The 144,179-nt window shown below is 45.0% G+C and overlaps 1 protein-coding gene across 1 annotated transcript; it reads right to left on the bottom strand.

The window, feature by feature from the left end:
• Positions 1–57,774: 57,774 nt before the first annotated feature.
• Positions 57,775–111,180, bottom strand: ednraa (endothelin receptor type Aa). Its single transcript, XM_041194378.1, has 7 exons — positions 110,114–111,180; positions 109,186–109,298; positions 91,596–91,794; positions 80,236–80,388; positions 66,826–66,959; positions 62,976–63,084; positions 57,775–58,979 (listed from the first exon to the last, which is right to left on the bottom strand). The coding sequence occupies exons 1-7, from the start codon at positions 110,642–110,644 to the stop codon at positions 58,833–58,835; spliced, it is 1,386 nt and encodes a 461-aa protein (XP_041050312.1). The 5' UTR covers positions 110,645–111,180; the 3' UTR covers positions 57,775–58,832.
• Positions 111,181–144,179: the final 32,999 nt, after the last annotated feature.

Raw genomic sequence — 144,179 nt, 5'->3', positions numbered from 1 at the left:
GTCTGACCTCCAACAACCACAACCATCTTTTTTTGAGCAAGGAGAAAGTAGGAACACAACCATCCTTTTTTGAGCAAGGAGAAAGTAGGAACAGCCTATTTTTAGGACACCTTTTCTAGCCCCTTCTCCATATGGGGTGAGCAGAGGGTATCCTGCAGAGAACTATTCAGTCACAGAGCTGCTGTCCAAAGACACCTCTGTGCCAACACAGGTGCCCAACAACCTTCATGCATCTGTCACCTGTGTGCAGATTCTTGACTTGGACTTCCCAGGTTCATAGCCCTGTATCTGTCACCAATTCTACATCACCAGAGGACTAGCAAATGGACCCTGGCAGAAGCCTGTGCATTACATTGTTTAATGTGGGGACCATGGGATGCCATCATTGTCCACAGGATCTTGATGGATGGGTGGTCAGATTTTAGTGACATGTCGAATCATGATGATTGTGACCACCTCGCCACTGCAGCTGGTGAGACGCATAGTCTTTCTTTGCCTGTTCTGTCATTGAGAAATTTTTAGACCACACTTTGCCTGGCATTTCCCTCTGACCTTGCTGCCATGTGTAGCCCTATCAGAAGCAAGGATCACCCAATGGCATCGCTCAAGGTATCATCAAAGCACACAAGTCTCTCCATCATGTGAAGGTAATGATCCACAGAGGGATCAGGGCATATGCACAAACTTGATCAACCTAGACAAAATCCAAAATAAATTCTTGAATATTGCTGCAAGAAAGAGATTTTGCTGAAACTTTTTGTCTTGCACTCATTAAGACTGACACAAGAATGCCGAACTTCAAATGATCACAGCAATTTATATTACAGGAGAAAAGGGGTGCTGATTGGTTGGCAAGTTGACTCTAATAAGTCGAGGCGTTGCCTTTGAGAAAGCAATGGGGAACTATAGGCTCCCCATGCTTCTGGGTAATTCAAAAAAGTTGTAAGGCTTGAACATATTCTTTTTTGTTTGCAGAGAGCAGGTCTCTGAATACGTTTCTTCTAGCATGCATGAATGACCATTTTACGAGTTCAACTTATTATCTTAAATTGGTTATTAGCATAGCAATTGGTTATTAGCATAGCAATTGGTTATCAGCGCACTCAGGATTTTTCAGCAAGTGCTGCCCAATCACGGCATCACGTCTAACAGTGGACATTTTGTTTGCACAGGCTGGTTGAGTACAGTCTCTACCCTTCCTATTGCGAACAGCTGGAAGAATGTGTTGTTTGATTCGATCAGCCAATTGTTGGGATGTACTGCCTACGTACCTGGCATCCCACCAGCACTGAAATTCATACACGACGTTGCTCAGTTGTGTGATCATCAGAGAAAAAGGACTATGTTCAAACATTGCCCCTTTTTTGAATTACCCAGGAGTATGGGGAGCCTATAGTTCCCCGCTCCTTTCTCCATGGCAATGCCTTGGCCAATCAGAGTCAATTTGCCAACCAGTCAGCACCCCTTTTCTCCTGAAGTATAAATTGTTATGATCATTTAAAATTTGGCATTCTTGCATTTGTCCTGATGAGTGCAAAATGAAAAGCTTCAGCAACATGTTTCTCTTTTCAGCAGTATTCAAGTTCTGTACTACCAAAACAAGTTGAATGAAGGCCTAGATCACTCTATCTCTCAAGCACAAAAGAATTTCAAACTTATCATCCTGAACGACTTCAACGCTTGTGATAGGTCAGACCATCAAATTTGTTGAGGCCTATTGGCACTGGAAATTCCAACCTTCAAATGAAAATGCACCAAGATATCATCTTCATATTTCACATAATCATCAGATTTGGACCCTAGCTTCAGGATTGACTCTCCTTCTTTCAGATATTACTTAAAATAAGAAAGAAGACAATACATGCATCTATACATCTAGAAGGAAACAGCACATTGGGATGACTTGGCTTTGCAGTTCCTACTTCTAGTCCAGATACTTTAAGCTGCACAACATCTTTTGTAATGACCAGGGAGGCGGAGTCAGCTGTCTCCCCTTTCATTCAGCCCCCTCGATGAGTCACAACAAAGCTTTTTAAAAAAATATTTTCCCCATAGATTCCTTTTCTCGTCCAAATGTATTTTTACTAAGGAGCCAATCAAACCAGCTTTCTTGAATCAAGGAAAGGATAGTTTATTAGTTACTAAAAAACAAGAAAAATAATAACAAATGTGACCACACACATACAACATATCAGAAGAAAGAAATTTAGAGTCCAAAATAAAAGTTAAATGAATATATGAGTAAGTCATTTGCATAGCATTGCGGCCATTGAAGTTAGGTGGTATCTGGTAGAATTCTGGAGTTGCCTTTGTTCAGGTCTGCACTCTGTTGAAGACACATTTTTTGCTTCCAGAGAGATCTTTCCTGCTCTTTTCCAGCGGAGTTGTTAGATGACTCTCATGTCTCTTTTATTCCTGCTTGCCCCCTTTTCTCTGTTTGTCAGAGCCAGTTTTAAACTCATTTCTGTATATGCCTGGAAGGGAATTCAATTAGCATGTCTTACATCCATTGTTGTTTTGATCTTTCATCTCAGAAACCTTTTGACACATTTTCAATATATAAATCAACAGGAGATGGCGTTATTTCGTCCTCCACAGGGGGTTTTGAATGTCTCATCTGATGCCCTAACAATAAACTTTTTCTGTCCTTTCAGGCATTAAGGAATGTAAGCTCCAACAACTTATTGATACCAATGCCCATCCAGGACCCTCCACCCCTTCCTGTCCCTCTGACCCCATCCCTTGCCGTGTATTCGCCATACACTCTGACCTTCCCCTCCTCTAATGCTTAAGGTTCAGTACTCAGCAAAGGACTCAGCTTCTTAGAGATAAAAACAAAAAAACTGCGGATGCTGGAAATCCAAAACAAAAACAGAATTACCTGGAAAAACTCAGCAGGTCTGGCAGCATCAGCAGAGAAGAAAAGAGTTGACGTTTCGAGTCCTCATGACCCTTCGACAGAACTTGAGTTCGAGTTCGATTCAAGTTCTGTCGAAGGGTCATGAGGACTCGAAACTTCAACTCTTTTCTTCTCCGCCGATGCTGCCAGACCTGCTGAGTTTTTCCAGGTAATTCTGTTTTTGACTCAGCATCATACCTTTACGCTCTCACCTCAATGAATTTCGGGCTCGGCATGATGCTGGACTCTCCTTTTGCCGCCTTTGTCTCCGTGCTCACTTCTTCAGGAGCCCTCCCCCCATTTAGCAGATCCTTTCACCTGCCTCCAGTATTCTCCCTTCACCTGGACCCCTCCCTCTGGCCTCTTACCTGCTCTTGACTTTTTCATTGAGAACTGTTAGCGTGACATCGGCCGTCTCAATTTCTCTGCTTCCCTCACCCACTCTAACCTTTCTCCTTCTAAACTTACTGCACTCCGTTCTCTGAGGTCCAACCCTAACATTGTTATCAAACCTGCTGACAAGGATGGTGCTGTTGTTGTCTGGCGCACTGACCTCTACCTTGTAGAGGCTGAGTGTCAACTTGCAGACACTTCCTCTTACCTCCCTTGGACCATGACCCCACCACTGAACATCAAGCCATTGTTTCCAGGACCGTCACTGACCTCATCTCCTCTGAAGATCTTCCCTCCACAGCTTCCAGCCTGATAGTCTCCCAACCCTGGACAGCCCGCTTCTACCTCCTTCCCAAAGTACACAAACAAGACTGTCCTGGTAGACCCCTCATGGTGGCCTGTTTTTGCCCCACGGAACTCATTTCTTCCTACCTTGACTCCATTCTCTCTCCTCTTGTCCAGTCTTTTTCCACATACATCCACGATTCCTCTGATGCCCTATGCCATATCAACAATTCCCAATTTCCTGGCCCTGAACGCCTCTTCTTCACTATGGACATCCAAACCCTCGACACCTCCGTCCCCCACCAGGATGGTTTGAGGGGTCTTAGCTTCTTCCTCGAACAGAGGCCCGAACAATCCCCATCCACCACTACTCTCCTCCATCTGACTGAACTTGTTCTCTCAATGAACAAATTCTCTTTAAACTTGTCTCACTCCCTCAAAATAAAAGGTGTGACTATGGATACCCAGATGGATCTCAGCTTTGCCTCTCTCTTTATGAGGTATGTGAAACATTCCTTGTTCCAGTGCAACTCAGGCCCCCTCCCACAACTCTTGCTTTGGTACATCGACGACTGTTTCGGTATTGTTTCATGCTGAGAAAATTTATCAATTTTATCTCCTTCTATCTCCTTCACATGGTCCATCTCCAACACTACCCTTCCCTTCCTTGACCTCTCTGGCTCCATTTCTGGTGATAGGCTGTGCACCAATACTCTTTACTAGCCAATCGACTCCCACAGCTTACTCGACTACAGCACCTTACACCCTGCTTCCTGTAAGGAATCCATCACATTCTCTCAGTTCCTTCACCTCCATTGCATCTGTTCTGATGATACTACTTTCCAAAACTGCACTTCTGACATGTCTTCCTTTTTACTTAACTGAGGTTTCCCACACACTGTAGTTGACAGGGCCTTCAAACGTGTCCGATCCATAGTATTCCGATATACTATCTAATTGTAAGGTGGTACGTTTTGAAGGAAGAATATGTAGGCACTTCTTGGAAAATAACGCTGCAAAATTTGCTTGCATAGTACCACCATTTTTTGTATTACAGGTACCATTCCTGTACCAGCATGGTGTCTGTTTGGATTTTGAAATGCAACAGGACTACATGTCCTATCTGGCTTTTCATAGTCATGTGACCTCTGCCATGTAGCAAGCTCTCTGCAGGCTGCCATTTTAGATCAGTAAAATAAAACCTACAATGAGAAAGCACTGCAGTCTTTGAACTTGAAACATTCTACCAGGAGTGGATTTAAAATAGAGCTTTAAAACCCTGGAACTGCTACAGAGAAACCACAGCTCAGAAAGTCAAAGAGACATATTCAAATCTACAAAAAGCTGCTGATAAAGGACAGGGAAAAGCAAACATTTAAACTAAAGGCTGCAAGCAAAATATGGTTGAGTTAACATGGCTGTAAACTTCCCTCTCACAGCTCCTGTTAAAATGAAAGGTGGCATGCAGCAGAACTGGCAGTTTTCCCACTTGCAATGGCAAAACTACGAGTTGACAGCACATTTAATTAAGCCAGAGCCAATAAGAGTGGCCACGCTCCTGGCACTGCTGGGGAGGAACTGTTACAAATTGTATTCCACCCTAAATCTATCCGATGAACAAAGAAAACAGATGACAGAGATTTTGAGCACCTTGAATACATATTTTGAAACCTGAGTGAACATTATTTATGAATGCTTTGTTCAACACTGGAGTTCAAGTGCAAATGAGCCCATAGGTCAGTATGTGACTGCAGTAACACAGCTTGCAGAATCATGTGAATTCAGGCAACTAAAAGGTGATCTGATTAAAGATTGAATAGTCTTAGGCCTACGAGACCCCTCAGTGAGAGCAAATCCAATGAAAGAGGAGGAACTTATGCTCAGGAAAGTGATAGACATGTATGGAAAGAGCAGAGCAATTGCAGACAAAGGCCAGGATGCAAAGGAAAAAAAGGATTCCCCAGTGTGGGGTAAGCAGTGTTTTAAATGCAAGAAACTGAATCATTTCACATACAAGTGTTTGGACAGAAAGAAGCAAAACAAGCCTATACAGCTAGCCACTGGAGAGATATTAGCAGAAGAATCTGATGAAGCACTATACCCAATACAACAGTTGGTTTCGCCAGGTCTATGGGTGATAAATGGTTTGTGACTATTACTCCCCTTTGCAGTCATCATTGTATCAAGCGAACAAGAAGTGTCAGATAGACACTGGTGCATCATGCAACATCATGACCTTCACAGACCTGTGCTAGGTGGCTCAACATGGTGATCCAAAACTGAAGCCCTCGAAAGTAAGGTTGAGGCTATATGATGGCATGATACTCATACCGAGATGACAAATTAGTCTGAGAGTCCAATGCAATGTCAAGAAGGAAGATCTAGAATTCCAGTTTATAGATGGGATTCAACAGCCACTGATCTCAGCTGAAGCAAGCCTAAAGCTGGGACCAGTACCCCTGAATGTGCCAACAGAGATTTACAATGTGTCGCAGCACACATTGACTGCCGAACAGATCCTAGAGGAGTACAAAGGTGTATTTATAGGGTTGGGATGTACACCAGAAGAGTATCATTTAGAAGTAGATGAGAGTGTGAGACCAATTCAGAATCTGCTGAGAAGAGTTCCAGTTGCCCTCAAGTCAGACCTAAAAGACAAGATAGAAGAGTTGGGAAAGAAGGGAGTAATCAAGAAAGTGGCAGCTCCTACATATTGGATTGGCAACATAGTAGCAGTGAAATAACCTGGAAAGCTGTGAATATACTTAGACCCAAAGGATCTAAATAAAGCACTCACTAGAAGACCTCACTACTCCATGCCAACCATCGAAGAAATTTTGCTGCAACTTGCTAAGGCAAAGATCTTTACTACCCTAGATGTGAAGAATGGTTACTGGCAAGTGAAGCTGGATGAAATCAGTAGCTTTCTAGCTACATTCTGGAAGCTGTCCAGGAGATCCAGATGGTTGAGCATGCTGTTTGGCATTTCCACAGCTCCAGAAGAGTATCAACGCAGACAGCAAGAAATAATCAGTGATCTTCTTGGAGTGGAAGCCATATTGGATGATCTAAAAGTCTGAGGATGTCGAGGCACAATGAAAGAGCCCATAGCTGACCATGAACAGAATTTAATATGACTGCTCTAGAGAGCTCGCCAGATGAACCTGAAGTGAACAAGAAAAAATTACAACTCAAGATGCCTGAAGTCAAGTACATAGGTCATATAATGATAGCAAAAGGTGAGAGCTACAGCAGTGATGTAGCAACCAACAGATATGAAAGCAGTGCAATGATTTGTTGGATTTGTGAGCTATTTAGCAAAATTTTTGCCTAATTTTTCATCAGAGTGTTAACCATTACACAAGTTCACTGCCAAGAATGTGCAGTGGTACTGGGGAGCAGACAAGAAGCAGTGTTCACTGAAATCAAATGACTAGTGATGACAGCAATGAAGTATTATGATGTCAATGATGAAGTCACCTTGTGGTGTAACGCCAGTGAGACAGGCATTGGAGCAACCCTAATGCAGCAAGGACAACCAGTTGTGTTTGCATCCAGGCACAATGCAAACTGAATGACGCTATGCTTAGTTCGAGAGAGAGTTCATGGCTGTTGTTTTTGCTTGTGAGCATTTTCATCAATACCTGCTTGGAAGAGACAAAGTAACATGGAGTCCGACAACAAGACACTACAAACTGCTACTATCTGCTCCAAAGTGTCTGCAAAGAATGTTACTTCATTTACAGAGATATCACCTGGACTTGACAGACAAGCAAAGGAAACAAATATACATCAAATATACATCACAGGCCTGCTGTCAAGAGCAGTGCTCCACATGAAGAATGTTGAGGATACTATAACAGAATGTGAAATCTTCCAGATTCAACATGAGGCAGCAGCTTGACATGATCTGGAAGTCATCAACCCAGCAGAGACATTGAATTTGACAGACAAGTGCCTTGCTCAGATCAAATGAACTACCCAACAAGATGCAACTCTCCAAGTGCTACTAGACGTAGTGATGAAAGGATGGCCTGACAGCATCAAGGACACACCTGTAGTCACAACAGCATATTAAACATACCGAGATGAATTGACAGCCCAAGATGATATCTTGTGCAAAGGAAATAGAGTCATCATCCTCAAGGAGAGGAGAGATGCTGATGCACATTTATACAAGCCATCAAAGAATTGAATCAAGTCTGAGAAAGACAAAAGAAGTGCTCTACTGGTTAAGCATGGGCTATGAAATTAAAGACCACTAGGCCAGTGCGTTGCTTGTAATGAGTACCAAGTTAAATAAGCTTGAGAGCCGTTGATGACACATGACATCCCAGACAGGCCATGGATAAAGCTAGAAATAGATCTCTTCACTATAGCAGGACCTGATTATCTTGTCACTGTACATTACTATTCTGACCAATGGGAGTTAGACCAGCTGACTTCAACAGCATCAGGAGAAATAGTAGAATGCCTGAAAGCACACTTCAGTCATTGTGGCATTCCAGACATTGCGATGAATGACAATGGCCATCAGTTCACGAGTAAAGAATTCAGCCAGGTCACAAAGGATTTGTAAATTCAACACTTAACACCATCTCTGCACTACCCCCGGTCTATTGGAAAGGCTGAAGTGGCAGTGAAAATCGCCAAAGGAATCATCAAGAAATCAACAAGGTAAACCTCGAGTGGAGAAACACACCAACAGAAGGCATGGAAAGTAATCCTGTCCAAAAGACTGATGTCATGCCGCACCCAAACTACTCTTTCAATAGCAAAGAAGCTACTGAAACCAGAAGTAGTAACAGGCATGAGTGAAAAGATCAAGGTGAAATGGCAGAAAGCCAAATTTCATCTTGACAAGATTACCAAATCATTCCAAGAGCTGAGCATTGGAGACCCAGTCAGGGTAGAAACCTTCAACGCTCTCAACAGAAGTCAGCCCATGTAAAAGCTTGGGACACGCATAGAGAAATTGTCACCTCAGTTGTGTGTGGATGTGAACAACCAAATATACCAGCACAACCGTAGGCATATATAAGCAACTAACAAAGGTGTTCCTTCACCGCAGTTGGCCGGTCAGGAGGTTGGAATCTCACCAGTTGTACAGAGTACAAAATGACCATCACTCCCAGAATTCCAATTGTCCCCAACAAAGGAAATGGAACAACAACAACAGGTACCAAGGCAACAAGTTCTAAGGGAATTATACTCTCCGGACAAGGAACATCACCGAGATGAACGATAACGAGCACGCATACAAATAAGATGATTTAAAGACTATGTATGTAATGCAAGTGCAGAGACTGACTAGTAGAACAAACAGTTGTTAATGCATGAGAACAGAGGGTGTATAGTGGGTAACCTGGGTAACTCTCAGCTATACATGATCATGCAAGCCAATGTGTCTTCTGTTTGTTAGGAAAAGTGGGTTGGTTGGATCTTTTGCTTGTTATAAAAGGGGAATGTTTTGGCTTTGAAATGCAACAGTACTGCATGTCCTATCTGGCTTGCCATAGTCATGTGACCTTTGTCATGCGGCAAGCTCTCTTTAGGCTGGCATTTTAGATCAGTTCAATAAAGACCTACAATAAAAAAGCACTGCAGTCTTTGACATCGAAACAGTATCTGCTCTGTGTTCACACATCCAGTCCAAGTTGTGTTGGGCACCATTTTGGGTAGGTCATTAGTGTGAGCATGGGAGTGTGTGCCAGAGATATGCAGAATAAATACATCATGAAAACAGTGAGCATACTTGAAGGGCCGATTTCATGTCAGCAGTGCCATTTTCAACCTAAACACTCCAGCTAATGTACGCTCTTAACCTCACCAGTTACACATGCACTTAGCAGCAGGAAGAACACCCCACCAACGCTATTTAAAGGGATCATTACTATTTGCAAGTTAATTGCTGATTGATTTCTAACGGCTGATGCTGAGTTAGCAGAAGTCTTTGGAGGTTTGTACTGATATTTAAAGTTGCTGAAGCCTGCAGGGAATGGTGTGGCATGTGCTGAAGGCCTCGATTCTCTATTCAAGTGTTCTGCTAAGACCATTTTCTCCCAGTCCTGGGTGCAGTGGGTTCTATCCTCCTTAGCCTGCAGCATGACAGGCAGAATGAGTAGAAACGACACAGAGGACAAAAATTGTGGGGAAGATGAAGGAGAGAAGGACTTTCAACAGGAGGCTACTTTTACCCAGGGTCTACAAAGATCATTTCTTCTGCCTCAACATCAGTGAGGAATTGTGTGTGCAATATCTTCATTTCACCAAAGCAGTACTGAAATCTGCCATCAGGTGCAGCTGAAGCTGTAATCTCAGAGCAGGCGGGGCTGGCACCACCAGTTCATATAAAGGTGAAAGTGGCCATGAATTTTTTGCATCAGGCTTCATCCAGGCAGGAGCAGGTAATATTTCTGCCACCTCCAATTCTTTGTCCACTGTGTAAACATAGAAACTAGGAGCAGGAGTAGGCCATTCAGCCCTTCAAACTTGCTCCGCCATTCATTATGATCATGGCTGATCATCCAACTCAATGGCCTGCTCCCGCTTTCTCCCCATATCCTTTGATTCCTTTTGCCTCAAGAGCTATATCTAGCTCCTTCTTGAAAACAAACAATGTTTTGGCCTCAACTACTTTCTGTGGTAGCGAATTCCACAGGCTCACCACTCTCTGGGTGAAGAAATTTCTCCTCATCTCAGTCCTAAATGATCTACCCCATATCCTCAGATTGTGACCCCTGGTTCTGTACTCCCCCACCATCAGGAACATCCTTCCTGCATCTACCCCGTCTAGTCCTGTTAGAATTTATAGGTTTCTATGAGATCCCCCCTCATTCTTCTGAACTTCAGCAAATATAATCCTAATCAACTCAATCTCTCCTCATTTGTCAATCCCGCTATCCCAGGAATCAATCGGGTAAACCTTTGCTGCACTCCCTCTATAGCAAGAACATCCTTCCTCAGATAAGAAGACCAAAACTGCACACAATATTACAGATGTGGTCTCACCAAGGCCCTGTACAATTGCAGCAAGACATCTCTGCTTCTGTACTTGAATCCTCTGGCTATAAAGGCAAACATACCATTTGCATTTTTTACTGCCTGTTGCACCTGCATGCTTACCTTTAGCGACTAGTGTACGAGGACACCCAGGTCTTGTTGCACATTCCTCTCTCTCAATTTATAGCCTCTCAGATAATAAACTGCCTCCCTGTTTTTGCTACCAAAGTGGATAATCTCACATTTATCCACATTATACTGTATCTGCCATGCTTTGCCCTCTCACTCAGCTTTGTGTCATCTGCAAATTTGGAGATATTACATTTAATCACTTCATCTAAATCATTAATATATATTGTGAATAACTGGGGTCCCAGCACTGATCCCTGCGGTACCCCACGAGTCACTGCCTGCCATTCGGAAAAAGACCCGTTTATTCCTATCAGAACTGGAAACGTTAACTGTGCTCCTCTCCGCAGATGCTGCCAGACCTACTGAGTTTTTCCAGGTATATTTGTTTCAGTTTATTCCTACTCTTTGTTTCCTGTCTGCCAACCAGTTTTCTATCCATCTCAATACACTACCCCCAATCCCATGCACTTTAATTTTACATGCTAATCTCTTATGTGGGACTTTGTCGAAAGCCTTCTGAAAGTTCAAATAAACCACATCCACTGGCTCCCCCTCATCAACCCTACTAGTTACATTCTCGAAAAATTCCAGTAGATTTGTCAAGCATGATTTCCCTTTCGTAACCCCATGCTGACTCTGTCCAATGCTGCCACTGTTGTCCAAGTGCTCAGCTATTAAATCTTTTATAATGGACTGTAGAATTTTCCCCACTACCGATGTCAGGCTGACTGGTCTATAATTCCCTGTTTTCTCTCTGCCTCCCTTTTTAAATAGTGGGGTTACATTGGCTCCCTTCCAATCTGTAGGAACTGTTCCAAAGTCTGTAGAATCTCGGAAGATGACCACCAATGCTTCCACTTTTTCTCGGGCCACTTCCTTAAATACTCTGGGATGTAGATTATCAGGCCCTGGGGATTTATTAGCCTTCAATCCCATCAGTTTCTTCAACACCATTTCCCTACTAATACTGATTTCTTTCAGTTCCTCCCTCTCACTAAACCCTGTGTTTCTGAACATTTCTGATATGTTATTTGTGTCCTCCTTTGTGAAGCCAGAACCAAAGTATGTATTTAGTTGGTCAGTCATTTCTTTGTTCCCCATTACAAATTCCCCTGTTTCTGACTGTAAGGGACCTTCATTTGTCTTCACCGATACTTTTCTCTTCACATACCTATAGAAACTTTTACAGTCAGTTTTTATGTTCCCCATAAGCTTACTCTCGTACTCTATTTTCCCCTTCTTAATCAATCCCTTGGTCCTCCGTTGCTGAATTCTAATGTGCTCCCAGTCCTCAGGTCTGTTGTTTTTTTCTGGCCAATTTGTATGCCTCTTCCTTGGATCTAATACTATCTCTAATTTCCCTTGTAAGCCATGGTTTGGCCACCTTTCCTGTTTTACTTTTGCGCCAGACAGGAATAAACAATTGTTGCAGTTCACCCATGTGCCCTTTGAATGTTTGCCATTGTCTATCCACCATCATCCCTTTAAGTAACGTTTCCCAATCCATCATAGCCAACTCGCGCCTCATACCATCATAGTTTTCTTTATTAAGATTCAGGACCCTAGTCTCAGAATCAACTACGTCACTCTCCATCTTGACGAAGAATTCTATCATATTATGGTCACTGGTCCTCAAGGGGCCTTGCACAATTAGATTGCCAATTATTCCTTTCTCATTACACAATACCCAGTCTAGGATGGCCTGTTCTCTAGCTGGTTCCTCAACGTATTGGTCCAGAAAACCATCCCGTATACACTCCAGGAATTCCTCCTCTACAGTATTGTTACTAATTAGATTTGCCCAATCTATACACAGATTAAAGTCACCCATAATTATAGATGTTCCTTATTGCATGCTAATTTCCTGTTTAATACCTTTCCCAACATCACCACTACAGTTTGGGGGTCTATATACAACACCCACTAATGTTTTTTGCCTCTTAGTGCTTCTCAGCTCTATCCATACAGTTGGAGCTAATATCTTTCCTCACTATTGCATTAATTTTCTCTTTAACCAGCAATGCAACTTCACCGCCTTTTCCTTTTTGTCTGTCCTTCCTAAATACTGAATATGCCTAGATGTTCAGTTCCCATCCCTGGTCACCTGCAGCCACGTCTCCGTAATCCTGACTATATCATACCTGTTTATATCTATTTGTGTGGTTAATTCATCCACTTTATTGTAAGGGAGCTTGCTGAGGTTCTGCATGCAAAGAAAGCTGAGTCTTTCATTCTCTTTTGCCACAGAGATGCTGACGGAGCAATTTTGTAGCTTTATCAGGATTAACAGGCTTCATGATTGTGCAGACTGCTATTGACTGCATGCATGTCACTTTGCAGGTGCCACATGTAAATTCAGAATTGTAATTCCGCTCTCACAATGTTCAGCTGGTGCATGACCATACTCAGTGCATCATGCAAGTGAATACCTGGTATCCTTGCAGCAGTCATGGTGTTTTCATTCTGTCGCTATCTGATGTACCATCAGCATTTGAGTTGCCATGAGAAACCAAGAGGGATGACAACTGAACAACACAGGCTATCACCTGACCACTTGGCTCGTTAATCCAGTGCGCAAGTCACGCACATGTGAACAGCATAAATATAATGAAAACCATGTGGCAACATGAAAAGCAGATCATTGGGGTACTTAAACAAACCTTCCACTGCCCTAGACTGTTTTGGAGGAGCCTTGCAGTGGTCCCCAGAACGAGTGTCACAATTCATCGTGTCTGCTGCAAGCTTCACAACCTCACCGTGAGGGCACAGCCCTTGCCACTAGTTAAATGAGAAGAGCTTAGGAAAGCAAAAGGAAGGGAGAAGGCAACCAACACATGCCCTTTCTGGCCAAATTGTCCTTGGTCAACTCATCCGACGATGGTACCATTGAATGCAACCCCAATTACAAGCTCACCAACATTACCAATCTTTAATGGTCAGTAACAGAGGGAGAGTACAACATCCTTCTGGGCATCATGCTGAAAAAAAAACTATCACAAAACAAACATTCCAAACCAACTTTATAGACCTAACCGTCCAATATTCTATCCAAAAGTCAACTAATCACCTTGTGTGTTCCCTTTACCTCTGTGTTCCATTTGCCTTTGCCTGTCATAATGTTCCTATGCAGTGCTACGCCAGTGGCCCCAGCATAATTGATGGAAGGCTGCTGACTTGCTGTAGGGGAGACTGCAGATGGCTTTGCAGGATGACTTTAATCAGTTCTGCCCTAGCTTTGGACTGCATTACCTTGGCATGGGCGACAACAGACTGGGCTGACTGGCAATAGGCACTGCTGGAGTGGCAATGGTGGGAGGACAAATTATGTCACCCTGAGACAGGACAGCAAGTTTGTGCTCCATGGCGCCACTGCCAACCTCCTGGGGTGATATCTCAGCAATCCTTGCAATGGGTTTTTAGACAGCTTTCTGGAATGCTGTGAGAGACTGCAAATTCCATTTCACAGTGGTATCTGCAGCCATGATGGCAAGAGTCTGAATTTGCATGGCATCAAGCTGCGATTGTACAGCAACAAGCTGAGCTTGTATGCCCTCCGCCTTAGCTTGTACTGCAGCACTCAGGCACTGGGGGCTCCTGCTTGTGCTGCACTAGAGGCTGAGACATGATTGGGTCCGTTAGTGTTCCACACAGGAAAGCATAGGATCCAAAGTCTGTGCAACACCTGTGCAAGGTTGGTGTCAGACTCCTCCATGCTCTTTGACAGTGACACATGTTCTCTGGCAGGGATGCCAATGCACCAAGTGTTTCTCTGTGCATATCCATAAGCCTTTTCTGTATGCCACCACAACAAAGTCCTCATCTGAGCCCTCTGGAGCAAACTGTGTGCAGCCTCTTCCTCTGGTGAACTGGTAATAGAGCCATCTATTCCCCTGCCATGCCTGCAAGCCAGTCATGACCATTGACTCACCACATGCAGGTTCCAGTCTATGCTACCTAAAGTATCCACAGTGTCAGTATCTGGGCTTGTGGCTGCGAGTGTGAGATTGAGTAGTTGTGATTTCTTTATCATCAGTTACTACTTTCTCTTCTACTTCTTGCTCCTGCAGCCAGGTCACAGTTCTTTGGTACTTGAAAAGAGAAAGGCACAAGGTTATGGTTGTGGTGAGGTAAGAGGAAAAAAACAAGAAGTGCATGCTTAGACCATCTGCAGCTTATAAATCAGAAGACATTGTGGGGTCAGGGGGAAGTAAGATATGAGGAAGAGGATTAGGTCTGGGAAAACCATTATCTTCATGGTTTCAGCCCCATCACTGACCACAGCCTCAGTCATGGATTTTGTAATGATGATGAGCACCATCTCTTCCTTCCGGATAAGGACATGCAACTATACCTGCCCCTGCCACCTCCCTCCATGTACCCTTGCTGGTATAAGCACCTAGCATTCTATAGTTCCTGAGCTCAGTTTACACCAGGAGAGCTTTCAGGCTTGAGTCTATAAAACCTTTTACTCTTCTTTGGTGCTTGAGTACCATATTATGAGACATGCTGAGAAGAGCCAAATGATTGAACTAAGCACTGCTCTATGCTCACTGCTTGTCTCCCAGTCTGCTGCTGAAATGTGCAGGCTATCTATCTTTTTAAAGCATGCCATTACATTTCTACACTGTCTTGCTGCTTGTATTTTTTACAAGAGATTTGTGTTAATGGCAACCCAGGAACCTCCCCACCCCAAACTCCCCCCATCCACGCAAATATATCTCTAGACCACCAGGTGGTTACGTATCATTTTCAATTGATCTACTCACTCTAGAAATACATTTTTTTGCTTTTCTTTTGCTTTTAAGATGTGAGGTATTAACAGGAAGTAGAATCACTGGAGAAGGGAAAAAACATAGGGTGGGGAAAAGGAAACTGATAATGAGAAGATGGGAGAGGCAGAGATTTGAGAAGAAACTGCCTCCCAGTTTATACTCGATTCTGGATCAGGAATCAAACCAAGAGTTTTGAAGGAATTTTGTTGACTTTGGTGCTGATTTGCATTGGAACAGTTTGGCTTGTTTACAACATATATAAAAACAGTCTTGTTTCCAGATGAATGCATTCATTATATTATTATGAACTTGACATTTATATTTTGTGATATTTGATAACTTAAATTGATATTAATAGAGCTTTCAATCCTTTTTGAATTGCATATTAATTTAGCTTCTATTTGTAGGAGCTGTCAAATCATATTTACAATGCTCTTGGGAAAACATTTTCTGACCAGCAATTTCAATGGTAGTTCTTTGGCTTTCCTGCCATTTCCCTGGGATTTCTGCTAATCCTCTGCCAGTCTTGTGATGGGAGATTGAGAAAACGCTGATGAAAATTCTAGCCCACCATGATTTGTTTGAGATTGTAAGTTTTTCATGGCACTTTTTGAAGAAGAGCAGGGGAATTCTCTGGATGTCCTGGCCAATATTTATCCCTTAACCAGCCTCACTGAAGAAGCAGATCAAGGTAGAAATTAGCCCATTTCTAGATCTAAACTCTATCATTGCCTATCCAAACAGAGAACGGAAACTAGCAATGGATTTTGGGATTTGGACCTCAGCTACATGTTCAAGGTGTGACTCCACAAACAGCTCAGACTATGAGAGAAATGAACTGAGTGCCATTTGTCTTGCCAGCAGTCATTAATTTCTGGGAATGAGGGTTGGAGCATGCAATAGATGGATGTGGGCCAGGACTGTGGAGTTTGGGAAAATACTCCTGTTCCTTCTGGCTTCACAGAAAGATGTTTATAAAAAAACATAAATAAATTAGCACTTGCCTTTTGTTGGTGTCTGCAGGGGCTATTGAAGAATCCAGTGTGAGGCAGGTAAAATGTCTGCCCCATTAATTGATAACTAATTTTGTAAAGGAGTACTTCAAAAGGCATTATTAGACCACTCATTAACTTATTCAAGGACCCCAACACCAGTTTTTAGGATTCCATCAAGGATGCCTAAAATATGGGTCCCATGCAACGTCCTCCCTATGACCTTGCTGTTTTTGGCAAGGTCAGCAATAAATGTAATCGGCAAGCAGATTCCAGCATTTACAGCCTGGTGCACTAGCCCTCTGGGTTTTCAGCCCTTAAATTAAAATTTCTTCAAACAAGCAAGTTCTAATTTTTGTCAGTTTATCCCAACTAATAGAATTTTCTGCATGATACAGATGCCAATAAGCATAACTGCAGCTCTGGTTTTCTCATGTAAATGTAAAGTTCTATTCCCACTAGCCAAAGAAGTTTAAGTCTCATTCTGAAAAGTGAAATTATTTCAAGTTGTGCAATTTAACAAAAAGTTCAGACACCTAAAGGTTTTTAGGTTTGTTCTCAATTATTTTAATTTGGATTTTTTCTTCAGCTATGAAATGGATATTTTGTTTGAGCAATATTTTTATTTTGGTTTTGAGGTAATGGGTGATTTTGATATGTTTTCTGATGTGCTCAAGATTCAATGAAAGGTTTTTTCCAAAGCCCTTTTCATTATTTATCAGAGTAGATTTCAAATCGGTCTACTTTTATGTTTTGTTTTTGATTTGACTTTCTTGCTTTTTGCCTCCTGTTTTTCCTCCATTATTCACCACACACCAAGCACCTACGCTAAGCAAGGAGTCAGTTGTTGATCTGCTGACTTTTCCACCATTGCTGATGTACAGTGTACCAGTTAATCACAGGGATGGTTTGCCATCTGTCTAACCTTAGCAAAGATAGCACAATGGGGACAACATCCAGATTAGTTTCATCCAGGTTGACAACTGCCTGGAGGCTTTGCATCAGGTTCTAGTTTGGCTTGATAAGTCAAAACAATCAGCTGGATTGTCCTCCTAAATACCTGTGAGAAAAAAAAATGAAGGAAAATGAGATGGGGAGGCTATTACTAGAACCCCATCTCTGTATTGACTCTGGGAATTTCCAGACTCTTACCCTTTCAGCAAAGATCTTGCTTGCTGTCTTTTGAATGGCACACAGTATTTAAATGGTTGTCCTGGAGGGCGATGCCAGAGAAACTGTCCACCGCATCAGGTGTCGTTGACCTCAAGGATGGCCAGAAGAGGGGTGGTGGGACTTGTCAGGTGAGTGGGGGGAATTCAGACGATGGCCGTTGGAATGAGACAGCCTGGTAGGGACTCCTCATTCTCTTTTCTGCAATCATATCTTCACCCTACCATTCATGCTTTGCCTTATGTAAAAGTTTTTAAAATCAGGCTGCTTCTCCTCCCTTTAAAACAGGCTCTACCTTCTAATTTCAGTGAGTGTCCTGTTTGTTGCAACATGGCAGATGTTGTGTGCCAGGCAGATCAAATTGGTCACGCTATCGCAATTTGTATTTATTACTAGATGCATACACTGAATTCAGAAGTAATAAGCCAATGGAGACCTTTACAGATTTTTAAAAATTAAATTAAAAATAGTTATTGACAAAATAAAAGATTTCAACCACATATATAAGACTACAATTACTACTATAATAACTCCTAAAATTCCTAATTAACCTGACCCCCAGTTACAGTCCTTTTAAAGAAACTGTCCAAAATAGATTTTAAATTTAAAACAGACTCAGCAAGTTGACACAATACCCTGGACAGTGGAATTTCAAATGGCATTCCTCCAGCTTCAGTTTCATAAGACAGCAGACTTATGCACAAATTCTGGAGACTTCATTAAGACTTTTCACACACTCCTGTTTGATCTTACATAGCCTTCTCCTGACACATAGGGCAGAAGTTTTACCTCAGCAGGCGGGCATGTGTCCGACCCGCTAGAATGATATTTCGGTTGTGCGATATTTTGGTTGGCGGGCGAGCATGGGAAGCAGCAGCGCACCAATAATTAAAAGGCCTATTAAGGCCATTAAAAAGATTGTTAACTTAAATTTTTCACTGCCCGTCCAACCTTACAGTTGGCAGGCAGGCGAAAAGGCTAAGTGGCCTTTGCACTTCTTAGGAAACCTCATCTACGGTCGGGGTGAGGTTTCCAACAGCAAATAAAAATAAAATAAAACATTTTACATTTCATTTATAATGTGTCCCTGCTCATGTGACAGAGTCATGTTTTATAACATTTTTAAAATCTTTAATTCATTTAAAAAAACTGTTCATCTCTGTGAGGCAGCTCTGTGCCTCAGAGATTTTCAAGTGGCACTCACGTGCCACTCCTCCTCAGTCCGCACGGGCAGCGCTGAGCACCTCCACTTGAGTTTCGCGCTGGGTGGGCCTTAATTGGCTCACCAGCATGAAATTGTGGGCAGTGGTCGGCTTCCCTACTGCCCCTGCCGAGCCCTCCCGACAAGGGCAAAATTCTGCACATAGCCTTTCATTCTCTTTTATATATGTTTCTCTCCTTTTAATATGTAAATTCTGTTGCTCCATTCGTCTTTGAAACTATCTCCCTCACAACATAAAAACTTTAATTTTGCCAATATTGCCAGAAACTTTTGGGAAATATAAACATTCCTTAGCCTTGCTTATCTGGCTAGGTGTAAACAGACTAAAATCCCTTTGAAATCCAAATATTCCTTCATTTATCTAAAAATGCAAATTCCCTTCACACCTTACATGCTAAGCCAGCATCCATGTTTACTCATTGGCATGTCAAGCACCTAGCTTCTTATGACCCTGCCATGATTTAAACTTGCAGTCTACTTGACTCCAAATGTAATTAAATCACTCACAGACCCAACTATACTTACCCCCATAAAACTACTTCACAATAAACCAGAAAAATGTTATAAAAATTATTATACTTTCATGACATGTTGCAGTATCAAATCATCTCGCCAGGCTGTGGCTGGGTTTCTATGAGTGATGGGGATCCTGGTGTAAACTTTCCATAAATGTAAACTTCCTATAAATTTCAATCAGCTGTGTCCCATTGGGGTCATGGCAGGGTCAGAACCATGGGTAGAAGTCCTGTCCAGACTCATTTCCAGTGACGAACCTACCCTGGAGAAAATCCAGTTGAATGTCTCCCCAGCAGTGCAAGCTTAATCTTTTCCAGCATCTCATGATTATCGAGGCCTTCTCTCCCTCAAAAGACTTTTAACCCTCACATTTGAAGTCATCTAATTGCCTCATTTACCTCATCCTAATCTTTTCAACCGTGGTGGTGTCCCACACAAGGCACATGAGTGCTTTTGGCCAGAATTTTTACATAATCGTTCCATTTGCAATGTTGGGGGAAGGGGACCTGATAATTAGTGGAGTGGAATTTGCGTTGGCTTTTTAAACTCAGCCACAGTATTAGCATCCTGCTTCCAGGCTTCCTGACCAATCAGAGAGTGCGGGCATGATGATGACCCACATCTGTCAGTTGAAGGATCTCTGGCAGAGGTCAGTATGGTTTCATTGCATGTTTATCCCTAAGAATAGAGCAAGCAGAAGGGTGCATGCATAATGTGGCAAGGCTGGACCCTTCGATTCTCTGAGGCTTTCCTGTAGGTCATGCTGTAGACTTTGAGTGCCTGAAGAAAAGTATTGTTTCCTGCAGATGGGAGGAGGAAGCCAGTCATGCCAATCAACCAGACATGCCTAGCAGTAGCTGAAGATTGAGCAGCAGGGGTCTAGTCCATCATAGCTGGATTCAATGACCTCATGAGGGCAGGAAAGGTGAGTGGCATCCCAATTTCAGGTGCCAGCCCCCACTCTAACTTCCCTAGCATTCTCCTGTACAATACAACCAACTTGCAGCTCGAGACAGCTCTTCACACCCCTATCTCAGCAGCAAATGCACACACACGCTCTCATCTTTTGCCATCTCACACCCATCGCTCAGTCACCTTTCACAGATGTTGCCATTCCATCCTCTCCATAAAATCCATTTCTCACATTTGTAACACTCTGCTTTCTTTCTTTGCAGGAGGAAAGGGTGCGGAACTCCAGGGAGAGGCGGAGAACCAGGGCGGGGGTGACCTGCTGTTAGAGCCACCCTCACTGCTGTGGAGAAGGAGGCCATGGAGATGGCCAGGTTGGTGGAGTGCATGGCCATTGGCGATGGAGAGATGGGAGTCCCCAGATATCTGGTGACAGAATTACATATCACAATGCCACATGACATACAACAATCACTCATGTGGATTTACTGTCACAGCTAACTGAAATGTGAGCAATAGTGACTTTGAATCCTTTTCCCATGTCAATTCTAATTCATGTCTTTCATCTCCCACAGATATTTCAAGGGCAGAATTTTTCATCCTGTGGGAGGGCATGTGTCCTGACGTCAGCAAACACTTGCGTGCTATTTTGCTCGTCGGGTGCACGGGGGATGCCGGAGCAGCACCCACCATTAATTAACAGGCCACTTAAGGCCCTTAACAGTCCAATTGACTATGATTGTTCCTTGCCCGTGTGATTTTCTGCTTGTCACACGGGCAAAACAGGCAGGTGGCCAGCTGACATTTTCACAAACCTCATCCAAGGGTGGGATAAAAAGGGTCAGCAGCATTGCCAGTGTGAGTAGTGAGGAGTTTTGGAATAGTTTGCAGCTGGTTGCTTATTGGTACTTGGCAGCTTCTTCCCTGTTTGGAGCTTCATTCTTAGCATTTCCAGGCTTCATTTCAGGACTCATTGCTGTCTGCCAGGCCCCCAGAGGATTTTCACTGTGTGGACCCTTCCAGGTATTAGACAGCCTTCTTTTATCCTAGTAATGTGATTATGGTCTCCACTGGAGGCGCCTCCTCTGTGGAGGAAGAGAGGGACAGAAGGGAAAGGAGGCCAGGTGGCCCTATGCAGCTTCCAGGGGAGGGACCTGTGGGAAGAGAGGCGCAGGCACAAGGGGCGCAGGGCCAGCAGGTAGCCCAAGGTGGAAGGGCCACAGAAGACGCCACTATCCTGCTGCCAGGGATTACAGGTGGTGATGCAGCTACTTCAATATGTCTGAGGTGCAATACCGAAAGAGGGAGACAGTGACCACCATTTGTCGGTTGATTGATCCTGAGATCAGCTCTGACTGTGTGAGTGGGCACCCCATGCCAGCGGCTCTGAAGGTCACAGTTGTCCTCAGCTTCTATGCCTCTGGTTCTTTCCAGGCGTCAGTGGGGAATCTGTGTGGAGTGTCCCAATCAGCTGTCCACAGTTGCGTCGAGCTGGTCACAGACCCTCTGTTCAGGCAGGTACTGACCTTTATTCTTTACAGTATGGATGAGGCCAGCCAGGCTGAGTGAGCCAGAGGCTCCCCACGTCCAGGGTGCAATAGACTGCACACATGTGACCATCAAGGCACCAGCAGGTCAGCCGGGAGTGTTCGTCAACAGGAAGGGTTTCCACTCCATGAACGTGCAGATAGTGTGTGACCACACTATCTGATGCTGATTCTACTAGTCTGTGCAAGGTACTCTGGTAGCTCCTATGACATGTACACCCTGAGACACTCCCAGGTGGATGGCTGCTGGGTGACAAGGGCTATCCATTGAAAAGGTGGCTCATGACACCTCTCCGGCACCCAAAAACAGAGGCAGAGCAGGGGTACAATAGGAGCCATGCATCTACAATGGCAGCGGTAGAGAGGACCATAGGTCTTCTCGAGATGCGCTTCTGATGCCTGGGCCATTCATGGAGAGCACTACAGTACCCCCCAGAGCAGGTGTCACTGATCATGGTTGTATGCTGCGCTCTCTACAATCTGGCACTGGCAAGGGGGGACCCACTGGAGGAAGAAACATATTTGTCATGGCTCTCCCAGGTAGGATGTCCATCCCGTATCTCAATTTTCAGAGCAGAAGAGTGAGCAGTATGTCTCAACTCTGCTGAAGACATAGGGGTAGACCTATTAGAAGCAATAAGAATCATAAGAGGAAGACATTTTAGTTCCACAAGGGGATTTACTTGGGTGTTTATAACAATGACACTGTGCTAATATGTTTTAAAATGTTAATGAGTCATAAAGTTTATTTCAAGTTTCCATTGTCCTGCCATAACCATTGTTGCCTCTTGCCTTCTAAATGGCCATTTTCCTTGAGGAGAATGATGTGACCAGAGTAGATGACAAGCAAAATGTGTAAATGGGATGGAGGAATTACTGGCTGTGGGAGTAATTAGTGCTGGGGGCTGTTGCATGGTGGTAGGAGGGGGGCAGTGAGCTCCGTATTGTTGTGCCATAGGACTTCATGCAATCAAGTTATCTGAACTGCACCCGGATGAGTCCATCATGGGCTTCTATGGCAACCAGGTGAGTGGCTGCAGACACCCTGGCCACATCAGGATCCTCCTCCTGCTCCCAAGACACAGCAGACCATTACCATTCTAGACACCCTTGCTGTTATATACCAAAGGTCTGTCCAGGCACCTGAATCACATCTTCTTGTACTCATGTGACGCCAGTTCTACCTTTCTTCTACATCAGTGATAGGGCCCTTCTGGGTGTCATCAACTGCATCACTAGTAGCTATCCCTTGTCTCCAAGGAACTGCCCACTGACTCTACTTGCAGGTGTGAAGAACTGTGGGAAATGTGATTGGCACATTATGAAGGTATCATGGAAGCTTTCTGGATATCTTGCATAGACATGCATGAAAACCTTCCCATGGTTACCAGCTGAATATTGATGGAATGGAATCCCTCCTGACTGACAAAGACTGCTGGTTGATCTGAGGACATCTTGATTGTCACATATGTGCATCCTATGACGACTTATGGGAATCCAACCACTGCAGCAAATGTGAAAACACTTTCCCATGCCTCCCCCCCACCCCCCCATGGTGGGCTTAATGATGGGCAAGGATGGAGAATGCAGTGGGAGATCCAAAAATTGATTTCACACTGGCGGGAATTGGCGGCGGGATCATCTCTGCTTCCCACCATGGCAGGGTCACATTTCCCGCCATGAAGCCATTTTGCATCCCATTAATGGGATATAGATGAAGGCCAAGCCAGAATTGCGGTCCCTCCCCCATGCCCGATTGTCCGCAACACCAGCGGGAAATCATGCCAGTCCAAAACATGTCTGGACCAACGTGGCATGTAAAAGTCAGGACTTACCTTAAGAAGGCCTTGGGCAGCTTGCAGAGATCCAAAGAGAAGATAGAGGCCTCCAGCTACCGGACCCTGGAGCATCACTAGGTGGGTGGATCATCAACAATACAGATCTTCTCCTCGCAGCAGCTCGAGATGGTGGTTGTTCCCGGCACATCAACTTTGACCAGGGTTTGGACCATCATCCAGGGACTTCGACCAGGTGAGACCATCCAGCTGCAGCTAGAAGGCTGCAGGAGGACTGTTGGGTGGCAAGGAGGCCAAGGAATGGGAGGAGAGGAATGAAGAGATGGTCTTAATGTTCAGGCCTAGAGGTGGGTGAGGTTGCGTGTGCTGGGGGAAGAGGGAATCAGACGGAGGGTCTCTCAATCTCTGGAATGGAACAGGAGGGTGGTAAGGGGCGTGGTGAATTGCGACCGGGGTGGAGACACGCTTGTGCAGGTATAACTGGGTATGAGGGTGGTGCAGAGGTCTAAAGGGGTTCACTGGGAGGAGCTGGTGGAGTCAATGGTGGACTTGTGGGTACAAATTGAGGGTAACAGTGGTAGGTGGGTATGGTGAGGGTTAAACCCGGCAGAGGGAGTTGGTAGGGTGGGAGAGTGAGGGTGCAACAATGTCCCGTGAAGGGGCGCCATTTGTTGTTGCTGGGAATGCAGAGATGAACACGGATCCAGGGGGTAGGCAGGATGAGGGCGGGCAAGTCAATGGTAACTGGGATGGATTCCTGGAGAGGAAGAGGACCTCAACATTAATCTGGACATTTCTGAAGATGGTGGGAGAAGGTTGAAGGGTGATGATGAGGAGGTCGAAAGTTAAACCATGTGGCTCAATAGTTAGGGGGGATAGGGTGTGGGTGACTGGGGGAGGGAAAAATTGTTGGGGTAAAGGCAGAACATTATTGCCACTATTGCTGGGCTGGTATCACACATGCAGAGCCCCTTGGTGGAGATCTCGAGCTGCTGCAAGGGAAGTGGGTCATTGGGGGGTGGGCGGAAATGCAGGTCATCTCAACTAGACAACTGAAGGGGAACCCCAGCATGTAATCTTCGCAATGCTAGGGCCCTGGGACACATGAAATTTGAAGGCCAAAGGCTCCATTTGCATGGGACAGTTAATAGGCTGAGAACAACCATGCTTGCACATGGCTTGCAAGGGCCGTTGCATATAGCTTTACCTCCCTACAGATGTCTCCTTCAGGGGGTTGGGGTCTTCCTAGGAAGATGAGAGGGGTGGGAGTGCTATGCCTTAAGGACTACAGATAAAACAACACATTAGACATTATTAAGGTGAAAGTTTGATTTTTGTGACATTCAATAGTGCACCTATGCAACCAATTGTGATTTCAGTATTCCTTAATTTCCCTTTCCCTGCCAATTCTTTTAAGCCTGCTGACCAGTTGGCCCTGTTGCCGTGGATGACTTTGGTTGCCGTCCTCTGGAGATCCAAGGCCTGGAGGTCCCCGGCTTAATTTAGCTGTCCTGCTTTGGAGCAACTTCTCCCTCTGCAGTGACAGAGGATGAGGTTGAAAGAGTCACAGGCAAAGGGAATTCGGGCTGGACAACCTCTGAGAATCTTGAGTGGATGTCCCAGGGGTGTACAACTGCTGCTCCTCCTCCCTTTGGGTGCCCAAGGGCCTTGCCTGACTCCTTAAGGGGAAGGGGAACCTAGATGGAGGTGGAGGTGCCCTGTCCCCCCTCGCGTAGCCACTGTCGAAGTTTACCGCTGCTGCGGTGGAGTGCTGGCCTGCGTACATCTCTGGCAGAATCTGCTGGACTAGGATCTCCATGGAGACCGCCATCCTCCCAGTGGAGACCTCAATGTGCACATGTCGGCACCACTTCATTAGCCAGCAGGTGGATGGACTCCTCCGCTGCGCATGCCACCCTGTTAGGGCCTCTAAAACCTCTACATGATGTTCCTCCTCCTCTTGCTGACTCTCCACCATTAGTTGGAAGGCCGACTCCAGAGGCTCGTCATTGGATTTAGACGTTGAAGATACCTCTTCCCCAGCACTCCTCCAAGTGCCGTTGAGCTGGGCTGACCCTGTCTCCTCCTGCTGCAGGTGTGTGTTGGTGCAGTGACCAACAGAATGTGAGACCCTTCCTAAACTAGAACTGAGACCTAGCAATGTGTGTGTCTCTGGGCTGGTGGAGGGTGCAGGTGACTGCTGTGGCAGCTCTATTGTTGAACTTTGCTCTTGCTGGTCTTCGAACTTGGGCTTGTGTTGGAGCTGGACAGGGCTTCTTGTGCTCGGCTCTTGCCCCCTTCCTGATGGTACATGTAAGTGAGAGAGGAGAGAACGAGTGACAGCATGAGCTGCCTCCAACATGGATCCTTGGCCCTGAGGTTTCTATGACTTGCAGGATCTTTACCAGTTGGAGACCACATACCAATTTCTCCATCTGCAATGGCCTGGTTCTGCTCCACCCCGGCCAGGTGGGCTACCCGCTCCTTGAGCTCTGTCACTTCCTTCAGGTGTAGCTGGCTCCCTCCAGTCTTCTGCCTCTCTTACTGGTTATGGCTTAACTTCTCCTGCTCAAATAGAGCAGAGAGGATCGGGTGACAGGAATTTACCATCCATTATTACATCACAATTTTACATTTCTCTCATGCTTCCAATCTTAGAGAAGCCCACTGGATTGTGTGGCATGCACTGTAGTTTGTCTAGAAAGGTTCAAGGTCACCACCCTTGTCAAGAAAACAAGAAATTGTAATATTTTTCATCTGGTAATATCATTGGAACTATGTACTGGAAGACAGACTGCTGGGGGTTGTAAATATGGTCATTGGAATAAGAGCCAGAGTGACTGCAAGAGTCTAAAACCAACAGTAAGAAGTGGTTTTGATATGTTAATGAACCAAAAGGAACTTCAATCAGAGTTTTACATCAAGCAATAACAGTAGTAGTTTTGAATGGAGTTGTTTTGTTCAAAATATATGTAGATTGTAAAAGGCGTAAGTAAGGTAAAGATAGGGTAAGTTTTTTTTATAGGTCTAAGAGATAGGGTAAAGAAATGAGGAATCAATTCTAGGAAGAAATATTTTTGAAGAGACTGGTTGAGATAATAGAGAGATCAAAGGTAAGGAACACATTTAAGGAAATACTGAAGCCTATGTGGGATGTTGCTTAGATCTCTCAGAAGACAGAAGATAGCTGGTCAGACCTTCCAGAAGACAGTGTGAACAAGGCTGGACCAGGAGAATCAGTTTCTGTCGGCCTCAGAGGACACCCCAAGGGAAGAAGGCTCAGTGTGGTAAAGTTACTGGAACTCAATATATTTTAAAACCTACAATGATAGTTGCTGAACAGAAAAGGGAAAGGTTAGCTCTGAGGTTAGTTAACCTTTTGGAACTGTTGTAAAGTACTGTTTACTGTGTGAAGCCATTTTTGTGTTTAAGTGTAATTGTGTTTTTTTTGCTTTACTTTTTTTAATAAATATTTACTCTACTATTTCCTGATTTCAGAACCTCTCTTCATACTATACAAATTGCAAAAACTATTTTGGCAACTGTTTCAAGTTTCCCTTTGGGATTTGGGCAGCTCAGTATTTACCATCAGCTGTGCCATAACACCCTCCAGAATGGAGAACCCATCCGGATATAAAGATATGGCTCAGAGAGGCATGTCATTTGTGGAGCTTGCTGTTGCCCTTAATGCCTGACCCCCTTCCCCCCGCCTCATCCTTCCAGACAGCATGTGAGCTCTGTCTCTGTGGAAGAGTGAGGGAGATACAGTGGCCTCTCACCTGCCGTGGGGCTATGGTGTTGCCACTGAGGACCATTTCTCTTGATCGATTCATTATGTTTTGTAGCTGAGGGTTCACTTACCCTGGCAGTGTAGATTAGGTCCTTTACCCTCTTCTGGCATTGGAAGGCTCATCGGTGCCTGAAGCCCTGGGCACTGACTGCAGTGGCAACCTGCTCCCATGCAGGGTTGGTTTCCCTGCTCGGCCTCCTCCTCCCATCAGCTGGGTACAGGAGGTCCCTCCTGGCCTCCAGTCAAGGAGAATACCCAGGGATGAGCCACTGAACTTTGGTGCCTTCTTGCCATCTCTATCAGCCTTGCTGGTAGATTGCTGTCCGGTAGCCTTTTAGATAGCCCACCTCCGTGGCAGGAAACACTTCCCGTCTTCCCCCCGGCACGGGACTTAGTCCCGGGAGAGAAATCCCGCCCTCAGTCTAGCTGACCTCATCATTACCAAAGTGGATGAGAACCTTGGCAAACATGGCATCGCTCAACTGGGAGATGCAAGTGTGCGCAGCTGCAGATGTCACCAACGGATTCCAAGAAGGAGCTGGAGGTGAAGAAATTCGCAACTGTAGTGACTTTGACGACAACGGGCAATGTGTACCCACCTGGCAGACTTGGAAGGAAGTCTCATTCCAGGATGCTGCAGATGTCAGCAATAGTCTGCCATGAAAGCGTGATCTCATGAGGCACTGTTGCTCCAATGTGTTGAGGAAACTGATCTTCTGCTTGTAGACAGTGTACTGGCGGTATTGCTTCCTTTGAACTCGAGCTCAGTCCATCCCATCTGGCCTCTGAATCAGCATGTGGCCAAGGAGAAGACTTCTGCTAATGGAATAGCTTGTGCTGCTCCTGGTGCTGTTGGTATTGCTAGTGCTGCTCCTCTTAGCCCTCATCAGAGGTGCAAGGCAGAGTTGCATAAGTTGCTCTCAAGGTGCACTGAAGGCTGACAGCAGACAAGTGCAGATCAAAGTGAATAAAGTCCAAGATAGTGGAAATAACTTTCAAAATATTGGAAATCACCTGTAAAGCAGTGAAAGCACATTCTCAGAACAAGTCCTGTGAGCAAAAGCCTTTCACCTAGGCAAGGAAGCAGCTGTGCTGCTTCAGTATTTGAAGGCGTTCCAGCTGCCAATTTTACAGAGCCAACAATCCCTGCTGTCCTCTTGCCTTGTTAACCTTGGTGAGTTTCACACAGCTCAGGAAATTTGTGCACTGGCACTTAAAGCCAGAATGCTAGGTTAAATATTCAATTAAATGCCTTTTAATGTATTTAAATAGCAGACCTGCAATCTCCACAAGGGTTTCCCATAGCCCTCCAAATGCATATGGTAAAAGGCAGAAGTGAGTAGGATCCTGTTGGCTTTCAACCAGGCTGCCATTTTTGATGTTTAACCCATGTCTGCAATGGAACCTGCCTCCTTGCAGGTTAAAGTTCTTCCTTTTGTCACCATGGTGAGTGGTATAGAGCCTTGGATGTCACATATAAATCATGTTTCCATTAACTGATATATGTAAATGGTTATTTTGACATGATTTGGTAATACAGCAGGCAGCAATGAGAATGCCTTGATTTCCACATGTGGGAATCCAGCCAGAGCAGCAAATCCAAGGGCTCTCTTATTCTGACTGGCCTCAGTCGCCAAGTGCACTTAAGTGGCATCCTTTGCAAACATGGCATCTGTTGCCTGGGAAAGGCTCTTGTAGGCAGCAGATTATGGGATTCGACAGATGTCAGCAGGAGATTACTGGAAGGAGCTAGATCTTAAGAAATTAAAGGCTGTGGTGATCTTGACTGCCACTAGTGATGAGTGCCTACCTGGTCCACATGGTAGGAATTCTTCCAGGAGGCTGTAGATATCAACAAACCCTTGATGGGAGAGTTTGAGCCCAGTCATGCTCAGCCATGTCCAGAAACCTAACGCTCTGCTTGTAAATCCTGTGATGGGGTTTTGCCCCCTGAGGGTGGAGCTTGGTGTTCATTGCTCTGTGGAGTGGTAGATGATGGAAGAAAAGGCTGCTGCTGCTTCTCCCGTTGGTGCTCTTGCTGCTGTAGGTATTGCTCCTTTTGTCCCTCATCAGAGGTCCAAGGTAGAGCTGCATAAACTGCTTGCATGCTGCTGACAGCTAGGCAGTGCAGGTCATAAGCAACAAACTCCAAGGTTTGCAGAAAGGATCTCCAAAGTCTTGGAAATCACATCCAAATCAGTAAAAGCACACTGTCAGAACTAGTCCTGTGAGCACAAACCTTTCACTTATTCAAAGAAACAGTAGTCACATCTCAGTAGTTAAAGACTTTCTAGCCTATCAGTTTCACAAGGGGAGATTTTATGGAGACCGAAAGAGCGGAAAGCATAGCGTGTGGGGTGACTTAATTAGGCAGGATGTGAAATTTTGATTTCTTGACGGCAGGTTGAGAAACAGAGATAAGGTGAGCAACATGTTTGTGGCATTTTGAGCCTCATGCTGGCCTGTGGCAAGTTCATATTTGTATTAAATTTGCTATGAATACTCATTTCATAGAAACACAGAAAATAGGAGCAGGAGTAGGCCATTCAGCCCCTCGAGCCAGTTCTGCCATTCAATAAGATAATGGCTGATCTGCCCCAGGCTTCAACTCCTCTTTTGTGCCAGCTCCTCATAGCGCTCAACTCCCTGATATTTCAAAGATCTATCTACCTCCTCTTTAAATACTTTCAGTGATCTAGCCTCCACAACTCTCTGGGGTAGAGAATTCCAGGCATTCACTACCCTCCGAGAGAAGAAATTCCCTCGTATCTCAGTTTTAAATGAGTGTCTCTTTACTCTGTAACTATGTCCCCTAGTTCAAGATTCCCTCACTATTAGAAACATCTTCTCAACATCTACCCTGTCAAGCCCCCTCAGAATCTTGCACATTTCAATAAGAGAACCTCGCATTCTTCTAAACTCTAATGAATAAAGGCCTAATCTATTTAGTTATCCTGATAAGTCAACCCCTTCATCCGAAGAATCAGCCTAGTAAATCCCTTTTGAACTGCCTCTGATGCCAGTATATCCTTTCTTAAATACGGGGACCAAAACTGTACACAGTACTCCAGGTGCGGCCTCACCAACACCCTGTACAGTTATAATAAGACTTCCCTATTTTTAAATTCCAACCCCCTAGCAATACAGGCTAAAATTCCATTTGCCATCTTAATTACTTGCTGCACCTGCATTCTAACTTTCTGTGTTTCGTGCACAAGAACACCCAGATCCCTCAGTGCTGCACTTTTTTGGAGTCTCTCTCCGTTTAAAAAATGGTCTGCCTTTTAATTTTTCCTATCAAGGTGCATGGCCTTACACTTTCCTACATTGAACTCCATCTGCCAGAGTGGATTTTTGCCCACTCACTCACCCTATCTCTATCCCCTTGCAGATTCCTTATATCCTCATCACAACATCCTTCCCACCTATTTGGATATTTGGATACACTACACTCTGCCACCTCCTCCAAGTCATTAATATAGTTGGTAAATAATGGAGGCCTCAGGACTGATCCTTGTGGCACTGCACTAGTTATGTCTTTCCAACCAGAATAAGACCCATTAATCCCGGCTCTGTCTCCTGTGTGTTAACCAATCCTCAATCCGTGCTAATACATTACCCCAATACCATGAGCTCCTAACTTGTGCAATAACCTTTTATGTGGCACTTTATTGAATGCCTTCCGGAAATCCAAATACACTACCAGTTCCCCTTTATCAACTCTGCTCGTTATATCCTCAAATAACTCTAGCAAAATTGTCAAACATGATTTCTCTTTCACAAAACCATGTTGACTCTGTTTGATTGTGTTAAGCTTTTCTAAATGTCCTGCTACTTCTTCCTTAGTAATGGACTCTAGCATTTCCCCAATGACAGATGTTAGGCTGACTGGCCTGTAGTTTCCTGCTTTGAGTCTCTGTCCCTTCTTGAACAGAGGCATCACATTAGAGGTTTTCCAATCCGCTGGGACCCTCCCAGAATCTAGTGAGTTTTGGAATATTTCGACCAATGCCTCCACTAATCTCTGCAGCCACTTCCTTTAAAACCCTTGGATGCAGGCCATCAGATCCTGGCGACTTGCCTGCCTTTAGTCCCATTAGTTTGCCAAATACTTTGTCCCTCGTGATAGAAACTGTTATAAAATCTTCTCTCTCTTTAGCTCCTTGCTTATCTGATATCTTTGGGATGTTTATAGTGTCCCCCACTGTGAAGACCGATGCAAAATATTGGTTTAAATTATCTGCCATTTCCCAGTTCCCTGTTATCAGTTCTCCAGTCGCATCCTCCAAGGGCCCCATGCTCACTTGAGCTGCTCTCTTTTTATATATCTGGCTGTTTGTTTTTATATTTCTTGCCAATTTACTTTCATAATCAATTTTCTCCCTCTTTATTAGCTTTTTAATCAACTGCTGCTGGTTCCTAAAAAAAAATCCCAATCCTCTGGCTTGCCACTAGTTTTCGCTGCTTTGAATGCCTTAGTTTTTGACTGGACACTCTCCTTGACCACCTATGCGTGGTTCAGTCTTCTCATCGAGTCCTTCTTTTTGACCGGGGTAAATTTTTGCTGAGCGTTATGAAATATCTGCTTAAATGTCTGCCACTGCTCTCTACTGACTTTCCCCTTAGCCTATTTTCCCAGCCTGCCTTAGACAACTCTTCCTTCATACCCCTGTAATTGCTCTTATTTAAGTTGAGTTCACAGGTTTGAGACCCAAGTTTGCTCGCCCTCAAACTGAATTTGAAATTCTACCATGTTGTGATTGCTACCCCTTAGAGGATTCTTAACTATGAGGTCTCTTATTAATCCTACCTCATTACACATTACCAGATCTAAAATAGCCTGTTCCAGGATAGGTTCTGCAATGTATTGCTCTAAGAAACAATCCCTGATGCACTCTACAAATTTGTCTTCAATGTTACCCCTGCCAATTTGATTTGTCCAGTCAATATGCAGATTAAAATCACCATGACAATTATAGCGCCTTTCTTACACATCTCCATTATTTCCCGATTTATACTGTGTCCTACAGTGAGGCAACTCTTTGGGGGCTTACAGACAACTCCCACCTGTTATACGATTTGCCAGGACACTGGTCCCAGCGTAGTTCAAATGAAGCCTGCCCCAACGGAATAGCTCTCTCCTTCCCCAGTACTGGTGTCAGTGCCCCATGAATCTGAACCATTTCTCCTACACCAATCTTTGAGCTATGCATTTACCTCTTTAATCTTATTTATCCTATGCCAATTTGCACGTGGCTTAAGTAGTAATCTAGAGATCCGATTCTGCTTTTTAATTTAGTCTTGAGATGCTCATAATCCCTCAGCAGAACCTCTTTCCTAGTCCAACCTATGTTGTTGGTAGCTACGTGGACCACAACAACTGGATCCTTCCCCTCCCGCTCCAAACTCCTCTCCAGCCCAGAACAGATGTCCTTAACCCTGGAGCCAGGTAGGCAACACAGACTTCGGGACCCTGTCTTTGCTGCAGAGAACAGTATCTATTCCCCTAACTGTGTTATCCCTTATTACTGCTACATTTCTCTTTTCTCCCCCCACGGTGCTGTGGTCAGTTCGCTCATCCTCCCTGCAGTCTGTGCCCTCGTCCACACTGGAAGCAAGAACCTCGTAACTATTGGACAAGGGCACTGGCTGAGGCTCCTCCAGCTAAATTCTGGACCCCCATAGCTGCCTCCCTTGCAATTACACCCTCATGTCCCTGACCACGGACACACCCTCATGCATCCTGAAACAGTGTCTGGGTAACTCTGCCCCTCCCTGATGTTTCGGAGTATCCGCAGCTCGGATTCCAACTCATCAACTCCAAGCTGAAGTTCCTCGAGCAGCCAATACTTGCTGCACATGTGGTCACCGTGGATGGCACTGGTATCCACCTGTTCCCACATGCTACAGCTGCAACACATCGCAGGCCCAGCCATCTTGTTTCTAATTAATTAATTCATTTGGATGTTAAAAATTTGACGAGCGAATTCTTAACTGCACTCTGTAGTTGTAATAACACCTCCTGATTTAAACCAGCTGGCCAATCAAAAGAAACATAGAAAGGATACCCACCAATTGCCTATCTGTTTTCCCTTGATGCTACACTTCGGCTCTGACAGGTAGAAACAGGTTGAAGGGGCTCTCTGCCAGGTTTTTATTTCCTGTCGCCTCTGCCCTTCTCATGCAGATCTGCTCTCCATGCCCAAACTCCTGGGTCACCTTGCTGTTTTAAACCGTACAATTATGGCTCTCCTCTCACTGTATTAAACTGTAAAAATCCCGGTTCTCCTTTCACTGTATTTAACTGTAAAAATCTTGGCTCTCTTCTCACTTTAAACTGTAAAAATCCCAGTTTTCCTCTTGTTGTTTTAAACTGTAAAAATCCTGGCTCTCCTCTCGCTGTCTTAAACTGTAAAAATCCTGGCTCTCCTCTCGCTGTTTTAAACTGTGAAAATCCTGGCTGTCCTCTCGCTGATTTAAACTGTGAAAATCCAGACTCTCCTCTCGCTGTTTTAAACTGTGAAAATCCTGGGTCTCCTCTCACTGATTTAAACTGTGAAAATCTGGCTCTCTTCTCGTTGTTTTAAACTGTAAAAATCCCGGCTCTTCTCTCACTGTTGTAAACAAACTCCCAGATCTCCCCTTGCTGTTTTAAACTGTAGAGAATTTTACAGGTTCACCACCCTATGAGTGAAGAAGTTTCTCCTCATCTTAATCCTAAATGGTCTACCCCGTATCCTGAGACTGTGACTCCTTGTTCTAGACCCCCAGCCAGGGGGAACATCATCCCTGTAAGACAGTGTGTCCAGCCGTGTATTTGCCCACTCACTCAACTTGTCTAAATTGCCTTGAAGCCTCTTAACATCCTCCTCACCACTCACATTCCCACCAAGCTTCATGTCATCAGCAAAATTGGAAATATTACATTTGGTTCCTTCACCCAAATCATGTATATATATATTATGAATAGCTGGAGCCCAAGCATAGATCTCTGTGGTACCCCACTAGTCACCGCCTGCCACTCTGAAAAAGACCCATTTATTCCTACTCTGTTTCCTGTCTACTAGCCAGTTCTCAAGCTATGCCAATACATTATTCTCAATCCCTTGTGCTTAAATTTTGTACACTAACCTCTTATGTGGGATTTTATCAAAAGCTTTCTGAAAATCCAAATACACACATCCACTGGTTCTCCCTTATGTATTCTAATAGTTATATCCTCAGAAAACTCCAGTAGGTTTGTCAAACATGATTTCCCTTTCAAAAATCAATATTGACTTTGTCTAATTCCTTTGATATTTTCTAAGTGTCCTGTTATCATATCCTTTATAATAGACTCTAGCATTTTTCCTACAACTGATGTTGGGCTAACTGGTCTGTAATTCTCTGTTTTCTCCCTCCCTCCTTTTTTAAATAGTGGAGTTGCATTTGTCACCCTTCAATCTGCTGGGACTGTTCCAGAATCTACAGAATTTTGGAAAATGACAACCAACACATCCATTATTTCCATAGCCACCTCCTTTAATACTCTGGAATGGAGATTATCAGGCCGTGGGGATTTATTGGCTTTCAGTCCCATTAATTTCTCCAGCCTAATTGTTTTAGTAATTTCCTTCAATTCTCCCTTCTCACTAGACACTTGGTTCCCTAGCATTTCGTTATTTGGCAGAACTAAAGTAGTTGTTTAATTGCTCTGCCATTTCCTTGTTCTCTATTAGAAATTCTCCTGTTTTGGACTGTAAGGGACCTACATTTGTCTTCACTAATCTTTTTCTTTTTACATACTTGTAGAAGCTTTTACTTTCCACTTTTAAGTTCCTGGCAAGTTTACTCTTATACTTTATTTTTCCCCTCTCAATCAATCTCTTGGTCCTCCTTTGCTGAATTCTAAACTGCTCCAATCTTCAGGCTTGCTACTTTTTCGAGCAGCTTTATATGACTCCTCTTTGGATCTAAAACTATCATTAATTTCTTTTGTTAGCCATGATTTTGTTTTGTTTTACACTTTTTTCTAAAAACAGCTTTTCCTGTTTTATTTTTGCACCAGAAATGAATGTATAACTGTTGTAATGCATCTATCTGTTCATTAAATATTAGCCATTGCCCATCCACTATCATGTATTTTAATGAAATTCTCCAATCTATTGTAGTCAACTCACCCCTCATACCTGCATAGTTTCCTTAGTTTAGGTTTAGGACCCTGGTTTCGGATCAGATTACTTCACTTTCCATCCTAAAGAAGAATTTTATTATGTTATGGTCACTGTTCCCTAAAAGACCCTGCACAGCAAGACTAATTAACCGCTTTTAATTGCATAATACCAAACCTAAGCCTGTTCTCTAGTTGGTTCCTCAATGTACTAGTCTGAAAAAAACCATCTCATACACACTCCAGGAATTCATCCACACAGTATTATTGCTAATTTGGTTTGCCCACTCTATATGTAGATTAAAGTCACCCATGATTACTGTAGCACCATTGCTAAATGCATCTCTGATTTCCTGTTTAATGTCATCCCTCACCTTACCAGGAAAGGAAACAAGGGCTAACAGCAAATAGGGCCATAGTACAAAAAGAGATGTGTAAAAATGTTAAAAAGAGAAGCCTAAAGGCACTGTTTCTGAAAGCATGAAACACTTGCAATAAGGTAAATGACTTAACAGTGCAAATAAGCAACATTCACAACTCCTGGTAAGCGCACTTCTAAAAATTAATTCATGGGGTGTGGGCTTCGCTGGCTGGGCCAGTATTTACTTCTCATCCTTAGTTGCCCTTGAGAAGGTGGTGGTGAGCTGCCTTCTTGAACCACTGCAGTCCATGTAGTGTAGGTACTATTAGGGTGCTATTAGGGAGGGAGTTCCAGAAGTTTGACCCAGCGACAGCGAAGGAACGGCGATATATTTCCAAGTTAGGATGGTGAGTGAATTAAAGGGGATCTTCCAGGTGGTAGTGTTCCCATCTATCTGCTGCCCTTGTCCTTCTAGATGGTAGTGGTTGTGGGTTTGGAAGGTGCTGTCTAAGGAGCCTTGAAATTCTGCAGTGCACCTTATAGATGGTATACATTGCTGCGCGTGTGCGTCAGTGTAGAGGAGGTGAATGTTTGTGGATGTGCTGCCAGTCAAGCAGACTGGTTTGTCCTGGACAGTGTCAAGCTTCTTGAATGTTGTTGGAGCTGCACTCATCCAGGCAAGTGGGGATAATTTCACCCCACTCCTGACTTGTGCCTTATAGATGGTGGACAGTCTTTGGGGAGTCAGGAGGTCAGTTACTCATCGCAGGATCCCGAGCATCTGACCTGCTCTTGTAGCTAGAGTATTCATATGGCTAGTCCAGTTCAGTTTCTGGTCAATGGTAACCCCCAGGATGTTGAGTGGGGGATTCAGTGATGGTAATGCCATTGAAAGTCATGGGGCAATGGTTAGATTCTCTCTTGTTGGAGGTAGTCATTGCCTGACACTTATATGGCGTGAGTGTTACTTGCCACTTGTCAGCCCAAGCATGGATATTACCCAGGTCATCCTGCATTTGGACATGGACTACCTCAGTATATGAGGAGTTGCAAATGGTGCTGAACATGGTGCAATCATCTGCAAACACCCCCACTTCTCACCTTATGATGGAAGGAAAGTCATTGATGAAGCAGCAGAAGGTGGTTGGGCCAAGGACACAATCCTGAGGAATTCCTGTAGTGATGTCCTGGAGCTGAGTTGACTGACCTCCAACAAACACAATAATCGTGCTAGGTACGACTCCAACCAGTGGAGAGTTTCCCCCCGAGTTCCCATTGACTCCAGTTTTGCTAGGGCTCCTTGATGCCACAGTCAGTCAAATGCTGCCTTGATGTCAAAGACAGTCACTCTCACCTCACCCGTGGAGTTCAGCTCTTTTGCCCATGTTTGAGCCAAGGCTGTAATGAGGTCAGGAGCTGAGTGGCCCTGGCGGAACCCAAACTGGGTGTCAGTGAGCAGGTTATTGCTAAGCAAGTGCCGCTTGATAACACTGTTGATGACCCCTTCCATTACTTTACTGATGATGGAGAGTAGACTGATGGGACAGTAATTGGCTAGGTTGGATTTGTCCTGCTTTTTGTGTACGGGACATACCTGGCCAATTTTCCACATAGCCGGGTAGATGCAAGTGTTGTAGCTATATTGGAACAGCTTGGCTAGTGGCACAGCAAGTTCTGGGGCACAAGTCTTCAGTACTATTGGCGGAGAAGAAAAGAGTTGACGTTTCGAGTCCTCATGACCCTTCGACAGAACTTGAGTTCGAGTCCAGGAAAGAGTTGAAATATAAGTTGGTTTAAGGTGTGTGTGTGGGGGGCGGAGAGATAGAGAGACAGAGAGGTGGAGGGGGGTGGTGTGGTTGTAGGGACAAACAAGCAGTGATAGAAGCAGATCATCAAAAGATGTCAACGACAATAGTACAATAGAACACATAGGTGTTAAAGTTAAAGTTGGTGATATTATCTAAACGAATGTGCTAATTAAGAATGGATGGTAGGGCACTAAAGGTATAGCTCTAGTGGGGTTTTTTTTAATAATGGAAATAGGTGGGAAAAGGAAAATCTTTATAATTTATTGGGGAAAAAAAAAAGGAAGGGGGAAACAGAAAGGGGGTGGGGATGGGGGAGGGAGCTCACGACCTAAAGTTGTTGAATTCAATATTCAGTCCGGAAGGCTGTAAAGTCCCTAGTCGGAAGATGAGATGTTGTTCCTCCAGTTTGCGTTGGGCTTCACTGGAACAATGCAGCAAGCCAAGGACAGACATGTGGGCAAGAGAGCAGGGTGGAGCGTTAAAATGGCAAGCGACAGGGAGGTTTGGGTCATTCTTGCGGACAGACCGCAGGTGTTCTGCAAAGCGGTCGCCCAGTTTACGTTTGGTCTCTCCAATGTAGAGGAGACCACATTGGGAGCAACGAATGCAGTAGACTAAGTTGGGGGAAATGCAAGTGAAATGCTGCTTCACTTGAAAGGAGTGTTTGGGTCCTTGGACGGTGAGGAGAGAGGAAGTGAAGGGGCAGGTGTTGCATCTTTTGCGTGGGCATGGTGTTGTGACATAGGAGGGGGTTGAGGAGTAGGGGGTGATGGAGGAGTGGACCAGGGTGTCCCGGAGGGAGTGATCCTTACGGAATGCCGATAAGGGGGGTGAAGGGAAGATGTGTTTGGTGGTGGCATCATGCTGGAGTTGGCGGAAATGGCGGAGGATGATCCTTTGAATGCGGAGGCTGGTGGGGTGATAAGTGAGGACAAGGGGGACCCTATCATGTTTCTGGGAGGGAGGAGAAGGTGTGAGGGTGGATGCGCGGGAGATGGGCTGGACACGGTTGAGGGCCCTGTCAACGACCGTGGGTGGAAAACCTCGGTTAAGGAAGAAGGAGGACATGTCAGAGGAACTGTTTTTGAATGTAGCATCATCGGAACAGATGCGACGGAAGCGAAGGAACTGAGAGAATGGGATGGAGTCCTTACAGGAAGCGGGGTGTGAGGAGCTGTAGTCGAGATAGCTGTGGGAGTTGGTGGGTTTGTAATGGATATTGGTGGACAGTCTATCACCAGAGATTGAGACAGAGAGGTCAAGGAAGGGAAGGGAAGTGTCAGAGATGGACCACGTGAAAATGATGGAGGGGGGAGATTGGAAGCAAAATTAATAAATTTTTCCAAGTCCTGACGAGAGCATGAAGCGGTACCGAAGTAATCATCGATGTACCGGAGAAAGAGTTGTGGAAGGGGGCCGGAGTAGGACTGCAACAAGGAATGTTCCACATACCCCGTAAAAAGACAGGCATAGCTGGGGCCCATGCGGGTACCCATAGCCACACCTTTTATTTGGAGGAAGTGAGAGGAGTTGAAGGAGAAATTGTTCAGCGTGAGAACAAGTTCAGCCAGACGGAGGAGAGTAGTGGTGGATGGGGATTGTTCGGGCCTCTGTTCGAGGAAGAAGCTAAGGGCCCTCAGACCATCCTGGTGGGGGATGGAGGTGTAGAGGGATTGGACGTCCATGGTGAAGAGTAAGCGATAGGGGCCAGGGAACTGGAAATTGTTGATGTGACGTAAGGTGTCAGAGGAATCACGGATGTAGGTGGGAAGGGACTGGACAAGGGGAGAGAGAAGGGAGTCAAGATAACGAGAAATGAGTTCTGTGGGGCAGGAGCAAGCTGAGACGATCGGGGCAGTTCTGTTTGTGGATTTTGGGTAGGAGATAGAAGCGGGCCGTCCGAGGTTGGGCGACTATCAGGTTGGAAGCTGTGGGAGGGAGATCCCCAGAGGAGATGAGGTCAGTGACAGTCCTGGAAACAGTGGCTTGATGTTCAGTGGTGGGGTCATGGTCCAGGGAGAGGTAGGAGGAAGTGTCTGCGAGTTGACGCTCAGCCTCCGCGAGGTAGAGGTCAGTGCGCCAGACAACAACAGCACCACCCTTGTCAGCAGGTTTGATGACAATGTCAGGGTTGGACCTGAGAGAATGGAGTGCAGTAAGTTCAGAGAGAGACAGGTTAGAATGGGTGAGAGGAGCAGAGAAATTGAGACGACTAATGTCGCGCCGACAGTTCTCAATGAAAAGATCGAGAGAAGGTAAGAATCCAGAGGGAGGGGTCCAGGTGGAGGGAGAATATTGGAGATGGGTAAAAGGATCCGTTGAACTGGGGGAGGACTCCTGCCCAAAGAAGTGAGCCCGGAGACGAAGACGGCGGAAGAAGAGTTCAGTATCATGCCAAGCCCGAAATTCATTGAGGTGAGGGCGTAAGGGTATGAAACTAAATCCTTTGCTGAGCACTGAACGTTCAGCATCGGAGAGGGGAAGGTCAGGGGGTATGGTGAATACCCGGCTGGAGTTGGGATTGGAAGAAAGGGTGGGGACGGAGGGACAGGCAGGGGTGGAGGGTCCTAGATGGGTGTTGGTGTCGATGAGTTGTTGGAGCACCAACACCCATCTAGGACCCTCCACCCCTGCCTGTCCCTCCGTCCCCACCCTTTCTTCCAGTCCCAACCCCAGCCGTGTATTCACTATACCCCCTGACCCCCTCTCCGATGCTGAACTTTCAGTGCTCAGCAAAGGACTTAGTTTCATACCCTTACGCCCTCACCTCAATGAATTTCGGGCTCGGCATGATACTGAACTCTTCTTCCGCCGTCTTCGTCTCCGGGCTCACTTCTTTGGGCAGGAGTCCTCTCCCAGTTCAACGGATCCTTTTACCCATCTCCAATATTCTCCCTCCACCTGGACCCCTCCCTCTGGATTCTTACCTTCTCTCGATCTTTTCATTGAGAACTGTCGGCGCGACATTAGTCGTCTCAATTTCTCTGCTCCTCTCACCCATTCTAACCTGTCTCTCTCTGAACTTACTGCACTCCATTCTCTCAGGTCCAACCCTGACATTGTCATCAAACCCGCTGACAAGGGTGGTGCTGTTGTTGTCTGGCGCACTGACCTCTATCTCGCGGAGGCTGAGCGTCAACTCGCAGACACTTCCTCCTACCTCTCCCTGGACCATGACCCCACCACTGAACATCAAGCCACTGTTTCCAGGACTGTCACTGACCTCATCACCTCTGGGGATCTCACTCCCACAGCTTCCAACCTGATAGTCGCCCAACCTCGGACGGCCCGCTTCTATCTCCTACCCAAAATCCACAAACAGAACTGCCCCGGTAGACCGATCGTCTCAGCTTGCTCCTGCCCCACAGAACTCATTTCTCGTTATCTTGACTCCCTTCTCTCTCCCCTTGTCCAGTCCCTTCCCACCTACATCCGTGATTCCTCTGACACCTTACGTCACATCAACAATTTCCAGTTCCCTGGCCCCTATCGCTTACTCTTCACCATGGACGTCCAATCCCTCTACACCTCCATCCCCCACCAGGATGGTCTGAGGGCCCTTAGCTTCTTCCTCGAACAGAGGCCCGAACAATCCCCATCCACCACTACTCTCCTCCGTCTGGCTGAACTTGTTCTCACGCTGAACAATTTCTCCTTCAACTCCTCTCACTTCCTCCAAATAAAAGGTGTGGCTATGGGTACCCGCATGGGCCCCAGCTATGCCTGTCTTTTTACGGGGTATGTGGAACATTCCTTGTTGCAGTCCTACTCCGGCCCCCTTCCACAACTCTTTCTCCGGTACATCGATGATTACTTCGGTGCCGCTTCATGCTCTCGTCAGGACTTGGAAATATTTATTAATTTTGCTTCCAATCTCCACCCCTCCATCATTTTCACGTGGTCCATCTCTGACACTTCCCTTCCCTTCCTTGACCTCTCTGTCTCAATCTCTGGTGATAGACTGTCCACCAATATCCATTACAAACCCACCGACTCCCACAGCTATCTTGACTACAGCTCCTCACACCCCGCTTCCTGTAAGGACTCCATCCCATTCTCTCAGTTCCTTCGCCTCCGTCGCATCTGTTCCGATGATGCTACATTCAAAAACAGTTCCTCTGACATGTCCTCCTTCTTCCTTAACCGAGGTTTTCCACCCACGGTCGTTGACAGGGCCCTCAACCGTGTCCGGCCCATCTCCCGCGCATCCACCCTCACGCCTTCTCCTCCCTCCCAGAAACATGATAGGGTCCCCCTTGTCCTCACTTATCACCCCACCAGCCTCCGCATTCAAAGGATCATCCTCCGCCATTTCCGCCAACTCCAGCATGATGCCACCACCAAACACATCTTCCCTTCACCCCCCTTATCGGCATTCCGTAGGGATCGCTCCCTCCGGGACACCCTGGTCCACTCCTCCATCACCCCCTACTCCTCAACCCCCTCCTATGTCACAACACCATGCCCACGCAAAAGATGCAACACCTGCCCCTTCACTTCCTCTCTCCTCACCGTCCAAGGACCCAAACACTCCTTTCAAGTGAAGCAGCATTTCACTTGCATTTCCCCCAACTTAGTCTACTGCATTCGTTGCTCCCAATGTGGTCTCCTCTACATTGGAGAGACCAAACGTAAACTGGGCGACCGCTTTGCAGAACACCTGCGGTCTGTCCGCAAGAATGACCCAAACCTCCCTGTCGCTTGCCATTTTAACACTCCACCCTGCTCTCTTGCCCACATGTCTGTCCTTGGCTTGCTGCATTGTTCCAGTGAAGCCCAACGCAAACTGGAGGAACAACACCTCATCTTCCGACTAGGGACTTTACAGCCTTCCGGACTGAATATTGAATTCAACAACTTTAGGTCGTGAGCTCCCTCCCCCATCCCCACCCCCTTTCTGTTTCCCCCTTCCCTTTTTTTTTCCCAATAAATTATAAAGATTTTCCTTTTCCCACCTATTTCCATTATTAAAAAAAACCCCACTAGAGCTATACCTTGAGTGCCCTAGCATCCATTCTTAATTAGCGCATTCGTTTAGATAATATCACCAACTTTAACTTTAACACCTATGTGTTCTATTGTACTATTGTCGTTGACATCTTTTGATGATCTGCTTCTATCACTGCTTGTTTGTCTCTACAACCACACCATCGCCCTCCACCTCTCTGTCTCTCTATCTCTCCGCCCCCCCACACACACACCTTAAACCAGCTTATATTTCAACTCTTTCCTGGACTCGAACTCAAGTTCTGTCGAAGGGTCATGAGGACTCGAAACGTCAACTCTTTTCTTCTCCACCGATGCTGCCAGACCTGCTGAGTTTTTCCAGGTAATTCTGTTTTTGTTTTGGATTTCCAGCATCCGCAGTTTTTTTGTTTTTATCTTCAGTACTATTGCTGGAATATTATCAAGGCCCATAGCCTTTGCAGTATGATACCAGTGCCTTCAGCCATTTCTTGATATGATGTGGAATGAATTGAATTGGTTGAAGACTGGCATCTGTAATGCTGGAGACTTCCGGAGGAGGCCGAGATGGATCATCCACTTGGCACTTCAGTCGGAAGATTCTTGTAAACGCTTCAGCCTTATCTTTTGAACTGATGTGCTGGGCTCCCCCATCATTGAGGATGGCATTATTTGTGGAGCTTCCTCCTCCTGTGAGTTGTTTAATTGTCCATCATCATTCATGACTGGATGTGGCAGGACTGCAGAGCTTAGATCTGATCCGTTGGTTGTGGGATCGCTTAGCTTTGTCTATCACTTGCTGCTTATGCTATTTGGCAGGCAGGTCGTCCTGTGTTATAACTTCACCAGGTTGACATCTCATTTTTAGGTATGCCTGGTGCTGCTCCTGGCATGCCCTCCTGCACTCTTCTTTGAACCAGTGTTGATCCCCTGGCTTGATGGTAATGGTAGATAAGGGGATATGCTGAGCCATGAGGTTACAGATTATGTTTGAGTACAATTCTGCTGCTACTGATGGCCCACAGCACCTCATGAATTCCCAGATCTGTTCGAAATCTATCCCATTTAGCACAGTGGTAGTGCCACACAACACGATGCAGGATATCCTCATTGCGAAGGCAGGACTTTGTCTCCACAATGACTGTGCGGTGGTCACTCCTACCACTACTGTCATGGACAGATGCACCTGCGGCAGGCAGGTTGGTGAGGATGAGGTCAAGTATGTTTTTCCCCTCCTATTGGTTCCCTCACAACCTGCCGCAGACCCAGTCTAGCAGATATGTCCTTTAGGACTGGGCCAATTCTGTCAGTAATGGTGCTACTGACCCACCCTTGGTGATGGACATTGAAGTCCCCCACCCAGAGGACATTCTGTGCCCTTGCCACCCTCAGTGCTTCCTTCAAGTGGTGTTCAACATGGAGGCACATTGATTCATCAGCTGAGGGAGGGCTGTATGTCGTAGTCAGCAAGTGATTTCCTTGCCCATGTTTGACCTGATGCTGTGAGACTTCATGGGGACTACCAGGACAACTCCCTCCCGACTGTATACAACTGTGCCATCACCTCTGCTGGGTCTGTCTTGCCAGTGGGACAGGACGTACCCAGGGATGGTGATGGTGGCATCTACGACATTATCCGTAAGAAATGAATCCGTGAGGACTGGTCTATGAGACAGCTCTCCCAATTTTGGTGCCAGCCCCCAGTGTTTAGTAAGGAGAACTTTGCAGGGTTGACAAAGCTGAGTTTACTGTTGTCATTTCCGTTGCCTAGGTCAATGCTGGGTAGTCTGTCTGGTTTCATTCCTTTTTATTGACTTTTTCGCAGTTTAATACAACTGAGTGGCTTGCTAGGCCATTTCAGAGGGCCTTTAAGAGTCAACTACATTGCTGTGGGTCTGGAGTCACATGTAGGCCAGACCAGGTAAGGACGGGCATTAGTGATCCAGATGAATTTTTATAACAATCAACAATGTTTTCATGGTTATCATTAGACTTCTAATTCCAGATTTTAATTGAATTCAAATTCCACCATCTGCTGTGATGGGATTCAAACCTGGGTCCCCAAAGCATTGTGCTGGCTCTTTGGATTACTAGTCCAGCCACAACACCACTACCACACAGGCCTACCCCTGCCTTCCACTTTTGCTTTCTAATTTTCTGTCTTTCATTCCTATCTTTGTTTCCCTCTTTTGTCTCTCCCTGGTCAGGTTCCCATCCCCCTGTCACTCTAGTTTAAACCTTCTCCCACAGTACTAGTGAATACCACCACGAGGATATTGGTCCCAGACCTGCTGTCCAGCTTATACAGATCCCATCTTCCCCAGATTCGGTCCCAATGCCTTAGGAATCTAAATCCCTCCTTCTATACCATCTCTCCAGCCACACATTCATCTGGTCGATTTTATTCCTGATCTTGTTCGCACATGGCACTGGGACTAAAACTGAGATTATTACCTTTGAGGTCCTGTTTTTTAATTTATTTCCTAGTTCCCTATATTCTGCTTTCGGGACCTCATCCCTCTTTTTACCTATGTCATTGGTACCGACATGGACCAAGACCTCTGGCTGTTCACCCTCCCCCTTAGAAGGTGCTGCATCCACTCAGTGACAACCTTGACCCTGGTACCAGGGAGGCAACAAACCAGCCTGGTGTCATGTCTGTGGCTGCAGGAACGTCTATCTGTTGCCCTCACAATAGAATCCTCTATCACTATTGCTCTCCCACTCTATTTTCTTCCCAGCCTGCCCCCCCCATGCAGCTGAGCCATTTGCGGTGCCATGGACTTCGGTCTTGCTGCATTCCCCTGAGAAACCATCTCCTCCAGCAGTATCCAGAATAGAAAATCTGCTAGAGAGGGACAGTCCTACACTAACTGCCCAGTGCTTTTACTCTGATAGTCACCCATTCCCTTTCTGCCTGTGCACTGTTTACCTGCAGTGTGGCCACCTCACTGTATGTGCTATCCACGAAGATCTCATCCTTGCGGATGCTCCACAGTAACTCCAGCCACAGCTCCAGCTCTGAAACGCGGATTTCGAGAAGTTACAGCTGGAGACATTTCCTGCACACTTTGCCCTGGACACTGGAAATGTCCCTGACTTCCCACATCACACAGGAGGAGCATTCTACATGGCCGAGCTGCCCTGCCATGACTTACCCTTAAATTACTTCCTTGTCTTTTACTTCACCTAGTTTACAGAATATACATACAGTAGAAATTCTCACCAAGCCCTACTTACCAAGGCCGTCGCTCTTCTTTCTGAGGAAAGGTAGAACTCACACACTCACCAAACTCCAACTTAAGCACTCTAATACAGCCCAAAGCAGCACTCCAGTGTAGACAAGGCAGCACTGTAGATGGCCTTCTTTTATGCTCTCTGAATCTAGCTTCTGAAAACCCGTTTAAGCCAATTATCTAATTATCTCACTGCAGTTGCAAGCAGTCTGTATAACCCCTGTTTTAAAGCTGGACTAAAACTCACCTTCTCCAAACCCAATTGCTAAATTAAAAAAAGACTAGACTTTAGATAGAAATTAACCCTTAAATTAACCTTTAAAAGTCTCCACTCACTAAACTCAAACTTGCACATTCTAATGCAGCCCAAAGCAGTTGAACTTTTAAAAATTGCATCCTACCTCGAAGATAAAGTCAGCAGCACATGAGGATCAGATGGCACCTGGTTCACATTTGTTTAAAGGTGATGTTCACCCTTTGGCTTTGTGCAGTTGTGTCTGAAGAATGGCAGCTCACATGGAAGCTCAGGACTGGAAAGGGTGAATCAGTGGTGAAAGAGGGGTGTTACCCCTTTACCTACAACATTTCAATTATCCCCACTGAGAGTGGACTTGGACAATGTGGTTTATAATGCATAGAAAGGAGAGTCAACTGAGCCTACAAATTCAGCGTGTCCCACAGAGTGGCAAGCACAACACTGGACATCAACATGAACATGTAACCATCAATGCACACAAACATTGAGATGTGCCAGTACATTTAGCTCTCTGATCAATCTATTCTCAACAAATAATGATGATGCACATATGAATAAAGTGAAGCCAATGTAATGTGAATTATTTACAAGTGAAATTTAAATTTGAAAAACACCTGCGCCACCTTTGTGCTCTCAAATCTTGTTAATCACAATGGATTTGGGCAGGAAAGCTTTGACCATGATGCAGAACCTTCCCATTTGACCAGTGTCATGATAACGAAGGACAAAACGAATTGCGTCTGGAAATATTGGACTTTAAAAATAAGTTTTTAAAATGCATACAAACCACTGACTGGAATACTGCAGGGTGCCTCCCTGAGAGATAATGGATCCTGTTACCAGACAAGGTACTTCTAAACCAAAAACAGAATTACCTGGAAAAACTGTCCGCAAGAATGACCCAAACCTCCCTGTCGCTTGCCATTTCAACACTCCACCCTGCTCTCTTGCCCACATGTCTGTCCTTGGCTTGCTGCATTGTTCCAGTGAAGCTCAACGCAAACTGGAGGAACAACACCTCATCTTCCGACTAGGGACTTTACAGCCTTCTGGACTGAATATTGAATTCAACAACTTTAGGTCGTGAGCTCCCTCCCCCATCCCCACCCCCTTTCTGTTTCCCCCTTCCCTTTTTTTTTCCAATAAATTATAAAGATTTTCCTTTTCCCACCTATTTCCATTATATAAAAGAAAACCCACTAGAGCTATACCTTGAGTGCCCTAGCATCCATTCTTAATTAGCACATTCGTTTAGATAATATCACCAACTTTAATTTTAACACCTATGTGTTCTATTGTACTATTGTCGTTGACATCTTTTGATGATCTGCTTCGATCACTGCTTGTTTGTCCCTACAACCACACCCCCCCACCCCCCCCTCCACCTCTTTGTCTCTCTATCTCTCCGCCCCCCACACACACACCTTAAACCAGCTTATATTTCAACTCTTTCTTGGACTCGAACGCAAGTTCTGTCGAAGGGTCATGAGGACTCGAAACGTCAACTCTTTTCTTCTCCGCCGATGCTGCCAGACCTGCTGAGTTTTTCCAGGTAATTCTGTTTTTGTTTTGGATTTCCAGCATCCGCAGGTTTTTTTGTTTTTATCTCTGTGTTTAATTGACTGCCACTGCTCTTCAAGAAATGCCTACCTCCTTGAAGAAGTTCTGTTCCTCTCTGCGACAAGATTTCCGTATCTCTCTGTTGTCTTGCTCACCTTCTTTGCTTTCCATTTCCCTCCTAGTGTTTGACAAGGTGTTTACTAAAACCCGCTTTCACAGCCATATCTCCTTTCTCAGTGACTGTCTCCGTCTCCGACTTACCCCACATGGATTTCAACTGAAATTCCACCCCTCATGTTTCGAACCCACCCAGGATTACAGGTATCTCCGGGACATAAAACGTTTCTCGGACTGCTGTTCCCGTCACATTCTGAAATCCACACTCAGTGCCATGCGCCGCCATATGAACACACTCGACCTCTCCCTCCAGCAGCACCGCCGTACCCTTTTTCAAAGCTGCGCGTGCCCCCAGTTTCATTTTATCCTTCGGCTCATCCGACGCCTCAACAAGAAACTTTTTCTCTTTCTCTCAAGTGCTAAGGAACGCAAGCTACAACAACTCATTGACACCAACACCCATCTAGGACCCCCCACCCCTGCCTGTTGCTCCGTCCCCACCCTTTCCTCCAATCCCAACCCCAGCCGTGTATTCACTATACCCCCTGACCTTCCCCTCTCCGATGCTGAATGTTCAGTGCTCAGCAAAGGACTTAGTTTCATACCCTTACGCCCTCACCTCAATGAATTTCGGGCTCGGCATGACACTGAACTCTTCTTCCGCCGTCTTCATCTCCGGGCTCACTTCTTTGGGCAGGAGTCCTCTCCCAGTTCAACGGATCCTTTTACCCATCTCCAATATTCTCCCTCCACCTGGACCCCTCCCTCTGGATTCTTACCTTCTCTCGATCTTTTCATTGAGAACTGTCGGCGCGACATTAGTCGTCTCAATTTCTCTGCTCCTCTCACCCATTCTAACCTGTCTCTCTCTGAACTTACTGCACTCCATTCTCTCAGATCCAACCCTGACATTGTCATCAAACCCGCTGACAAGGGTGGTGCTGTTGTTGTCTGGCGCACTGACCTCTACCTCGCGGAGGCTGAGCGTCAACTCGCAGACACTTCCTCCTACCTCTCCCTGGACCATGACCCCACCACTGAACATCAAGCCATTGTTTCCAGGACTGTCAGTGACCTCATCTCCTCTGGGGATCTCCCTCCCACAGCTTCCAACCTGATAGTCGCCCAACCTCGGACGGCCCGCTTCTATCTCCTACCCAAAATCCACAAACAGAACTGCCCCGGTAGACCGATCGTCTCAGCTTGCTCCTGCCCCACAGAACTCATTTCTCGTTATCTTGACTCCCTTCTCTCTCCCCTTGTCCAGTCCCTTCCCACCTACATCCGTGATTCCTCTGACACCTTACGTCACATCAACAATTTCCAGTTCCCTGGCCCCAACCGCTTACTCTTCACCATGGACGTCCAATCCCTCTACACCTCCATCCCCCACCAGGATGGTCTGAGGGCCCTTAGCTTCTTCCTCGAACAGAGGCCCGAACAATCCCCATCCACCACTACTCTCCTCCGTCTGGCTGAACTTGTTCTCATGCTGAACAATTTCTCCTTCAACTCCTCTCAGTTCCTCCAAATAAAAGGTGTGGCTATGGGTACCCGCATGGGCCCCAGCTATGCCTGTCTCTTTATGGGGTATGTGGAACATTCCTTGTTGCAGTCCTACTCCGGCCCCCTTCCACAACTCTTTCTCCGGTACATCGATGATTACTTCGGTGCCGCTTCATGCTCTCGTCAGGACTTGGAAAAATTTATTAATTTTGCTTCCAATCTCCACCCCTCCATCATTTTCACGTGGTCCATCTCTGACACTTCCCTTCCCTTTCTTGACCTCTCTGTCTCAATCTCTGGTGATAGACTGTCCACCAATATCCATTACAAACCCACTGACTCCCACAGCTATCTCGACTACAGCTCCTCACACCCTGCTTCCTGTAAGGACTCCATCCCATTCTCTCAGTTCCTTCGCTTCCGTCGCATCTGTTCTGATGATGCTACATTCAAAAACAGTTCCTCTGACATGTCCTCCTTCTTCCTTAACCGAGGTTTTCCACCCACGGTCGTTGACAGGGCCCTCAACCGTGTCCGGCCCATCTCCCGCGCATCCGCCCTCACGCCTTCTCCTCCCTCCCAGAAACATGATAGGGTCCCCCTTGTCCTCACTTATCACCCCACCAGCCTCCGCATTCAAAGGATCATCCTCCGCCATTTCCGCCAACTCCAACATGATGCCACCACCAAACACATCTTCCCTTCACCCCCCTTATCGGCATTCCGTAGGGATCGCTCCCTCCGGGACACCCTGGTCCACTCCTCCATCACCCCCTACTCCTCAACCCCCTCCTATGGTACCACCCCATGCCCACGCAAAAAATGCAACACCTGCCCCTTCACTTCCTCTCTCCTCACCGTCCAAGGACCCAAACACTCCTTTCAAGTGAAGCAGCATTTCACTTGCATTTCCCCCAACTTAGTCTACTGCATTCGTTGCTCCCAATGTGGTCTCCTCTACATTGGAGAGACCAAACGTAAACTGGGCGACCGCTTTGCAGAACACCTGCGGTCTGTCCGCAAGAATGACCCAAACCTCCCTGTCGCTTGCCATTTTAACACTCCACCCTGCTCTCTTGCCCACATGTCTGTCCTTGGCTTGCTGCATTGTTCCAGTGAAGCCCAACGCAAACTGGAGGAACAACATCTCATCTTCCGACTAGGGACTTTACAGCCTTCTGGACTGAATATTGAATTCAACAACTTTAGGTCGTAAGCTCCCTCCCCCATCCCCACCCCCTTTCTGTTTCCCCCTTCCCTTTTTTTTCCAATAAATTATAAAGATTTTCCTTTTCCCACCTATTTCCATTATATAAAAGAAAACCCACTAGAGCTATACCTTGAGTGCCCTATCATCCATTCTTAATTAGCACATTCGTTTAGATAATATCACCAACTTTAATTTTAACACCTATGTGTTCTATTGTACTATTGTCGTTGACATCTTTTGATGATCTGCTTCTATCACTGCTTGTTTGTCCCTACAACCACACCCCCCACCCCCCCCTCCACCTCTTTGTCTCTCTATCTCTCCGCCCCCCGCACACACACCTTAAACCAGCTTATATTTCAACTCTTTCTTGGACTCGAACGCAAGTTCTGTCGAAGGGTCATGAGGACTCGAAACGTCAACTCTTTTCTTCTCCGCCGATGCTGCCAGACCTGCTGAGTTTTTCCAGGTAATTCTGTTTTTGTTTTGGATTTCCAGCATCCGCAGTTTTTTTGTTTTTATAAGGTACTTCTAAAGACGTCCAGAAACTAATTGCTCCCTCCGGTAGAGACAATGGGACATAATGGGAGATAAGTATCAACTCATCAAGAAGTCCTGTGAGCAATGCTCAGACAAATTTGTCATTTCGCTTTCCACTTAGAATATACAAAGGAGGGGTTAAAAGTGAGCTGAAAAACTGCCCTGGTGTATGTCAGTTGGTAGGTGTTCTGAGAGAGAGCAAGTACTGGAAGTTTGACTCAGAAGTAACAGCCACATACAGTATCCCTGCAAATCGCTCTTTTGCAGGTATCCCGATCTCTCTCCCTCTCTACCGAATTCATCACCACTGGAACCTCAAAACCTACTATTCGTCTACCGGAGTCAATTCTACTGGAATCTCAAATCACAACGGCCACAATGCTCAATCACCTACTCCCCACGAGTCAAGGACTGTACCTTTTTTTATATGCATATATATATTCACTTACTTCAAGCTAACTTCTTACTTTTAACCTGTATGACCATATTTGCATGTATTTTATCCTTTCTTGCCTTTAGTAGTTAATAAACTCACTCTTGCCTTTAACTCAAGAAAGCCTGGTCAAATTGGCTCCCTCAAAACCAGAACGATAGGGTCTGGGAAAAAGATATCCGCGAAAGGGGTCCTTTTTAGATTAAATTTTGTTGCAACCGACAGAAGGAGTGGGGGTGCTGAATAAAGACAGGGAGCCAGTTCATTCCTCCTCACCTGGGGCATAACAATTTGGGAGTGTCCCAGCCAGATGATGATAAATTGAGGGGTCTCACCTGGATCAACAACTTTGAGGAACCTCACCTGGGGGTGGGTTGTAACACCAGGCGGCTCTTTTATTTCATGCACATAACCGCAGCATTGTCAGCTGAAGGTGGGTTTCACCAATGAAAAGCTTTTCCTGCTGTGGACTCGCATGTGTTTCCCCTGCACCCCGCCAACACTTCAAATTTTAATTGAAATCGAAGGGAAACAGCAAAAAGAGAGAGCTCAGAAGTGGCGTACACTTTCAGTTATGCTGTCGGAAACTGCATGCTGTTGCCAAAATCCCGTCCTCAACCTCATTAATCCCCGTTGCCCTCTCACTTGTTCAACCTGACGGGTTTCAGGAAGCCCGGGAAACCCATGCATTCCGAATTAAACTTAGAATTCTTGGTTTAAAATGGCAGCTAATTTAATGTACAGTATTTAAATGTCAGACCCGCCAGTCCCACAGGGGTTTCCTGTGCGCTGATAAAAGCACATGGGTTATATGCAGAAGTGAGTTGGTTCCTGCTGTCTTCCTGAGATGCCAGCAGTTTCTGGTCTTTTATCCTGCTGCTGGCACAGAAACCCATTCATCCTGGCAGGTTAAAATTCCTTCCATTGACTCACTTATAAGAAGACAAATACAACAGTCCCAATTCAGATCATTTCGACAATCGAAATGCTTCACTCCCTAATCCAACTGAACCCTAGCCATCAATATCAAATAGCTTCAATTCTTAAATTCCCTTCCTTTTCAAGGCAGGCACAGTTCTGCTAAGAAACCTAAAATTAGGCCCTCACTGTGCAAGTACAATCATACTAAGCATTTGTCTTGGTATTCTTACTGGTGGATTTCTGGCACAATCAGGAGCGGAAGTGTTTTTGTTTTTTTTAATACATTGATGTGCATGGTTTGGCTAAATGTTCAAATTAAAGCCACTGCTGATATCCTATGATTGGTGTGAATACACACATATACACACACACATACATGGGAATACAGAAACCACAAATTGCTGAGTTCAGTCTCTCTTGCAAAATGTTAAATATTTTCCACACAATAAATTCCTGAGCTCAGGAGAAAAAAACAAATTTGATGTCAATTTTGGGTGAAGTTTGCTCATTGTCTTATTGAGTAATGATGCATGTTGATAGGAAGTTCAAGGAAATTCATACTTTAATGAGACCACACCTCATGTACTGTGTACAGTTTTCATTTGCATACCCGAGGAAAGATATACTTGCTTTAGAGGAGGTGCTGCGAAAATTCACTAGATTGATTCCTAGAATGAGAGAACTGTCCAATGAGGAGAGACTGGATAGAATGTGCTTACATTCCTTGGAGTTTAGAATGAGAGGTGATCTCATTGAAATGTATAAAGTTCCAGAGGCAGTTTGCCCGTATTGCCAGATGGAATTTGAGCTGCATGGCCCTTAGTTAAGACCTGGTGGGAGGGAGGAGAAAAGGTCAGGGCTGAACATGGGCTGGCAGCAACTGGCTGTAGTGCTGTGGGTAGGGCGGAGCATTCCTTCTCCTCCTGACTTCACATCAAGTTAAGTATAAAAATAATATTTACATATTTTGTGACAATCCTGTAAGAATCACTGGTTAAGCCAATAGTAGACCAGGTAATGCTAAGCAATAGATACCAGAGTTAAACATCTGGGCTAGTGTAACAGAGGAAATCTGAATTGGGATTTTACATGGTCTGAACACAAGATTACAAAATCTACTAAATGAATTGCTAAATAACTTACAGCAAGAACATTCCAGTCGTCTTTTGGCTGATGTGTATGAGTGGTAGAATCTGTAGTTCTCAAACATTTTTGGTTGAAGAATCCATTTCAAATGGATTAGTAATTATGGACCACTGCCACTTCTAAATTATGGTGCTATATAATACTCATAATATGAAAGTACTTCATGTAAAGAATGTTTAATAATGAGTTTAAGAAAACATTTATTAACAGACATCAGTGATATATGTGTGCCTGCTCCTCACTGCAGAGTGTTTCTATATCCTTGGTGTGGTGTTTGATAAAACACACTCATAAATCATTCTCTATTTCCAGATGGCCTGTACTTTGTCTTCACTGCTGCCAAAACAGGAAATAATGTTTCACAAATGTATGCTGTTGGCAAAACTCACCTGATGTAGACCACCAGGCTTGATAACTCTGGGCCTACCTGGTGATTGTCATGCTGCTCTTAGTGATCCTCCATGCACACTTCCCTCCTAGGTAAGAGAGGCCCAGTTTGCGCTGCACATATGGCAGATGTACTCTAATCCCGCATCCAGGCTCATCTCAAGCTTGCCTCGGGCCACCACTTATTCACTTACTCTTGACCACGGTGCCTCCTGACCATGGCACCCTGTTTGCTTACATTGCCCACCACTCAGGCCAGCCCTGCTTGGTAAACACTTTCACAATATTTCACAGGCAATCAGTTTAAGAATCACTGGTGTAGACTGTCCTACAGCTGTGGCTAACATCAGAAACAGCAATCCAGATTGACGCTTCCAGGCCTGGTGTGCAGAGCTGGGAGAATTCCTGGCTCTGCAAATCCAACCTCTAAAAATAGCCGCCCACAGGTTGGATTTTTGTTCTGGGGAGATGGTGGGTGGAGGCTGGATGCAAGTTAGTCTGGGCTGAAGGCCTACCTCTGCTGTGGCAGTGTGTTGAAGTAAATTTTAAAAACAATAAAACAAAAATCATCCCTCCAGCCCTCACCCCCCTCACATACTCCTGATGCCCCAACTTATCCCCTCCACATCCCCATGGCACTTAATTGCCCCTTTACCAACTTAGTGCTAACTGATGTCAATCCCATTCCTCCCACCATCACGTTTTGCCAATTCACCTAGCGTCCTTTTACAGCTCATTGACAGTTTTAACAGTTCCTTAACAGCTTGATAGTTTCTTGACAGCATGACAGTTCCTTGACAGCATGACAGTTCCTTGGCAGATTGACAGTTCTTTGACAGATAGACAGTTCTTTAACAGCTGAACAGTTCTTTGATGGTTCCTTGACAGCTTGACAATTCTAATGAGTTTGTGAGTAAAAAGTGCATAATCATGTTCACTTTTAACAATCCCAAAGGGCATCTTGCCTTTCCCAAAGGTGTCCTGGGACCATATACAAAGGGATACCTTACTTCTCCAAAGGGGTACCCTGGCTATCCAAATGAATCTACCAAATTCAGACCGTCTCTTAACTGTTCTAATTGGCACACTTTGGGTTTAACATTCCTGGCCTACCAAAATCCAACTTCAGTGGAGGTAGCTGGTGATTTAAATAGCCAGCTGCCTCCTTAAACCACCCAGCCCAATTCCACTCCTGCTCCTGTGAAAATGAAATATGCCATATTCAGGGGCAGGACTTAGAATTTTTGTCCACTTCTGGGATCTTTGCCATGATGGAGAGCCTCTCCATTGTGGTGAAAATCTGGGCCATTGTTAGACTGAAGAATTTCATGGATGGGTTGGCATATTTGCGTATTGAACCCGGACTGTGCTCCTTTTAGCCAACCATAAGGTCATCATCAGTCTGTTGTTCCTCTTGGACTTCACGCTCCCACACAACTCCCTGGCCAGGTGTGGGAGGGGGGAGCAAGAGGTGCATGCTTACAGCATCTGCAGCTTGTCAGTCAGAAAAGATTATGGGATAGGGTAAAGATGGATTGTGAGAATGAGGATAGAGCCAGAAGCACCGTCACCTTCAATACTTTCAGCCCCACTATTGGCCACGGCCTCAGTCATAGTCATGCCAATAATGGCAAGGACTGTATCCTGCACGGGGGTGAGGGTGCAGCTGTGCCTGTCCTCCCCCAGGTAGATGCTGCTGTCTGCAGTTGTGTGCCACCTTTTCCTGCAAGAGGGAGCAGTGCAATATGTTTGTGTGATGTGCCTGTCATAGTTGAATAGCTGGCAATGTGTGCAAGCTGAGAGAGTTCAGTGTGAGGCTTGCAGTGGTGCAAATTGTTTCTTAAAGCCCTTTGTAGGATGTGAATGTTGCTGGCAAGGCCAGCATATTGCCCATCCCTAATTGCCCTTGAGAAGGTGGTGGTGAGCTGCCATGAAGGGTGAGATGAAGCTACGGATTTCACATGAATCATGGCTGATAAAGGTTGTTGATAGGTAAGTAAAGTAGGGCGGTGAGCCGTGTTTGAGGCTGGTTCAGTTGTAAAGCCGCGTTCATTGACCTTGCCTTCTTGTGTGAGATCGTTGAACTTCTTGTGGCACTATAATCAGGTTGTTGGGGCTATGCTGCTGGCATTGAATCTGTGAACTATCTGCTCCCACTGCATTCTCAGTCAGTCTGGAGTGCCTCTTGGGGCAGATTTTAATGCCCTCCCAGTGGCCAGTTTGGTGGTGGTGGGGATTTAATCAGGCAGGTGAAGACCCTACCACCTTCTCGTCTCCACCCTGATTAAGTCCTTGGCGGGAAGGCCCACTTAAGTGCCGCATGCTGCCACTGCTGGTATTAACCCAGCAGTGGGCAGGGGCTCCACAATGTGGGGAGCATGACAAGCAAATCTGTGTGGGATTGCTAATGGGCAGGGGTGTCCCTCATTCAAAGGTATTCAGTTATAGATTGAGAGACCTTGTCTTAGGAAAGAGGGGACCCACTGAGAGCCAATCCCCTGTCCTTGCTACCAACTGGCTTCCCCCCTTACCCAACAAACCTCTTCCTCATCACTCATCTGTGGTCTGGAATCCAGTGACAATCCAGGGCTTCGGGTAGATGTCATACCCGCAGCAACCAGTGCGTCCCTGATGGTGCTGCCCTTTAATAGAGCTGCAGGCCTCTGATTGGCTGGTAGCTCTCAGCAGGTGGGACTTTGGTCCCTGGGGTCCTTGATCATGGGGAAGGCCTGCAGCTGTCCAGTTAAGTACCTTCTGTAAAAGAGGTGACGAGGGGCTCTCACCAGCTCTTAAGCTGGCTGGTCAGTCCTCAGTCACGTCCATTAAATACCGCCCTTGGTTCCATGTGCATAGAGGATTTCTCTCCACCTCCTGCACGAAGACCTCCAGTGCTGCATCAAAGAACTTTGGAGCACTCTGACTGCTCTGTTATGTCAGTGTTCTTCCTCAAGAGTATCTCCTCCAGTCAATTCTAGCAATGCTGCAGTCAAAATACACCTCCCCTTTAAGTGGCGCATGCTGTCTATAAGTTCTGCAGTCTATTCTTAAACGATGTCAGCCTCACACAAACATGGACCCCTGCTGTGGAGTTCAGCCACTCAACAGTGCATTTGGTGCTGCGCGGCATGTTACATTCAAATTGGAAGGCAACACAGAGTATTCAGGCTTGATCCAACTTTCCCCCCAAATTGTCCACTGTGGGTTACACAGCAAACATTTTCTCCTGAAAGTCGATCCACCTCTGAAACTTAATGTGAAATTAAAAGAGAATGAAATGTTATTTTAATTTTGCGGTGTATAATAGCTGTTAACATGTTAGAACCATTAATGCTTTTAGCTTATTTGAAGACAGTGTCTGAAAATCAAATGCACACAGGCAAGTATATGGAAAGGTACATTTCTCTGTGAAATCATTCATCACCATCATAATACTTGTTGCTTGGCATTTTAAAATGTGTTAGATTTAATTTAGTCAACATCTGTGAAACAAATGCACGAATGAATTGGTTACAGATGGCGTTTAAACCGAGTTGAAGCAACTTTTGTTATGTATTTGTCTGCCACACTGCATTAAGTAACAGTAATTAAGCAAAATTACAGCAATGAAGAACCATTCTTGTTTTAATCGCATTGTGGGGGATTTAGGGGATTTAGGGGATTCATTACAAATAGAAATGTCAGAGCTTGTTTGAGACATGCTTTATTGGTATAGAACCTGTAATTTATTTAATTTAAAAAACACTTTGACATGGGATTTTTGTTCTTTTGACGGCCTTTATATTGTTATGTACATCTATGGGACATTTCCAGAAACTGACAATAATTATGCCCATTTAAACAATATAGAATAATCACAAACAAAAACAGAAAATGCTGGAAAAACTCAGCAGGTGTAACAGCATCTGTGGAGAGAAAGACAGAGTTAAGATTTTGTGTCCGGATGACTCTTCTTCAGAGTTCTTTCTCTCCACAGATGCTGTTTGACCTGCTCAGTTTTTCCAGCATTTTCTGTTTTAGTTTCAGATTTCCAGCATCCGCAGTATTTTGCTTTTATCATAGAATAATCACAATTGGTTATACATAAAAAGAGAAAGGATATATATCCCTTAAAACTAATCACTTAAAGTCAACTATAGTTTTGTAGTGGTGGTGAGGATGGATATTTATTTCCTTTTAAATAGACTACAATATTTAAACAAATCTTATCGCAGTGTTGATTTGCATTACCTTTTGTCAGTCAACAATTTAATTGATTTGAATTGAGTTGAATTGAATTGAATTGCTGAATCTGTCCCGCTCCAATACTTGATACGCTCATGTGAAACTATCATTATAGCCCCGATAATAAAAAACTTGGGTTTATATGCTGAAGAGATATGTGAAACAATTTTTTCTTCCTGGATTCTAGCATCTAATAGCTTAGTGACATATACAGTGAAATATCACAAGACTTATCCAGTGGTTTCAATTTAAACAGCATGCCAAAGGTGAATAAAATCTATAGTGGGCCCTAAAGATCTTTCAAGAAGATAATCCATATGGATGTTCAGCCTGGTAGATGATGCCTATTTTCAAATATTGCCTGTTGATATTTACAACAAAAAAAAATTAACCCTTATAGATGACCAACTCTTTGGAACACATAATCAAGGTTCTTTGGGAGCCCAAAATGAGTCAAAAATGATGAGTTCAAGTCACAATCCATCCTGTCTTCAGTTTCAACGCAGAGTCAGAGATACAGTTTAAGACGTGGAAGAGCGTGTGAGCTCGACTCATGCTGCATTTCCCAATGCCGAATGAAACTATCTCCTTTCAGTTCATACTATCCTTCCGGCTGCTACGATCACCAGGATTATTGGCTTCATGGTTTTTCCAATGTAAGCTTACATGTTTGGAGGTATCATTCATGGGCATCACGTTCATGAGAGCCTGGCTCTGGCAACAGCAGCACAAACAGGACTGAAAGACATACAAATAATTAACACGTTAGCTTTCTACTTCCCCTCCCAATAGATACAGCTGTGATGAATGGCTGTGAGATAAATGGAACAGAACAATGCCTTATTATTGTGTGTATTTCTAAGCACAAGCTGAAACATAGGCATTGATTATAACTCAATGTGGAATTGGTATGTGGGTGACCTAATGTGGATATCTCATTGGAGAAACAGAATGGAAGCCTGGATGATCTTAATCACCAGGACTCATTTTAACATTGCACACCTGAAGCTGGCTGGAATGATGTCAAGACCAGTGGAGGGGAGCGAGAATTGGGGTGTAAGCTGGATGCTGCCAGGGATCACAGGGAACAGTTTGGCAGGGAGGTGCAGAGCCAATGCTGGCTGAGAGCAGGAGAGTGAATTTCTTGGTAGCAGAAGCTCGAGTATTCCTTGTGTAACCTGGTGCTCCAGCTCCTCCTCCCTCCAACTAGTCCTTCTAAAATTCAGTCCACTGAATAGACAAGGAAGGATGACCACCAAAATCTCTTGAGTCCTTCCTTATTACATATGTGTTAGGTCTCAATAATGTCATAGGAACCTGAATGCCATTTTAACTGAAGCCAGAACAGACAAGCTACTGCTGCTTTCCCACCAGGTGAAGCTAGTTAGTTCTTTCAGGAAAGAAGAAAAGAGCAAAAATGATAAGCTTCTGTCCTCTGTGGTGCCAGGAGAAGCAGCAGTACTCCACTGGACCCCAAAAGGATAGTTTAGGGCTCCCCTGTTCCAGTTTCCCCCTTTTTCAAACACAAGACCCCAGAGAGACAGTCTGCAAGATAATCCTGCTACCAATTTGCATCAACAGGCAGCCACAGGGTTGCACGATTCTTTTCCCCCCATAACTTCCAACTGACTTCATGTCCATTCCAGGAAGGAGGTCAGTTGGCTGGATCTAATTGAGGCTTGAGCGTTAAAGTAGCCCGGGCATCATTTCTGGAGAAGCAAGTGAGTTTCCAATTCACCTAGGTTCCCAACTGTCCAAAACCCATCAGGAGGTAAAATCAGGGCCAAGGTGTTTAGTTGTCAACTAGTGGTTGATAGCAGAAAGCAACACATTTGAATAAAAGACCAAGCTAGGACTTGAGGAAGACATTTATTCCAGTAGTGAAACAGCCCACCTCACCAAGGCAGTGAGCTTCCAGTAACCTTCCTGTTGTGTGAGGGCCTGAATATCCCATGAAGATAAACAGGAAGTCATTTTCCTGATAGTATTGATGGTGATGCAAGTGGAATATCTTCCAAGTTCCAAGATCTTGTTTCCTCCCCCTTACAGGTAGGAACGTTGATGCCGATAATCTGAGATAATGCGTAACGCTTCAGTTTGTTTCAGCTAAGCGTGGCTGTCAGTGGCTGTGATAGACTTTCAGGTTAATTTGTAGATGACAGATAGAATATTTATTTTTTAATTCAATCTTGTGAGGATGGATTTTTTAATATATTTCTGGGGAATATTGTGTTATTCTGTAAAGACGGGTGTGTGTGTGTGCGTGCGTAAATGAATGAATTAAGCTGGGAAAAGGTAGCTTGGCCTGCTGCAATGTTCCAGTGAAGCTCCACGCAAACTGGAGGAACAGCACCTCATCTTCCGACTAGGCACTTTACAGCCTTCTGGACTGAATATTGAGTTCAACAATTTTAGATCATGAACTCTCTCCTCCTTCCCCACCCCCTTTCTAATCCCCCTTTTTCCAATAATTTATATATATTTTTCTTTTCCCACATATTTCCATTATTTTTAAATGTATTTTCATCCATTGTTTCATCTCTACCTTTTAGCCTTTTTTAATTTCCCCACCCCCCCAGCCCACCCCCACTAGGGCTATCTGTCCCTTGCTCGTCCTGCTTTCCACCCTTAATGTCCCCATTAGTACATTTCTTAGATAATATCACCACCTTCAACACCACTTTGTCCTTTTGTCTATGACATCTTTTGGCAATCTCCACCTATCACTGGCCCTCTATCCAATTCTACCTGTTCCATCCCCACCTTCCTTAAACCAGCTTATATTTCACCTCTTTTCTATTTTTCCTTAGTTCTAATGAAGAGTCATTTGGACTTGAAACGTTAACTGTGTTCCACTCCGCCGATGCTGTCAGACCTGCTGAGTTTTTCCAGGTAATTTTGTTTTTGTTCTAGATTTCCAGCAGCCGCAGTATTTTGCTTTTACCTTAGATTTATAAGTAAATAGGTTAGATGTAGGAATTTGCATTAGGAGATAGATAAAGACTTGGCTTTTCAGCTGTTAAATTTCAAAGAGGAGTAGGGGACTTTTATACCTTGCAAAGGTTTCATAAGTAAACAAGGGAAAGTTATTACATTTTATTTGACCTGAAAGCGGAGGCAATAGGAAAACATGAGCAATTTTTATATTTTGGAAAAGTTTAGTTCAAAGTGGTGCTTGGGACAATGGAATCTAAGATGAAAGGGGAAAAGGATATTTAATGAAATATGTTGAGCTGAGGTGTGTGGCTGTGTGAGGGAGATGTCCTGAGACCAGATCTGAGCTGGAAGAAGATGCGAAAGTTGTGAATTTGAAGCAGTCATTGGGTTTTCAAGCCAGAGAAGTCTTTGTTTTCAGAAAACAGTCAGTTTCTGAACCTTTCTTTTGGATTTCCACAGCAGAGTGGAAGAGAGTGAGAGTGGTATACCTTTACTAAAGTGGCAGCAGCTTTTGCCTGGGTAATATTACTGGATTTGTATAGTGAAAAATCTATAACGGATCTGTTGCCAAGTAGTTTAGTTGTGTGTTCTGACCAAGTGGGTTCTTTTGGGGGATAGTTTGTAAATAGTTAATAAAGCAGATAGTATCCTGGGCTTAATTGATAGGGGCATAGAGTACAAGAGCAGGGAGGTTATGCTGAATTTATATAAGACACTCGTTACACCTCAGCTGGAATATTGTTCTGGGCATCACACTATAGGAAGGATATGAACACATTGGAGAGTGTGCAGAAGAGCTTTACAAGAATGGTTCCAGGGATGAGAAACTTCAACTATGAGGACAGATTGGAGAGGTTGGGACTGTTCTCCTTGGAGAGAAGAAGGCTAAGAGGAGATTTGAATGAGATGTTCAAAATCATGAGGGGCTGGACAGAGTAGATAGGGAGAAGCTGTTCCTGCTCATAAAAGGATCAAGAATGAGAGGGCACAGATTTAAGGTGATTTGCAAAAGAAGCAAATGTGACGTGAGAAAAAACTTTTTCATACAACGAGTGGTTCAGGTCTGGAATGCACTGCCTGGAAGTATGGTAAAGGCAGGGTCAATCGAGACATTCAAGAAGACATTACATGATTATTTGAATAGAAACAACATGCAATGGTATGGGGAAAAGGCAGGGCAATGGCACTAGGTCATAATGCTCATTTGGAGCAGACACGATGGGCCAAATGGTCTCCTTCTGTGCTGCTAAAATTCTGTGATTCTGTGAACTGCTTTAACTCTGTAACTTTAAGTTTGTGTGCTTATGTTCTTTTTCTTTTTGTTAATAAATCTTTCAATTTTAAAATCTGAAAAATGTTCCTGGGATTCCATGCTACTGGGATCGGTAGTTCTTTCCCTCATTTTCAAAATACAAAAAAAAGTTATGATTAGTAAGACAAGTTTCCCTCTAGGATTTGGCTTGCTCAGCAAATAACACCAGCTGGGATCGTAACAATCTGAAGATGTAAGAGTCATTGGCAAGGATGGCATTTATTATCCATCTCTAGTTGTCCTAAGAAGTTGGTGATGGGCCTTCTTAAATTGCGATATGTGGTATTTTTTGGTGGGAACGATTCTGTGGCTTATACTCCCTTTGAACATGTTCAATACTGCGAATACTACTTCATGGAATTTGTCCTTCTATATAATATACCCAATTAATAAGTTAGATAAACATGTGTGATCTCATTGATTTTCAATTAACACTCTGAGAATCACGTATTCTAATTACAAATCTTTGTAAACCAAGTTCCTACCTGGAAGCAGTTTTTAAATTTCTTGCTCACGAAGTACAGAGCGATGGGATTTATACAGGAGTTCAGAATTGCTAGATTGAGGCCAATAAAATCCAGCACTAGCACAAAGCTGGGGAAAGGAAGAAACCAATGTTAATGTCAGAGCACTCTCATGTAATATAAAATTCTCTGGGAAACTACATTTATTTGCTTTGAGTTGACCTGCAACTAAAGATCAAATACATCACTTGACCATCTCATTGCAGCAACTGATATGTGACATGTGAAATCCTCAACTCCTTCATAAGCACCAGGGGAGGGGGATGTAGGGAGGTCAGCAGCAAGGGCAGGGTTCTCAGTGGACCCACCTTCCTGATGTTGGGTCCCTCAATCAGCCATTGAGTGCCACCCCAACCCCCCACTTGGAGACCACAAACAGTTTCACAGTTAACCATTGCTTGTCCTTAACTCTTGTTCTCACCATTCTTTAAAACACAGAAGGCCACTCATAGGTGGCAGAAACATGGGCATTATGGGAAAATGGAACAATTACATTGGACACTTGATGTGAACAGCAGGGAAATGTTTGGAAAAAGAGGTAATGCAAGGCAAAACATCTGGAAAACATGTACAAGGAAGACAAAAGATGGCATGGATGGATAATATCAGAATGTGGACTGGTCTCTCTATGAGACATTCAGTGAGGGCAACAGAGAATAGAAATATTGTTCATACAGCCAACCCTTGGAACAAGGATGGATGAAGGACTACACAAGACAAAGGGCAATCAAATACATTTTACAATGCAGAAAAAATAAACAGAAATGTAACAATGCAGACCTTGTTAAACATCAATGGGCACCCACAATTCCTTACTCTTCCATTTCTACCCCTCCTGATGAGGGTGAATGTCAATATTGTCTGGCCAGAGGGGTATGCCTAGAGAAGAGGATGAATGCACCTGAAAGGTAAGCTGCTACAAGGAATGATGTGCAGGAGAAGGCTGGGTAATGTGCTATGTCACTCATCATTCCTGCCCTGATTAGGTCATTAAACCTCTTCAGGCCCTCCTTCCAGGAGCCTAGCACCACACTCCTGTTGCTGATCTCCTCAGCCATTTCCAACCATGTCTTCTTATTTTCTGAGGCAGGCGTCTTCCTCCCATATGCAGAGAACAGAATCTCTCTTCAGGACCTTACAGCCAGCAGGGTCATCACCCAAAAGGCATGGTTGATGAGTGGTGCTGCCTTGTTAGGTTGTGCCTCCATAGCCCCAGGTTCTGATTCAATCTAAAGACCTCTACAATGCTTTACGTCTTGCAGGGTCTCTTTAAATACTGCAGCTGAAATAGACATCATGGTCAGTTGCTCTTATTGGTCGGGAAACCCTGAAGTCAGATGCAATTGCAGTGGCTGGGTTAAAAAGCCACTAGCAAGTGTGATGCTGTAACTTCAGGGTTCTTGATGTGCTGCTGGGCTCTGCTGTGAGCAGATCACAATGTTAAAAATCAGCCCTACATGGCTCCATGAATATTCTTCAATCTGATTCGTTGAAGAAACTTTAAAAAATTCTTTCATGGGATATGGGTGTCGCTGGCTAAGCCAGCATTTATTGCCCATTTCTAGTTGCCCTTGAGAAGGGGATGTGAACTGTCTACTTGAACTGCTGCAGTCCATGTGACGTAGGTACATCCAGAGTACTGTTAGGGAGGGAGTGCCAGGATTTTGACTGAGCAACAGTGAAGGAATAGCGATACAGTTCCAAGTCAGGATGGTGTGTGGCTTGGAGGGGAACTTGCAGGTGGTAGAGTTCCCATGTATCTGCTGCCCTTGTCCTTCTAAGTGTCTGAGCTCACATGTTTGGAAGGTGCTGTCGAAGGAGCTTTGGTGAGTTGCTGCAGTGGATCTTGTAGATGGTACACACTGCTGCCACTGTGGAGAGAGTGAATGTTTAAGGTAGTGGACGAGATGCCAATCAAGCAGGCTGCTTTGTCCTCAGTGGTGTTGAGCTTCTTGAGTGCTGTTGGAGCTGCACTCAACCAGGCAAGTGGAGAGTATTCCATCACACTCCTGACTTGTGCCTTGTGGGCAGGCTTTGGGGAGTCAGAAGATGAGTTACTCACGCAGAAGAGATGCTATTGCTTGCCCTGCTCACACACATCCCAAATCTCCTTGAAGACACTGCACCCTGTCAGACTTCTGATGAGCGTAAATTGCCACTCGAGTTTACGTTCATCAGAAGTCTGACAGGGTGCAGTGTCTTCAAGGAGATTTGGGATGTGTGTGAGCAGGGCAAGCAATAGCATCTTCTGCAGTGAGTAACTCATCTTCTGACTCCCCAAAGCCTGCCCACAAGGCACAAGTCAGGAGTGTGATGGAATACTCTCCACTTGCCTGGTTGAGTGCAGCTCCAACAGCATGTCTCCGGGCAACTGTAATTGTAATGAACAGTGAGCACCAATCATTCGCAGCTGCTTACAAAATCTGGCCAATCAGCAGTAAATGGGTTATGAGAAGTTGGTTGAGGGATAAATATTGGCCAGGACACCAGGGAGAACTCCCATTCTTCTTTGAAATACATTCAACAGAAAGGGCAAACAGGACCTTATTCCACATTTCATCCGAAAGATGGCTCTTCCAACACCGCAGCCTTGTCAGTACTGTGCTGGAGTGTCAGCTTAGATTTTGTGTTCAAGTCTCTGGAGAGGGACTTGAACCCACATTCTTCTGAGGATGAGATTGTAGTATACTTTTGTGCTGAGTATACTTATAAATTAAAATGCTTTGATACATTCTGAGGACATGAAAGGCACTATATAACTGAAAGTTCTCCAAGCTGTGAATGCTTATTGTATTTTTATGAAATGCTTGCTTAGTACTGCGGATATTAACTACTTATTTTAAACAGGTAATTTTTATGCAGGTTAATAATTATACAGGTTAAGATAGTGGGAAAAAGAGTTTCAAATGAACATAAGAACTAAGAGCAGGAGTAGGCAATTCAGCCCCTCGAGCCTGCCCCACTATTCAATACGATCATGGCTGATCTAATTTTGGCCTCAACTCCAATTCCCGCCCTCTCCCCATAACCTTTCAACCCGTTACTAATTAAAAATCTGTCTATTTCCTCAAATTTATTCAGCGCCCTGGCATCCACTGCACTCTGAGGTAGTGAATTCCACAGATTCACGACCCTTTGAGAAAAGTAATTCCTTCTCATCCCTGATTTGAATCTACCATCCCTTAGCCTAAAACTATGGTCTCTTGTTCTAGAATGCCCCACGAGGAGAAACATCTGCTCCATGTCTGCTTTGTCTATCCCCTTTAGCATCTTATATATCTCAATTAGATCTCCTCTCATCCTTCTAAACTCTAGCGAGTAAAGGCCTAAACTGCTCAATTACTCCTTATAAGATAAGCCCCGCATCTCTGGAATCAATCTAGTGAACCTCCTCTGAACCGCCTCCAGTGCAACTACATCCTTCCTCAAGTAAGGGGACCAAAACTGTGCACAGTACTCCAGGTGCAGTCTCACCAATGCCTTGAACAGTTGCAACAACACTTCCCTATTTTTATACTCTATTTCTTTAGCGATAAGTGCCAAAATTCCATTTACCTTCCTTTTTACCTGCTGTACCTGCATACTAGCTTTCATCAATTCATGCACGAGGACACCCAAGTCCCTCTGCACTGAAGCATTCTGAAGTTTCTCTCCATTTAAATAATAAGTCGCCTTTTTAATCTTCCGACCAAAATGGATAACCTCACACTTATCCACGTTAAACTCCATCTTATTAATAATTGCAATCAGTATCCCACAAAGTGAATTCAAGGTTTATGTAGAGAGAACAGCATTTGTTAATCTCACTTACTTGAAGAATTCACATGTGTTGCTGTCGTTTTCTCTGTACTTGGTTTTCTTTAGAATCCTGCCAAGATGGAGAGGGAACCAACACAGAGCAAAAATCACAACTAAAAACAAAACGGTTTTGGCCACCTCTCGGCGCTGAAAGATAAACACATAAAACAAGCTTTAGTTCAATGGATATCAGCCACTTTTACAGAGCCTCAAACAAAACTAACATCTTTCCACACTAGTGTTTGTAAATTGAGGGCTTGTGACAGGAATCCTTTGGATGTGTTTATCGAACAAATAGATCTAATCAAATAACACACAGCACATGTTGGCGAAAAGCAATGGGGAGCTGATTTTGGCTTTGTACAGTAGTGTAAAATGTGCGATTAAATAAAAATGGAGTTATAATGGATTCCGCCAAGGGACATATAAAGAGCAGCCTGGGAGAGAGAGTCATGGAGAACAGCCTCAGAAAGGGAGAGAGAGAGCACAGTGACACTAGAGAGAGAGCTTTAGAGAGGAACCTGAGAGAGAGAGAGCACAGTGAGACCAGAGAGAGAGTTATAGAGAGGAATTATAGAGTTATAGGGAGTTATAAAGAGGACCCTCAGAGACCGCCACCGGCTCAGCACGCACCGACTGAGTTTGAAAAAAAACAATGACAACACAGGAAAGCCATAAATTGATTGGTTGGTGCATAAATGGTTCGTTTAATACACTGCTCTTGGGATGTGCATGTAAATTGTTGATAATTAGAAAAATGAAAAAGAAAATTAAATAACTCTTAAATAGCTATGTTATAATTAATTAAGAGACACAATCAGAAAGGAAGTAACAAGCTGGTAAGTCTGTTTTATTTTAAGTAGTAGGGTTTATTGTTTTACTAAGGTTTATATTAGTATGATAAGTGGTGCTGAGGAGAGGCATTTGTTTAAAAAAGTAATTAAGAAAATAATTAATGAGTTAATTCAATATGTACAATAAGAATGGCTGGGTAGATGACGTGTTGCAACTACAATATGTGGGAGCTCTTGGACACCAGTATGATCCACAGCAAACATGTCTGCAGTAAGTGTCAATGGCTCAAGGAGCTTTGCCTCAGAGTCAATGAGCTACAGACACTGCTTTGCATCATGAAGGGAACAAGTTACCTGGATATTTTGTTCCAGAAGGCAGTCACACCCCTTGGGACAGGGTCTTCTGATCTGGTGAGTGATCAGGGACAGGGGGTTGTGACTGCAATCGAGGAAGATATGGGCATTGAGAAGGTAGAAGTGGAGCAGCCTCAAACCTTGCAATTATCCAACAAGTTCAAGGCCCTTATAGCTTGTATGGATGAGAGTGGAGGGCTGCAGGGTGGATGAGCAAACTGACCGTGGCACTGTGTTATAGGAAACCATTCATGTGGGGAGATTAAATAGGAATGTAGTGGTACTAAGGGACAGTATAGTCAAGGAGATAGACAAAGTTCCCTATCACCAAGAGCGAATCCAGAAGACTGTGTTGCCTGACTGGGCTAGGGTTCGGGATATCTCTTAATGCTAGAGAAGAACTTGCAGTGGAATGGGGAGGATCCATTGTCGTGGTCAAATGACATAGGTAGGACTTGGAAAGAGGTTTTGCTTTGGGAATAGAGCAGCTAGAGGCTAAATTAGAAAGTGGAACCACAAAGATAATAATCACTGGATTTTTACCTTAGCCACAAGCAAATTGGCTTAGAGTAAGAAAAGATTAGAGAGATGATTGAATGGCTCAAATATTGGTTTGGGAGAAATGGGTTTCAATTTATGAGGCACTAGCACCAATACTGGGGAAAGTGGGATGGTCTTCACCTGAACCATGCTGGGACCAGTGTTCTTGTGAATTGTACATCTAAACTGGGGGAGAAAGCTTTAACCTGGTGGGGGCAAGGGACCATGTGAGAGAAGATGTGGTAAATTATAAGGAAAGGACAAGGCAAGAGAGCAAGATAGCAATAAGGGTAACGATAATCAGAGTATGGCAGGAAGTGGCAGTGCCAGGAGATAAGGTCAGGGCTCACAAAAACAGTAAAAAGACAGTGAAGGTTCTGTATCTGAATGCACATAACATTTGTAACAAAATTGATAAATTTACAGCTCAAATAGAAATAAATATGTATGACCTGATAGACATTACAGAGATGTAACTGCAAGGTGACCAAGGCTGGGACCTGAATATTCATGGATACTTGAAAGTTTGGAAGGATAGGAAGCTAGGAAATGGTTGTGGGCGGGATAGCTCTGATAATTAAGGATAAACTTAGTGCAATAGTTAGAGATTACCTTAGCTGTAAAGATCAAGATATAGAATCAGTTTTGGTAGAGATAAGAAATGGCAAAGGGAATAAGCCAATTGTGAGAGCAGTTTATAGGCCTCCTAAGAGTAACAATGCTCTAGCATGGAGTATACAGGAAGAAATAACAGGGGCTTATGAGTAAGGTACAGGGATAATCATGGCTGATTTTAATCTACATATAGATTAGATGAATCAGATTGACAAAGGTAGCTTAGAAGGTAAGTTCATAAAGTGCTTTTGGGACAATTTCTTAGAGCAGCACGTTGTAGAGCCAATTAGAGAGCAGGCTATTCTAGACCTGGTAATGTGCAATGAGTCAGGGTTATTTAATGACCACATAGTAAAGGAGCCACTAGGTAGCAGTGATCATAACATGATTTAATTTCGCATTCAGTTTGACGGAGAGAAGAGCGGGTCTAAGACTGGTGTTTTAAACTTAAATAAAGGCACAGAGCTAGCTAATGTGAAATGGGAAATTGGGTTATAGGTCAGAATTTTTAGCTTGGCGGGTGGGCGCAAGCCTGACCCGACCGAGCGTGAAATGACGCATGATGACATCGGCCGAGCCTGCCGACATCAACGCGCAGTTGCACGATAGTTTGGTTAGTGGGCACATGCCAGAGCCGGCAGCATTCCCGTCAACAAATAAAAGGCCTATTAAGGCCATTAAATTATGAATTGTCCTTAATTTTTCTATGGGTAAAAGCAAAATACTGCAGATGCTGAAAATCTGAAACAAAAAGAGAAAATGCTGGAAAAACTCAGCAGGTCTAACAGCATCTGTGGGGAGAAAAGCAGAGCTAACGTTTTGAATCTGTATGAATCTTCTTCAGGGCTCTGAAGAAGTCTTTTGCGTGCATGTGCGAAGTTCGTGCTAGGCCTGCTCACCCTCCTCCCCCAACCGCATAGACAGCGCTCAGCGCTGCTGCTTGGGTATCATGCTAGGTGGGCAATAATTGGCCTGCCAGCGTGAAATTGCAGTGCGCTGTCAATCGCGGGCAGCGGTCGGCTTCCTGACTGCCCCCGCCAATCCCGCACGCCAAGTGCAAAACTCTGCCCGTGGGGTAGGACGGTAGAGATGCAGTGGCTGACATTTAAAGAGATATTTTATAACACTCAGCAAGGATACATTCCAGTGAAGAAGAAATACTTTAAGAGAAGGCTGCACCAGCCATGGCTAACTGAAGAGGTTGAAGATAGTATCAAATTGAAAGAAAAAGCATACAATGCTTTGAAGATTAGTGTCAGGCCAGAAAATTGAACAGAATTAAAAAACCAGCAAAGAATGACTAAAAAAAAAATGAGCGAGAAATTAGTGTATGAGGGACAGCTGGTTAGAAATACAAAAACAGGTGGTAAGAGTTTCTACAAGTAATTAAAAAGGAAAAGAGTAACTGAAGTGAGCATTGGTCTTTTAGAAAGTGAGAATTGGAAATGAATAATGGGAATTAAGGAAATGGAAGAAGAAATGCATGTGTTCACCGTAGAAGTCACAAATAACATCTCAGAAATACTTGTAAATCATGAGGTGAAAGGGAGGGAGGAACTTAAAACAATTACAAACACCAGGGAAAAGGTACCGAGAAAACTATTAGAATCAAAGGCTGACAAGTCTCTAGAACCTGATGGCCTGCATCCTCGGGGCCTTAAAATAAGTGGCTGCTGAGTTAGTAGATGCATTGGTTGTAATTTTCCAAAGTTTCCTAGATTCTGGAAAGGTCCTATTAGATTGGAAAATAGCGAATGTATCCCTTCTATTCAAGAAAGAAGGGAAACAGAAAGTAGGAAACTACAGGTCAATTAGCCCAACATCTGTCATAGGGAAAATGCTAGAATCTACTATTAAGGAGTTCATAGCAGGGCACTTAGAAAATCTTTATACAACATGCAGAGTCAACATGGTTTTGTGAAATGCAAATCATGTTTGACTAACTTATTAGAGTGTTTTGAGAAAGTAACAAGCCACATGGATAAAGGAGAGACTGTAGTTGTCATGTACTTCAATTAGAAAGCATTTGATACTGTGTCACATCAAAGGATACTACACAAAATAAGATATCATGGTGTAGGGGGTAACATATTAGCATGGATAGAGGATTGGTTTGCTAACAGGAAGAGAGTCGGGATAAATGGGACATTTTCAGGTTGGCAAGCTGTAACTAGTGGAATGCCATAGGGATCAGTGCTGGGGCCTCAACTATTTACAATCTATATCAATGACTTGGACATGCAATTCTGATGATGGCACAAAGATAGGTAGGAGAGTAAATTGTAAATAGGTCATAAGGAGTCTGCAAAGGGATATAGATAGGTTAAGTGAGTGGGCAAAAATTTGGTAGATGGATTATAATGTGGGAAAATGTGAAGTTGTCCAATTTAGTAGGAAGAAAAGCAGTATATTATTTAAATGGTGAGACTTTGCACAACTTTGTGGTATGGAGGGCTCTTGGTGTCCTGGTACATGAATGACAAAAAGTTAATATGCAGGTATAGCAAGTGGTTGGGACGGCAAATGGAACGTTGTCATTTATTGCAAAGGGAATCGAGTTAAAAGTAGGGACATTTTGCTACAAATATATGAGAAGTTGGTGAGACCACATTTGGTGTACTGTGTACAGTTTTGGTCTCCTTACTTAAGAAAGGATATAATTGCATTTCAAAGAGTTCAGAGAAGGTTATATTATGAGGAAAGGTTGGACAGTTTGGGCCTATATCCTTCGGAGTTTAGAAGGATGAGAGGTAATCTTATTGAAGCATACAAGATCCTTAGAGGACTTAACAGGATGGATGCTGAGAGGATGTTTCCCCTTATGGAAGAGACTAGAGCTAAGGGACACAGTTTAACAATAAGAGATCTCCCATTTAAGACAGAGATGAGGAGAAATGTTTTCTTTCAGAGTGGTTAGTCTGTGCAATTTTCTTCCCCAGACAGCAGTGGAGGCAGGGTCATTGTATATTCTTAAGCCTGAGTTAGATAGATTCTTGATTAACAAGGGATAATCAAAGTAGACGGGAAAGTAGAGTTGAGGCCACAATCAGATCAGCCATGACCTTATCAAATGGCACAGCAGGCTTGTGGGGCCAGCCTACTCCTGCTTCTAATTCTTATGTTCATATGTTCGTTTGTATATTGTGATGAATCCTAAGGAACTTGAAGTTCAAATTGGAGTTCAGAGACTGGGACCTAGATCTTGATGTTCTTTGTGCATGTGCTGGCTGTAGAATTGCCGCATGTGTGCAGTTTGTTCTTTTTTACAATCCTTGGGTTTCTGCGCATGCACCAGCTGGAGAATGGCCGCATTTGTGCAGTCGGTTGATTTTCATGCCTTCAGTCCAGAATCGGCCTTGCGCACATGCGCAGTTCATTTTATTAAATTTCTTTAGATTGGAAACCAGCCCTGCGACTGTGTAGAATGGGAACAAGAAAGAAAGTGAAACAGTGTGAAAAGGTCAGGTGACCTAAAAGAGAATGCCATTCCACAGAAAGTGCCAGAAGAAGCAGGATGGGAACTGCAGGGAGCAGGTCCCAAAAAAACAAAGAAGAAAGGTCCCAAAACCAAGGAGTGGGACAGAAAGAGGTCCCAGGAAGACAGTCAAGTCAAGGGGCAAGAGCAAGAATCTGAAACAAGTTCTGTTAAGTGAAATGAAAGAGAGGAGCAGAGGAAAAGGCTCCAAATTAAAGAGTCAGAGTTGCAGGGAGCAGACTTGGAATGAGGCGGGCTTGAGAGAATCCAGAAGATTTGAGGAGGCAGCCAAAGATTGATGAATCCCTACTACGAGCTTTCGGAGTAGTGGTGTTTTTCTTGGCTTGGCTGAATATCTGAGAGAGTGTGTGTGGAAGGTGAAGCTTGAATGCACGAAGAGATTCAGGGGAAGGAGAGCTTGAAACCCTGGAGTTGGATCCTTGTTGAAGACTCAAAGTGAAAGTGTCATTTGGAATAGAATTCCAAGGCAGGTTCTTCAAGCGTGGAGTTTAGAAACCCTCATGAGAAAGACAGAGGGCGGCATCACCCCAGGTTTGCACTAAGTGCGGTAGTAGGCGGGAAAAAGGATGTTTTACCCACTGGCTGCAATGGTGGCTTTTCACACCGTTTCGTCCCATTCCACCTCATTAATTATGCAGCAACAGGAAACATGCCTTCTTTCTGATGGTCAGCCTCTGATTTGCCTGTAATTACGTCACCATTTCCTCATACAAGGCACCATATTTAAACTGCTGCTGCGCACACACTTCTCAACACTTGCAGCTGAGGAGTGCATCGGTGAAGACATGACCCCAAAAGCCAAGAAGAGTGCTGCCCCCCGATTTAGTGACGCATCCTTGATTGCCTTCTGGATATCGTGGAGGCTCACCATGATGTCCTCTACCCCCACTCTGTTTGCAGGAGGCCCTTCAGTCTCACCACTCCAGCTTGGGAGGCAGTGGCAGTGGCGATCAGTGCCAACGCTGCACACAAGAGGTCGGCCATCCAGTGCAGAAAGAGGATGAATTATCTCATCTGTGCTGCCAGGGTGAGGCAACCATCTCATCATTCTAAACTCACACACTCACAAGGCCATCACACATTCATTGGCATCTCACTCATTACCAGCTCAAGGGACATCACCACTTACTCTCTCGTGCACACCCACACATTTCCATCTGGCCTCATCTTCTCTGAAGACTACTTCCTCAGACCTCACCACCTTAAGGCCGCTTGCACAGATCAACATGTGCCCCCTGACATGCACCCTGTGATAGCCCCTGAACCCAGTGATGGCCTTACCTTGCAGTGTCTTCCCTTGCCTGAGGCCACTTCTCCTCCTTCCTGACCTAGCCCTAGTCATTGAAAAGCCACCCCCCCAACACACAATGGCTGGTCTGGTAAATAGAGACCTGCCCCTGAGCCCCCCTAAAAGTGATATGGTGCTGCCTGCAAAGTTTGGCGCTGATGACCGCGAGTGTTGCCCGAAGCAAGGTAGGCAAACAAACCTCAAAATCCCGAGTGAAGTGCAGCTCACCAGGTGCACGTCACTTGTGTACAGTTGTGAAACATGTCCAGTGTGGGGGGATGATTCTGGCGAGCAGAGCTTTTAATAAGATGCTAAAGTATTGACATTTGGTTCCCAACTTGTGGTGGTGGAAATGAGGCCTGCCATTGACAGGTGGAGCGGCCTTCTTGCTATATTGTTGTCGTTCTCCACCCTTGCCAAAGGGTCCAGAAAATTTTGACCAGAGTTTCAGTGCGACCAGTTGGCTGATAGTGTAACAAGTGTCTGGGTGGTGGAATTGGAGAGAACTACATAGGGTGGCATCTGTCACTTGATTTTTGCAGCATGGGGTATCTGACCACTGTTCGAATGTTCCAGCCCCGTTGGCATCAGGCGTCATGGTGGGCGGGGGGTGGGGGGGGGCGGGTGGTGTGTGTGTGTGTGGTGTGGGGTGGGGTGCCTGCATGGGGGAAACAATATGGCGATATGGCGAGAAGGCCAAAAATCGATTTCACACTGTCTTGAAACCAGGGCGAAGATCTTTAGGTTGGCAAGCAGTGGAAGGACTCACGATGTCACCCCGCTTCATGTCAATTTTCAGGTCGCTGGGGGCGCAGCCGGGTCAGCTGTGCACCTGCCGAACTGTCAATGACCTATTGAGGCCATTTAAAAAGTCATTAAGATAATTAATGGACCTGCCCGTCCAACCTTAGGGTTGGTGGGCAGGTCGGGAGCCCTGGCGGGCTTCAGAAAAAGCATGAAACCTCATCCACGGGCGGGGTTTCATGAGGGTTTTAAAAAATGTAATAAATGTTTGATTTAAAGTGATGGACATGTCCCAACTCATGTGACAGTGTTGAGCACACTCTCAACTGAGGGAACCCCGCCCCCAACCCCCCCCTCCACCCGCACAGGGAGCACATAGAGCTTCCTGGTGGACTTCACGTTGGGCAGGCCTTAATTGGCCCACCCACTTAAAATGCCCGTGCCTGCTCCTGCACTTCCCTCCCGACAGGGGGAAAATTCTTTCCCAGTTTGCGATCGTCCGCTTCACCTGTCAATGGCTTGTGCGGCATACTTGTAATGCATACTTTGTGTGAATATTCAAGTTTAAAATAGATATTGTAAATTGTATTACCTTTACACATTTGTATGTATCTATAAAAGGTATAGTTGGTATGAAGGAGTAGTGTAAATTGATTCCTTTACTACTGTTTGTATAGAAACCGTTTCAACCTTTTGTCCAGTGTAATATTGTTTTTTTTTGCTTAATAAATGTTTTATTCTATTGCTAAAAGTTCATCAGCAGACTCCTGTGACTGTTTAGTAGCCACCATGTTTCTAAACAAAAAAATAAAAGTTAGGGTCCATCAAGACATGTTTCACTCTGGGATCTGACTTGTCCAGCATTAACATCAGCTGGGATCATAATAATATAATAGTTGTTGAATCAATGCTTGTCATGAAGAGATTAATGTCTACAGTGTTATTGGAAATTATTTTTTGAAATAGAGTTCTAGTGGGTTCTGTGTCTATGTGTGTGTCTTAATCGTATTAAAGCCAGCTAGTCTGGGTGCTTTGATGTTTAGTAGTTTTGAGATGTTAATTGGGGAAACATTAAGGAAGTTAAAAGGTAAAGCGTACATTTGTATTTGTTGAATAAACCATTCAAGACTGGTGGGTGAAATCTTGCACCCAGCTAGGAGATGCCATACAATGTGTTTATTTTTTCAGCTTACTAATAAAATTGGTGGGATGAAAGGATGTTATTGTTAGAAGAGGTAAAGTTAAAAGCCTAGTGACACAATGGAAAATTTACATTTAAAGGGAAAGATATGTATAAAGGAGAAAGGAGATTGTGTGTGAGGTAGAGGCATTTTAAGATTCAACGACTGTGAGAAACCTCAAGCTACTGTCTGCAAGGACCCCGAGCCTGAAAGAATCTCATTTTGAATGCGACTGTCCAGGGTCTGCTCTGCCAGGTGTCTCTTTAAATCTATTAGATTTACTGTTGCCTTAACGGGAGTGTAACTGAAAGATTAAGTAGAGGATTTTTGTAGTTATTATAGTAGTAATTTTATAGACGTATGTATGTGTTTACAACGTATCTTGTATTAATAAATATTTAATTTAGTTTTATAAAAAAAACTCTTGACACGCAGTGGTCTTATTACTACTGAATTCAAGGCCTGCATCTTGAAACATACACATTGCAAAAATGGGTTATAACAGTTGTTTCAAGTTTCCCTCTGGGATTTGAACAACTCAACTTTTATAATCGGCTGTGTCATGATAATGCTGCCTATTTTGCACTATCAGACAAAGTCAAAATTATCCCCATTTTATCTGGTGTGGTTAACTCAGTGAAACACTTGGGGGTAATTTTAACTTTTCCATTCAGTCACGAAAATGGGGAGAGGTGTATAATGTGTGACTGATCTGATATCACCAGTTTTATAATATCACCAAAGCCAAAGTTACTCCCATTCTAATATTGCTTTCCTCTTTGGAAATTAGAACATGTTGGAAGAACCTGTAAACTGAGATAACTAGCTAACTGACATTTGCACAACAGTCTTCATGTAAAGAACATGTTGGGCTGCATTTTACATGCCCCCGCCAGATGTGTTTTCGGCAGGGGGGAGAGGGGGGTCACAAAAAATTGGACAGGTGCCCACCCCACCATCTTTCTGCCCAGTTCCGAGCTGACCCCCATACCCATAATATGGGGGGGTGGGCAGATGCCGCATATTTAAGTAAATAATCAAGGTCAATTAGACTTGTTACCAAGCCAATCAACCCTGATAATACATTATTGGGCAGTTGGTAGAAATAGGCAGCCTGATTTTTTACAAATTACTCAAAGGTAGGAAGGAAGGGGGGCTCTATCTTTGGGGCTGCCCTTTGCAGATCAGGGCTGGCGCCCCTAAGATAGAACCCCCCTTTCTTCCTATCTGCCTGCTGCCTTAAACCCAACACTCCCACCCCCTACCTAACCTGCTCAAACTTTCCCTGCCCAAGAGCCTGGACTGAACTGTTCCAGGGATCCATGGGCCTTCAGCTTCCTCATTGCAGTGCCGGCAGCACCAACTAATGCACTTTTCTTCAGCTGCTTCATCAATGACTTTCCTTCCATCATAAGATCAGAAGTGGGGATGTTTGTTGATGATTGCACAATGCTTAGCACCATTCACAACTCCTCAGATACTGAAGCACTCCATGTCCAAAAGCAGCAAGACCTGGACAATATCCAGGCTTGGGCTGACAAGTGGCCAGTAACATTCGCGGCACTCAAATACCAGGCCATGACCATCTCCAATAAGAGAGTCTAACCATCACCCCTTGACATTCAATGGCATTACCATCACTGAATCCCCCACTATCGACATCCCACTGACCAGAAACTTAACTGGGCTAGCCACATAAATACTGTGGCTATAAGAGCAGGTCAGAGGCTAGGAATCCTGTGGCAAATAACTCCAATCCTGACTCCCCAAAGCCTGTCCACGATCTACAATGCAGAAGTAGGGAGTGTGATGGAATACTCTCCACTTGCCTGGATGAGTGCAGCTCTAACAACACTCAAGAAGCTTGGCACCATCCAGGACAAAGCAGCCGCTTGATTGGCACCACATTCATAAACATTCACTCCCTCCACCATCCACCAGTGGCAGTAGTGTGTACCATCTACAAGATGCACTGCAGGAATTCACCAAGGCTCCTTAGACAGCACCTTCCAAACCCACGACCACTACCATCTAGAAGGACAAGGGCAGCAGGTAGGTGGGAATACCACCACCTGGAAGTAACGCCCCAAGTCATTCACCATCCTGACTTGCAAATATATCGCTGTTCCTTCACTGTCGCTGCGTCAAAATTCTGGAACTTGTTCCCTAACAGCACTGTGGGTGTACCTACACCACATGGACTGCAGTGGTTCTAGAAGGCAGCTCACCACCACCTTCTCAAGGGCAATTAGGGATGGGTAATAAATGCTGGCCCAGCCAGTGACGCCACATTCCATGAACAAATAAAAAAAACTGATTGGCCGGCAGCTCCTGTGGGCAGGATTTCCTCCCCAGTGAGGGACAGAAGTCCCACGGGCTGCCAATGCTGTCTTTGCTTCCCGTGGCGGGGGAAGGGGGGGTGGTGTTGTGCAGGGGAGCCATTGACACCCCCCCACACACACACACCACCACCTCCCATCCCCAGTTATATTCCACCTGTTGTTATTTTGCCAGTTTGATTGAAGTTATGGCAGGTGGTTGGTCCAACAACCCAAAAGTTGACAAGAAGTAAGCACAAAACAGAAAAAAACAAGAACAACTTTTGACAACTTTACAGAGAGGAGAACTTTTGAAACTGAAATATCGGAGGCACAGCACGATAACTACTAAAGCCAAATGGCATGATACTAACTATAAATCATTATTAATCTGAGATTAATCACCTGACACTTAGTCCATACATGCCAACCTACAAAAGCCAGATATGCTGATGAGAATCTTTGTCAGTTTTAGTGTGGCTGTGCTTTTTTTTCAATGTAAGAAACAATTTACAACTGAGAAAAACAATCCTGAATAAAAGCCTAAGACCATGGCCACTGTCTGAATATTTTAAAATTACCTTTATTACATTGGATTTCAAAATTTTTATCGATATCTTGGGGTCACATTCCATACTTTCAAGGCTTTTTCTGTGAAAACTGAAGCACAATGGCCTCACATAGAAACATATAAATAGAAGCATTGTAATGGAAGTGCACTGGGAAAAACAACGGCTATAGCCAACAGGCTATCATTAGCATTATAGGGAAAAATCAAAAGTACAACGAAATGCAATTTTTGTCGTGCTGGATTTAGAATACTCTGAAATACAAATTTTATCTCTTGGGAGGAACCTTAAGGCATGCCATCCAAGATAATTTTGACTTTTGATATGTGCTGGTGAATTTTCCAACATTTTAAAGGGACAATTGAACATGCTCAGAAGAAATAATGAAGGTTGAATTTCAAAGAACAGCAAATATTTCATGTTCTACACAATCAAAATGTTAGCGGTGGGCAACAGTACTTGCCTCGTATTTCTATGGTGACAGTTAAATTGGTCAAACTTAATAACGACTATAGACTCTTTTTGAATGCTATGGATCAAGACAGCTGCTTATTTCTGGTGTTGATTTTGCTATAAAAATGATGACTTCTACGCTACTGGAAGATGGTGAAGAAGTGAATCTGGCAGGTCGATTTTAGCAGTAGATTCTTGAGGTGCTGAATTAAGAATAGAATATTTATGCAGATTTTGGAGACTGTGCATTGACAGTGTACTGACATTATACTTCGCCACAGCAAAAAAGAGGCACAAAAGAAAGCTGAATCCTTTCGAACCAGCACTGGGAACAATTATCGTTTCAACCTTTCGATCACCAGCTCATAAAAAGTGGACAAGAACCTCATTTGCTGTAGAAAAGAACAAGGGCAAGCAGAAGATCGGGAAATGGACTGTTCTTAAGAGAACAAGGAGAGTTGAGGGAGCAAAGGCCAAAATGGTGAGGAAAAAGCAAGAGAATGCTAAAAAAAAAACTATTTTCTCCAATGTAAAGGCAATGGCAGCAGAGATGGAGGTTAAAACAAGTCCAAAATGAAAGGGAGTGTGATTAACACATATTATTTTGAAAATCCTGCTATTGTTTCTAAAGATCTGTTCCGCTTTAGATCTGTCAGTTCTCCACCTGTGGAAGTTAAAAAGACCAAGTTGGAATGTAAGAGCAAATTTAATTATGTGAGTTGAGGATGTCGTTGGAGGACTAGTATTACATTGAGAGTATCTTAAATAGTTCTGGACCTACTCGCTTCAAATCAGGCTCCCCATGGAAAGCACTGAGTTGGCGAATCAGCCTTGTGATATTATCATTTGGAAATATTAATGGTGTAATTTGTCTAAGTTATTCATTTGTTCACAAAAGTTGTCACTGCATATGAATGGAAAGGATGTGAAAGGTATGTAAATTATGCAGAAACTGATCAGACTTGGACAATTCAGTCAAACATCTGGACACTTTGGAACTGGGAAGCTAGGATATGTTCAGACTTGGGCACAACTCCTTTATGACATTAACTGATAGTCAAAAGATTTTACCCGTTTCAAGTGCTCGCTCAAGGCAATCCTCAAACTCTTATTCCTCTTGTTTAACATCTCGCAGGTCATTCGAGTATAGAAGAAAGCAGTGCAGACCAGGGGCATGCAGAAATAAAACCCAAACAACCACCAATCCTTCACGCTGATGTAGAACTGAAAGAAAACAAATAGCATTCTGTGAGACAGAAACAGGCCAGATAGGGCATTCACAGAAAAAGCATCTTCAAGTATCTACACAGTACCATTTTCTTTTAATATTGAAAAACCAAATTGAAAAGCCAGGGCCCACACTACAGGACACCACAATGGTCGAAAAGAATAACGGCCCAATTTTCCAGTTGATTGCAATGGCAGTATAGCCTTGGAAAGGCAAGAACCTCCTTTCTTGAATCTTGGCTGGATTCCTGAGATCAGTGATATTTGAGTAAATTTGATGATCTTGATCACCCTTTCATTTTTAAATCCCCCTCGCAACTCCATAACATGGTGTTCTTAGTACCTTGTATTACATAAGGTTTGAAACATTAGCAACCCAGAATTATTAATGACATTCCATTCAGCTTTCCACTAGTGTGCTTTCCTATTAGTGGTTCTATATAGCACACTTCCAATTGCAGATGCTCCCCAGTATCAGAAAGTTAATTACTGAAGTGTTTGACAACTTTTTCTACTTTCAGATTCTGACTAAACTGTGGTTTAAATTTTTGTATTTTTTTAGATTTCCGTTATATTCAACAAACACAGTGGTTATAGATGCAGATTACATCTTATAAATAAGATGTTTCATTTAAACTTTTCTTCAGTCTTAGAAGTTATTTCTGTCCCCCCCAATTCCGAATTTCTCTTTGGTACATATTGTTCTTGGATTGATATGGCAGAGAAACCTTCCCCACTGATCTGTACTCAGCTACAATGAAGGGTATGTGTGAAGTATGTCACAAATTACTCCCTCCTGCACTCTGCCCCAACACACTACAGTGACGTATCATTGTTATCTTCACAATAGTTAGAAAGAAAAAAGATAGTACACTGATTTGACTTCATCACCTCTCAACCCTCCCACTGATTCCTATTTGTCACATTGCTTGTCTGACATCCAATACTGGATGAACACAAATTCCTTCTTCTAAATATTGGGAAGATCAAAGCTACTGTTTTTGCTCCTCCCTCTGTTTCCTAGCCACTGACTTCATCCCTCTTCCTGACAACTGTCTGAGGTTGAACCAGATCATTCTCAACCTTGGTGTCATATTTGACACTGAGATGAACTATCAACCACATATCCACTCCATCACTATGGCCGCCTATTTCCACATCTGTAACATGGCCAACTCCACTCCTGCCTCAGCTCATATACTGAAACACTCATTCATGTCTTTGTTACCTCTAGACTTGACTATACCAATGGTCTTCTGGTCTGCCTCCTATCTGCCCCCATTATAAACTCATTCAAATCTCTGCTGCCTGTATCCCAATGTGCATCAAGTTCTGTTCATTGTCCTTGTGCTTGGATGGCCTTCCAGTCTGCCAATACCTCAATTTTTCAATTCTAATTTTATTAACAAATATCCCCATAGCTTTGCCCCATCCTATCTCTGTAAGTTCCTTGAGTTCTACAACCACCTGAGACCTCTGTGCTCCTCCAATTGTGGTCTCTTGAGCTTCCCTGATTATTATCACTCCACCATTGGCAGCCATGCTTTCAGCTGCCTATCTCTAAGCTCTGGGATTCCCTCCCTAAACTCCTCCACCTTTCTATCGCAAGCTCCTCCCTTAAGATGCTCCTTAAAACCTACCTCTCCAATCAACCTTTTGGTCATCTGTCCTAATATCCCTTTTCAAGCCTTACTGTTAAAGTTTGTTTGGTACCAAAACAACTTGGGTTGTTGTACTACATCAAAGGCACAATGGAAATGCAAATTGTTGTTAATGGTGTTATTTAGTGCCTTTTATGACCTCAGGCCACGTCAAAGCACTTTTTAACTATCAGAGAATTTTTGAAGTGTAGTGACTGTTGAGATGGAGTTAGTCATTACTTTCAGGGCATTGGAAAAACTAAAAATTTAGGAAATAGCTACACCAACTCCAACAGGCAAGCAGCGACTAAAGAGCTTTAAAGGTGAGCCATCAGGTTTAATGTAAATCAAACCTGACCGAGGAAGTTGTTCAGTGATTTTTGGACATTTATTTCTATTAGTTATAAATTTTTCTACAGTGCTGAGGATTGAAGTACTGTTATTGTATGGTGTTTGTTGTGTAACCCCGTGTAGATCCCAACCAAAAGTACCAGGGAGAAACTAACATCGGGATAAGCACAAAGATCCCATGTTGAAGCAATTTACTTTTCATGACATATGCCTTTTGGATACATTCCACGAGTAATTTTGTCTTTGTGAGGCACAAACATCATATTTCAATTTGCCAGATAAATAGGGGACAACCGAGATGAGGCAGAACAGAAAGAAGATATTTTAATGCTTAACAGACCCAAGAAAAAGCACCAGTCTTTTAAATAGAGGTGGCTGTTTAGGAGGGAGAGTAAACAGAATTATTATACTCATGGGCTGAATTTTATGGGGCGCCAAGGTTCCCCGCCCTACTGGCTAAAATTTTGGTGGGGGAGCCCAACCACAATGCAGATGGGGCTGCTCTGCAGCAATTTAACACACGTTAATTGCTTTAAACTAAGACTGTCACCCCTTTATCAGTCCATCTTAGGGAGCTGCTAGCCAATTGGTGGCATTTCTGTAGTCCTAGCAGCAACAGCCAAGAGTGGTGGTCACTGTTGGGACTACAAGTAGATCCCAATTCTGAGGAGCCCAGACTAACGGGGATCTCAGCAAGGGAGTTGACAGAGGTGGGGGGTGGGGTGCTGGGCTCAAGAAGTTGGGGTGGTTAAAGGGGGAAATGACCTTTGAGTAAGTGGGCACAAGAGGCCTGCAAAGAAGATCCCCACATCTTGCCAGAGACCAGCCCGCACAGCTAAAGATGCCAGACATCCCGCCTCACTTTGGCCTTCCTCCACCATAGCTAAAATACCGGTGGTGGCAAGATGAGGCCCTTAAGTGGCCACTGATTGGCTGCTTAAGGACCTCAACAGGTCCAGGGGGCCTAAGGCCCAACACCTCCCTGGCGACCCCGTAAAATTTCAGAAGGGTCGGTGGTGGGTGGGTAGGCAGCAGGAAGGTCAACCACTGGATTTTACATACCATCCTTGCCAAACCCAAAGGTGGGAGACCATAAAATCCAACCCCATTGGGCTGATTTGATAAGTCAACAAGTAGTGTAGTTATCCCTGAATCTGACGATCATGGAATCATAAAAAGTTCAATAGAGAAGGCCATTCGACCAATTGTGCCTGTGTCAGTTCCAGTTGCAGCAATTTACACTGATCCCATTTCCCTGTTCTCGTCCAGCACCCTTTAATATTTTTATTCAAGTGCTTCTCCAACTCTAGCTGTTGTGATTTACTTTCCTTCCAATAATCACTGTGGTAATTTATTTCATATCTTAATTGCCTTTTTATGAAAAACTTTATTTGTGGAGGTCTATAAAAGCATGGAGGTCATAGGGGAAAGTGAGAATGATGCTCTTCCCTTCTTGCTCACTGATGATCATCTCATGGCTGATCTTCAGCTTCAACTTCACTCCCATGTCCCTTGATTCCCTGAGAGACCAAAAATCTATCTGCCTCAAGGTTAAACATATTCAATGATGGAACATTTATGCAGAAAGATCAAGGAAGTATAATGTACCATGATCACAGGCATAGAGGATGTCCTCTTTTACTTTGATTAGAGCAATATTGGTATTGTGGCAGGGGCAGGAACCTGATAGAATAGTTTTAAACAGAGTGGTGGGGAAGATTGGCCTGGATTTTGGAGGCAAAACACACTTGAGGCAATCAGAGAAGAAAGGGAGATTAAAGATGAGTTTATAAGAAAGAGGGATCAAGGGTGTGCTTTTCTGAGATGGATGATGATAGTTGTTTTGAAAGGGAGGGGGGCAGTCCCCAAGGAGAGGGAACCATTCACAATATCTGCTAGTGGGGGAAAGGGTGGGGGCACAGAGAAATACTGGATGGTCAACAGTTTAGTGGGAATGTGGTCAAAAGGAGCTCTCATAGATGAGACTAGCTCAGAGAGGGCATGAGGGAAAATGGGGAAGAAACTAAAGAGAGGTTCAGGTTCAAGACTAAGCCTGGGGAAGTCTGAGGGGAGGCTTGACTTGATGGAAAAAGGGAAGACAGTGAACAGAGACAGCTGAACAGGTAGTCTCGACTTTAATGACAAAGAAAAGCATGACATCCTTGCAGATGTTGTTATAGATAAAGATGAATGTCCTTAAGAACATAAGCAATAGGAGCTTAGAACTTCAACCTCAACCCCATTTTCCTGGCTGCTCCCCATATTCCTTGATTTTATGAGACCAAAGTTCTGTCTATCTCAAAATTAAATATGTTCAATGATGGAACATTCACAATCTTCTGGGGTAGAGAATTCCAAAGTTTCACAACTCTTTGAGTGAAGAAATTTCTCCTCATCTAAATGATCAATCCTTTATCCTGAGACTGTGCCCCCAGGTTTTAGATTCTCCAGCTAGGGGAGCCATAGAACCATAAAAAAAAATGGCACAAAAAGAGGCCTTTCAGTCCATCATGTCTGTGTGGCTGAAAAAGAAAAAAGAAAAACCTAGCTGCCCATTCAAATCTCACCTTCCAGCACCTGGTCCATAGCCTTGCATGTTACAGCACTTCAGATGCATATCCAGGTATCTTCTAAATGAGTTAAGGGGTCCTGCCTCGACCACCAAATCAGGCAGTGAATTCCAGGTACCCACCACCCTCTGGGTGAAGTTGTTTTCCCTCATATCCCCTCTAATCCTTCTATTAATCACCTTAAATCTGTGCCCCCTGGTAACTGACTTCACCACTATGGGAAACAGGTCTTTCCTGTCTACTATATCTAGGCCCCTCAGAACCTTGCACACCTCAATTAAGTCACCTCACAGCCTCCTCTGTTCTAAGGAAGACAATCATAGCCTATCTAATCTCTCTTCATAGCTTCAATTTTCAAGCCCTGGCAACATTCTTATAAATCTCTTCTGCACTCTCTCCAGAGCAATTATATCCTTCCTGTTATGTGGTGACCAGAACTGTACACAAAATTCCAACTGTGGCCTAACCAGCATTTCATACAGTTCGAGCATTAGATCCCTGCTTTTGTATTCTATACCTCACCCAATAAAAGAATACATTGCCTCATACTTCTCTGATTGAATTCCATTTGCCACTTTTCCACCAGTCAACCAAACCATTGATATCATTCTGGAGTCTTCATATCCTCTTCACAACTACATGACCAATTTTTGTGTCACCTGCAAATTTCCCAATCATGCCTTCTGCATTTAAGTCCAAATCATTAAAAAATATCACAAACAGCAAGGGACCCAACACTGAGCCCTGTGAAACACCAATGGAAACCGCTTTCCATTTGCATCATTACCCTTTGTTTCCTGTTGCTGAGCCAATTTTAGATCCAACTCGCCACATTCCCCTGTATCCCATGGGCTTTTACTTTTCTGACCAGTCGGCCATGTGGGGCCTTGTCAAATGTCTTACTAAAATCCATGTAAACAACATCAACTGCACTACCCTCATCAATCCTCCTTGTTACTTCCTCAAAAAATTCAATTAAATTAGCAAGACTTGAACTTCCCCTAAAGAAGCCATGCTGACTATTTCTGATTAATCCATTTCTTTCTAAGTGACAGTTTATCCTGTCTCTCAGAATTGATTCAAATAATTTGCCCACCACCGAAGTCAGAATGACCAGCCTAAAATTATTTGGCCTATCCCTCTCACTCTTTTTGAGCAATGCTACAACATTCGCAGATCTCTAATCACAGAATCACGGAATCACACAGTGCAGAACCATAGAAAAGTTACAGCACAGAAGGAGGCCATTCAGCCCACCTTGTCCATGTCAGCCCGAGGACACCCAGGTGCTCTTTCTAATCCCACCTTCCTGCACCCAGCCCATAGCCCTGCAGTTTACAGCACTTAAGGTGCAGATCCAGGTACTTTTTAAAAGAGTTTAGAGTTTCTGCCTCTACCACCAACTTGGGCAGTGAATTCCAGACACCCGCTACCCTCTGTGTAAAAAATTTCTTCCTCATGTCCCCTTACACCTTCTGCCACTTATCTTGAATCTATGTCCCCTGGTTCTAGAATTCTCCACCAAGGGAAACAATTTTATCCTGTCCACTCTATCTATTCCCCTCATAATTTTGTACACCACAATCAAGTCACCTTTCAGCCTTCTTTGTTCTAAGGAAAATAACCCCAACCTATCCAATCTCTCCTCGTAGCTACACTTTTCTAACCCTGGCAACATTCTTGTAAACCTACTCTGCACTCTTTCCAGAGCTATGTCTTTCCTGTAATGTGGTGACCAGAACTGCACACAATATTCCAGTTGTGGCCTCACTAGTGTTTTATACAATTCCAACATTATATCCTTACTTTTATATTCTATACCTCTGCTAATGAAGGAGAGCATTTCCATATGCCTTCTTTACAACCTTATCTACTTGAACTGCTGCCTTCAGGGACCTGTGTGCTTGTACGTCAAGATCTCTCACTTCATCTACCCCTCTTAGTATATTCCCATTTATTTTGTAATCCCTGTAACTGTTTGACCTCCCTAAATATATGACCTCACACTTCTCTATGTTAAAATCCATCTGCGAAGAGGCCCTTCGAGTCTGCACCGACACGTGAGAAACACCTGACCTACCTATCTAATCCCATTTACCAGCACTTGGCCCATAGCATTGAATGTTATGACATACCAAGTGCTCATCCAGGTATTTTTTAAAGGATGTGAGGCATCCTGTCTCCACCACCCTCCCAGGCAGTGCATTCCAGACTGTCACCACCCTCTGGGTAAAAAGGTTTTCCCTCACATCCCCCTAACTATCCTGCCCCTCACCTTGAACTTATGTCCCCTTGTGACTGACCCTTCAACTAAGGGGAACAGCCGCTCCCTATCCACCCTGTCCATGCCCCTCATAATCTTGTACACCTCGATCAGGTCGCCCCTCAGTCTTCTCTGCTCCAATGAAAACAACCCAAGTCTATTCAACCTCTCTTCATAACTTAAATGTTTCATCCCAGGCAACATCCTGGTGAATCTCCTCTGCACCCTCTCCAATGCAATCACATCCTTCCTATAATGTGGCAACCAGAACTGCACACACTACTCCAGCTGTGGCCTCACCAGGGATCTATACAACTCCAACATGATCTCCCTACTTTTGTAATCTATGCCTCGATTGATAAAGGCAAGTGTCCCATATGCTTTTTCACCGCCCCACTAGCATGCCTCTCCGCCTTCAGAGATCTATGGACACATTCCTCAGAACTTCCTAGTGTCATGCCATTCATTGAATACTTCCTCATCAAATTACTCCTTCCAAAGTGTATCACCTCACACTTTTCAGGATTAAATTCCATCTGCCACTTATCTGTCCATTTGACCATCCCATCTATATCTTCCTGTAGCCCAAAACACTCAACCTCACTGTTAACCATCCGGCCAATTTTTGTGTCATCCGAAAATTTATTAATCCCACCCCCCCACATAGTCATCTATGTCATCTATATAAATGATGAATAAGAGGGGGCCCCCGAAAAGATCCCTGTGATTTGCCACTGGACACTGGCTTCCAGTCACTAAAGCAGCCTTCTGTCATCACCCTCTGTCTCCTACAACTAAGCCAATTTTGAATCCACCTTATCAAATTACCCTGTATCCCATGTACATTTGCCTTCTTTATAAGTGTCCCATGTAGGACCTTATCATAGGCTTTGCTGAAATCCATATAAACTACATCAACTGCACTACCCTCATCTACACACCTGGTCACCACCTCAAAAAATTCCATCAAATTTGTTAGGCACGACCTCCCTCTGACAAAGCCACGCTGACTATCCCTGATCAAGCCTTGCCTCTCCAAGTGAGATAGATTCTTTCCTTCTGAATTTTCTCCAATAATTTCCCTATCACTGACGTCAGACTCACTGGCTGGTAATTCCCTGGCTTATCTCTACAACCCTTCTTAAATAGCGGAACCTAGAATCCTCTGCTACCTCACTTGTATCTACTGAAGATTGGAAAATGATCCTCACAGCATCTGCTATTTTCTCCCTGGCTTCCTTTAACAGCCTGGGACACAATCCATCCAGTCCTGGTGATTTATCCACCTTCACGGATAACGGTCCCTCCAGTTTCTCATTATGCTTATTGTATCTAATATTTCACACTCCTCCTCTTTAACCAGAATTTCTGCATCATTTTTCTCCTTAGTGAAGACAGAGACAAAGTACTCATTAAGAACTCTGCCCACATCTTCTGCATCCATGCGTAAGTTACCATGTACATCTTTGATAAGTCCTACACTTTCGGTTGCATTCTTCTCTTCGATGTAAACATACCAATCATTTGACACGGATCAGTGAAACAATGGTGTGGGTTCTTTGTTTGAAGATAAGACTACATACAAATAGAGTTAACTGGGAGACTATGTATAGTACGTTTGATCTCAACTGCTGCTGGTTATAGACTGAATACAGAATCATGGGACTAATATATCGCATCCTGTTGAGGTGGCAGTAAGTGACATGCCCTCTTAATGGTACACGTACCTCATATCACAACAGAAGCAACATCTCAGTGTTTACCCTGTCATGCTCCTTCAGAATTTTGTTTGTTTCAATGAAACCATCTCTTATTTTTCTAAACACAAGAGACTATAGATCCAATTTACTCATCCTCTCATCTCAGGGACTATTTAGTGAGCCTTCAATGTACTGCCTCTGAAGTCAGTATATCCTTCCTTAAATATGGAGACCAAATCTGCATACAGTATTCCAGGTATGGTGTCACCAAAGCCTTGTACAATTGCAGAAAGACTTCTTTATTCTTGTATTCCAATCCCCTTGCAATAAAGCCAACATGCTATTTGCCTTGCTAATTGCTTGCTGTACCTGCATGTGAATTTTCAGTGTTCCTTGTACAAGGACACCCCAGTCCCTTAAATGATCAACATTTACAAGTTTCACGTCTTCTAAAAAATAATTCTACTTTATGACTGAAGTGAATACCCTCACACTTCCCCACATTATACTTCATCTGTCACCTTGTTGTCCACTCACTTAACCTGTCTATATCCCTTCGCAGCCTCTTTGTGTGCTTCTCAGCTTGCATTCCCATCTAATTTTGTATTGTCAACAAGCCTAACTACATTACCCACATCTCTTTGTCTAAGTTATCAATATAGTTTGTAAATAGCTGAGGCCCCAGCACTGCTCCTTACAACACTATACTAGTCACAGCCTGGCAACTTATCCCTACCCTTTGTTTGCTGTCTTGTTAACCAATCCTCTATCCATGCTAATATATTATACCCAACTCCATGAGCCCTTATCTTCCAGGTTAACCTCTTATTTGGCACCTATTGAAGTCTTTTGGCAATCCAAGTATTCTACATTTACTGCTTCCCCTTCATCTACCCTACTATTTACTTCCCAAAACATTTGTCAAATATAATTTCCCTTTCATAAGATCATGTTGACTTTGCCTGATCATACAATGATTTTAATAATACATTAATAATACATTCCAACACTTTCCTGGCAACTGATGGCAGGTTAACTGGCCTGTAGTTCCCTGTTTTCTCTCTCCCTCCTTTCTTTATAGCAGTGTTATAGTTGCTATCTTCCAATCTGCTGGGACTTGTCCAGAATTGAGGGAATTTTGGAAAATCATAGCCAGTGCACCCATTATCTCTGCAGCTATCTCTTTCAGAACACTAGGATGTAGGGCTTATAGTTGCCCACTTATACTTGCCCACAAACTTTCTTATGGGCTTTTGCAATGGAACCCTACTGTGATTAGCAAACCATTTCTACAGGAAATCTGGGACCTGTGTGAACAGGGTAAGCAACTATGTGTTTCCTCAACCAAGCAGGTTAAAGAATTGTTACTGAGCTATGCAGAAATACCAGTAAGCCCCAGTTAAATGGTATAATTCAATGCCAAATCATGTATAGAAAGTGAAATAAATAGAGGGAAAGAAAAATGGGATTAAGAGGGAGAGATTAAAGGGACAAATCTTATTTTTTTCAGCTCTCCAATAATAGCTTAAAGCTGAGATATGAGACTTCACACTTGTAATGGTTAATTTTCAGTACCAGAGTTGGCTATCATTAATTAAGACATGTCACCCCATTAAAAAATGCTTATGCTGGAATGGACAAGCCTTTTGGCATGTATTTTAGTGAGTATCTATCACATATTAAAGCATCTTCACACATTTCATGTATTTCAGTATTGAGTCTCTTAGCAAGATAGCAGACTTCTGTTGTCGCTTTTTTCAAATAGCTAATATTTCATGGTGGGTTTGGATGTGATCTTTCTGTGCCAGATGCTGTTTTTCTCTTGTTCCTTGTTTCTTTAAAATTTTTTTAAAATTTTGGCATTCGGAAACAAGAGCAGCAAAATGAGCACAAAGCCCACGGAGGTTTCTCAGTGAGGTTTCATATGTATGTGTGTGTGTATATAATATAAAATATAGACAATATATATATTACATGTATTTTGTATATATAGATATTATGTATGCATTATATATTTGCTACTTAGATGCTTTGCATTGCTTGGGGAGGATAAAGGACAAAACCCAAAGATGGCTCTGGAATATGAAGGGGAAGTCAGACAGCAACTTCCAGATTTCTGTGTTTAACTGTACATGTGCAGTCACTGGAAGTCGCTACCTGATTTACTCTTTGATTACAGTGAACACTGACAGCCTTGCCATTATTTTTATCACAAAATTCTGGCCATTATATAAGATACTCAGCAGGCATGGTATTGTTGAGATGTAGATCTGCAGACTGGAGATACTGGAGACACTGAACCTGAGAAAATATATAGTACAGACCCATCATTTCTGACATACCATTTCCTGTTCTGATGACCTTTCGTGGATCCGGCTAACATACAGCGCTTTTGCTAAGTGAAGATATTTGACTGTTATTGATTCCAAGGGCAGGATTTTTCTCTCATCAGGCAGGCGGATGCCCAACCCAAATGAGAGTCAAATAGTGTGCAATTACGTCGGGCAAGTGTCCCGATGTCATCGCACACTCTTGTGATATTTCTCTCGGCGGACACAAGCGAGAGGCAGCAGTGCGCCCAACGACAATTAAGGGGCCTATTAAAACTTAAAACATCTCATGTTTGCTACATATAGGGGTAAAGCAGACACATTTACTAACCTTCAGAAGAATGTCTTACCTCATTAAATTTTGTTCTAGGAAGAAGGAGACACACATTGTAATTCTGTTCACCATATTTCATCTTATGTATATCAAAGGCGACAGCCTCAGGAATAGCCAAGATGATAGAGAGAATCCAGATACTGATGATTTCTAAGGCTGTCAATAGAGGGACCCCAATCCCCTGAACCCGGTTCCAGGAGACAACAGCCCGATACCTGTTTCATAACAACAGAAGTCTCAGTTGAATTCAGCAGAATGACTCCTTATATTTACCTTTATCCTCCCCAAACTATACAAAGCATTTAAGTGGCAAATATATAATACATCCATAATATCTATATATATAATACATGTAATATATATTTTATATATATATATAAACACATATACATATGAGTCTGCTACAATATATAAATGTATTAAAAGGTTCTCATTATGACCAGAAGTGAAGTTTGACCAGTTCATTAACAATATCTGAACTTCAAAATCCGTTACCGCCTAGAAATACTGTCTGGCCCTGCTGCTTGTTAAGGGTTACACTATATAGAATTTACAGTACAGAAACAGGCCATTTGACCCAGCTGGTCTGTGCCAGTACTTATGCTACACAAGTCTCCTCTCACTCTATTCACTTCATTTAACCTTAACAATGTGTCCTTCAATTCCTTTCTCTCTCATGTACCTAAATGCACCAATGCTACTTGTTTCAACTACTCTATGTGGTAGCAAGTTCTATATTCTCACCTCTTCAGTGACTTTATCAGTTACCATCTTATATTTATTCTGTCATCCCATGTGCGCCAATGGAGATTTGAGTCTCCAGGGAATTTGGGCAAGAGAATTAGGATTACAGAATCGTAGTCCTATTTCCAATTGCAGCCTCTTTGAGAGCAACTTTCCCTCTGAAAGCGTGGGATTGCATAAATAGGCTGATGTAAACATAAACTTACACATGTCCTGAAAATTCTTGGGTCTGTCCATGTGCTCCCACCTTAAGTCAGATGGTAATGCAGTGGAAAACCCAGGAATAAGATCAGAGCACAAATGTGATGAGTCCCAGCTTCTCCTCCTAAGTTCTTTGGAGTTTTGTTTGGAGTGTCTTTTTTGTCTACATGGTGTACATCAAAGTGGCTTGGTCAGGGACTTAGGACTATCAAATCCTGATCTTCTGTCCATTGGGAGGGTTGTGTGCCAGGTGAAAAGAAGTCTCCAGGTCAAGAGTTGTTGAGCCCACCTAGGAGTCCAGGCTTGGGGCCCAACCTGATCCCCTATAGAGTGAATTCAGCACAGAGGACGATGTGGGTCTTTTAGAAAGGGGTCACTTTAAAATCATGGAGCTTTGAGTGTAATGAAGAGCAACCTTCTAGCATTCATTTCTCAATCACCTAAAGCCTACATCCACATTGGTAGGGAACTGAAAATAGATCTACAGTGGCAGAGGAATATTAAAAATATTTGAATTTGCTAACCCATGTAATCCAGTAGCATCAGTGCTGGACGTTCTGGCAAATTGATCCTATCATATAGGGATCAAAGTCTAATGGATTTTCAGGCACACATTTACCATTTTACAAGGTGTTGGTAGGATTTTTTTTTATTCGTTTATGGCATGCGAGTGTCGTTAGCAAGGCCAAAATTTATTGCCCATCCCTAATTGCCGTTGAGAAGGTGGTGGTGAGCCACCTTCTTGAACCACAGCAGTCCACATGGTGTTTGGAAGGGAGTTATGGGATTCTGACCCAGGGACAGTGAAGGAGTGGTGATATAGTTCCAAGTCAGGATGGCGTGTGACTAGGAGGGGAACTTTCAGTGACGGTGCCCCGTGCATCTGCTGCCCTTGTCTTTCTAGGTGGTAGAGGTGCAGTCAAAGAAACTTTGTAAGTTACTGCAATGCAGTGCAGCAACCAGAGGCCCAGGCTAATTCTCTGGGGCCACGGGTTCAAATCCCACTATGGTAGCTGGAGGAATTTAAAGTCAATTAATAAATCTGGAACTGAAAGCTAGTCTCAGTACTGGTGACCATGAAACCATCATCAATTGTCATAAAAACCCATCTGGTTCACTATTGTCCTTTAGGGAAGGAAATCTGTCATTCTTACCTGATTTGGCCTATATGACTCCAGGCCACAGCAATGTGGTTGACTCTTAACTGCCCTCTGAAATGGCCTAACAAGCCACTAAGTTCAAAGACAATTAAGGACGGGCAACAAATGCTGGCAATGCCTGCAGTGGCCACATCCCATTAACAAATAAAGAAGAAAAAGTTTTGTAGATAATAGACACTGCAGCCATTGTGTGCTGGTGGCAGAGGGAGTGAATTTTGATGTGATGGATGAGATGCTGATCAAGCAGGTTGCTTTGTCCTGGATGTGTTGAGCTTCTGAAGCTGCACTCATCCAGGCAAGTGGAGAGTATTCTATCACACTCCTGACTTGTGCCTTGTAGATGTGAACAGGCTTTGGGAGTCAGGTGATGAGTCACTCATCGCAGAATTCCCAGTCTCAGGACAGCTCTTGCTGTCACAATATTTACATGTTTGGTCCAGCTAAATTTGAGGTCAGTGGTAATCCCCAGGATATTATGAAGAGGACAGCGGATTCAGTGATGGGAATGCCATTGAATGTCAAGTGTGTTGTTCAATAGCAAGGAACCAGAACAGGTGATACAAATTATTACTACAGTACAGTACCTACTGGCTCATGCTCGAGGGTGGAGTTTTATTTTACTGGATGTAACAAAGGAAATTTATACAACTTTTCTCATTGTAAACCCTTTCACCAGTAAGTTGAGCAAGTCTACCAGCCACCAAATTGAAATGGTCCAAGGACTGACCAAATTTCATGGTTGGCCTTGCTATCATTCCATTTCTACATTTGGAACTGTCCACCAATCAGAAAGGGATGATGATCCGGCAGGTCCATGGTATTGCTCAGATAATCCATGCAAATTAGTGGGGTGTGGTCGCAATCATAAGTAGACTGTGAAAAGTCATGGATTGCAGGGGTTTATTTTTGTGCAGCCAAGAGAAGTTTTAATACATAAAGTCTCCTGGCCTCAAGCTGTCAAGGTCAGGACATATTGCCATCTGCCTTGGCCTTGCCCACACAACAAGTCAGGGCTCTTGTATTAATTATGGGGAAATGACACCTCATATACATTTTGAGGAAATTATACACCTTAGGCTGGATTTTCTTTTGGAGGTGGGAATCAGGAAGCAGGTTTGATTCTAGATTGTGAAGCTGCCGATGCCAGAGTGCTGTGAAGTGCGGTTTTCATAGGGTTGGGGTCATAATGACCCTAGAGATGGGTCTGTCACCAAATCAGAGGCTCGAGGAGCGGAAATGGAGGCGGAACACTCGGGCTGTGGGTCTGGCCCAATATAGCAGCTATTATTGTGGTTGCTATCTGTGCATGGTATTATGCAAATGACAGAAGCTTCATGTTTGAAGCGGCTTGGGAAAATAGAAAGCTGGAGTATGGGATAGGTAAGGGAAAATTGGATAGTGAAGTTTTATTACTGTTGAGTTCTATTTTGCCCAAAGTTTCATTTTTTACATTAAATTAAACTGTTTCAGTGCTGCTACCCCTTTTTCCATCAGGTTGCAGAGGGTCAGCTTCAGAGTGCTCCTAATGGCCACTGCCCCCATGAAAGTCTCGAAAAGTCAGGAGGCAAGCTCTTAATGAGTTCCCTTATAACCTCAAGCCACCTAATTAACAAGATGGGTGACTTCACTTTCCCACACATCTCCCACTCTCCCCTTCCTCAGGAAAATTGTCAAGAGTCGGGAATTAGTGTGGCAAACTGGCACACAGGCCACAGGCACGATATTTTTGCCATTCTGCCTCTGTGGGACAGGAAAATGCAGGCCCTTTTTTACATTATGGACAAGTGATGCACATTTTAAGTGAGCAATACAGATTCTAATTCAAACAAAACTCTGAATATTTTAGCTTACTTTTATTATTAAAAACTTTTACAGAATCACAGAATTGTTACAGTTCAGGAGGCCATTTGACCCTGTACCAGCTCTCTGAATGATTTCACCTCGTGCCATTCTCCTGCCTTCTTCCTATAATACTGCAGATTGTTTCTTTTCAAATAATCATCTAGTTCCTTCTGAATGTCTCGATTGAACCTGCCTCCACTACACTCCCAGGCAGTGCATTCCAGACCCTAACCACTTGCTGTATGAAGAAGATTTTTCTCATATTACTTTTGCTTCTTTTGTCAATTAGTTTAAACCTGCGTCCTCTTGTTCTCAATCCTTTCATCAGTGGGAAGAGTTTCTCCCTATTTACTCTGTCCAGACCTCTCATGATTTTGAACACCTCTGTCAAATCTCCTCTCAGCCTACTTTTCTCTAAGGAAAACAGTCCTAACTTCTCCAATCTATCTTCATAATGGAAGATGCTTACCCCTGGAACCATTCCCATGAACTTTTTCCACAGTCTCTCCAATACCTTCACATCCTTCCTAAAATGCAGCGCACAGAACTATACACAAACTCCAGCTGATATCTAACTAGTGAATATATAAGTTCAACCTCCTTACTCTTGTACTCCATGACTCTATTAATGAAACCTAGGATACTGTATACTGTATGCTTTATTAACTGCTCTTTCAACCTATCCTGCCACCTTAAATGACTTATGCACATACACACCCAGGTCCCTTTGTTCCTGCATCCCCTTTGGTGCCCTTTATTCTATACTCCATGTTCTTTCTACCAAAATGAATCACTTCACGTTTCTCCATATTGAACTTCACCAGCCATCTATCCACCCATTCCCCCAACTTGTTCTTTTGAAGTTCTGCACTGTCCTCCTCACAGTTTTTAATGTTTTGTATCATCTGAAAATTTTGAAATTGCTCCCTGCACACCAAGATCGAGGTCAATTAACATATGTGAGGAAAAGCAAGCGTCCCAATACTGACCCCTGGGGAACTCACTACAAACTTTCCTCCAGCCCAAAAAACATCCATTAAGTATTACTCTCTGTTTCCTGTCACTCAGCCAATTTTGAGTCCATGTTGCCACTGTCCCTTTAATTACATGAGCTATAACTTTTCTCACAAGTCTGTTGTGTGGCACCCTATCACATGTATTTTTGGAAGTCCATGTACATGACATCAACAGCGTTGCCCTCCTTAAATCTTTCTGTTATCTCTTCAAAAAACTCCAGCAAGTTAGTTAAACACAATTTTCCCTTAAGAAATCTTTGCTGGCTCTCTTTAATTAACCTTTGTGACCATTAATCTGTCTTGAATTATAGTTTCTAGAAGTTCCCCTGCCACCGAAGTTAAGCTGACTGGCTTGCTGTTGCAGGGCTTAACCTTACCCCTTTTATGAACAAGGGTGCAATGTTTGCATTTCTCCAGTCCTCTGGCACCACCCCTGTGTTTAAGGATGAAAAATTATGGCCAATGCCTCTGCAATTTTCACTCTCACTTCCCTCAGTATTCTTGGGTGCATCTCATCTGGTCCCGGTGCCTTGTCCACTTCTTAAGTACAGACAGCTTACCCAATACCTCCTCCTTATCAATTTTAAATCCTTCTAGTGATTGAATTTCCCTCTGTTTCACCAAGGCCTGGGTAGCATCTTCTTCGTAAGTAAGGCAAATGCAAAGTATTCATTTAATACCATAGCTATGCCCCCTGCTGTCGTGTGTAAATTCCGTTTTTGGTCCCTAGTCAGCCCTACTCCTCCTTTTACCTCCATTTCGCTATTTATATGCCTATAGAAGACTTTGGGATTCCCTTTTATGTTAGCCGCCAGTTTATTCTCATACTCCCTCTTTGCTTCTTTTATTTGCTTTTTCACCTCCCCTCTAGACATCCTATATTCAACCTGATCCTCAATTACAAAAACAGAATTACCTGGAAAAACTCAGCAGGTCTGACAGCATCGGCGGAGAAGAAAAGAGTTGACTTTTCGAGTCCTCATGACCCTTCGGCAGAACTGTTAAAGGGTCATGAGGACTCGAAACGTCAACTCTTTTCTTCTCCGCCGATGCTGCCAGACCTGCTGAGTTTTTCCAGATAATTCTGTTTTTGTTTTGGATTTCCAGCATCCGCAGTTTTTTGTTTTTATCTCTGATCCTCAATTGTGTGTTTTACCTGACACCTGTCATAAGCACGCTTTTTCTTCTATCTTAATTTCTACCTCCCTTGTCATCCAGGGAGCTCCTGATTTGCTTCCCCTACCTTTCGCTTTTGAGGAAATGTTAGACTGTGTCCGAACCATCTCTTCTTTGAAGGTACCTCTTGTTCAGTTACCATTTTTCCTGCCAACCTTTGGATCCAATTTATTCGGCTCAGATCCATTCTTACCCCATTGAAGTTGGCTTTCCCCCAGTTAATTATTCTTACTCTGGATTGTTCCTTGTCAATTTCCAAAATCAACCTAAACCTTATGATCACTGTCCCCAAAATGTTCTTCTACTGACACTCAAAAAGTTCATTGTTGTTTTCATGAAATACTTTCTAGAAAACAATTATTTATTTACCTAGAACATACGCTCAATATGTTTGAAACTTTTTCTCTGCTTATTAGGAAGCATTAACTCATTTAGAATTTTCATGAACTATTTGATGATGTAAATTGCTTCAGTATGTGTCATCATGATGAAAATGAACCATACTTTTCTGGTTCATCTCATTCTTAGATTAAAATATATGTTTGCCAAATGTTTTTTAATCATGATAATATCACCTTAAATTTATTTTTCTCCCTGTTTTGGGTTCTGGCCAAGCTTCATATAATTCCCTGACCATCTGTCTGTGCTAGTAGACATGCAGCAGACTTTCTCCATTTCAACACAGTGGCTTGAAAATTCAATTAGAGTTCTCCAGATCTCCCGTCATAACTTTATCGCAAACTGGCAGAGTCTCAGACAAAATGTGGATACAGCTACTTTTAGCTGTTTATGCTATTTTCTGTTGACCTCCTGCCGAAATTATGGCTCGAGGTTGGGAGAACCATTAGGGCTCCTTCAACAGCACTGTCCAAACCCATGAACTCTGCCACCTAGAAGGACAAGGGCAGCAGACATATGGGAACATCACCACCTGCAAATTCCTCTCCAAGCCACACACCATCCTGACTTGGAACTTCACTGTTGCTTGGTCAAAACCCTGGAACTTCCTTCCAAACAGCATTGTAGGTGTACCTACATAAGATGGACTGCAAAAGTTCAAGCAGGTGGTTCACAACCACCTTCCAAAGGGAAATTTGAAAAATAAATGATGGCTTTGTCAGTGGCGCTCACATCCCAGGAATAAAGAAAAATTCAGGGCCAGCCACAATAAGGACCTTTTATTTCTCCAAAGCACACTGAATTCCTCAATAGTATATCTGAGCTTCGGTCCTGGGACACCATGGGTTTAAACCCATATCCCACAGCCTACTTAATATATAGTGCAGCAATTATACTACATTCTTATTTGTTTGAATTTTCGAGCTGGGAAATGGAAAGTTAACTTCACCTTAGAAACCTCCAGGTCAGGCATAGCATGGTTAGATACAAAGTAGAGCTCCTGGCCAACAATCTGCTTCAGCCTGAACTTCAGACAAGAAAAGGCAATACTTCTTTTGCATAATGCTATGAAGAATTCACCATAGAAGGGGAAGTCATGGTGAGGCAGAAAAATGGACTAATTTATCACAACGACACAGTGGAGGCTGTTGGAAACACTTCCCATTGATGTGGGTGTGTAGAAGTTCCTCCTGTAAAAGGTGTCCCAAAGGACAGTGACACTAACTGCGTGCATGTTAACAATATGTGTTCCACCTATATGGTGATAGGTTGCTGATGAATTCAATGTAACTATCCTGCTCCTTCATACTTGACTGTAAATGAGGATGAAGTTTTCTGCTTTCAGGAGTGAGCAAAGTGAGTAAGCTCCTCATTTTTTCACTCATTTCTTGTGGGCTCACGAAGCATGGCCACAACCTAATCTGACAACCACTACACCCTCTGGGAGGCACTATTTCATGCATTGTGCACAACTATTGCCCTTTTGCACTCATTCTTTCATTGTTCCTAAACTAGATGCCACACCTTTGTGAAGACAGAAGTGGCAGTGAGGAACAGCAGGCAGATAGTGAAGCTTCCAAGCTGAAGTGCACCTCTGTTCCTAGTGATGGTCCCAATGGGCACAGCAACCAATGTTGTTCTCCCAAGGTTAATTCAATGAGTGTTTCTTCTCCTACAAATAATGCAGCCCTCATGTATTGCCACACACTAACGCCATTGTGGCTACTTCTTGGATAACAATCACTGATCTGCACAATTAGCGTCTGTGATCAAATACCAACTGAACATTAATTAAGGAGTCTTCCTGCCCTTGAAGACCATGGGTTTGAAATGAAGACAGTTCATGAACAATGTTCCATGTGATCCATTAGCGGACTTTGGAAAATAGATCTGAGTGACACCAATTCTATGACACTAATCTATTCAACATCTAATTGGCAAATTGATTGTGAATCAGAGAGAATAATATAATCCATAACTTGCTGCACTGTGACTGGGCAATATAGATGGCAATAATGTTGGTATATGATGATGAACATAAATTTATATCATGCCATAAGCTCCATTTACCCAACATAAGGCACATATGCCTTCAATTAAAATTCTTTGGAAATATGCTTGACAGCTTCTCTGCCCTAATTCCTCTTCAAGCAGAACTACAACTTACAAGGATTGTGTGGTCCTGCTTGAATTCCTCACTTATTGAATAGGTTAAAGGCTATTCTTTAAAATCTATTTCTATCTAACAATAAATTACAATACCTTATATGGTATGCACAGAATGCTTCAAGTGTTGTGAGTACCGAAAGAAATACTATTGACTTCACAACTATTGAATCATGTGTTACAAAGAAATAAATGAAAATACTATTATTATGCTAACTGAGGCTTACAGTGGTTGAATAGAGGCAGAACACATTTCCTCTGTAGTTTTCTAGGCCAATCAGTCTTTCTTGAGAATAAGCTTAAGTAAAGACAGGATTGAAATCCCTCTCCTTTATGGATGGATTTATAGGGCAGGCATGTTGCTGGAACCACAATTTGAGCCTGAATCCAAAAGAGATGGGTTTTCATATTATTAATATCATAGAACATTCCAATAGAGGAGACTTTGGTGCTCACGTCCCATCCCGCTTATGTTAGAGCAGCAGTTTGTGGCCATATCTAAGAGCATCCTGCATTACCCTTAGATTGCTACCCGACATTCCCCTGATAGGCCCAGTGGAACCTACGCAGGTGGAGGGGTGGATGGTGGGAGGGTAAGTTTTCCTGGGGCTTTCCCAACACTGCTGCTGTAACTTTGGCACTATTTATGTTCTGACAGTAGATGGCTCTGCCTGGGCCTATTTTAGCCACAGCCCTCAGGAATAGAATAGCAGAATTTGGAAAAGAAATAGACTCCGCTTTATTTTCAGGCTGATCTGGCTTCTGGCTCCGACTTTCGGAGCTCAAAGATCATGATGCTTCTTCTGTGTAGCTGGCGCCTCTGTTGTGCTTCTAATGCAGTGGGTGCCAGCCCGTACTATTTGTACTGTTCCAACCCAGGACTAAGGAGTGGGTTTATGGCCAAGTCAAAGCAGCAAATGAATATTTTCCCACTCTGTACCAGTTTTTTTTACATCAGCCACTGCATCAAGTTTCTTTTAACCGGAACCTGGGATTCAAACCAAACATTTCTAGCTAATTGCTGATCATCAGTTACCCTATAAGACATCAGCTTTCATCAAAGCTCATTGCTTGCAAAAAATGCAACATTTTAAAATGTTTTAACATGTACTGAGGTATAGTAAGTAATATTACAATTTTGTGCATTTTTTGAGTCAAACCAGAGGTTTATTGTAGACATAAACTTGAGAGAAAGCACATGAAGAAATTAGTCATATTTTATGTTTTGACAAGTGTTCTCCTGAGGACTCTCAAAGGCAGGGATTTTTTTTTTAAAAGCTCTTTGCAATCTGTAACTTTCTCAAGTATTTTCATCTAGTATTTTTGACAGGACCCAAGGAGCTCCTTTTGGTCACTTTGGAGCACTTCCTTCTGTTTAACTGAGACTGCCCTGCAGCACTTTAAAGAAAAATACTAAAGTACTTCACTGGCGATGACCTGCATATTCAACAATGGAGGTTTTATTGGAGAACAGAGTCACTTAAAAATCCAGTAACAGAGGTTAATAAGCAGGCTGTGATTAATATACTGCAGCTTTCTTTCTTCCTGACTCTGTCATATTAATGTTGGCTATACAGCATGTATTTGGTGCATACCAGTGGTTTACCATTCAGACTTAGTGGTTTATGTCTCCATTTAGTCAGCACTGGAACTAATAAATCACCTAACTCTGACCTATGTCCCTTTTTAATTTCAGAAATTTTTGTTTTAAGATTATTTTGAACAGAAAACAATGCTAATGTGTTATATGTGTTATACATATTATTATTACAGATGCTTTTTCAATGTATTATTAATTTATTTCAATATATTATAGATCCAGTCTCAAATGAGGTGACCAAACAGCAAACATTTCTTCTCATGAAATCCAGTAATAAAGATCCCATCAACTATAAGCTGGACTTAGCTGAACTCAGGAATGGAACACCCTTTAAGGTGAGGAGAGAATTTACTTTTAAAAATCAAGCATAGGACAAGGGCATTTGCTTCATAAACTGCAGTGGTGATACTTTGGAACCGTTCTCATTATTAAATTCACTAGTTCTAACTCTGACATAGAGGAGGTTAAATTTGACTTCCATGTGAAAGAAAATGTGGCGTGGTATAAAACAGGCAGCCACTTTGCGATGAACCCATTTTGTGCAACTGATGGAGACCAATTTCATCCCAAAAATATTCAGGCCCTGAAATTCAGGTGGGTGACTTACTGTCAGATTGCTGCCAGTAGCATCCATTGTTCAGCTACTGGAAATATGTGGTACTGTTCATGGTTAACTGCTCTGCAAGGCAGATAATGCAACATTTAGGTAATGTCTTCCCTCTAAGATTTAGCTTATGAACTTAGCCTATGGCCTCCTGTCCTGTAACACCAAGGATTACTACTAGGTCGAGAGGATTAAAATATGTGATCCAACCTCACCTGTTGGTTGTGATGCAGGCAGCAGGCAAACTGTGTGCACATTTGCATGATTCAGCATCAGCTCACTGAGCATGCTGTTGAGTGGCTGCACATCTGAGCAGGGGGTGCAAAATATTGAGAAGCTAGTACAAGTTCAATAGCCTGTACTATTGAAAGCAAGCCTCACCTCTTTAAAGGGGAGGTGCATTTTAGTTTGAGAAGATGCTGCCATTCATTACAAAAGCAACTTAATCGATCTGGTAAAGATATAGAAGCAACACAACATGTCAGAGAGAGGGCTCCAAAGTTATCCAACACAGCACTGGAGACCTTCGTGCAAGGGGATGAAGGTCCTCTATCCACAAGTAGCCAGGCGAACCTCCAGTAAAACTCCGAGAAGCAGTGGAGCAGATAGCCATGCAAGTCACTGCTAGCAGTGTAGCCTGAGGACCTGGATGCAGTGCTGCAAGAAGTTCCATGACCATACACAAGTGGTCAAGGTAAGCAAATGCATTTTCAAATGCCATATCCTACCAACTGCACCAGAAGCCTCACACACTGCTCAGTGCACTCCATCATTCACCTACCAATAATCTCAATTAATCACAACTCATACTCACATTCATAACTTCACCTCATTCTCACACTTAGCAGGCCTCACATCAACATCTCACAGCATGCACACACTTCCAGCTCTTCAATAATGACAGCCACATCACCTAAACGCATTGCAACACACACACACACTTACTGACCTACTTCCCTCTCTCTTGCAGGACAAGGTGGCACACAACCAGAGGAAGCAGCACCCAACTGGTGGTGGACAGCATGTAATTATCCCATTGGAGGAGCCAGAGCTGTCCATAATTGGAGCGGCCACAACTGAGGCCATGGCCGGTGGTGAGGCTGAAAGGATTAAAAATGAGGGTTGTTCCTAATTAATCCTCCTCACAGCCCATTTTCCCCTCATCCCACAATTTCTTCTGATTACCAAGCTGCAAATAGTGTCAACATGCATATTTGCTTTCCCCCTTCCTTCACCACCACACTATGCTTGTGCCTGTTTCCTTAGATACCCATGAACTGCCACCTGGTCAAGCACTGGTGCAGGAGCAGGAATTACAAAAGGAAGGAGACAGTGATAATGACGAATCACCATAACTTGATCTCACACTCAGCAGCTGGTAACTTGGGTTCGAGGAGCAAAGATTGCTTCAGGATAAAAGCATCTTGGCAACTAACTGGGAATCTTCCACACACCTGCATAAACATCTTTATGTGGTTGTGCATCAGCTGCACCCTGATGGAGTGGAAACCTTTGTGGCTGACAAACATTCCTAGGTGATCTATGGTCCCTTAATTGCCACATGCAATGATGCCCTGCACCTGTGGAAAACTAGCTAGAACCACAGCCATGAGTACCTGCTCATTCTGACTGGCATTATTGCAGGAAACATGTGTATAATCACCAGTCCTGGCAAACAAGGCATCAGTCACCTGCATTATGAATTTTTGTGCTGGGCACTGTGAGATCCTACAAATATCTCTGTCAGGGCCCTGGAAAGATCCAGGGGCAAAGATGTTGAGGGCAGTAGTGATTTTCACAGTCATTCGTATAGCATGGCTATCAGGTCTGGCTGGCAGCAAGCCTTGTTCTAAGTATTTATCACCACCTGATGTGACACCCTGAGCCTCCTTAGAGACCAGCGTCCAACATGCTGAGGAAATTTATCCTCTGCCTGTAGAATAAAAGATTAACATAAGGTCCCAGGTTCAGTGCCTGATCAGAAAGAACTTGTATTTATATAGCACCTTTTATAACCTTTGGATATTTCAAACTGTTTTACAAACAATAAATTGGTTTTTGAAAAGCAGTTACCTTTGTTCACACATCAAGGCCTTACACAGAAATGGGATTAATGACCCATGAATCTACTTTTTCATATTCGTTGGAAGAAGGAATATTGACTAGGGTGAGATTTGGTGTTAATGATGCTGTTCCAATAGTGCCATGGGATTATTTACATCCATCTGAATAGGTAGAAAGGGCTACAGTTTATCATTTCATTGAAAAGATAACACCATAACACCGCACCCTGCACTCCCACACCCTCCACCCACCCCCCCCACACCGCCCCCCCCCCCCCCCCCCCCCCCCCCCACCCCCCCCCAACTCCCAGTGTGTCAGCTTCAAAGAGTAAAGTGGCACTTGAATCGAGATCTTTTGGCCTCAGAGGTGAAAATGGAAAATGGAGCTGAGCTAATGCTGACTTGCGCTAAATTAAAGAAAGCATTGCAATAATCCCCAGTATCCATGGGCTAGAATAGGAAAATAATCAGGAATCATTCCTGCTCCAAATTCCTATCTGAAATGTGATATCAGGCAAGAACAGGATTGGAACTTGGCTCTATTACTCTCAGCAGTGGAATAGCCTGTTGGCACTCATTGCCCAGGGTTACAATGAAGAATATAATTTTTTTCTAGAGCTGCCAGTGACCAAATGACTACGCCAGAAAAAGGGAAAGGAGTTGAAAAATTTGGAGGAAACATTATGCCACAGCAGCGTGGATTTTGATTCAGGCTACTGACCCATGGACTGTGTTGGATGGCTGCCTGTCCCAGTAGTGAAGAGCCCAAATAGAGTTTTAGGTTCCAGACTCTTTTAAATTTGGTAGGTGAGCTGCATGTGCCAGACAGGCACTGGATGCAGCTTGCCAGATTGAGGTCTCAAGATTGATCTGGGGCAGCAGCCAACAAGGTAAATTCCAGCTGGGGAGGGGTGTCCCAAAAGTGGAGAGTCAGGATCTGGGCCAGCAGTGTCCAGACTCCTTCAGAGCCCATAAATATATAAGTTGATGCTTTCTTTTGGCGGACCTTTTTTGTTCCATTGCATGGGGAGCTGGTGGGATGGTGCATGAAGAAGGTCAGTTTGAGCCTAAATTGGCAATTAAGATTCTGTTTTTACCATTGGACCTGAATTTCTACAGTAAAGGGGTCTATCTCTTGAATCAGGCAGATACTTTGGACACTGAATGTTAGGCCCCTATCAAATCAACGTGCTGGCTGCATTACCACATAGCATGAGGCAGTGTGGCAATCAAGCCCATAATGATGCTATTTCCACCTTGTCAATGTTAGGCAAAGGCAGTGACATTTAGTCTCAACTAATTAATTGATATATGTGATAAAAATTATAATCAGCATTTAAAACTAATACCTGAAAATAAATATATGTTCTTAGTGATGCAACTTGTTGCAGAAATTTTTCTGAAACAGAACATTATACACTGTGGTAGAGTTTTGTTTTCACTTCCTCAGTGTTAAGTACTTCCTGGGTAAAATGCAGAGTAGGATATCAAACAGGGAGGATGGCACTGATTTTCCTTACACTAATTTAACTGAAAGGAAAATTGAGAGGCTATATCATGACTGGATGTGGCAGGACTGCAGAGCTTAGATCTGACCTGTTGGTTTGGAATCGCTTAGCTCTGTCTATCACTTGCTGCTTATGCTGTTTGGCATGCAAGTAATCTTGTGTTATAGCTTTACCAGGTTGACACCTCATTTTTAGGTATGCCTGGTGCTGTCCCTGGCATGCCCTCCTGCACTCTTCATTGAACCAGGGTTATCCCCTAGCTTGGTGGTAATGGTAGAGCGGGGGATATGTTGGGCCATGAGGTTACAGATTATGGTTGAATACAATTCTGCTGTTGTTGATTGCCCACAAGGCTTCATGAATGCCCAGTCTTGAGTTGCAAAATCTGTTCGGAATCTATCCCATTTAGCACGGTGATAGTGCCACACAACATAATGGAGGATATCCTCAGTGTGAAAACGGGACTCCGTCTCCACAAGGACTGTGCGGTGGTCACTCCTGCTGATACTGTCATGGATGGTGCATCTCTGGCAGGCAGGTTGGTGGGGATGGGGTCAAGTATGTTTTTCCCTTTTACAAAAACAGAATTACCTGGAAAAACTCAGCAGGTCTGGCAGCATCGGCGGAGAAGGAAAGAGTTGACGTTTCGAGTCCTCATGACCTTTCGACAGAACTTGAGTGAGTCCAAGAAAGGGGTGAAATATAAGCTGGTTTAAGGTGTGTGTGGGGGGGGGGGTGGGGTTTGGGTGGGGGGAGAGAGAGAGACAAGTGGAAGGGGTTGGTGTGGTTGTAGGGACAAACAAGCAGTAATAGAAGCAGATCATCAAAAGATGTCACAAACAACAGAACAAAAGAACACATAGGTGTTAAAGTTGGTGATATTATCTAAACGAATGTGCTAATTAAGAATGGATGGTAGGGCACCCTTTTGTTGGTTCCATCACCACCTGCCATAGACCCAGTATAGTAGCTGTGTCCTTTAGGACTTGGCTGGCTTGGTCTGTGGTGGTGCTTCTGAGGCACTCTTGGTGATTGGCATTGAAGTCCCCCTCCCAGAGTACATACTGCACCCTTGCCACCCTCAGTTCTTTCTCCAAGTGGTGTTCAACATGGAGGAGCACTGATTCATTAACTGAGGGAGGGCAAAATGTGGCAATGAACAGGAGGTTTCCTTGCCCATGTTTGACCTGATGCTATGAGACTTCATGGGGTCTGCAGTTGATGTTGAGGACTCCAAGGGCAACTCTTCTTGACTGTATATCACTGTGCTGCCACCTCTGCTAGGTCTGTCATGCTGGTAGGACAGGACATATCCAGGGATGGTTATGGTGATATCTGGAACATGATATGGAAGGTATGATTCCGTGAGAATGACTATATCAGGCTGTTGCTTGACTAATCTGTGAGACAGCTCTCCCAATTTTGGTACTGCCCCCCCCCCCCAACCAATGTTAGTAAGGTCGAGTTTGCAGGGTCGACAGGGCTGGGTTTGCCGTTGTCATTTCCGGTGCCTAGGTCGATGTTGGGTATTCTGTCCAGTTTCATTCATTTTTATTGGCTTTTAATGGTTTGATACAGCTGAATGGCTTGCTAGGCATTTTCAGAAGGCATTTAAGAGTCAACCACATTTTTATGGATCTGGAGTCACATGTAGGCCAAGGGCAACGAGGCATATTTCCTTCCCGAAAGGTGAACCAAATGGCAATCAACAATGGTTTCAAATTCCACCATCTGCCGTGGTGGGATTTGAACCTGAGTCCACAGAGCATTAACCTGGGTCTCTGGATTACAGTCCAGTGAAAATACCATTATGCCCCATTGTGAAAGAGAGCAAGTGGCGATTTTCCTTGAGCTGTCGGTGAGTGCAATGCAGTGAATGTGTGATGGCCTTGTGAGTGTGTGAGTTTAGAGTGATAAGATGGTTGTCTTACCCTGGTGGCACAGGTAAGATCATTCATCCATTTTCTGAACTGGATGGCCAACCTCTTCTATGCAGTGTTGGTATTGAACACCACTGCCACTGTCTCCCAAGCAGGAATGGTGAGATTCATGGGCCCAGATTCATGGGCCTCCTGTGGCCAAAGCAGATAGAGGACATCGTGGTGGGCCTCTGTGGCATCCAGAAGGTGTCCCAGGGATGGGTCACTGAATCGGGGGGGGCTGCCCTCTTCTTGGCTTTTGGGGCCACGTCTTCACCAGAGCAGTCCTGAACTGCAAGCATTGAGAACTATGCACACGGCTGTAGTTTAAATATGGTGCCCTACGTGAGGAAATGGTGAGGTAATGTCGTGGCGGGCAAATCGGAGGCCGCCCACCAGCGTGACAGTGTGTTCCTTGTGGCTGTATAATTAATGAAGTGTGAATGGGACAATATGGCGCAAAAACCCGCCATTGTGGCCAGCAGGTAAGATGACTTTTTTCTCGCCTGCAAATCTGCAGGCAGATTTATGCAAATCTGGGATGATTCCGCCCAATATCAAATGTGATCTTTTTAACAATCTTGCTTGCAACATGCTGTATTTTAGGGACACAAAAATGTGATTTCACATAAAATGACATTAAGGGTAGGAGAGAGCCATCAAACTGCAAGGTTTCAAAGGTTTAATAAATAATTGCAGATATCCTTTAAGGATGTATAAAGTAAACACCAAAATTCTCAAAGAGCAGTTTACCAGAACACACTTATCTGTTACCATAGCTGACAGCAATGTGAAGCCATATTATGAAGTTGAAAGGACAGGCATATTTATACTTAACCTTACATTATAAAATATAGCAACATGCATAAACATTTTTTAAAAAATCTATCATTGCTGAATCTGTTTAGTAAAAGCCGTATGTATAATTTATAGTTTTATTAATCATTATGGAACTCAAAAAAATTCTGAGAGTACAGTACTTCAAATTCCCACATGACCGGATTCTGTTTCTTTAAGATTTTTTTTTCTGTGCTTGATGTTGAGTGCCAGGAACAAATTGTACAATGTCAAAATAACATAATCCTGGTCACAACGTTGTCTAACATGCTAGAGTACGATAGCCTGGATAACTCAGAATTGGAGATTGTCATACAGTGTGTAATAACAGCATATTGTAAGTGCTACAGAGATGTAAGTGTGAGGCCTACCTGTCCACACTCAGTGCACACAGATTCAGAACCGTGATGCCCACCGAAGTTTTCTGTAAGAAAGGTACCAGCTTGCAAACAACAATTCCAAAAGGCCACTCGGGAGCCAGAAGCTGGAAAAGGTGATTGGCAAAAGGCACAAATGTCAATTAATTTGCCCAAATAAATTGGAAAACAATTAACAAAGGAGGTAGAAGGAATGAAAATAAGACAACAATTAACCCTTGAGTCCAATTAGAATAGTATAAAGAGAAATATAACTTAGAAGTTAAAAACTAGTAGATAGAAGAAGCCACAAAGAAGTTATGTAAAATCAAAGTTAAAACTATTGAAGACCATATGTGGAAGAGACAGGAAGCTGCAAGGAGTAGAAAGAGCCAAATTTGATTGAGAGAAATAACGAATAAATGTAGAAGGAATGAGGTCTGCAAATAATGTCTTGGTTAACATCAAAGAATGAGAATGACTAAAATTATTAGGAATAAATTGAAATACAGAACGCTATCAGCATCTTGAACCCTTTTAAAAAAATTAGGAATTAAAACGCAAGTGATAAAAACGCACCATGGAAGTAGATAAGAGAAAATGAGCTGAGAGTGAAATAGAGTTCCCCAGACAGAGGATATGATTATAGATGGATGGACCAACGAAGGGCAGACAATGAAAAAGGGAGAAAAGAAACGGAGAATAAAATAAATGTTATGAAATAAGAGGATACGCAATGAAAGGAGGGAGAAGGGGTATGAAGGATTGCAGAAGAAACAATTTAAAGGCAAGGCCGGAATGAACGAGAGCAGACAAAGAACAACGTAGTTTGATGTTGAGGCAAGAAGTGAAAGAATAGATCAGGGGTGAGGAAGCTGAGATGAAGGATTGTACCGGAGAGCTGAAGACGGAAAATGAGGGCTACAGAGGGAAGCAGATGTACCTTATAGACATGGATAGGGATGTCAATCGTAATGTAGAGCAAGTCTCCTAGGGCCAGGCTCCCGATTAACAAATTGGGACCATTCCTCATGCACTTGTTCTTATAGATAATCCTCAGCAAAGTAGCGTTGCCAATCACCCCGACTGCGAAAATGGCACAAGAGAACACGGCAGTAATGTATTTGAAGGTGCGACTGTTGCCGGTCGGATAGGAGCAGGTGGGAGAGTCGCTAACATTGCCACTGGTTGCGTTAACATTGCCAGTGGATGTGTTAACATTGCCAGTGGTTGTGTTAAAGTCATCCAGCTCCTCCATTACATTGGGACGGCCGGTGCCCCCTTGAGATAATCCATCCTGCTGGGGCCAGACTGTGGTCGAGTGAAATAAATCCAGGTGATATGAAGGTGAATGAACCTTCACCCCAGTCTCATTTCCAGGTACCAGATATTCTTCGGTAGTCACCTGTGATATCCCAAAGCCAACAAATAAAGAGATCCAACATAGAGTCATGCAAACATGCACCAGCTCCATTCTCAGCAAGTCCAAGGAAACACACACAAGATAGGCTCACAGCAGAGGCGGCTAAACTTCACCAATCATCCCGATTTTACGCGTTGAAATCAGATTCAACCTAATTCTGTAATTTCAATTTATCTCAATAATGCAGCAGGACCCTGGCTGTGTCAAAGAGCTGGGCTAGCAGTGAAAGTTGACTTTGTCTTCACTTTCTCAGCACTCCCCCTCCGCTGTGGGTCCTTGTCTGATCCAAAACCTTTGCCCGGTGCTGGGCGAAGATGCAGCCCAGTTTGTGAGAGCTCAGTCTGACTGCTAGAGCAGGCACTGCGGATCTACCTCAGCTTTCTCAATGCTCAGGCTGGAGGTTGGCCCCAGTGAAGTTCGTCACTTTTTGAAGCTCCCAAAAACGGAGCGGTCTGGGGCGGGGGTCGGGTGCAGTGTAGAGAAAGAAAGAGACCTAGGTGGAAAGTCAAAAGCCTCTCCCATCGCCAGGCTCAGCAATAACCCATTCCTCCCCAGATTGGACAGGAGGGGCGGCGCGGGGAGCTGTCAGGCACTAACCCAACAACTGAGTAACAGTGGCATTTCTGCAGGGTGTTATATCAGGCTGGGCAGCCTGCAAAGACCAGCTACATATATACTGGATGCATACGGGAAGATGAATTCAAGTATATGTGGTGCTTTATTTCTTTAGCAAAAGATGAATTTTGAATTAGCAAAAAGAATTGAGTAATTGCATGTTTTATATTCACGCAAGCTTTTCCAAATTTCGCTCGATGACTTCCTCACATAAACATTACTGCCCTGGTTATTAACTCATTTTAATGTTTCGAACACAAAATGATTTCAGTTAGTGATCACTCAGTGCACACTGACTCCTTGTATAATCTTGGGTTTATATTAAAAGCAGCTGAACATATGCCCCGAGGTGAAGCGGAAGCCATGACTTCTAAAAAACTTTTTGTTAAGCTTCCCTCTTTTCCATAAACATTTGTTGAATCTCCAGGATTCATCATCCCACTTTCCGGTAAAATAGGAAAGCAAAATATCCGCAAAATGTTTGAACTCTTTGATTTGAGTTGTTTAAAATCTCAAATTTATCAGGTGAAGCTTTTCCATCTGTTTCAGTAATATAATACAGAAAAGTGCTAAGGTGCTTTACAGAACGGCGAAAAGTAAAATGAGTAAAAGGAGTAGGGAAGTAAGAGAATTGATCAAAAACATAATCAAAAATGTGTTTGAGAAGGTTTTGAACGATGCAGAACGAAGAGGCATAGAGGGTGGGTTGAGGCATTAGAGAGGACGTCCAATGGGTGGCGCCACTTGGCTGAAGGCTCAGCGCCCAATGATGGGGTGAAAATGGCCAAAAAGCCTGACTCAGAGGGCCAGTTGCATGAGCATGGGTTACGGTATACGTTAGAAGGCATTGTGCAACTTGGGTGGGGGCAAATTCACGGAGGGATGGATAAAGATATCAAATTTAGTACCTGGGGACATGGAGCCAGTCACTGAGGATGGGGATCATTAAATGAGCAAGACTTGGTGTGGAGCAAGATATGGGCAGCTGAGTTTTGGACAAGTTAGAATTCATATAGAATGGGAGGCCAGGATAGATTGAACCTAGAAGTCACAAAAATATGGATAAGAGTTCCTGCAGATTTGGGGTGGAGTAGGAGCAGAGATGGTCATTTGTTTCATTGATGTGTTTAGTAATGGATAAGCAGTTTTGAGTCGAATAGAATGCCAAAACTTATCACAGCCTGATTCAACTTGCCTTTGTGACCAGGAAGGAGAATCTAATCAGTAGCAAGGGAGCAGAGTTAGGAGAAGTGTTGAATGCCTCAGCATGTAGAGGGAACCTCACCATATGTCTGCTGATAATGTTATTGAAGGCAAGCATGTAGATGCAAAAGAGGAGCTGGCTAAGGATACAGCTTTGGTGGATTTAATAGGTGAGTGTGCAATGACAGGACATTGCTCGCAAATTGTTACTACCAGTTGAGGATGAGTGAACTGGCTCCCCTTTATTCAGCCTCCCCAGTTGATCACTAGAAAGGTTTTAAAATTTCTTTTCCCCATGGATGCCTTTGCCAAATCCCAAATGTATTTTTACTATCAACGCAGTGAGCAAAGAACCAATCAAACTAGGTTTTCTTGAGTCAGAGAAAGAGCAAGTTGATTAGCTACGAAACTTGAGGGAGAAAATAATATGATGCAACATCACAGACACACAGATATCAGAAATAAGAAAAGTTAGATCCAAATAAAAGTTAAAAAGAATATATGGTTATGTCCTTTGCTTCTCCTTGAGGCGTAGATTATCGAACGTTGTGGCCAATTTAGATTAGCTGATTCCTTTAAAATCTCAGAGTTTAATTGAAGTCCATGTAACTTCATTTGCTGGAGACAATTTCCTTTTTTTAAGAACCGTAATCCATCTTCCAGAAATCGATGAGTTTCTCCTGAGGTTTCCTATAGATATTCACTATCTCTTGTGCTGGATTTTTAGACTGTAGAGATAGGGCTTTATTTAACTTAAGAGGGAAAGGGAGAGATTCCTTACTGCTCCATTAGCAGCTTCTCCAGACTCCTTTGATTCTGCTTAGCAAACCCAGTTCTTAAAGCCCTGCTGTAGATGTATATTTCAAAGGAAGTTGATTACCGTGTCTGCTGTAGTCATTGTTGTAGAACAAGTAGTCAAAACCAACAGGAGATGGGGTTCTTTCATCTCCCCAAGTGGGTTTGAGTGTCTCTTGGTTGAATATCCTGGCTGACTAGCAATTCCCCATTGTCATAATAGGATTATAGTTGATTAAAGTCCAGCACTTTGTATTTTTAATATCTTCCTTCATGTTGAGTTTTAATGTCTGTAGATTACCCAAAATTCCTCTTCACACTTTCTTCGGGCGTGGGAGGTGGGGAGGTGGTGGTGGGTGGGGGGGCTGGTGGTCTTGTTTGCTTTCTCACCTTCACCCTGGAAGGTGGCCTTGCATTGTAAAGCAATTTGTTCTATCTCATTTCAATTTCCATAATTTCAGTTGAGGGTTTTTTTTGAAATAATTTTTTCAAAAAATAAACAGCTGTAACTTCGTGACACAATGTACTGGACATGTTTCTACAAGGAGGAGGGGATCCATTGCAAGGGCAATCCTAAGGAGCTGGACAATGGAGGAGACACTATTAGGGAAAGTTAATGTAGTCAATCAAATCAAATATAGTGAAGCAATGGAGGAGAACAAGAAAGTCTAAAACAGCATAGTCACAGGGGATTAATTTGTAACTTCCTGCAATGAACTGAATGGATTCAGTACAGGGAGGTGTTGGAAGGAGTGGGCCCATCTTTAAGGACTTCCAAGATGAAAGGGAGTTTAGAGATGAGAAAGCAATTGGAGTGGATAGATGGGTGGGGGAGCAGATTTATGTGATGGGGCATTGGGGAGGTGTAGAATGGCAGCACTTTTGAAAGGATGAGGGATGGTGCCTGAATGAAGGAAGCTATTAACTGTAACAGCAAACATATGGCCCAAGAAAGGGGAGTACAGTTGTTGGGAGTTGAGTGCGTATGGGGGATTTGAGGGAGCAGCAAATTGGCCTCAGGGAAGTTAAATTTGAAAAGCATGGTTGGGTAAAAAAGAGAAAGAAACTACAGAATGACAAAGAATTAAATATAGGGTTGGGGGGATTGTGGTCATGTGAGGAGCAGGTGAAAGGCGGGTAAGTAATGCCAGAGGTAGCTGTATGGATGGTCTCAATCCTAGAGTTGAAAAATTCATGGGATCTTCACTTTTGTTTTTGGAGGTGACAGTTAAATGGGGAAAGGAAAGGCTTTTGAGGAGGCACTTCAAAATGGAAAAAATTAGCACTGGGTTATCATTCCCTCTAAGATGATTGTAGATTGGTCGGAGGATTTGGTTAAGAAGCATGAGACTGGCAGTGCTTACTATGGTTGAGCCAGCTCTAGAATCGTTAACTTTCTGATGTGCTCAGGATTGCAGCTATCAGACTTAAGGGAGTGAAGTTTGGGTGCATGCTAGGAGAAAACAGAGGTGGAGAGGATGAATGGTTTGGTGTAAATGAGGCTGGGTAAATAAGAAGAGGGAGCAGATGGACACATTAACAGTGCAGAAGTTTTATGAGTGGTGGAAGACCAGCAGAATGAGAGTTAGAAGTTAGAGTTAAAGTTGCAGAGTAAATTTGTCAGGGAAATGGAGAAGGGTTTTTTTTCTGGGTGAATATTGAGACTTATGGGTTTAGAGGAAGTCAGGGAATTGTGAGTGGTAAAAGAAAAGGAGGAAGTGGTCTGAGTTTCAATATCTTAATGTGACTTAATGACAGTTTATGTGAATTATTGTTTATACAATCCAAGTGAATAGTTACAGATGGATAGCTTTTCAACTCATCACTAAATATGTACAATTACATTGCAAATCAACTGACCATTTTTAAAAATTCCTTCATTCATGGGATCTGGGCTTTGCTGTATAGGCCAGTATTTATTGCCCATCCCTAAATGCCCTTGACAAAGTGATGGTGAGCTGCCTTCTTGAACCGCTGCAGTCCATGTGGTGTAGGTACACGCACAGTGCTGTTAGGGAGGGAGCTCCTGGATTTGACCCGGTGACAGTGAAGGAACAATGAAAAATTTTCAAGTCAGGATGCTGAGTGACTTGGAGGAGAACGTCCAGGTGGTGGTGTTCCCATCTATCTGCTGTCCTTGTCCTTCTAGATGATGGTGGTCATGGGTTTGGAAGGTGCTGTCTAAGGAGGCTTGGTGAATTCCTGGAGTGCATCCTGTAGATGGTACACACTGCTGCTACTGTTTGTCAGTGGTGAAGGGAGTGAATATTTTTGGACGAGATGCCAATCAAGCGAGCTGGTTTGTCCTGGACGGTGTCAAACTTCTTGAGTGTTGATTGGAGCTGTACTCATCCAGGCAAGTGGGGAGCGTTCCATCACACTCCTGACTTTTGCCTTGTACTTGTGGATAGGCTTTGGGGAGTCAGGAGGTGAGTTACTCGCTGCAGGATTCATAGCCCCTGACCTGCTCTTGTAGCCACGGTGCGTATATGGCTAGTCCAGTTCAGTATCTGGTCAATGGTAACCCCCAGGATGTTGATAGTGGGAATTCAGTGATGGTAATGCCATTGAATGTCAAGGGGTGATGGTTAGATTCTCTCTTGTTGCAGTTGGTCATTGCCTGACCCTTGTATGGCATAAATGTTACTTGCCACTTGTCAGCCAAAGCCTGGATATTGTCCAGGTCTTGCTGCGTTGGGACATGGACTGCTTCAGTATCTGAGGAGTCGTGAATGGTGCTGTGTGTAGTCCACTGTGCTGATTGCACAACCCTACATCTGACCTTATGATGGAAGGAAGGTCATTGATGAAGCAGCTGAAGATTATTGGGCCAAGGACACTACCCTTAGGAACTCCTGCAGTGATGTCCTGGAACTCAGACAATTGACCTCCAATAACCACAACTACTCTCACCTCACCTCAGGAGTTCAGCTCCTTCGTCCATGTTTGAACCAAGGCTGTAATGAGGTCAGGAGCTGAGTGTTCCTGACAGAACCCAAACTGAGAGACAGTGAACAGGTTATTGCTAAGCAAGTGCCGCTTCTTAGCACTATTGGTGACCCCTTCTATCACTTTACCAATGATCGAGAGTAGACTGATGGGGCGGTAATTGGCCAGGCTGAAATTGTCCTGATTTTTGTTTACAGGACATACCTGGGCAATTTTCCACATTGCCAGATGCCAGTGTTGTAGCTGTACTGGAACAGCTTGGCTAGGGACGCAGCAAGTTCTGGAGTACAAGTCTTCAGTACTATTGTCAGAATATTATCTGCGTCCATAGCCTTTGCCATATCCAATGCCTTCAGCTGTTTCTTGATATCACGTGGCAAGTGATCCTACCGAGCCTTTCTTGGTGATGAGCAATGAAGCCCACCAACCCAGAGTACATTCTGTGCCCTTGCCACCCTCTGTACTTCCTCCAAGTGATATTCAAAATAGAAGAGTACTGATTCATCAACTGGGAGTTGTGGGGGCAGATGACGGTATGTGGTAATCACCAAGAGGTTTCCTTGACCATGTTTGACCTGATGCTATGAGATTTCATGGGGTCTGGAGTCAATGTTGAGGACTCTGAGGGCAACTCCCTCCTGACGGTATACCACTGTACTGCCACCTCTGTTGGGTCTGTCCTCCTGGTGTGACAGGATGGTGATGGTGGTGTCTGGGACATGATCTGTAAGGTATATCTGCCTGAGTATGCCTACATCAGGTTGTTGCTTGACTGGTCTGTGGGACAACTCTCCCAATTTTGGTACTACTCCCCAGATGTTAGTAAGGAGGACTTTGCAGGATCGACAGGGTTCAGTTTGTCATTGTTGCTTCTGGTACCTAGGTCAAGGCTGGGTGGTCTGTCTATTTATATTCCTTTTGGACTTCCTTTTGGCAGATTGGTACAACTGAGTGGCTTGCTAGGCTATTTCAGAGGGCAGTTAAGAATCAACCATGTTACTGTGGGTCTGATGTCACATATAGTGCAGACCAGGTAATAACGGCAGATTTTCTTCCCATTTTTACGGCAATAGTCATCAATTTTTTAAAATTCTATATTTTTATTGATTTCAAATTCCACCATCTGCCATGGTGGGATTCAAACTGTCTCCAGAGCATTACCCTCTCTTGATTACTAGTCCAATGGCAATATCAATACGCCACCACCTCCCCTCGAGTTCTGATAGGAACCACACAATTTTTGTTTCCATTAAGTTTGGTGAAATTATGATTGTGCTGTTTTTATAATGAGTGGATAATCCATACTGTCAGTTTTACAACTGGGCAGCAAGTTGAAAACCTATGCCATGGAATTTATATCCAGAACTAATCAATCTCCCATGGAATCAGACACAGAAAGTCAATACCAAGAATAGTCTTCAAGTGAAGAAGGGTAGATGATGGAGTTAATATTGGACTAGGATTTACAGATATAATTCAGTAATTCAGTCCCTAGTTTGAAGACACACATTCTGTCCTTATTTTAATGTAAGACTGATTTTATATTATATATAATTAAATAGCAGATAAAAAACAAAAAAACTGCGGATGCTGGAAATCCAAAACAAAAACAGAATTACCTGGAAAAACTCAGCAGGTCTGGCAGCATCGGCGGAGAAGAAAAGAGTTGACGTTTCGAGACCTCATGACCCTTCGACAGAACTAGGTGAATCCCAGGAAGGGTTGAAATATAAGCTGGTTTAAGGTGGTGGTGGTGGTGGGGGGTGGTGGGGGGTTGGGGGGGGGAGGTGGTGGTGGTCGTTGGGTGGGGGGAGAGAAGTGGAGGGGGGTGGTGTGGTTGTAGGCAAAAGCAGTGATAGAAGCAGATCATCAAAAGATGTCACAGACGGCAGAACAAAAGAACACATAGGTGTCGAAGTTGGTGATATTATCTAAACGAATGTGCTAATTAAGAATGGATGGTAGGGCACTCAAGGTATAGCTCTAGTGGGGGTGGGGGGAGCATAAAAGATTTAAAAATAGGTGAGAGGAGCAGAGAAATTGGGACGACTAATGTCGCGCCGACAGTTCTCAATGAAAAGATCAAGAGAAGTTAAGAATCCAGAGGGAGGGGTCCAGGTGGAGGGAGAATATTGGAGGTGGGTGAAAGGATCTGTTGAACGGGGAGAGGACTCCTGCCCAAAGAAGTGAGCCCGGAGACGAAGACGGCGGAAGAAGAGTTCAGCATCGTGCCGAGCCCGAAATTCATTAAGGTGAGGGCATAGGAGTATGAATCTAAGTCCTTTGCTGAGCACTGAATGTTCAGCATCGGAGAGGGGAAGGTCAGGGGGTATAGTGAATACACGGCTGGGGCTGGGATTGGAAGATGGGGTGGGGACGGAGAGACAGGCAGGGGTGGAGGGTCCTAGTTGGGTGTTGGTGTTGATGAGTTGTTGGAGCTTGCGTTCCTTAGCACTTGAGAGAAAGAGAAAAAGTTTCTTGTTGAGGCGTCGGATGAGCCGAAGAATAAAATGAAACTGGGGGCATGCGCAGCTTTGAAAAAAGGTACGATGGTGCTGCTGGAGGGAGAGGTCGAGTGTGTTCATATGGCGGCGCCTCTGGATTCTTACCTTCTCTTGATCTTTTCATTGAGAACTGTCGTCGCGACATTAGTCATCTCAATTTCTCTGCTCCTCTCACCCATTCTAATCTCTCTCGCTGAACTTACTGCACTCCATTCTCTCAGGTCCAACCCTGACATCGTTATCAAACCCGCTGACAAGGGTGGTGCTGTTGTTGTCTGGCACACTGACCTCTACCTCGCGGAGGCTGAGCGTCAACTCACAGACACTTCCTCCTACCTCTCCCTGGACCATGACCCCACCACTGAACATCAAGCCATTGTTTCCAGGACTGTCACTGACCTCATCTCCTCTGGGGATCTTCCTCCCACAGCTTCCAACCTGAGAGTCGCCCAACCTCGGATGGCCCGCTTCTACCTCCTACCCAAAATCCACAAACAGAACTGTCCCGGTAGACCGATCGTGTCACCTTGCTCCTGCCCCACAGAACTCATTTCTCGTTATCTTGACTCCCTTCTCTCTCCCCTTGTCCAGTCCCTTCCCACCTACATCCATGATTCCTCTGACACCTTACGTCACATCAACAATTTCCAGTTCCCTGGCCCCAACCGCTTCCTCTTCACCATGGACGTCCAATCCCTCTACACCTCCATTCCCCACCAGGATGGTCTGAGGGCCCTTAGCTTCTTCCTCGAACAGAGGCCCGAACAATCCCCATCCACCACTACTCTCCTCCGTCTGGCTGAACTTGTTCTCACACTGAACAATTTCTCCTTCAACTCCTCTCACTTCCTCCAAATAAAAGGTGTGGCTATGGGTACCCACATGGGCCCCAGCTAAGCCTGTCTCTTTATGGGGTATGTGGAACATTCCTTGTTCCAGTCCTACTCCGGCCCCCTTCCACAACTCTTTCTCCGGTACATCGATGATTACTTCGGTGTTGCTTCGTGCTCTCGTCGGGACTTGGAAAAATTTATTAATTTTGCTTTGAATCTCCACCCATCCATCATTTTCACGTGGTCCATCTCTGACACTTCCCTTCCCTTCCTTGACCTCTCTGTCTCAATCTCTGGTGATAGACTGTCCACCAATTTCCATTACAAGCCCACCGACTCCCACAGCTACCTTGACTACAGCTCCTCACACCCCGCTTTCTGTAAGGGCTCCATCCCATTCTCTCAGTTCCTTCGCCTCCGTCGCATCTGTTCCGATGATGCCGCCTTCAAAAACAGTTCCTCTGACATGTCCTCCTTCTTCCTTAACCGAGGTTTTCCACCCACGGTCGTTGACAGGGCCCTCAACCGTGTCCGGCCCATCTCCCGCGCATCCGCCCTCACGCCTTCTCCTCCCTCCCAGAAACATGATAGGGTCCCCCTTGTCCTCACTTATCACACCACCAGCCTCCGCATTCAAAGAATCATCCTCCGCCATTTCCGCCAACTCCAGCATGATGCCACCACCAAACACATCTTCCCTTCACCCCCACTGTCGGCATTCCGTAGGGATCATTCCATCTGGGACACCCTGGTCCACCCCTCCATCACCCCCTACTCCCCAACCCCCACCTATGGCACCACCCCATGCCCACGCAAACGATGTAACACCTGCCCCTTCACTTCCTCTCTCCTCACCGTCCAAGGGCCCAAACACTCCTTTCAAGTGAAGCAGCATTTCACTTGCATTTCCCCGACTTAGTCTACTGCATTCGTTGCTCCCAATGCGGTCTCCTCTACATTGCAGCGACCAAACGTAAACTGGGCGACTGCTTTGCAGAACACCTACGGTCTGTCCGCAAGAATGACCCAAACCTCCCGGTCGCTTGCCATTTCAACACTCCACCCTGCTCTCTTGCCCACATGTTTGGCTTGCTGCATTGTTCCAGTGAAGCCCAACGCAAACTGGAGGAACAACACCTCATCTTCCGACTAGGGACTTTACAGCCTTCCGGACTGAATATTGAATTCAACAACTTTAGGTGTTGACCTCCCTCCTCCATCCCCACCCCCCTTCTGTTTCTTCCCCCTTCCTTTTGTTTTTTTTTCCAATAAATTATAAAGATTTTTCTTTTTCCCTCCTATTTCCATTATTTTAAAATATTTTTAAATCTTTTATGCTCCCCCCACCCCCACTAGAGCTATACCTTGAGTGCCCTACCATCCATTCTTAATTAGCACATTCGTTTAGATAATATCACCAACTTCGACACCTATGTGTTCTTTTGTTCTGCTGTCTGTGACATCTTTTGATGATCTGCTTCTATCACTGCTTTTGCCTACAACCACACCACCCCCCTCCACTTCTCTTCCCCCACCCAACCCCCACCCAACACCCCCTCCCCCCACCACCACCAACTTAAACCAGCTTATATTTCAACCCTTCCTGGGATTCACCTAGTTCTGTCGAAGGATCATGAGGACTCGAAACGTCAACTCTTTTCTTCTCCGCCAATGCTGCCAGACCTGCTGAGTTTTTCCAGATAATTAAATAGCAATATTTATGAAAATAGGGAAATAGAGTTGGTTGGAGTATTAAAATTTCCCAGCTGTACAGGCTGAGGAGATGGGAGATGACAAATAGAGAAACTACAATGTCACCATTATTGGGAGGATATAATTAGAATTTACACTGGCAGTTTTCATTAGAAATATGGGCATCGTTGGAATTTATGATGCAAAAAAATGGTACAAAAGTGTGACAAAAATGTTACAGCAGGAAATAAATTCGTTTTAAGAGAGAAAATGCATGCAGAAATAACTTTTTGATTTTTATAGCTATCTTGGATGTGTACAAGATAATGATATTTGGGCCTTGATATTAAATTCTCCACCCTCCCATCCACCGCAACAGGCAGGAGAAAACCATTTGTTCATTGGAATTCAGGTGGGTTCTACATTCATTGATTTCAATAGCTTGAAAGTTGTTTGGGTTCTACAACGGGTGGGTGATCTGCCCTGGGACAGTAAAGGTGAAAATTACCCCATGGCTTCTCAGATTCTCAGATTCAAAATGGAACATTCCATCAAATTGGAACTGAACCCATCATGATGTCCACATTCACTTGGAAACTACATTTTCTGTCAAACTTATTACCAGGGAGACTATAAGAACAAACCACTAAACATTCCACTGTATTGTGATAAACCAGGTATAAGGTTCTGGCTTAAATGGTTGTTAAGTTTCCTGAGTACACTGTTTAAGTTTTAAAGAGACAACCATTAAATTGAAACTGAGATCAAAATGCCCATTTTTATTACAGAGAACTTTTGGAATAGTTTATGTGGCACTGGATTCTAATATTAGAATAAGCAATCCATAAAGTAAACTATGACAAAGAGTGTGTTTTGGAAATTATAAGCAATTTGTTATTCTTTCTAAAAAAATATCAGACACATGGTTTGGAAAATGGAAACATTAGAACAAAATAATTATTGCAACAACATCCTTTTGTAATGAGCAATGCTTCACTATTATCAGGATTTCACTATATCAAGCCCTGAGTGAAGGAAGCAATGGTCTCCTGAAACTAGGAAAAGAATTGCTCTCTCCCTAGTTCAATGGGAAATATCTATGATTAAACTAGGAGGCCAATATTAAAAGAGCAACATATCTACATGTCCAATGACATCCTGATATTGCAAGTTGATACTACAGAAAAAAACATATGTGTGACCTAGCCTCCTGCTGGTATGGTTGATATTAAATAGGTAGTAGATTGATGCTTTCTAGTAAGTTTAATAGCACATTACATTTAAAATTTGCAAAAGACTAGCTGTAAAAATACTACAACTTTATTCACATGTTCCCATTTGACTCCTTAAATCCACAATGGTTTTCTGAAATGTAAATGACAAAACATGAATGGATTCCCTTTCTTAGAATACTAGCTATGCCAATGCTTGGGAATAATGGGTTTGTCCTCATCTCATGCTTTAGCTCATAGTTCAGTTGTAGTACCTAGCAATTCTCACACACCAGGCAAATCCCTTGCTGAGTATACTCGTTACAAACACTGCACTGCTTCCTGATGCACAATTGTTATTTATATACTTGGCAACCAGTAATATATCTAGATAATCCCTAAAACTCTATACAGCTGAATAGTGGGAATGGATTCTTAAACCATACTGTTTATCTAAAGATGAACAATCCTACCAGAGAGCCAAGCAATGTATCAGGAGAAATGCAATGGAAATGTTTTTACCTCACTTATATCTGTCCTAAAATATTCTGCCCTGATGTTTAGATATTAAGTGCAAACAGAATACTCATCTGCTGCAGACCCAACCCCATCCCCAGCAGTCAACTGTGCATGTGCACTTTCCAATAGGAATCAGTGCATAGTGATCAGGAGCAAGAATATCTGGCTGAAATTCCCCCTTCCTGACCCACTAAGAATAATTGCAGAACCTCTATTGATCCCAGAGTGGAACCCAGCTTGATAGATTCCTAACTTTTATGTTTTGTTTAGATACATGGAGAGTGGCTACTGAACAGAGTCACAGGAGTCAGATGATGAATTTTTAACAAAAGAATAAAAACATTTATTAAACAAGAAAAGATGAACTATATTACAATGCTCCTTCACCCACAACTATATCTTCACAGATATATATAGATTCATAAGGATAACACAAGTTACAAAAGCTATCTTATACTCTAATAGTCACAGTAAGTACACAGTCTGTGCAAACCAATAGATGACCTGTGGTCAGGCATACCACACTCTGAAACCAAGTGACAGATGCCATCCCAAACAGATGCTATGGATCTCTCCACAACTCCCCACAGACGCTAGTCACACCGTGAGCCAACTAGTCTCACTGAACTTGGTCTTTCACAGGAGGGCTTCCAATCTCCACTCTCGAAGAACTCACTCTGGAATCTTCTCCCAAACAACGCTTTCTCTCAGATGCCTTCCACAAGGGTTCACCTCTAGGGTTTCAAACTCTCCCTCCAATGTTCCCCTCCGCTGGATTGCCATGTGCATTCATACTTCCTTCCACGTACTCTCTCTCAAATGCTCATAGTAACGAGTTTGAGGCCTTCAGCTGTCTGCTTGGATCTTCTGGCTTCTCGCATGCCAATATCACTTCAAATCTGCATCCTGCAGCTTTCTCCCTTTAAGCTTGAAGCTTGGAGCCTTCCTCTCTGCTCCTTACTTTCACTCCTATAGAACAGGACTTTTTCCTGTTCTGCTCTGGGTTTGGGGCCTTTCTTCTTTAGTTTCTGGAACCTGCTCATACGGTTTCTTCTCCGGTCCAGCTTCTCCTGGCAGCTGGCTTCAACTTTAGTTTGGGCTTACTATCTGTCCCTCTTCTGTCCAGCCTCTCTGGAATCCTGGATTCAATTGAACTGAATGCTTTTCTTTAGTTTTTTCTGCCTCTGTGTGTTGTGGGGGCTGGTGGGGACTCCCTCCCTGGACCCCTGTTGCTAGCCTGATGGTTTATCAGAGAGGGTTGATGAGGATAATGCAGTTGATGTGGTGTACATGGACTTCCAAAAGGTATTTGATAAAGTGCCACAATAGGTTTGTCAGCAAAGCTGAAGCTCATAAGATAAAAGAGATAGTGGTAGCATGGATACAAAGTCGACAGAGTGACAAAACAGAGTACTGGCAAATGGTTGTTTCCCAGTGTGGAGGAAGGTATATAGTGGGATTCCCAGGGGTCAGTTTTAGGATAACAGCCTTTCTTAACACATATTAATGTTTGGGTATGCAGGGCACAATTTAAAAATTATCAGCTGACCCAAAACTTGGAAGTATTATGGACTATGAGGAGGATGGTGATAGTCTACAAGAGGGCATAGACAGGCTGCTGAGTTAGGTGGACGTGTGGTAGATGAAATTTAATGAAGAGAAGTATGAAGCAATACATTTTGGTACAGAGAACAAGGAAAGGAAATATAAAATAAAAGATATAATTCTAAAGAGGGTGCAGGAGCAGAAGGACCTTGGGATATGTGCACACATTATTAAAGGTGGCAGGGCAGGTTGAGAAAGCAGCTAATAAAGCATTAAGGATCTTGGGCTTTATAAATAGAGGCATGGGGCCAAACTTTTGTGGGAGCTCAGGAAAACCCAATCTGCACACAGTTGCACTTTCTGAAATGCATAATCAACCCATGTGCAACTTTACCTGGGATTTTTGTCTTTTCACACAAGGGTCAGGTTAACAGTGCATTTTGTGAGCCACAATGGAGTTTGTGAGGAGTGTGGGTGCAGAGATGGGTTGGTTCGAAGGCCTGCCTCAGTTCTCCAACCCAGCAGCCATTCTCCCAACATCATATAAAAGCCCCCTAAACCTCACTCCTCACAACCCCCCACCTAGGCCATGCCACCCCATGATCACTCAGATTACCTATTATGTTTGTAAACTAACAGGAAACCACATCAAAGGCACATTCTGTTATTTGTTCTTCATTCTCTTCCCAGGCAGACAAAACACATGCTTACATCTATTTCCATAGCTAGTTTTATCTGGAACAGGTCACTAGCCTTTCATCAGAGACTATAGTTTGAGGGGTACCACCCTACATCAAGCATGGCTGACCAGAAGAATCTCCTGCACTCACCACCTGTTATAGACATATTGGAAGGATTTACAGGTTGATAATCAACCTGTATGACCACATTATGAATGCACCTTCTGTGGCCATCAAGCCTGGAGTGGGACTCAAACCTAGAGCTTCTGACTCAGAGGTAGAGACCACCCATTATGCCACAAGACCTCCCATTCTGTTATTACAGCCTCTTAAAAGTTTCAATCGTTCTTGGATCAATAGATCACCTGCTGAGCTGAAGCCATTGTTAACTTTTGAAATCCAGCCAACCATTCACAATGGCTGCAATGTCTTAACAAAAGTTTCCAGTTACATTGTCTGAACCCAACTGAGCAAAATGGTGTTCCATTTCCATTTCAAAGCAGAACACCTGTCAATTAATAGAGGGGACAGGTGCTGAGATTTTTTTCAACATTCAAGTGGAGGAGATTTTCAACAGCCAAAGCTGTCAGCCGATTTAAATCACAGCACAAAACATGGCAGCAGAGATTGACTGGACATTTTGTTTACATTTTTTAATGCGTTAGGACACTTTTGACAATTGGAAAAGACCTGTAATGCATGTAATTCTGTAATGCGTGACTACAATACTAGCCAATATAGGGGTCAACTTACCTCTGCAAGGTAGATCCCTATGATGGATAATTGCATTAAAAACACATCTACATTTCAATACAGCATCTAATAGTGACATTTGAAGGTGCCAAAATATTTTACACTCACCTTTCTGAAGGCTATTGACTCATCAGCAGGCCTCCCCACTGTGATCACGAACTCTCCAAAAGATGCTTTTTTTCAGGGTTTCTAAAACCCACACCAGCACATAAAAATAGTTTGCAGGAAAAAAACTATTTTCCTGTGGTCCTCACAATGGGGACGTGGACCTCGGAAGAGGAACATGTACGTTTTACATACACGGCCTTCCTGACCCATGAATAGGCCACATGAAATGTCGTGGGATCAGGAAAGTACAAAAAAATTACTTCTCCAGCAAAAAAAGACTAAGTTCGCGTCTTCGCGACTTAATTCGCATATCCACTGGGAGGCAAAATTCTGGCCCATGGAGTACAAAAGCAAGGGACTTATGATGAACGTTTGTAAAACACTGGTCCAGCCTCAAATGGAGTATTGTGTCTAATGCAGGGCTTTAGGAAGGATGTGAAGGCATTGGAAAGGGTGCAGAAAAGATTTATGAGAATGGTTCCGTAGATGAGAGACTTCAGCTATGTGGATAGATTGGAGAAGCTGGGACCGTTCCCTTTAGAGAAGAAAGGGTTGAAAGGAGGTTTGATGGGTGAATTCAAAATCAAGCGGAGTCTGGACAGAGTAGGTAGGGAGAAACTCTACCTGTTGGCAAAAGGGTGAAGATGAGAGGACATTGATGTAAGGTGATTGCAAAAGAACCAGAGACGAGTTGAGGAAAATTGTTTGTACGCAGTGAATGGTTAGGATTTAGAATGCACTGTCTGAAAGTACAGTGGGAGCAAATTCAATCATGGCTTTCAAAAAGGTATCAGATAATTACATAAAGATAAAAAATTGCAGGGCAATGGAGAAGAGGAGGAGATGTGGGACTGAGCAGCTCTTACATAGAGAGCTGGCACAGAAACAGTAGACTGAATGGCCTCCTTCTGTGATGTAACCGTGGGTGGAATCTTGTGTTCTTGCTGGTGGCTGGCTTGGAGGTGGGAAGGGAATTGACTTAGGCAGGATGGTGGCATACCTGAACCCCATCGCCTTTCCACCTCCACCTGAATTAAGTTCTAGGCAGGAAGGCCCATAGTCAACCTTCCTGCCCCTCTGCCAATTGAGGTCATAAGTAGCCAATTAACGATCACTTAAGGGTCTCATCCTGCTGCCACTGGTATTAACCCAGCTGTGGGCGGGACTGTCGCCATATGATGTACACGATGGGTGAATCTGTGCAGCTGTTTCTCAACGGTGTGGGGGCGGTGGGCGGGGGTGTGGTTGGTGGGGTTTGGTGGGGTCCCTTGATCAAAGGCAATCAGTGCTTGATGAAGCAACTGAACATTGGGAAATGGTTGTGGGGGGCACCTAAAGCCAACCCCTGGGGTTTTGATCCCCCTCTCTAAGCCACCCTGTGAAACCACCCTCCAACATTACTTACCTGTGGCTTTGGTCCTCTGCAATCCTGGTTCTCTGAGGATTGTCCTTCTGACAGCAGCCACAGCCTCCTCAGTGGAACTGCTGAGTGCAGGAGCTGCTGGCCTTGATCGGCTGGCAGCTCTCGCTAAATGGGACTTGTCCCCAGGGTCTTAATTCCAGGGAAGGCCTGCCAGTGGCCTTGCCACTGCCAGATTGGCATGTGTTTTGATGGGCCTTCCTGGAAAGAAGCACCATGGATCTCTCGCCAGCTCTGCAGCCGGTAGGTGAGGCCCCCAATGCCATAACAAGATTCCACCCCATGATGCTATATGATGTTAAAATGTAAATGGGAAGAACTTTGCCCTCATTGGGCAGGCTTGGCAGGGGCGAGTGGTCCAGGCTTGACCGTGATTTCATGTTGGTGAGCCAATTAAGGAGCGCCCAGCGTGAAACGTGGTTCATCACTGGCCGAGTGGAGCAGGAGCCTGTCAGCCACTGGGTCCGATGGCAGCCTGGGGGCCTGTTTAAAAATGGCCCAGGCAGCCTCAAAAAGGCTGCCAAGGAAGGACGTCTGGCTGCCATTGCAAGGATGGATCCAGTATGTAAACAAACGCCAGGTGGGAGGGCAGGTCGTGGGGGCACTCGGCCCCTCATTTTTCCAACGAGTACCTCACTGCCCTCTTGGTGGCTGCCAGAAGGGACACCCTTGTCCCCAGAGATGGGAGGAGGAGGTCAACGCATCTCACCAAGAGGGCATGGGAGGAGGTGGCAGTCCGGGTGAGCAGCCATGGCATGTTGCGGCATACCTGGGTGCAGTGCTGGATGCACTTCAGTGACCTGCTGCGCTCAGGAAGGGTGACATTCAATTGTTTTGGGCTGGCTTATCCCCCGTGGAGCTCAGTGGTGTTAGCGTATGAGTGCCAACTGTCAATCACGCTGGCGCTGGCCAAGGGGGTGAGCCCTGGCTGCTTTGACTGAGTGCCTTGCGGCTCGAGGGCCATGACTCGTACACTGCCAGGTGCTCCTCAGCTGGGGTTGGCCAGGCTACAATGGTGCTGCAGGTACAGAGTAGACTAGTCAATGCTCCTCTGTCCTTTCAGGAGAAGACATCCCATAACAATATTGAGAGGTCGCGGACTGGCAGAGGACCCCCACACCCTTTCATCTTCTCCAGGTAGGAGCAGGAGGCCTTGGAGAGGTGCCATGCACCTCCATTAAGCAGTCGGGGTGAGGCTGGGGTGTCAGAGTGCACTGAGATGAGAATTTTGGCTTGGGCAACCATACTAGTGCAGTCTCTTCACTAATGTGAGGTGTGAATCTGGAGTCCCCATTGATCATTGAGAGACGATGGCACCATGATGTAGATCTCCATTATCTCACCAGGGTGCCTGGTATGCACAGTGACCGTGTGATGACTTTAACTAATGGCATGTCCTTCTTATCCCTTTTAGGTTCATTGGCAGGTGTTCACCCTCCAGACCCTGAAGGGCCACCCCTGACACTGGAGGTCCACCATACTCTCCAAGTGCCTGCATCATATCCGCTCTCTGAACCAGGCACCAGAGCAGATACCAGCACCTTGGTGGGCATTAGTTAGGCGGCTAGTGCCTCGGTGCACATTGGTGAGGACACCACACTCGCTTGAGGAGCAGGCAGAGGCAGAGAATGCACAAGGACTGCTGGAGACCAGGACATTGCTCAATCAAAGGCTGATGCTGGGCCTGTGGAGTTGTTCTTTAGGCAGCAGATATTGGACGTCCAGCAGGGTGTGTGGGAGGATCTGGTGGAGACCAAAGAGGGTCTGCGTGCCATGTTCTCCATAATGGAGGAGTCCCTGTGGAGCATGAGCACTGTGTTGACCCTCATGGCTGAGCACACTGCCTCCTCCATTGAGAGAGTGGCGACTCTCATGGAAAGACTGCTCCAGGAACAGGATCAGGGGTTCCTGGGGTTACACTCGGACCTGCAAGCCTTCACACAGGCACTATCCTCAACTGGTCTGTGTCTGTGTGTGAGACAGATGGGGCACCCAGTATCCCAGTTAGGTGCTCATCCATCAATGGTGAGCAGGGAGGTAGGGAAGTCCAGAGCGACCTCACGTTGGCACTTGTCATCTCTGCGGGCTCCTCTCAGGGCGCCCTTGATGACGGCAGCAGCTCCTCTGCCCCTCTGCCAGTGACCGTGGCATCCGATGAGGCTGTGGAAACTGGGGAGATGCCAGCCATGCCACTGGCCACTCCCAGTCGGGGCCAGCACAGGCTCCACTGGCCAGGGGATGACCGCCAAGGTCACCAAGGCCAACAGGACAGCAGAGTGAGCAGGCTGGCTCCAGTGCCGCTGCCAGTGAGGGGAGAGCACCTAGACGTAGCACCCATAAACGTAACTTTAAAGCATCTTAAGCACAAGAGGGACTGGTCATGGGTGATCTTTTGTTCCTCCATTTTGTTCTTTTTTTAATGGTGTGACTACCAACATCGTTTTTTTTCTGTTCGAGACTATGTGAGTTCCACAGGAAATTAAATTTGCTTTTGTGTTATTGGCCTGAGTGTGCTTCATTTATTTTGTAGGTACAGGGTTGGCCAGTATGTAATTCTGGACGTGGGTATCTCAAAACTTCATTGCACAGGCACTAATTGTATCTTGGGGGCCAAGGAAAGGGTCATTTCTGCGATCCAGGATGGAGGCGGCAGCCCTGGCAGAAGGTGGTAGTTCTTGTTTGGCAGCCTAGCTGAAGGAGCGTTGGATCAAGGCGGCCCTGGTGTCCTGCCTCCACGGAGGTTATCGAGGTCTGCCTCCATGCCCTCAGCATTCTCCTCACCGTGCTCCTCTTCAGACTCACTACTGGACTCATCCTCTGTAGCCTGTGCAGCTGTGTCAAGATCCTCTTCTTCCATTGGGTCTCCCCTTGCCAGTGCCAGATTGTTGAGAGTGCAGCATTCAACCACTCTCAGTGACACCCGCTCTGGGGGGTATTGTTGTGCTTCCCTTGAACTGTGCAGGCATCGGAAGCACATCTTGAAAAGACCTATGGTCCTATCCATCACCGCCCTTATGGAGGCATGTCTCATATTATAACACTGCTCTGCCTCTGTTCTTGGATGCCAGAGAGGCGTCATGAGCCACGTTCTAAGGGGATAACCCTTGTCACCCAACAGCCATCCATCCAGTTGGGATGGAGCACTGAAGAGCCCCAGCAGCTGGGAGTGTCTGAGGAGGTAAAAGCGTCATGGGAGCTGCCTGGGTATCTTGCACAAACTTGCAGAATCTGCGTCCTGTGGTCACACACTATCTGCACGTTCATGGAGTGGAAGCCCTTCCTGATGACGAAGGCACCGGGCTCACCCGCTGGCACCTTGATGGCCACATGTGTACAGTCTATTGCACCCTGGACGTGGGGGAAGCCAGCAATGGCCACGAAGCCTCTTGCTTGCTCAGCCTGGCTGGCCTGGTCTGTACAGAAATGAAGAAAAGCCAATATCCGTCTGAACAGAGCTTCTGTCACCAGCTCGACGCAACTGTGAACAGCTGATTGGGAGACTCCACACAGATTCCCCACTGACCCCTGGAAAGAGCCGGAGGCATAGAAGCTGAGGGCCACTGTGATCTTCAGAGCCATTGGCATGAGGCATCCACCCACACAGTTGGAGCCGATCTCAGGCCCAATCATCTGACAAATGGAGGTCACAGTCTCCCTTGAGAGGCAGAGCCTCCTTCAGCACTGCACCTCAGACATATTGAGGTAGCTGCACTGTCACCTGTAAACCCTGGCAGTAGGATAGTGGCATCTTCTGTGGCCCCTTCCGCCTTGGGCTACCTGCTGGTCCTGCGCCCCTTGTGCCTGCACCTCTCCTCCCACAGGTCCCTCCCCTGGAAGCTGCAGTGGGACATCTGGCCTCCTCTCCCTCCTGCCCCTCTTTTCCTCCTTAGAGGAGGTGCCTCCAGTGGAGAGCACAATCCCCATTATCAGGTTAAGGGAAGGTTGACTGATACCTGGAAGGGTCCACACAGTCTGAACCCTCAGGGGGCCTGGGAGACACCAATGAAGCTTGGAAATGCTAAGAATGAAGCCCCGATCAGAGAATAAGCTGCCAAGTCTCAATATGTCAATCAGCAACAAATTATCTCCAAAACCCCTCACTATTCACTTTGACAATGCTACTGACCCTTCTTATCCCGCCCGTAGATGAGGTTTTTCAAATTGTGGCCTGCCCACCTGCCTGTTTTGCCTGTGTGAGGAGCAAAAAAAAAATATCGCACAGGCAGCATTAAATTGCTGTCAATTGGGTTGTCAAGGGCTGTAACTGACCTGTTAATTAATGGCAGGCACAGCTCCGGCTCCCGCACGTGCCTGCCGATAGAAATATCGCGTGTCATTTTACGGTCAAGCGGGTCAGGTGCGTGCCCGCCCACTCAGTGAAAAATTCTGCCCAATGTTTCTTTTGTAATCTATCCTGTAAATATATATGGGGTGGGAGTGTCGGTGTGGGGGATGGTGGCGCAGTTGTTGTAAGTTTAACTTCTATTGCTGGATAGAAGATGTTCAATAGCAAATTTCTGTTTGCTTTACACCATCATTTTTGTTTCCAGTACTTACAGTATAAATCCTTAGCCTTGCTTATCTGGCTAGTTATAAACAGACTAGGATCTCTTTGAAATCCAAATCTCTTTATCTAAAAATACAAATCCCTTCATACCTTACATGCTAAACCAGCATCCATGTTTACTCATTAGCATGTCAAGCACCTACTTCTTTTGATTTAAACTTGCAGTCTACTTGACTCCAAATGTAATTAAATCACACACAGACAGGCCCAACTATACTTACCCCCATAAACCTACTTCACAATAAACTAGAAAAATATTATGAAAATTATTTTCATTACAGTGCTGCCCCAGATTTAGCGACACTGCCCTTGGGCACGTATTGGACACAGTGGAGGCCTGCCATGAAGCCCTCTACCCAGCTCTGGGTGAAGACCAGCAAGCAAGGTCACCAATCCAGCATAGGAGGCGGTGGCAGTGGTGGTCAGTGTCAATGCATTGCAAAAGAGGACCCAGTGCCGAAAAAGGATGAATGATCTCCTTTGTTCTGCCAGAGTAAGTCACTCTTCTCAATTCACACACTTACAAACCCATGACACATCCACAGGGACCTCACTCATTGCCAGCTCAAGGGACATCATCGTTCACTCTCTCATACACACCATCATTTGCCCTGTGGATCATGTACTCATCCTATCCATGGCACCACTCACCACCCATACACATGCCAGGCATCCTTGTTATCTGGCCTGACAGGCATCCTACTTACAATCATTCTATTCATGCACTAGCTGGCACACAACAAAAGGGAAAGGTTGCAGACTGGTGGAGGAATGCCTGACATTAAGATCCTCACGGACTATGAAAACAAAGCCATCCAGCTGGCCAGCGAGGCTCTGGACTGTTCCTGTGCTGACGGTGAGGTCGGCGGTGCTCTACCAAGTGAGGATCCAGCAGTGCAACATGCAACAGACAAACATGCTATGAGTCATTCCCCTTGTTCCATGCACTAATTATCGCTCCCTGCTTTTGCAGGCGAATCTGGGAAGCAGCCGAGGAGGTCCACGACTAAGGTCCTTGACTCGAACCCTGATGAAACCTCAGAAGATTAATCTGATGACACTCTTAATGAAGACCAGTCACAGTGCTGACGCACATCCTCCACCAGCGCAGAGACACAAACTTCGGTGGGACCTAGCTCTAGCATAGCTTCGGGATCAAAATCTGGTGAGCACATCGTACTGTCTGATTCACAGCAAGTGGCAGCAGGGACTTCCCAGGTGCCCAGGATTTGGAGGACTGCTGGGCAGATGAGGAACATCTGGATTCGTTCATACCTCAGTTGTTGAAGCTGCAAAGACAAGCTTGGGAACATCAGGAAGGGATGTCCGCTGCACTCCTCAGATTGCAAGGCACGATGGAGGAATCTGTCTGCCTTCAGGCTGAGGTGATCGCGCCGGCATGCCAACACATCAAGGTCAACACTGGTAGGATGGCAGCCGCCATGGAGACCTTGGTCCAAGACTTCGGATCTTCACTGATGTGCAGGCTGAATGCCATCGCTGATGCTATAGTTGGACTCCAACAGTGTCAATGCGAGAGGAGTGCGGGGCAGCTCGATCTCACTTCAGATTCCCCTTCTCCTCAAAGAGTCAGCCAGGGGCCCTCAGGCACCCATAGGGAGGAGGATCAGCAGGTGCACACCTCGGGACCTTTCACCCAGGTGACTCTGAGAGTGTCCAGCCCATCTGAATCCTCTCTTCCTGTGGCCCCAGCAGCTCCAGCTCCACAGGCTGAAGAGAGTGTCATAGATACACAGCAGGACCCTGAAAGCATGCTGGGATCCTCCAGGTCTCAGTCCTCCAGAGGATGCCCATCAAGCTCATCACAGACAGGGCATAGCAAGCCGCTGCCACCTCTGCTGTGGATGTTGGGAAGCGCTAAGACCTAGCGGCAGGGTTAGGAAGGTTAAGAAGATGTAACTCTTTTGAGTCTAACCAAATAAACTAAATTAACAAATCAGGGGACAAATTAAAAGGCAGCCCCTTAAAGAGAAACTGCAAAAACAAAAAACAACATTTAAAGGAAACTTACAAACATGAAACAAAAATGTGATCGAAGGGGCTAATGAAACACCCCAGTCACCACAGTGCCTAACGAGCACAGAAGCCTTGACCGTGCCAGCAAACACCATGGAAGAGGGGCAGACAGTCGGGTCAAATGACCCCCTTGATCGCCCGCTGCCTGAACCTGCTATTGGCCAACTTGGCCAGGCCCAGGAGCAGGTTCACGAGGAGGTCCTCCTCCCTCCCCATCCCCCCCTCTGCACCGGGCCCCCATAGATCAGGAGCGTGGGACTGAAGTGCAAACAAAACAGAAGCAAAAAGTTTTTCAAGTAACTGAAGAAGAAGTGCAGCCACCGAGCATGGAGGGCCTAGACGGTGCCCACGGAGACCGTGTGCTCCCTCTCCAGGGACACCCGGCTGCGAACATAGCAACGGAAAAGGGGCAGATGGGTTGGATGACCCCTTTGATCACCCGCTCCCTGGACCTGTTAAAGGCCAACCTGGCCAGGCCCAGGAGCAGGATCACGAGGTGGTCCTCCTCCCTCCTGGCCCCCCTCCACACCGGGTGCCCTTAGATCAGGAGCGTGGGACTGAAGTGCAAACAAAATAACCGTAAAAGGTTTTTCAAGAATCTAAAAAGGGTGCAGCCTACAACAATTAACATATACACGGTCCACGAACTCCACAAGGCCACAAAAGACAGTCATCTTGGGAGTCTGTGAACCGACGCATCCTATGGTTGTATGGGACTGCTGCATGCACCCTTCACCCCAGGTCCCCAATGAAAAATGGGAGGACACCCCCGTAGAGGCCCCCCCCCCCCCCCACCCCCCCCACCATTGGGGACCTCCAAGGCACACCAGTGCACGAACGGGCAGTGGGCAAGAGTAAGGAAGTGAAGGGTGTGCAGCATTAGCCCATACAGGAAACCCCTCTGTGCCGTGCTAAAGGACACATAGGGCATTTCTGCGAGGCGACTCAGGTTGCAGGGCTCCAGCTCCCGAGAGAGGGTCTGGGGCTTGGGGAAAATGTTGAATTCCGTCCAAACAGGGGAACGCTCAGACGGAATATCACCGCGCACCTGGGTCACCTCGAGACCCAGAATGACGTCGGTGTCGAGCACGACGTCCTAAGGTCTTGAATGGTATTGGCTGCGAACTGGAAGTCCACCAATGCATGTTGCGCCAACTCCTGTGAGTCATCCAGCCCACTCCTCCACCACCCAGCACGTCCCTGTTCCTGGTCACCCCGGCAGCCACAGCCTTCCTCTCCCCCAGCCACTGAAAAGGGCGGAGGTGCGGATTTCTGAGCAGTGGCTTCCTGACGGCAGAGAGCTGTGTCACGAGACAACCATGTTCCAGACTTTGATCAGGTCCTGGTAAAAGACGGGCAACGCCTGCTAGGAGCCAGGAAGGCCCCTCAGGTCTATGAACAGGAGCTGCTCGTCACAATTCAGGCTGTTCACCTGGTGGAAGAAATACGTCAACAGGGCACACCATCTCAGAGGGGACTCGATATAAAGGTATTGCTGCAGGGCCTGAAGGTGGAAAGTCACCACCTGGGTGCGTGGGCACACCAGCGCCTGACCACCCTCCCTAAGTGGGAGACTCAGAACCTCAGCAGCCACCCAGTGCAGCCTTTTTTCCAGGAGAAATTGAAGAGCATTCTCTGGATTTTTGTGACAAAGTCTGGGGGAGGGGTCAAAGTGACCAGCTGGTACCACAACATGGCAGCAATCAGCTGGTTTATGACCAGCACTCGACCCCGGTAAGACAGCACTCGGAGCAGTCCTGTCCAGCGCCGCAGGCGAGTGGTGACTTTGGCCTCCAGCTCCTGCCATTTCGCCGGCCAGGATTCCTCAGCAGAGCAGAGATGGACCCCCAGGTAGAGGAGGCTGGTCCTGCTCCAGGTGAAAGGTCTGAGCTCCTCAGGTAGGGGATCTATCTACCACTGACTGACCAGGAGTCCAGAACACTTGTCCCAGTTGATCCTGACAGAGGATGCGGCAGAGTGCATCCTCCGCAGGTCAGCTGGGTCGGTGATCATGAGGAGCACGTCATTGGCGTAAGCTGAGAAGACCACCCCGCTGCCCAGCCCATGCAGAACCAATCCCGACAACCTCCTCCACAAGAGGCGCAGGAAAGGCTCCACACAGATAGAAAATAATTGGCCAGATAGGGGGCAACCCTGACACACCCATCTCCCAAAGTGAAGGGGCGCTGTCAGGGACCCGTCAACCTTAACTAGACACTCTGGGGCAGCATACAGAATGAAATGCATCCCGAACCCAAATGCTCGCAGATTTCTGAATAATTATTTGCGATCCAACCTGTTGAACGCCTTCTCCCGGTTAAGAGACAGGAAGACGCTTGACAGACCAGTCCTCGGGAAAAGTGGATAATGTCCTGGACCAGATGAATGTTATCAAAGATGGTCCGGCCCGGGACCGTGTAGGACAGGTCAGGGTGGATCATGTGGCCCAGCATGGTGCCAAGGTGAGAAGACATTGCCCTGGCAAAGATCTTGTAATCCGTGCTGAGGAGGGAGACCAGGCGCCAGTTCTTAAGGTGGCGGAGATCCCCCCCTATTAGACAGCGGGGCAATGATGGTCCTGCGCCACGAGAGGGGAATCTCCCCAGTAGTGATACTATCTCTCAGGCCCCCTGTGTAGTCATTCCCCAGGATGTCCCAGAACGCCCTGAAGAACTCCATGGTCAGCCCGTCCAGCCCCGGGGACTTACCCCTTGGAGAGGCTGTCGAGAGCGCAGGTCAGCTCCCACAGATTTATAGGGGAGTCAAGCTTTCCGGCGCCCTCCGGACCGACCTGCAGCAGGTCCTCTCACAAAACTCTGCGAGCATCCTCGCTGGACGGATCCGGAGAGAACAGGGCAGTGTAGTAGGATTTGGCAATGGCCCTGATGCCCTCTGGGTCTGAGAAAAGGGATCCGTCATTGGCCAGCGGCGTAAGGAGCTGCTGATGGACCCTGTGCCTTTTTTCCAGTGAGTGGAAGAAGGGGGAGCCATGGTCCAGGTCCCAGAGGAACCGGATCCGTGACCTCACGAACGTACCGCGAGACCCGATGAGTTGCAGGCCCCGCAGCGCGTCCTTCTTCTCATTGTACACCAGCCGCAGGGCCAGGTCCGCGTTGGGCTGACAGAGATGTGCCTCCAGGTCAAGCACCTCTTTCGTCAACTCCTTGACCCTGGATTTCCACCTCTTTGTTGACCCCCTCTCATACTCCTGACAGAAAATGTGAGTCTTGCCCACATCCCACCATAGCCTTAAGGAGGTGGAGCCTCCCCACTTCCTTCTCCAGCTGGCCTAGAAACGACGGAATGAGTCCAGGAACCACTTTGTCCTCCAGCAGCAGGTTGCTAACATGCCAGCACGCAGACCCCGTCCGAGCGCAGAACGGAGTGAGCTCCGCCCACACCAGACGGTGGTCCGTGTATGGCACCCACCGCACAGAAGCAGAACGCAGGACACGAACACCTTGGAAACGAAAAGGCAGTCGAGTCTGGAAGCTCTGTCTCCAGGTGACACGAAAGTGAAAAGGCTGGAGTCAGGATGGAGATTGCGCCAGACGTCCACCAAGTTGAAGGACCTGACCAGGTCCCTCAACTTACTCACATCTAGTGAGCGGTGCTGGTAACAAGACGGTCCCCAGTCCCGAAGGTACAGTTGAAATCCCCCCCCCCCGGGAATGATGCACTCGCCCACGTCGGTGGAACCCAGATGAGTGGACACTTCCTCGAAGAAGCTCACTTGCTGCTGCGCACCCAGGGGAGTGTATACATTCACAATGTGAAGCGCTGCACCTCCCAGGTGCACAGTGAGGTGCAGCAACTGGCCTGGCACTGGCTCCTTGACCCCCAAGATCTCTGGCTGAAAACGTGGGGCCAGCAAGATAGCCACCCTGCCAGAATTGGAGGCTTAGGTGACTCAGATAGATGCCACCTCACCACTCCAGCGTAGCTTTGTCTCCCGGAACGGTATGGTTTCCTGCAGGAAGCACACCGCATGCTTTCTGTCCCTGAGGACTGAGAAGTTCTGGAACTTGCGCTGTGCGTCCCTGCTGCTGTTGATGTTGAGGCCGGCTATGGTAGTCTTCATTGTCAGAAGTATGTGTTACCATTACCATCAGCCAGAGCTTTTGTGAGAAGGAGAGGACTTTTTAAAATCTTCCTCTCCTTTAGGAGCCCAGCAAGAAACGTATGGATCCTCCATTTAGCATTCCAGTCCAGCCCAGGGCGGGAGCCTCACGGGCAGACCAGATAACAAGTAGAAAAGAATGCCATCGGTCCGGGGGAGACTGAACTCTGTCTTGCTAAAATTTCCTGGAGCTCCCGGAAAGGGATGAGGGGAGAATCAATGGGGAGCACCAGGGGATCCACCATCTCATCTGATAACGACTCTGAGTCGTTCCCAGTGCTCACCACCGGAACCATGTCCTCCTCCAGGTCATTGCCTCCAACTCCTGATCCCTCCCCCCTACTGAGTACGGGAGCTAGTTTGGAGCTGCCAGTAAGCTCCATGTCCATCTTGATCTCACCCCCAGGAGCAAGGCCCTCTCTTGTCTCCTGCAGGGGGATTTGGGGCACAGGGTGGCAGTGGCTCAGAGTCCAGGCTCCACCCCAGGCACTGGGTCCCCCGGCGAGCCCAGAAAAGCCTCTGGACCCAGGATGGAGGCACCCGGAGCTAAAGGTTGTGAGGGAGCGGGGAGGCTGCCTGATGATCCAGAGGTTGAGGCATAAAGGCACTGCCGCAGGTGGCATTGTGGGGATACAAGGTGGGTTGGGTGGGGCACCACCACAAAGGTGATACCCTCATCGACCCCTGAGGGGCCCTGCTCAGGGGACCGCAGCAAGGAGTCAGGAATTTGAGCACCCCCAAAGAGGGCAGAGCGAGGACTTACGGGGTGGGGATGCTTAGGCTGGGGGCTGGGGAGACCACCATTTGCAAGGCTTCCACCGCCTTGTCAAGCCCCTCCAAGCACTCCACCCTCTGGGGTTTTGTCAGGTCAATCCTTATAAGGAGGATCACCAGCTCAGGGTGGTGCACCCCATCGCTGCCGGACGGGGAAACCCAATCAGGGATGACACCGGGCCTAGCAAATGGCGCTGACCACAGGCCTGGGAGCACGTGCAGTTACATCGCTGGAGCCGCAAGATGTTTTTTCCCCCGAGCCAGTGTTTTCAGGGGTCTGGGGATCAGGGCAGGTTCGGGAGGGGTTTGATGGGCCGCCCCTGTGTGATGGGTCTTCCACCGTGCCTTTTTATGGGGTCTCCCCCCACCACTCCTTGTTGGCTGCCGTGGTGACGGTGGCTACCAGCAGCACCTCCCCTTGCGGGAACAAAGGTGGAGCTGTGGCGGGGGGAAGCGGGGAGTTGCCAGCTGGTGGCCTTGGAGACGGGGCAGTTCTTCCTAACATGCCCCCCTCCTTGCAGGCGTGGCACTGCATCCCAAGTGCCATCCAAATTACCAGGTAGGCGGCCCCTCTCGTGCTCAACATTAAAAACCCCCTCTGTGCACTCCCCCCGGTCCAGGCGGTGCAAACCTTGCGCCAGAAAGAATACACATAGCAGAGGGCCACATTCTTGAGGCTGAGCGGTTAGGCATGACCCCTGACCTAACCTCCCCCAGTTGGTGGACGTGGTGGAGGAGGACCTCACTGGGGACAAAGGGCGTGACATTCAAAATTATTATCCTCTGGGCAGCAGACTCCAGAGGGTCCAGCTCCAGAAACGGCCCACCCACTGTGAGCCCCTTTGCAAGGGCCAGGTGCAACGCCTGCTCCAACCTCAAGAAAAAGACGGCTCTGCCATACATCTTCAAGGTGGCAACTACGGCTGAGGGGCTGACAACCCCAGCCATTGCCTTTACTCAGACCTCGATGGTCATGTCAGGGTGAGTGTAGCTTTTCACCCCGAGTTGTTTCATCACCAACCAAAAAGGTGACGGGGCCACAGGAGCAGCAGCAGGAACTGAGGAGGCCACTGCTTCCGTGAAGGTGGCTTTGGAAAGCCCTGTATCGGTGACAACGGTGCTGCCATGGGGCAATCAAGCTACACCCACCCTGAGAAAAAGGCGTTCGTAAGTAAAGTCTCAGGGGGATAAAGGAGTTGAAATGATCTCCCCTACATGTACTTAGAGAGAGAGAAAGAGAGAGAGAGAGAGAGTGGAGGGCACAGGCGGAAAGTGAGAAGGTACAGGGTGGGTAAGTGCCAGAGGTGGGTTGAGGGAGTAGGGGGGTGCTTCTGGTTGCATTCCTGGTAAAGTATGGTGATGTCTTCACCAGGCAGCCGGGACTGCCTGGCACACAGAAGTTGGAAAAAGTCCTTCTTCAGCAGGGAGCCCAGCTAGCCAGGACTCCGAAGTCAGGCAAGGGGAGGGGTGGGGTGGATACCAGATGTTCAAAAGGCAAGTCTCAGTTCAAACAGACCCACACAACTCAGTCATTGTTCCTCCCCTTTTTCCTCCCACAATCCTCCCCCCTCAAGTCTCAAAACACACACTGCTAGACAACAAGGGTGGAAGTTTTCTCCCCCCTGAACTACTCCTATCCCTCCTCCTGGTTCAATGAAGGCCTCATGTCTCAAGCTGCAGGCAGCAGCATCACAGCACGCAGCCCAGGTCTTGAATGGGCCTTCAGACCTCAGCTTGCAGGCCATTTGCAGATTTTCTAGCAGAAGGCAATAGCAGGAACTCAGAAACAGCAATAGCAAGAGCTCAAGCGGCAGGAGCACTAACAGCAGGCAGCAACTCACACTCTCAACTGCAGCAGCAGCAACGAGGTGCACCTCTGTCCAATCAGGAAGGTGCAACTCTTTACAGAAATCCAGAATTGAACCAGTGACCTTTAGATTTTCAGTTTAACGCTCTCCCAACTGTACTATTTCAGCTGGCAATCAGGAAGGTGCAGGCCAAGGAGCAAGATCATAAATCACAGCTGGGCTGGGGATTTAAACTGACGGGCTCGTCGGGGACGTGAACCCGGGACCTCTCGCATATTGGACTACAATGTACCCTAAGCGAGAATCAGACGCCTAGACCAACTAGCCACCGGCAATCAGGAAGGTGCAGTTGCACAGCCTGGGCATGGGTGTTAATCACTTGTACACAATGTTCACTATTGTAAATAAACTCCCAAGAATGTCTCCTTGTCTATGGTTCCTTGTTCTGATGAGCAGTGTTTGTGTCACTCAGGTGTGAAACCTTGGTCCCTGCACAAGATAAAGGCAGGTATCTCAGTCCAGGGCCCCTTCCCTGTGATTTGTGGAACCTTCCCAGTGCACTTATGATGTGCCTTCACAGTCACTGTCACATCAGTCACACCTGCAACTCAATGGTGCTTGTCATTGCTGCCAGAATGTCGTGGGCAGGCGTCACAGAGTTCTCTCTGTTTGCTCCCAGCACCTTTGAGCTGAGGCAGCCTCGCACCACCCCCACCCCCACCCACCACCATCCCCCACAATCTCATCAGCATCGGCGTCTAGTGACAGTATAGTCCTGAAGGGTTCAGCTCATGAAGGATGCCATAAAATCAGGAGAAGTTAAAATTTCCCCGCTGCTTCTCCATGAAATGGCCCTGTTCACAGAGCACAAGCAAAGTGCCACCAGCCAGACATTCACATAAGCTATATGAGGATCTATGGAGTGTCCGCACTGCATGTCCTCATTATCCTCCATGAATCTAACAACTATGAAGGCCTATGGAGCATGCCTGCCTCATCTGGCCAGTGCGATGGCCTCATCGCCATCATCCTTGCTTTCGAGGACCTCTTCACCCTTATCCTCGTTGATGTCCTCCTCATCAGAGGAGATGTGCAGCTCCTCCATCTCCTCCTCAGCTAGCTCCTCTCCCCGTTACTGCACCAGATTGTAAAGGACAGAGCAGACGATGATGATGCATGACACCCCCTGTGGACTATATTGCAGGGCACCACCAGACCAGCCCAGGCACCAAACCTCAATTTCAGCATTCTAATGGTTTGCTCCACCAAAGTGTGAGTTGCAGCATGAGCCTCATTGTACCTTCTCTCTGCTGCACTCTGAGGCCACCACAGAGGCGTCATCAGCCACAGCCCCTACAGGAGGACCTTGTCCCAAAGAGGCAAATCTGCAGCCTCTGTGGACCCTGGAAGATGTCAAGGATCTGAGATCTACTGAGAATGTAGGAGTCATGGACACTCCCTGGGAACTATGTGCAGATCTGCAGGATGCAATTGTAGTGGTTGCACACCAGGTAAATATTCAGCCCATGGAAACTCTTGTGGTTGATGTAGTTGAGTGTTGTTGCAACGGAGATCTGAGTACCATGTGAGTGCAGTCAATGGCACCCTGCACCAATGGGAAACCTGAGATGTGCACAAATCCCAGCATTCTTGCTTCCTGGTTTTCCTGATCCTGGGCGAAATGTACAAAGTTGTGTGCCTTTGCAAAGATGGCGTCCGTGACCTCCTGGGTGCATTTGTGTGTGGAGGCTTGTAAGATCCCACAGAGGCCACCTGTGGAGCCCTGAAAGAGCCACTGGTGTAAAAATTGAGCACTGCTGTCACTTTCATGGCCACTGGCAGTAGATGCCCTCCATGTCCCCATGGTGCCAAATCCTGCAGCAGGTGGCAGTTGTGACCGATCAGTTCCCTATACATTCTCAGTCTTTGCTGACACTCATTCTCGGTCATCTGCAGGAATAACAGGTGCCATCTATAGACCCTGGGTCCACCTAGGTGCCGACAAGCGATGGCTCATTGTGGCTCTTCAGTGGTGTGTGCAGGAGCCCCATCCACCCCTTCTTCTTGAGGGTGCTGCTCCTCCCTCTTCCCAGCTAGGCACCTCCGTCGCTCTCTTCTCCTTCTCCTCTGCCCCCTGTAAGCCATGAGGCATATAGCTAGGTCACCAGGCTCCATGCTCCCGATGTCTTCTACTGCAGGATGAAAGAGAGAGATGTGTGGGTTAGCATGGTGTACTAAGAACCTCTCTTGGTTATGTCTGAAGGCTCCTTAATGCGTGCCAGAGGGTGCTGGCCACCACTTGGATGGCCAGAGTTCAGTGCTCTGCGTGACTGCCCGAAACCCCACCGATCTCCTCCCCATTCCACCTGACTGATTGGCAGCAGTTCATCCATTGGACTGCATGCTGTGCTCTCAGCTCAGATGCAGGCATTCTCCAAACCCACACTGCAAGCTTGACCCATGGGGGAGACTGATCCAAGCCAGGATGATGACATTGGAAGGGGCTGTGAGCGCCCCCACCAGTGACTATTCCAAGGCCAACTTTCACAAGGAGATTGTACAACATGCCCAGTCATCCAACTGTTCAGCAGTCCATTAAAATGCTCATTGGTTTGCAGTCTGTGCCTGAGGGGTGAAAAGTTCAGGAGCATTTGGTGACAATTTCATGCCTCTGCATTGCTTGAGTGTGCAGATAACCTAGAGGCCCGACTCCAAGCATGTCAATGAGGCTGTGTCTGAACTGTCTCAGCTGTGGAAGAATGCTCACTTTATATAAGGTTTCCCTAATGTGTTGCCGCTTCCCTCCAGCCCATGCCACTGCACGTGCTTGTGCACAACCATCAGACCATGCTGCCGTGCCCCCACTTTGCCCCAGCTCACCTCAGACACAGTGCAGCTCATGCCCTGTCAGCTAGTGGGGAAAAAGCATTCCCCCCTCTCTCTGTCTCCCTCTGCATCTAGGCACTTACCTGAGGGCTACTACTGATGAGGCAGGAAGTGAAAAATTCAAACTACTAGTCAGATGAGCTGCCTATAGAGATATGATAGATACCAGCAGTTTGCCTGGATAATTTAAATAAGACCTGAGACACAATTTCAGGCAGGTGTTGGGGTTTCCAGTTTGGTCATCCATTGCGGCCTCATTACCACATTTGCATCCAAAACTGGCCACCACTGAATTTCTACCCCTTATGAGCTGTGTGAACTGGCCAAAATCTACCTACCTCTACAAAGATTTCAATGTGTTTGATTCATCAACAGTGACTACATTTAAAAATGCTTCATTGGCTATAAAACAGTTTGGTCTCTCTGATGGTTGTGAACAAGGCTTTATAAACGCAAGTCTTTCTTCCTTTTAACTGCAGCCAGCGGACTGCTGTCCAGTTACTCTTTTCTTATAGCTCTTGATTTGTTGTCGATGCTCAATATAAATTCAGAACTGCCAACCTCCAA

Source organism: Carcharodon carcharias, chromosome 1, assembly GCF_017639515.1.
Source record: "Carcharodon carcharias isolate sCarCar2 chromosome 1, sCarCar2.pri, whole genome shotgun sequence".
Taxonomy (NCBI): domain Eukaryota; kingdom Metazoa; phylum Chordata; class Chondrichthyes; order Lamniformes; family Lamnidae; genus Carcharodon; species Carcharodon carcharias.
Note: the sequence above shows the minus strand (reverse complement) of the source record. Positions and strands in the feature narration are given on the sequence as shown.

What these genes read in the sequence shown, in the direction of transcription:
- ednraa (XM_041194378.1), bottom strand. Translation starts at nt 110,644, where the DNA reads ATGGAGCTGGTGCATGTTTGCATGACTCTATGTTGGATCTCTTTATTT. An exon ending in AACACATGTGAATTCTTCAA is followed by an intron (nt 63,085 to 66,825) that starts GTAAGTGAGATT and finishes TCCTTTCCCCAG; the next exon opens with CTTTGTGCTAGTGCTGGATT. An exon ending in AATTTAAAAACTGCTTCCAG is followed by an intron (nt 58,980 to 62,975) that starts GTAGGAACTTGG and finishes TATGTCTTTCAG; the next exon opens with TCCTGTTTGTGCTGCTGTTG.